At 43.5% G+C, this 115,494-nt stretch overlaps 3 protein-coding genes across 3 annotated transcripts; all 3 read right to left on the reverse strand.

The window, feature by feature from the left end:
• Nucleotides 1-1,808: 1,808 nt before the first annotated feature.
• Nucleotides 1,809-28,548, reverse strand: LOC139011437 (cyclin-Y-like protein 1). Its single transcript, XM_070416975.1, has 9 exons — nt 28,314-28,548; nt 26,544-26,569; nt 24,384-24,484; nt 18,954-18,989; nt 17,678-17,729; nt 16,481-16,600; nt 14,780-14,949; nt 13,729-13,870; nt 1,809-1,886 (listed from the first exon to the last, which is right to left on the reverse strand). The coding sequence occupies exons 1-9, from the start codon at nt 28,546-28,548 to the stop codon at nt 1,809-1,811; spliced, it is 960 nt and encodes a 319-aa protein (XP_070273076.1).
• A 22,103-nt stretch (nt 28,549-50,651) lies between these two features.
• Nucleotides 50,652-66,647, reverse strand: LOC139011438 (cyclin-Y-like protein 1). Its single transcript, XM_070416976.1, has 9 exons — nt 66,413-66,647; nt 64,645-64,670; nt 62,487-62,587; nt 57,420-57,455; nt 56,147-56,198; nt 54,956-55,075; nt 53,255-53,424; nt 52,197-52,358; nt 50,652-50,700 (listed from the first exon to the last, which is right to left on the reverse strand). Exons 1-9 carry the CDS (start codon nt 66,645-66,647, stop codon nt 50,652-50,654), a joined length of 951 nt encoding a protein of 316 aa, XP_070273077.1.
• Nucleotides 66,648-86,651: 20,004 nt separating this feature from the next.
• Nucleotides 86,652-104,713, reverse strand: LOC139009791 (cyclin-Y-like protein 1). The gene is made up of 9 exons (XM_070413905.1): nt 104,456-104,713; nt 102,682-102,707; nt 100,524-100,624; nt 93,422-93,457; nt 92,145-92,196; nt 90,948-91,067; nt 89,248-89,417; nt 88,177-88,338; nt 86,652-86,793 (listed from the first exon to the last, which is right to left on the reverse strand). Exons 1-9 carry the CDS (start codon nt 104,688-104,690, stop codon nt 86,745-86,747), a joined length of 951 nt encoding a protein of 316 aa, XP_070270006.1. The 5' UTR covers nt 104,691-104,713; the 3' UTR covers nt 86,652-86,744.
• Between the last annotated feature and the right edge of the window lie 10,781 nt (nt 104,714-115,494).

Consider the following 115,494-nt stretch of genomic DNA (forward strand, 5'->3'; position numbering starts at 1 on the left):
GTAATGTGCTTTGCCAGAACCTTATTAAGGCTATGATGTCACTAGGTGGTAGGAATGTTTCAGCTCTATTATAATCTTATGGGCCCACCATCATATGTGGGGCCCATCCTTGACCAAAACGTTGCTATGCGATGCATGACTGTATATAAAACACTCTTACAACCCAATAGCTGAAGACAGCATCATTTCCTCACTTACCAGGAAACAGCTGATCAGGCACGTGGTGATTACCAAGAATCCCGCCAAGCAGAGGAGGATGATGGCCCAAAAAGGGAAATCTGGGGGGATAAGTGCTGGGCTGAGCCACCATCTCTCATTCCCCAGGGATCTTGCTTTCTCCCCCTTGTGCCTCAAAGTCCCTGACATGGGTTGGCCAACTGTCGTTATCACACAAGCTCCTGTGTGCCGGTTTTTCTGGGATGAGGCACAGCATCAAGACATTCCCTCCCCACCTAGGGCTGCCTTGAGGCTTAAAGAATTCCCAGGCAGGGTCTCAGGTCCACTTGGAGAATAGCCTGGAAGGGAACTGGGGTTGAATGGGGCTGGTAAGTCCTGGGTTTCCAAGGCCCAAGAACCAGGAGCTCTGAAGTCTGACAACAAGAGAAATGAATGTCCCAGCTCAAGAAGAGAGAGCCAAGTACTTGCCCTCCCTCTTCCTTTTTATTCTATTCAGATTCTCAATGGATTGGAGCATGCCCACCCACATTTCTGAGGTCTTTGGCAAAACAACTTCAATTGCAACATAGTCTAGTAGTTTGAAGAACTATGTAGGGACCACTGATCTTCAAACCCCAAAATATACATAAGCCAAGCTGTGTTATAATAAAAAAAATCATATTTTTCTTGGCCATTGGCTCATAACCACAGGTGGACCACTCATGGCCAGAATGCCACCCAGGGGTCTGCCACTAAGTAATGAGGCTGAGGCCCCCATGCTTAACAATCAAGGTTCACACACAAAATTACAGCTAGACAAACAGGAAGGAGCAGGCACCTCTATAGCAGTATGGCTCCTATGCAAGTTTCTTCAAGTAATACTACTTCAAATCAAGAACACAATTAGTAAGACACCCCACAAGAGGTGGGCAAGAAGAAAAGCAAACAATACACCAAATTTCAAATACCAAAACCAAAAGGTGTTCCCACCAAACCCCTCACCTGGGAACTGGGGTTTTTCTTAGTCCCTGAGCCGTGCCTGTTACCAGGCAGCACCTACTGATTCCCAAGGAATCCAAAAGGATTCAAAGAACCCCAAACGGCAGGCAGTGGCTCCTGGTTGTGCACACCAGACGTTACCCAGCTCTGGAGTCCATTGACTCCCCGACCCCCGTTTCCTTTCACCAGCGAAGCGTTTCAGGTGCCAGATGCCCTGAGAGGGAGAGCAAGACATCCACGAGTTGAAGAGCTCTTGGCAGCTGCTAGGAAGTTCCTGCAACCCCTGCCATGGAGTCAGCCTGCCACAGCCCTCTGGGACCCAGGCTGGGCCCACCGTGACTTACCAAGGTCCTGGCCTGATCCCCATATCACCTACTTTACCAGTTTTAACCATAACCCAAGTTCAGGAGCCAGGGGCCGCGAAAGCCAAACTCACGAGACAGATGTTGGTAAAAAAGGAACGTGGTATATTCAAGTGCAGACAAATAAGAAGATGGGGAGGCTCTTGTCACAAAGTCTGTCTCAATATCTCAGTGCAGGCTGGGCTTTTCATGAGGAAGGAGAGGGAAAGCAAACAAAGATATCAAGGGGAGGGGACGGAAAAGTTCTCTGCATGAGTCCTGCACAGTCCATCCAACACATCAGGAAACTGGTCAAGCGATGGTCTTGCGTGTGTCCTCCTGGTCTCGGTCCTCCTGGTCTTGGTCCTCCTGATCTCGGTCCTCCTGGTTCTGCGGTTGAAGGCCAGCAAAACTCCTGGAACTGGGATGATTGAAGGTCGGCAACTGTTTCTTCTGAAGTTAGTTCCTAGGATTTTTTTTTCATCCTCACCCACAAGTATGTTTTCCATTGATTTTTATAGAGAGCGCAATGGAAGGAAGGAGGGGGAGAGAAAAATAATCAAGATTAGAGGCATACATATATTGCCTCCTGCACACACCCCAACTGGGGCAGGGTTCAAATCTGCAACATTGCCACTTGCCTTGACCGGGAAACGAATCCGTGACACTTTGGTTCAAGTGTGGACGCTCTAACCACTGACCAGCACCAGCCAGGGCAGTTCATAGTCATCTTACACAAGCATGCTATTAATCTACAAGCTACGTATTAGTCGGAGTCAGTATTTATAGAAACCATGCCAAAAGGATGGCGATACATGTGGGAAATTCAGTAGTGGTGGAGGTGAGACATGAAGGAAATGGAATAAGAGGGCTAGACCCACATATTGGGCAAAGAGGAGAAACATTTAGAAAGAAACACTGAATCGAGATCCTTGGTGAAAAGGGAAACTTGCATGAAGAAAGGTCTCAGATCAGTGCCAGCCTGGATGCTCCAGTTGTGCCCAGCGGACACCTGAGGGCCTGTAGTCCTGGGCAGCTTCTGCTGTAAATGAGCGATAACTCCCCACCCTCCCCTTAGAAAACGCTCTTAAAGCCAATGATGTGACAAATGACAAAAAGAGCATAGAAAGTCTTGGTTATGTCTTATACAGTCAGATACAGTTCTGTTTTTGAAAGATAATTCCCACTATTACCCTGTTTAGGGGTCATATAATTGAGGGAACCTCATCTCAGGGATGTAGATAGAAATCAGAACCTACCAATGAACTGCCCCTGGGCTGAGCCTACTTGTCCCAAACCCTCCGCACTTCACATCTTCCCTCCCGATATGGAGAGCATGGGCGCCAGAGCCAGAGCTCTCAGGAGCAAGAGCGCCACTGGCCCGGAGAGGGGCACAAGCGGGGATGCCCACAAGGTAGGCGGCAGTTTTCCTTATTGGGCTGTTGGCGGAGGAGTAGGAATGGACTTGCCATGAGGGAAGAGATCCAATTCATTTTCCTCTGCGGTAACTAGGCAACCATTTCAGGTACGTGAGAAACTATGTATTTGAAGAAACTCTACTTTGGAATTAATGAAAATGAAATTTCGGAAAAGATACAGAAAGGAAGTGCCATTTTCTGCTTGTTATAAAGCACAGGGATTACTTTTAAAGATGAATTTGATAATAACTGTGTGGAGGGTGCCTTCCGATGACACCTAAGAGGGTGCTGATGACAGTCCAGAGTAACCTCCTACTTCCTAGCTTTCTTTTTTTTGCCAAACTCAACACACATGAAAGATAAGATATTTAAAACATTTCTACACATACAGAATTTCATAAAGTGAGAATCATGTTATCAGATAGGTAGATATTTGTATTTACTTTAAAAGGTAAAAACTGAAAACATTGATGCTCTAGGGGTTGTTAATGGCTAATGTCTGTGCACCGCCTCAGAACAGAGGCAACACACCAATTGTGCTAATAACATGGTCTGAGCGTCCTGTTTTGGAAACTTTTTGAACTCAAAATGCAGCTGAGGCCACGCTTCCCACTCCAAATTTTCAAAAGCGAACTGCTCCCGCTCCCAACAGTAGGATTCTGTATAGAATGCAGCAAGTTTGTTTTCTGAAAAGAAACACTTGGGGGTCATCACAGAAGATGGAACTCAAAACTACAGTTATACCCGTACGAAATGATGTCCAAGAATTCCCGCGTGCACTGATGCAGACAGAGGTCCGAATGACCATGGGCTGGAACCCTAGTGTCCATACCAGGATGGAGGCCACAATGAGGGCTCGCACCAGGCAACTGGCCGGACCTCAGACCGCTGGTTAAGAGCAGCATCCTGGGAGAGCTGGCCCCGTTGTGACAAGAGCACTAGACAGTCCACATCCAGGATCTAAAAGAGTTTGGGCCTTAGGAGCTGTGTGCATAAGAAGGGGTCTCCTCTGAGAAATTAAAACCCCACGCCAACGTGTAAGATCTGAACTAGTACTGGTCATATGGTTTGAAATTCTGAAGGCCAGGTATTAGTATAAAAACGGGAACTGAATGGGATGGAAATCCCAAGAGCTGTGACAGAAGCAGATGCACAATCTCTCTAGGGGACACTTTTATGAGTCAAGGCACACAGAATATCTAAAACACCAATGCACCTTGCTAAAGCTGTGCTCACAATTAAATCTATAGACTGCATGAGGGAACGATCCACCGTGCGGTAGAGTCAGGACACAATACATTGGAGATTGGCATCCCAAGAACTTGAGATGATAGAGAATAAAATAATCAAGGGACGATAAATAAGAAAACACAAGAAGATAAAGATGAAATGAACCAGTTGCTCAGTAAAGGAAAGAGGAGTTAGAATGTGATATAGACATATTCCCACAACTCACTTGTTTATAATGGATTCAAATAGAAACCAAAAATTGCAGTTAAGTTTCAAGTTTTTTGATTGTTATCCTTTGGAATAAATTATGGGTTATGGGAACTGAATCATCTGACTCTCATAAGAGTATATTTAAAACCACCTGATGGATTTAGTTTAGAGCATAAATGCATACACTTTTTGTAGATTTCTGAGCTGCGGTATGAATACATTTTCCATAGAAATGTTTTTCTAGTTTTTACCTTTCTTCTCATTCTCAAAATAACACCTCTTTATTATTTGAGACAAATTCTGAAATGTGAAAAAGAAGAAAAAATACGCCTAGTCTCACTACCCTGAACGATGATTAACATTTTAGTACATACCCTTCCAGTTCTTGCTGTACAGCGTGTTCTTCTGGAGGTGAAATTACACTAAAATACAATGTAGTAAACCCTTTATTTTATAAATTTACATTTTGGCATAATTATTTCCCCATACTATTAAAACTTATAGATAAAATTTTAAGTGAATACATAATATTCCTCATGGATATACCATTTATTTCATTTTGCATGTTTAGATTGCTTCAATTTTTATGATTAAAGCTTTGTAGGAAATATTGTTGCATAAAATTTTATAGGGTTGATTATGTCCTTTTGCTTTATCTAGGGATTTATTTTTTATTTTTTATTAAATTTATTGGGGTGATATTGGTAAATAGGATTATGTAGATTTCAAGTGTACATCTGTATGATACATGATCTGTATATTTCATTGTGTGCCCACCTCCCAAATTCAAATCTTTTGCCACCATGTATTTGGTTCCCTTTACCCTTTACTATTCCAACTCTGTTCCCTCTGGTAACCACCGTACTGTTGTCTATATCTGCTTACCTGTATGAAACTTCAGAAAAGGAAATGAAAAATTAAAACAAAAAAACAACAATTTCTTTTGCAATTGCAACCAAAAGAATAAAATACCTAAGAATAAACTAAACAAAGGATGTGAAAGACTCATATACCAAAAGCATTATTAAAAGAGATTGAAAAAGATACAATAAATGGCAAGATAATTCATATTCATGAATTGGAAGAATCAACACAGTTAAAATGGCCATATTACCCATAGCAATATGCAGATTTAATGCAATGCCCATTAAAATTCCAATGTCATTTTTTAAAGAAATCGAACAAAGCGTCATCAGATTTGTATGGAACCACCCATGACCTTGAATAGCCAAAGTAATCCTGAAAAAAAAGAATGAAGCCAGAGGATTGATGCTATGTGACTTCAAATTATACTGCAGAGCTATGATCATCAAAACAGCATGATATTGGCAGAAAAACTGTCACAGAGATCAACGGAACAGAATTCAGAGCCCAGAAATAAAACCAGGTGTATATGGGCAATTTTTGAGAAAGGAAACAGCAATGGAGGAAAGAAATCTCTTCAATAAACGGTGTTGGAAGACTTAGAGAGCCACATGCAAAAGAATGAAAGTAGATTGCAGTTTGTTCTCATGCACAAAAATTTATTCAAAGTGGATCAAAGTCCTGAAACAATAAATTATATAGAAGAAAACATAGTCAATACATTTATGGAGCTTGGTGGTAGAGAACATTTAATGAATTTGACCCCAAAGGAAAGGGAAGAACAAGACAGGAATGTGTGCTTTCACCACTCTCATTCAACATAGCACTGCAAGTTCTAGTCACACCAAACATGGGAGAAGAGGAAATAAAATGCATCCAAATTAGGAAAGTGGAAGTAAAACTGCCATTTTTCACAGGTGACAAGATACTGTAGCTAGAAAACCCTGGAGACTCCACCACAGCTCCTAGACCTAATGAACAAATGTGGCAAAGTAGCAGGATACAAAATTAATCTTCAGAATCAGTGGCATTTTCATACACCAATAATAAACTCTCAGAAAGAGAAACTAGGAAAGCAATCCCACTTATTATTGCAACGAGAAAATAAGGTACCTGGGATGAAACTTAACCAAGCAGGTAAGAGACCTGCATCGGAAAACTATAGGGCAATGCAGAAAGCGACGGAGGAAGATGCAAATAAGTGGAAGCATATGCTGTGTTCATGGGCTGGAATAATGAATGTCGTTAAAATGTCCACAGTATCCAAAGGAATCTATGAATTCAATGCCATTCCTATTAAAATATCAATGGCATATTTCACAGATCTTGAACACATATTCCAAAATTATATTTGGAATCAGAAAAAGACCCCAGATAGCCTCAACAATCTTGAGGAAGAAGAACAAAGTTGGAGGGATCATAATACCAGATATCAAACCATACTACAAAGCCACTATAATCAAAACAGCCTGGCATTAGCCCAAGAATAGGCATAGAGATCAATGGAACAGAATGGGGTGTCCATGCCTTTAAGGGCAATTAATATTTATCAAAGGAGGCAAAAGCATACAATGGAGTAAAAAGAGTGTCTTCAATAATTAGTGTTGGGAATATTATAAAGGTACAGGCAAAAAAAAATGAAACTAGACCATTAACTTACACCATACACAAGAATACACTCAAAATGGATAAAAGACTTAAATGTAAGTTACAAAACCATAAAAATCCTGTTACATAGGCAGTAAAACATTTTTTCTATATGTCTCCTAGAGCCAGGGAAACCTAGGGGAAAATAAATAAATGGGACTACATCAAACTAAAGAACTCCTGCACAGCAAAAGAGACCATCAACAAAAGGGAAAGGGAACCCCCTGTATGGGAGAACATATTTGCCAATAATATGTCTGATACGGGGTTAATTTCCAGAACATATAAAGAATTCATGCAACCTAACACCAGGAAGACAAACAATTCAATTTAAAAATGGGAAAAGACCTGTAGAGACACTTCTCCAAAAAGGACATACAGATGGCTGATAGATTTATGAAAAAATACTATAACGTCACTAGTTATCAGAGAGATGCAAATTGAAACCACAATGAGTTATCACATCACACCTGCCAGAATGACTATCATCAATAAATCAATAAACAAGTGTTGGCGAGGATGTGGATAAAAGGGAACCCTTATGTACTGATGCAGACTGATGCAGTCACTGTGGGAAACACTATGGAGTTTTATTAAAAAACTAGAGCCTGGTGCATGAATTCGTGCACAGGTGGGGACCCTCGGCCTGGCCAGCGATCAGGGCCTATCAGAGCCGGACCGATCAGGGACTGATGGCCAAGGGCAGGGATGGGTCATGGGAGGTTGGCTGCTGGCCACAGGGAGGGAGCTGGCACTCAGACCGCCTGGGAAAGAGCCATGTCCACCGCCACCCACCCTGGTTCCCTGTCCCAGCCTGGGAACGAAGGCCCTGGCAGGGTTGGGAGAGGAGGTGATGGTCGCCAGCTGGGCGAGGAAGGAACAGACTCCAGATGCCACCACCGGCCACAGGAGGTTTCTCTGGGAGCTCACTGACCACCAGGGGGCAGCTCCTGCATTGAGCATGTGGCCCCTCCTGGTCAGTGCACGTCACAGCGACTGGTTGCCTGGTCGTTCTGGTTATTTGGTCCTAATGGTCGCTTAGGCCTTTATATATATATAGATTAAAAATGGAACTACCGTTTGACCCAGTGATCCCATTTGTGGGAATATATCCTAAGATTCCTGAAACATCACTTTGAAAGAATACATGCCCCCTCTGTTCATAGCAGCGATGTTTGCAGTAGCCAAGATGTGGCAACAGCCCAGGTGCCCCTCAGTAGATGAGGGGATAAAAGTGTTTTGGTACATTTACACGATGGGACACTACATGCCATAAAAAGAAGGATGTCTTACCTTTTGCGACAGCATGGGTGGACCTGGAGATTAGTATGCTAGGTGAAATGAGCCAGTTAGAGGAAGACGAACACCATATGATCTCACTTACGTGTGGAATCTAATGAACAAAATGAACTGATGAACGAAATAGAAACAGAAGCATGGGTACGTGGAACAGACTGACAGCTGGCAGAGGGGTCGGGGGAGGGGGGACTGGGTGAAAGAAGGTGAAGGTATTAACCAAAGAACATATATGCATAACCCAATGGACACAGACAACAGCGTGGAGATGGCCAGAGGAATGGGGGTTGGGGGCTGGGTGGAGGTGGGCAAAGAGGGGAGAATGGGGACAGCTGTGAAAGTGTCAACAATGAAATTAAAGTTAAAAAGTTACCATTTAGTCCTGTTAAGTGTAAAATTCGGTGGCACTAAATATGTTTATAATGCCCTGACCTCACCACTATCCATTTCCAGAACTTTTTATCATGCGAGTGTTGGCGAGGAAGCGGACAAAGCGAACCCATTTATTTTTCTTATTTTAGTGCCATTTTAAAGGGGAAAATGATTTTATATTTACCCGTCTAGTTATTGTTTCTAGAGACCTTCATTCTCTCGAGTTGCATCAGATTTCTCTGGGTCCCATCATTCTTCTGTGGGAGGGACTTCTTTTCACAATTTTGTGGTGCAGTTTTGCAGGGGAGGAATATTCTCAGGTTTTATATAACAGAAAAAGTCTGTATCATTAAAAGATTTCTATGTAGATAATATTTTTCCTTCAGCCCTTTATAGGTGTAGCTCCATTGTCTTCACTTTGGTTACTATTTTGAAAAATATTTTGTATCACCATTTCCTCCTCCTCCACCCTGCTTTGGGGATTCCAATTATATATATATTGGGCTGCTCTAAGTTGGCCATAGCTCACTGATACTGTTATTTTTTCTTTGTCTTCTCTCTTATTTTGTGTAGTTTTCTGTTATGTATTTACGTTCACTAATCTTTTCTTTCTATGGTATTTAGTCGACTGTTAATCCCATTCCGTGTTTTCATCTCAAGCTCTTTCATCTCTGGGAGTTTGATTCATGTCTTTTTATTCCTTCCCTGTCCCACCTTAACATGCCCATATTTTCATATATGGTTCTAATAACTCTTTAATGTCCCTGTCTGCTGTCTTGTTCAAGTGACTGGTTTTTCTTCTCATTATAGATAATATTCTCCTTGCTTCTTTATGTGTCCGATAGGTTTCCTTTCCTTTTTTTCTTTGTTTCTTTTTTTGTTTCCTTGTTTGTTTGTTTCTTTTTTATGGGTAAGCATGTTTTTTATGTATAAAAATTTATCTTTATTGTTCAAAGTATCACAGATGTCCCCTTCTCTCTTCCATTGCGACGGACCCTTTCCCCTCACCCTCCACCCCCTCCCTGCCTGGGAGTTTTTTTTATTGGCTGACAGACATCGTGAATTTCACATTGTTGGCGCTGGATATTTGTGAGTGTGTATGTGTGTGTGTGTGTATGTGTGTGTGTGTGTGTTTAATATGCTTTTGACTTTTGTTCTAGGTCTATTACTTTCAACTTGTTTGCTGCAAAAAAAATTATAACATGCAATACCTGACTATTTAATAGGGAGCACTGACCTCTTTCCCCTTAGATTGTCAAAATAAAATCAAATCAAAATAAAAGGCAACAGTCAACAGACCGAAAACTGTCTGGAGTGAGTGAATAAAAATTATGTATGTTGTTTTTGTCAGATAGGCAGAAAATATGTTTTTTAGTGAGTGTGCAGAATTTTTGTAATTAGTTTACGTATTCCATGAGATGAAAATGTTTGAAAATCGCTCCTCTATATTTTAGTTATAATTCCAGTTTGGTCCTCGGATCTCCATTTCAAAGAACTATGTTTAAAAGAGGACATTTCCATAAAAATACAAGGTATTCCCTTAAAGTCTTAGAGAAATTTAATCTTTGGCACTTGTAGAAGTATAAATGCTACAGATTTATAAGACCTCATTTGGAAGTTTAAATTTTTTTAAACTTGTTTAGTTTGGTAAATTTTAAATATTTAGCTTTTAATATTAATTGTTTTGGACCCCTCTTAAAGATGCAAATATTGGCAGAAACAAAAATGTTCACTCTTAAAATTTTAATATTTTTAGCCCATTGTGGCTGAAACAAAAATTTAATATTTAAAACTAAGTATTTTTGTTTCAACCAAAGATAGCTGACTCAAAAATGTTTGATATGTTTAATACTTAAATAGTAAACTATTTTGTTTCATCCAATGACGGCTGAAACAAATATAATGTTTAATATTTAAATATTAAATTTCTTTGTTTCAGCCAATCGTCGCCATCTCCAAGAGGGGGCTGAAACAGAAAATTAAAAGCTTAATATTTACAACTTACAAAACTAAATAAGTTTAAGAGAAATGTAAGTAAACTTTAGTTATTATTTTTAATTTTTATTGGTGAGAGTACTCCAGATGTCCCTTTTATCCCCTCATTGTCCCCTTTCACGCGGTTCCTGCCCTGCCCCAGGCCTTCACCACCCTATTGTCTGAGTCCGTAGGTAATGCATGTAGGCATGTAAGATCTTCAGACAATCTCTTCCCACCCCCACTCCCCCCTTGTCTCTGAGTTTCTCCAGTCTGTTCCATGTTTTCATGCCTCTGGTTCTATTTTATTCATCAGTTTATTTTGTTCAGTAGATTCCTTGTTTGTTTATTTTGATTTTTAGATTCCATTGTTGGTAGGTATGTATTTATTGCCATTTTATTGTTTATAGTTTTGATTTCTTCTTCCCCTCCTCCCTCTCCCTCCCCCAACCCCTCCTCCTCTTCCTCCTCCTCCTTGGTGGGTAGAGTAATCTCAGTTGTAGATCCTTGTTATTCATCACTCTGAATATTTCTTGTAACTCCTTCTGGCAAAGTTTCTGTTGAGAAATCAGACAGTCATATGGGTGCGCCCTTGTAGATAACTAACTGTTTTTCTCTTGCTGCTTTTAGGATTCTCTCTTTGTCTTTAACCCTTGGCATTTTAGTTATGATGTGTCTTGGTGTGGGGCTCTTGGGTTCTTCTTGTTTGGGACTCTCTGTGCTTCCTGGACTTGTAAGTCTATTTATGTTTCCAAGCAGGGGAAGTTTTCCGTCATTATTTCTTCAAATAGATTTTGAATAACTTGCTCTCTCTCCTCCTCCAGCCACCCCATGATGTGAATGTTGGTATGGCTGAAGTTGTCCTAGGGGCTCCTGACACAATCTTCATATTTTTGGAAACTGTTTTCTTTTTGCTCTTCTAACGGGTGCCAGGCCATCCAGTTCCATGCCTTTGTCCCTCCTACCAGTCTCAATCTTCTTTACTCTCTAGACGTAGGACTTCCATTCAGCCAGATTTCAGGTGGTGCTGGCTGACGGTTGTCCTGTAACTTAGTTGTAATGTTGCTGTCGCTGTGGGAGGCGGCGATTACCCACATTTTCCTGACAGCCATCTTGGATCTCTCTGGCAAAGTTTTCTAATTAGATTTTAAATGGTGTTTTATAATTCTGTAGCATTTATACTTCTGCAGAGGTGCCTTGGATGCCAAAGCCCACAATATCAAAGTTTAAAATTTCACTAAGATTTGCGGGAAACCTCTTGTTTATTCCTGGTTTTTATTTTAATTTTAATTTTAATCAATTAATATTTATTTATTTGCTAATCCTCACACTAGGATATTTTCCCCATTAATTTCTAGAGAGAGGGGGAAGGGAGGGATGAAGAGAGGGAGGGACAGGAGAAGGCAGGGAGGGAGGAGGGACAGAAAGAGAGAAATATCTCCATGAGAGAGACATTAACTGTTGCCTCTTACATGGGCCCGGACTGGGGTCAGGGATCAAACCTGCAGCCCAGTTACACACTCTTGGCTGGGAATTGAACCCAGGACCCTGAGGTGAATGGGCTGATGCTCTAACCCCCGAGGGAAGCCGGCCAGGGACCTCCTTTATCTCTTTAACTGCTTGTTACCACTGCTTTTGAGAAGGAGAGGTGGCATTTCTGTAGTTTTTGTAGAGGAGGGTCTCATGATGTTACAACCCTTCATTTTCTTTAGACAGCTTGGCTTTGGTGTGTTGCATGCCAAGAAGATTGTCGGCGCTAAGAGATCTTTCTATAGCAGCTCTGCCCAGGTCTTTTCCTTGACCGCCTCTGGAAATAGCCTAGGAAAGGAAACCCAATACAAAGAAGGCACAATTAAAAAATAAAAGGGTTCCAACCCTTTTTAAAAAGCATCACTGAGAGCCACATGTTCACACTCCTTCACATAGTGTATAGTTCCTGCCCCTTTGGGTAGCTGAGGTCTATACTGCCAGGTTCTGTGGATGCCTGTTTCTGCAAATTCACAAAGGGAAGTCCTTTAAGAGCTATAATTAGATTGCCAGAGCACGGGAATTTAGAATTATTTAAATTTTGGGTTCTCAATGATGGCAAAGAACAGTACCATCTGTTGCCTGAACATTTGTTCCGTAAACACACTAAACAGGCACTTGGACAATATCAGTGTTTTGTGAGCTATTCAAATTCTATCCACTCTTCACTAGTTACTATCTACTCCAAGCAAACTGTAATCAATGGGCATGTGCTGAACTTCACTGGAAGGTAGGGAAGGTCTAATGACTGAAGCATCAGAAGGACCTATTTCACTTGCACGATAATTATGGTAGAAACACATTTTACTCTAAAGTGCCACGAAGGTACCACAGAAAGCGTCCATTTTAAATCTGTCCATTTCAGTTGTGAATAATTTTTTCAAGAAAACCCGACTGAGAGACCTAGAGGGCTCCTGCACTGCAGGGGCGGGTTTCAATGGTGACTCTTCTGGACATTCTGAGAGCAGCACCCTAGTAAGGGAGGTGTTGCAATAGTGCCCTCTTGTGGACATCCTTAGAACAGCACCCTAGTAATGAATTCTGCCAGTCTGAAAAGAAAACCCAAAGGATAGACCTCAAGTGCTCTAGCCCTTGCAGGGAGGTGTTGTAATAGTGCCTCTAGTGGACATTCTGAGAATCGCACCATAGTAATAGGTTAGTTGCAACAGTGCCCTCTTGTGCACATTCTGAGTACAGCACCCTAATAGGGGAGGTGTTGCAATAGGGCCCTCTTGTGGACATTCTCAGAACAGCACGCTAGGAATCAATTATGCCAGTCTGAAAAGAAAACCCAAATAATTGACCTAGAGAGCTCTAGCCCTTGCAGGGAGGTATTGCAATAGTGCTGTCTTTTGGACATTCTGACAACAGCACCCTAATAAGGGATTAGATGCAATAGTGCCCTCTTGTGCAAATTCAGAGTATAGCACCCTAGTAAGGGAGGAGTTGCACTAATGCTCTCTTGTGGACATTCTGAGAACAGCACCATAGTAGAAGAGGAGTTGCAACAGTGAAAAAAAAGACATATGATGTGAAAGAGTTAAAAAGCTCTTATTTAATGTATTAATTTTATAAAGCTTTTCATTTTCCTAATCATTGTTTCACAGAATTTATCAACAGATATTGGCTTAGGTGATAGACAGAAAACCCCACTTAGTGATTCCACAGCCTTACCTCTGGGTTCTGTGCTCTACTTGGCAAAAAGGTTCAAATAGATCGTGCACATTTTTTTTCTTGGCTATCATTAGAAGTTCAAAGTAATATTTGGCATACACTCTGCCAGTGATCTGAATATTAAACCGAATTAAACGTAAAAAATATATTTCTATCTTATTCCTAGGGGAGGAGGAGACAAAACCGACACAGAACATTTTAGTCATCTGGGCTACCTTCAAAAATGTCACTCTGCGCTACAAGAATGACTCTAAATTGTGTTTTGAAACAAGTAAAGGTTACCCAGCTGTACTAAGACTCTAACCATCAAACCAGGTGCAGCTCTTTGAGGTCCCTCCTGCATCCCAGCACTTGGAGTTGGGAGGAGTGTGAAGAGGTGACCGCCCCCTTTTGCTCTCCTGCTGCTGACTTGGGGGCTCAGAGTCTCTTGAGTGCGACTGTGGATTCATGCTCCTGACTCACTGACCAGGGTCCGCTGTAGTGTTCAGATGAAAGGAGTGATGTATGCTGCTCCTGGGCCCTAACCAACTTGCAGGCATTTTCACCAGGCCCATCACAGGCAGGGGCTTGTGGAAGTAGAGAAGTACCCACAAATGAAGTGAGCACATCACCACCGCCGTGAAGGGACCCATGGGAAGCCACCACTACTATCTGAGGGGGCAACACTCTTGAGGCAACAAGGATTCCTCAAGTATTAATTAATTAATTAATTATTTAATTAATTAAATCAGCCACATTTGATGGAAAGGGGACCCATCCCCCACCCAGTGCATGGGACCAACAGCAGAGGACAAAAGGGAAGTTTCTGTTCACCTTATTCCTTTTGACAGGACAGGCTGCACTTTTTAAACTATGAAAAGCAGAAACAGGAAACATAGATGACCTGGCTGGACTAAGCCCCCTTTAGGACTGGACCTCTGACGGGCACGGAGTCAGACTCCACCCATGTTCTCCCACGTGGGGCTGCGTCCTGCCCTGCTCAGCACCCCTGTCCCTGCCCGAGCAGAGGGGAGCCTGCCCAAAGGGGTGAGTTCAATAAAGTGGGAAAAGAAATTTGGGAGCAGCGCTCACATATCATCGACGGGAATGATGTTGTTGATGAGCTGGCAGTAGTCCATGCCCCACAGAGCCTGTTTGCCCCAATACTCATAGGCAAGAAGGGCAGATCCCAGAAGTATTCTTCTCCAGTTAATGGGAGATATGTCAATGTTTGAACAGTCCAAAAGCCTTTCCATGAAAATCTGTAAAAGTAGAGCACTGGTCTTTCACTTTAGCTCAGTGTACATTCTTGATTTGAAGTGTTAGAAATGACAGATTTAATCCATTTTTGAAATTCTTTTTTTTTCTTTGTTAATACTCATGGGAGGATATTTTTTCATTGATTCTTAGAAAGAGTGGAAGGAAGAGAGGTGGGAGAGATAGAGAGAGATTCACAGAGAAAAACATCTATATGAGAAAGACATCGATTAGCTGCCCCCCCCCCCCCCCCCCACACACACACACTTGCCTGTATGGGGAGGGGAATCAAACTTGCAATCCAGGTTGGGGCCCTTGACCAGGAATCAAACCCGTGACCCTTTGGTGTGCGGGCTATTGCACTATCCACTGAGCCACCTGGCAAGGGTGAGATTCCTTCTATCCTTACGTTCTACAGACACTGCTTGGCCAGCCAAAGCCAGAGGCCATCCCATTCTCTCTTTCACCACTTTAGTCTGCCCCTGCCGCTGTCACTCCACTGAAACGGCTATTGCTAAGGGCCTCAGAGCCTTCAAAATACAAACAGAGCTCTTCATCTCACTGCCCACTTCCCCGCCATCCCTAACAGCATAGAGGGCACGGCCACTTGCCTAGTTGCTGGGACCACAAACCTCCACTTGAGCCAGCCTGCTCTGATCTGCTAGCAAGTCTTGCCTCCCCTTCCCCGTGGGAATCTGACCGCTTTCCAGTGCATTGGGCACCTCTCACCTGCATGACTCTCACTGACTCCTGACTTTACTGCCTCCACTCGGACTTCCAACAACAGTCCCTTCTCCCCAGGAGCCAGAGGAGCCTCTTCCCTTAAGAGCACTTCACCCCCAACTCAATGTCTGCCGAAGGTTTCCCATCAGGCAAATCTAATGTAACTTCTTCCCATGGCCTGCAAGCCTCCAGGCCTATGAGACAGGATCCTGCCCGTGTGTGACTCATCTTCTTTCCTCATCCCACACTCTGACCACACGGCCACACCGCACTGTTCCCTGAACACACCAACCCTGTGCCCGGCTCAGCAGCGTGCCTCAGCCCCTGCCCACAATGCCAGAGCTCATCTTCCTCAGCTCAGCCAGGTCACGGTTCCAATGTTTCCTCTTTAAAGAGGCTCCTCTGACCTTTTTGCCGAAAAGAGTAAACCTCTGTGGTCACCTCATCGCTTCATCCTGCTTTATCTTCTTGGTGCTCACACCACCTGAAGTGTTCATCTCTTTAAAAACACTCATTAAAAAACTACCTATGTCTTCCCCACTAGAATATAAGCTCTTGGGGTTGGGTGGGGAGTTGGGGGAAGAAACTGAAATCTCCCCTCATGTCTTTAATAGCAATTGTTTGCGATGGATACAGCAATGGTAACACTTTCAATCCCAACGATTATTTAGCTCCACTGTGTGTGGCTTACTCCCCTTCATAGCTTCTCTTAATAAAGTTCTGAGGATCATGTCAGGAATCTGCTTTGATGTGCAAAGCAGACCATCGCCTGAGCCCGGGACAGAGAAGCAGCCTCTGGAAGAGCTGTCTTACCAAGGTCACAATCGCACATTCAGCGGTGAGGTGTTCAGCACTGAAAAGAGTACAGACAAATCTGTAGACACTCTTCAGTTCAGGGTCACGCAGAAAGTGGTCCGTTGTAATTATCTCGTGCTGAAAAGAGAAACAAGGCAACATAAGTACCCACTGAAGGAAAATACATAAGAACTCTCATGCTATCAGCCTTGTACTTTGCCCACCTGTCCCTAAAATAATTGTGAGTAGGTGACATGTCTTTTAGCCTTTTTAAAAAATAATGACACTTTTTTTTTTTTTTTTTCAGAGCGTAAGGGAGAAGGAGAGGGAGGTAGAAACATCAATAATGAGAGAGAATCATTGATCAGCTGCCTCCTGCACACCCCCTACTGGGGGATGAGGCCCTCAACCCAGGCATGTGGTTTTGACCAGAATCGAACCCAGGACCCTGTAGTCCACAGGCCGATGCTCTATCCATTGAGCAAAACCAGCTAGGGCTCTTTTAGTCTTTGAAGTATAAACAATGATCTTAAACAACACTGATTGTATACTCACCAGTTACAGTTACTGATACAGGCACAACCTGCATACAGTTACGTATGTCTCCCATTCCCCCCTCCACAGAAGTCTACCGAAATGTAAACCATGTGTAGGCTCACAGGCACGTTGACCCCCATGTCACTCTTCTCTGCAACCAGCTCTGAAAACACATGTTCATGTTCCTGTGACCCCGAGACTCTGGCTGTGCCGTGCTCCACAGGAGGCACCAGCTACCTGTCGCTGCAGAGCTTCAGAGGAGGGAAGTAGGAAATTCCTCTCATTTTAATTGGTTTAAAATTTAAGTAGCTGTCTCAGTTTTTTCAAAGAGTCTTAACATACCTAAAGGTCTATTTACAGACGTTTATATTGTTTGGTGCTCCTGAAATTTTTCTTTAAGAACGATACACTTACTCATTTGGGGCACATTTACTCACTTTAGCTCCCTGACTATACAAAGCTGTGGCTCAGTTCTTACTGACGTGGCCCTCACACAAGACTCCTTTTGTAAAATCATTAGAGACAACATGCAGTGGGAAGAAGACTGAAAAGAAGATGCTTTTGACTTCAAGCTGGAGGGAGTCATTTTCTTCTAATAATTCATTTCAAAGCAGATCAGTATGAAAGAAACACCACAGTATGAGAGACAAATAGAACCTCAATAAAACTGACACTTACTCTGAACGGGTGCTTTCTCTCATCGAAAATATCGAACGATTTATTTCCAACTCTATGAAACAAGAAGATGCATTTAAAAACCGTACTCAGGAAATGTTAGTATCTCAGGAACACATCATTTAGGAGTTAGAGGGGGTTCGGGGGGAAGCTTAACTTTCAACAAAGCAGTTTGACAAACTGACTCTGTAAGAGGGTTTCCTGACTTCTTTTTACTCAGTACATCAAACCCTGTGCAATGTTTTCTGCACTGACCAGCTAGCGTTGCTTTCAAAACCACTGACCCGCCCTGACAGGCAATGCTGGCAAACCAAATGTATTTCCATCCCTCCCGCTCACACTGGAATACACAAGAACACTTTATAAAGCAGTAGTGCTGGGCTACAATGTGTTTAGAATTTTAATTCATGTGGATATGACATTCATGTTTATTTCCTGTATTTCCACTTGTTATTTTCCTGTATTACATTCTTTTTTTTATATTTTATTGATTTTTTACAGAGAGGAAGGGAGAGAGATAGAGCTAGCTACATGAGGCTGGGTCTTCCTAATACTTCTTCAAAGCAAAGGATTAAGATGACTGAAGTAATGGCAAATGATTGAAGACAGAATATCCATGAGAATCAGGTGTCTTCTATTAAGCCAGACATTTAAAAAATTTGCAAAAATGTAGATTAATGATACATGTCCACTCAAATTTTGGTGCAGAAAATAATTATTTTTCATATTGTCTTTTATAGTATACCCTGTAGTGGGCAAGACAATCTGCCACAACAAAGAATTATCCAGCTCAGAATTTCAGTAACACTATAAAAACTGTTTAAACATACAGTGGATTTATTTTTTAAAGCTCCATTTTAATTTCTAATACAGTAAATATCAAATAACCCACATAAACAAATACTCTTTGGGATCCTCAATAACTCAAGCGTTATGGGTCTTAGGACAAAAACAATTCATTCACTTTAATCCTATATAATAAAATGGTCACATGCAAATTGTTCCCTTGACCAGGAGTTCAACTAGAGTTTGACCAGGGGGCAGGGCTGGCCCGCCAACCACCTGGGGTCTCTCCCGTGGCCGGCCCAGCCCAACTGGCCCTGATTGGGGCCGGCCAACTGGACCCTACCTGTGCACGATTTGTGCACCCGGCCTCTCATAATATAATAAAAAGCACTTTACAGCTTGCTTCAAAAATGTCTACAGCTACTACCTAACACTCAATTTGATATGTTATACATTTACTAGCTAGAATAACAATACAGGTTTTAAAACTCACCTGTACTTTATGATGTGATGTATGGAGAAAGTCATGCTGTGGAAGAAAAAAGAATTGTAACAATTGGTTTTATTATGTTAGGTTTGAGGACAATTGTTAATGGGTCGTGGGCGGGGGAGCGGGAAGACCATCCCAGCTGCCCAGTGGTCTTGAAATCTTCATTCCCATCAGTATCATATGGGCACTTTGCCCCTTGTTTTAGCTATTTTGCAATTTCACATACTCGAGACTGTACACCTACTTTGGCCCCACCCTGTACATGTTAGTACACACTCCCCCATCATTTGCCCTTGTACTCATAGGACCTTTCATCCTGTACATGTTATATGTATTTGTGCACATACTTAAATTTAAGCCATACAGTAGTTGTGCTTTTAAAAAAGTTGTGAGTCCCTGCGTTTCAGTTGATTTATTTCACTATCTACCTACACACACATTTCCATTATTTTCCTACAATTAAATAAAATGCTCTGTACCAGAAAAAAGTTTAACATCACTTTTACATAATTATTAGGAAATTGAGTAGCAAGTGTAAGAGCCCAAAACATCAGTAGATTTAGTTATCCTGACACAAGCAATGCTAAGAACGCATCGCAATGCTTCACAGTGTAATATTAATAACATTTACTTGCAAAGTTGATTAAATGTAATCATGCCTCACAGTTTTCCTCAGCTTGTCAAAGGTTGTGACATTGAGAGACTGTTGGGGGTGGTGGTGAAATGCATGTATTTAGAGACAAACATTTTTAGAAAAGTTGCATAAGTGATTCTAGTAAAGACTGCACCCCATTGGGAACAATGTACCATGATGCACATTTTTCAAAATCATTCTTAAAACTCAATTAGCTCTATGAATTTTCTCAGTAAACCCTTACTTCACCAATAATGAATCTACTGAATGACCATTTTCTTCCTTCCTTCCTTTCTTTCTTCCTTCCTTCCTTCCTTCCTTCCTTCCTTCCTTCCTTCCTTCCTCCCTTCCTCCCTCCCTCCCTCCCTCTCTCTCTCTCTCTCTCTCTCTCTCTCTCTCTCTTTTCTTTCTTTCTTTCTTTCTTTCTTTCTTTCTTTCTTTCTTTCTTTCTTTCTTTCTTTCTTTCTTTTTCTTCTTTTTTGGAAGAGGAGAACTGAGTTTAATAATTTTGTTTCCACTTGACTGTGATTGGAAACCTGGCTCCGTAGAAGGGGCCAGGAGAAGGTGAGCTGCTATGGAAGAGAGAATCTGCCAGGTCACCAAACGCAAAGGGGATATGACAGGACCAAGCAGCCCACAGAGTGGACAGTGAGAAAGAACCAGTCATCAACAGAAGCCAAACCTCTGAGAAGCATGTGGGAGAGTCGGTCCATGGCGACAGTTGCTCTGGGAACGGGGACATTCCTGCGCGGGGATGCCTAAGGCCCAGGCTACACAAAGGGCGTCTGAGACGGACATTCCTGATGGACATTTTACAAAATCTGGCCCTTAGAATAACTGAGAAATAGCCCGAAAAGATCATCCTTGAAACTGTAATAAAGAAAGTGTCTTAAACTGGTAAAACTGACAACTCAGTGAGCTATTTTTGCTGTCATCCTACCATAAGAAAAAAGCAGAAATACATTCGTCTAGCAATCTGTGAAAAGCAGGGAACTGCACCATAAAAGCCTAGAAAGAGTCTATAAATGGGAGAGTCCAAGAAAAAGCTATCTCCAAAATATCCACAAAGATACATATGCCCATTTGTAGAAAAAGTAAGAATATACACATCATCAATCACATCCGAGAATAAGAAAGTTAGGATTGATAGATTTAGATTGAATGACTACTCTAAAGTAGGGCAACTCGTTTGCGTCATTTGTCAGATTCCTTGGGCACGTCATGCGCAATCCGAAGGGATCAACACCTGCAAATTCCTTGTCCTGGATCATGGGTTCAGCTCCCAGAGGAGAGAACAGGCCTTGCCTGTGAGTCCTTTACTTTCTAAAAGAAAAAACCAACCAAACAAAACCCCACCAAGTCATTTTGTGCGCCTAGCTAATCCCTTCCCCTTGATTAACATAAAAACAGAAACATCCATGCCCAAAAGGGCTGAGTTTTTCCTCCTAAAAGACATTCATACCATACATCATATTCGCAAAGCAGTTTAAACACACTGCCTGCTATTAGCACTGTTTGTTTGTTTGTTTGTTTTTAATAAAAGGGATGCATATCTGAGTGTAAGAACTGGAAGATTCTCCCCAGAGTTTAAAGCAGCGGTTCTCAACCTGTGGGTCGTGACCCCTTTGGGGGTCGAACAACCCTTTCACAGGGGTTGCCTAAGACCATCGGAAAACACATACATAATTACATATTGTTGTTGTGATTAATCACTATTCTTTAATTATGTTCAATTTGTAACAATGAAAATACATCCTGCATATCAGATACTTACATTACGATTCATAATAGTAGCAAAATTACAGTTATGAAGTAGCAACAAAAATAATTTTATGGTTGGGTGTCACCACATGAGGAACTGTATTAAAGGGTCGTGGCATTAGGAAGGTTGAGAACCACTGGTTTAAAGGATTAATAAATGCTGCTTCAAGTTCTTGAAGATGGAAATGGAAGGCAAATGGCATCATCAGAGGCTGGGAACTAGTTACAAACAGCAGGGCATCCTGAGCTCGGCGGGGGCTGAGCGCCACCCCACCCCATGTCACCATTTTAAGAGTTTCTGCCAATGCTTAGTTAAGAGTAGGACTTCTTTAAGAGACTAAAAGAAATGCAATTAAGTTTTTATTGAAGACTATCCAGTGGCAAGAACAGCTGAGCATTGTACCATGTCGTAGACATTAGTCAAGAATTCACTCAGACTGCCTTTCACACTGCATTCGTCAGGCAGCCTTCAGCCTGCTGTGAAAGCGCCTTGCAGGGCTGGTCCTGAGTCCTAACAGGGCTTTACTTTAGATCGCAGCCCACCACCTGTGTTCCTCGTATTTTACTATCAAGAAGTTCGGCCACATAGCTTAACAAAAAAAAAAAAAAAAAGAAGAAGAAGTCCAAACTGTTTCCATTCTGAGGCCAAATTATGATGTGATGCTAATTTGCATAAAGCGTTTGCCTCTCCATGCATCCTGCTGAAATCCAGGGTCCATCCCAAGGAAAAAGCTCATACATCTGTCTAATTGCAGCAGAAGCGGGCGGGTGTGGCTCTGAATGACCATTTTCAAAAGGGAGGACAGCAAATGGAAACTTCCTGTACTTCCTGAATTAGACTGATTTGGAGAAAGAAGCATGAAACCTACTTGTCTGAGCAAGGCTAACCTTTACAACTACGTTTGAATTATTCTGTAACATCAGAATCTTTTGAATTCAAAAGAAGCTACAGAATGCATCCAAAGTTGAGTGGTGTTATTCTTTACTCCAGGATTTAGTGTCTTGGCTGAATACAAACATTCAGTGATTCCTCAATAGGTCTCAAAGCTCAGGAGTTGAGAGAGAGATGGGGTTCAGCTTTTGCGGAAACACAATTTGATCTCAACTACTGTTATAAGTGAGAGAAGCAAGTTATATTATTATAATTGTGAACTTGCTGTTTTTTAACTAAAGTAGAAGTTACTAATAATTTAATTAGCAAAAAGATGGCACATTATGAAAATGACATTTTAAAGCTGATTATGTTTTTCAGGCTGAAAATACAATTAAAGGTGAATATATTAATACTGTCAGGGAGCATTTCCCAAACCGTGTTCTGGAGAATCAGCCCTCATATTGCAGACACTGAGAATGTACCTTGGACAACCCCATGGGAGCCAGGAAGCTGGACAGAATATGCATTTTCTCTCTTAAATAAGCTTAGAGTTTTCCTCTTAGGGTGTTTTTAAAGTTCATCTCCCGGCAGGAGGGTTGGGGGGCAGGAGGGAGGGGGTTAATAGATCAACTGAAGGGCTTGTATGCATGCATATGAGCATAACCAATGGACATAAGACAGTGGGGGGTAGGGGAAGCCGGGGTATTGTCAAGGGCGGGGGGGAAAAAAAGGACACATATGTAATACCCTTTGTAATGCTTTAAGCAAAAAAAAATAAAATAAAATAAAACAGAACTTGCCAGTAAAAAAAAAAAAAAAAAAAAAAAAAAATAAAGTTCATCTCCCATGGTAGGCTATGGGGCAACTAGTAAACACTTTTCATCATCATAACACTGTTCATGGTTGCTTAAGTATAAACCTGTCTATGGCTATGTTTCCAAAAATTACTTCTTTCACTTTTTTCTTTCTTTATATATCTCCTATATATTAGAGAGGAATATGCAAATTGACTGTAACCACCACAAAGATGACTACACCACAATGGAAGCCGAGTTCCCGTAAAGGAGCCTTACCGAGCAATCAGCAGGGACCTGAGGACACCCCCCCCCCCCCCCCCCGTGGAACTTGGCAGGGGGCCTCAAGGCGTGCTCTCCCGCTCCAGCCTGGGCTGGGGGACCTCAGGCTGCACCCCCTGCTCAGCGGGGCTTGACAAGGGTGGGACTGGCAGGGTCTGGACCTAGCCCAATGGGGCACAGGGGTGGCCAGGTCTGGATCTCACACGATTTTAAGGCACACGTGGGTGGGTAGGGACTTGACTCTGGGTCCTGTGGTGCGGCCCAGACTCTGACAGGAGGAAGATATTCACATACATTTTACTAATTTTTTTTCATCTCTGACACTTCTATTATAGAGAAAGTGCAAATAGCAATATTAAATATTTCCTCTAATTAATCTCCTTTTAATGTGCATGAATTTCGAGCACCAGGCCACAAGATGCAGTATCTTGAAGATATATTTATACATATATATACATATATAATTAAATTTTATGTATCTACTAAATTAAAACTTCAGTTGAACAAATTTTACCTACAAAGGAATTAGCTTGAAAAGTTATTCCTTAAAGACTGATGTGATACATCCCACTTTGGGGGTAGGAAGGAAAAGTAACTTTTAATACAGACATAGTGTAGAGAAATGTATGATGGGAAAATCTGACAAAATCCAATTAACTTGTAATGCAGACACACTCTTGAGCCAGTGGGGGAGAAACTATTCCTTCCTGCAAGAATAGCTTCCAAAGTGCTGTGCACTGTTTTAGAACCATGTCCCATAAAGAAATACGTTTTAATAGAAACACCCAATAAAAAGCACTTCTCCTTTCCATTATGGTCCAAAATGCCTCAAAAACAGAAAAAAACACACGATATTTTGGGGGGATTTCATATATTTGCTAACTGGTTTTCCCTTCTTCCATCCCCTCTAATGGCTACATGGAAATTGAAATCTCATATTTAGGTACTTGACATCAATAAATATAGACACCAGTTCCTTAACCTGGTTGCTGAGAAGGACAACACAGTGGCTGAGACTATGGGTCAGTAGGATGCTCTCAGCAGAAGGGGGTCTGTCACTCAGCCTGTGGCAACTTAGAGGTACTCACGCTCGGATGGTGGTTTTAAAGTCCGGCTGCCTGATGGCATCGTCAGAGAGAAACACTGTGGGACACGACCCATATCCTTTAGTAAGGCGCCCTGGACACTCCTGACGCAGAGGGAAAGAGAGGCAGATGTCACAGTACGTATGCTCAACCTATAAAAGTGTCTGTTTTTTTCTCTTGGTTAAAATGTCAAACAATTAAGCATGAAGGTTTTTCTTAACAGTCCATGAGCTGCATGAGTGTGATATCATGTGCGGGTCTATGTAAACCCAGTACATAATCTAACTTCCACAGACAAGATTTGAGGAATGGCTTATAAAATATTCCCTTTCATAAGTACTTATCATCAAACCTGCCAAACCCCTATTAAACATGCCCTTTATAATAGTGTAAAACGTTTAGAATTAGACTTCAGTGTTTTTCTTCCTTAAGAGAGCAAACGTAGCTAAGATTTCCTATTTCTCTTGTTCATTTATTACACTTAAATGCAATGCATTAAATAATAAAAATTCACAGCCATTTTATTGCAGTAAATGAAAGCCAACAATGAATATTAATTCAGGAGACAGAGACACAAAACAAGCATGTTTGGTCAGAGGTGTGTGTGTGCCAGGGCTGCCCATTTGCTAACAAGCTGGGGGTCACAGGTCTCTCTGAGCCTCACGTTCCCAAAAACCAGATAAAACAGCTTTCAGAATTAAGCTCTCACTTCATGTTTAAGGAAGACTATCATTACATTTCTCAAGTGAGAACCCCAGAGAATAGTTTCCATTCATTTCTACATGTTGTTAATTCTGTTCTCTTGGTCATCTGACACTCACCCCCATCCTGCCTCACTCAGCTGCTCTCTGCTTACAAGGCCTCTTCTTCCTTGTCCAGCAAGCTCAACTCCTCCCCATCTGCCTCCAGGATACCCTCACCAGCAGCCACACCACCCAACCTCTGTCCTGCACACGCCCACATCTGAGTGTCCACTTGTCACATGGCATCAACTGCCTCCAGGGTGTCCCTCTCATAGAAACCTAAGCTTCTCTAGGGAAGGGAGGACTCGGACTTCTCTCCTGCCTCCAGCTGCTGAGCACAGAACCTGGGACAGATTAGCAGCTCCAGTACTTGAAGTTTTTTTTTAAATTTTATTTATTTCAGAGGGGAAGATAGAGGAATAGAGAGCTAGAAACATCAATGATGAGTGAGAATCTTTGATTGGCTGCCTCCTGCACGCCACTCACTGGGGCCTGAGCCTGCGACCCTAGCATGTGCCCTTGGCCAGAATCAAACCTGGGACCCCTCAGTCTGCAGGCTGATGCTGTAGCCACTGAGCCAAACCAGCTAGGGCAACAAGTTTTTTAAATCATTTACATCTAGAGGATAAACCTTACTACGGATACAATTTAGAATTTATGTGCAGTGGTACTGGAGAGGTGACAAAATGTTTGAGAACCTTTAGAGAAAACACTATCCTTAACACACTTTAGCAGTATCCATTGATTTGAGAAGTATCCATTGATTTGCAAAGAGCCCAACAATTTAGCAATAATCAAATACTGACATAGCCTGAACTATGTTTTGACAATTCTCTTCCTTAAAATAAGGCCAATAACTAATCATTGTAAATAATTGAGAATAACAGTAGCATTTTTGAATATCAGAAAATAATAATAACTTTAATATGCTTGGTTTTGTTGTTTTTAAAAACTAATTCAGATGAGCCATCCTTCCTCATTTCATAGAAAATAGCTTTCTTCATGCTGTCATACTTCCCCATCAGCATCCCCCACAAATGCACAAGAGATTGGGCAGGGGAATAATCTACTTGATGCCTTTTAAAATACAGAGCCTTTTAACATTGCCAGTAGCCTATAATCAGAAAGATCCAAATATTGTATAAAACACCATTGTGCTTGTTTTAATGGTTTCACTGCAAAGCCACTTTTTCCTTATCAATCAGAAGTTCCAGACCATATTTTTTTTTGAAAAGTATCACTATTTGAAGGAATAAATTCTCCTTCAATCTAGAATAATTAGGAAAATAGAGGAGCTTGAGAACACCTACAAATGAGGTCCATGCTATTGGTATCCACCCATTATAGTTGTTAGGAATCACAGCAGACAATTTTATATCAAACTATTAATTTCTTACTTAACTCTTCAACTCTTACTTACATCATCGTTCTTCCTCTTGTCTTGTTCTAAGACAAAACAAATTAACTGATCAATTCTGATACAAATGCCATAGAAAATAACAGTGGCTGATTATCTGAGAAACTACCACATACAAAATGAGCAAAATTTTATTTCATTGTAAATACTTTACAACAAAATTTATAATTTGGAATACCTGGAAAGATGAACACCCTAAAGTAAAATCTAAAAACTTAGTGTTACTTTTTGACCTAACGTATCACCTATATTAGGCACAAATGAGAGGCTCTCCATGTACAGAGAAAAAGGGCAAATCCATTCAGACCAGGTGAGAAACGAAGCTGCTGAAAAAGTTTGCCTGTAGCATATCTGAACCTCTACCCAGTAGTGGTATCTGATTGTACGTTTACACCCACCTCACTTGAACCACCAGGATCTAAGAGTTGACGCTCTGAGAACCAGGTTCTGGCCAGGCACTAGTCCCCAGGCTCATGGGCCTCCCTGGAAATGTCCAGAACCACTTCTTGGTAATCAACTAAAATACCTCACTAAAAACCAATGGAAAGTAACCTATTTAAATGTACATTTTAAAATGAGTGCTGCCTTAGTAGCCCTGGCTGGTGTTGCAGTTTGTTGGGCATCGTCCCTGCACCCAAAGGTTGCCAGTTTCATTCCTGGTCAAGGCCACATGCCTGTGTTTTGGGCTCTGTCCCTGCTGGGGGTGGTGTGCAGGACGCAGCAGACCGATGTTACTCTCTCACATCAATGTTTTCTCTCTCTGTCACTCTCCCTCTCTCTCCCAAAATCAATAAACTATTTTTTTCTTTCTTTTTTTTAATCCTCACTCGAGGACATTTTTTCCATTGCTTTTTAGAGAGAGTGGAAGAGAGAGGGAAAGACAAAGAGAAACATCGATGTGAGGGAAACGCATCAATGGGTTGTCTCCTGCACAAGCCCTGACCAGGGCCCAGGCTGGGGGGAAGCCTGCAACCGAGGTATGTGCCCTTGACTGGAATTGGACCCAGGACCCTTAAGTGCAGGCCAATGCTCTACCCACTGAGCCAAACCAGTTAGGGTTCAAAAAACTATTTTTAAAAAATATTTTTAAAACGAAAATGAGTACGGTAACCTAATTTCCCGTGGCTACAGCACCCAGCGTCATTTTGCTCTCACAAAGGCCAGGAGAAGAAGAAAAGCTCTGAATAGGGTCTTGGCTGTGCTGTTCCCCACACCGCCTCCTCTGGTGTGGGGTGGGCACCACAGAAACAGTCCCTTATGAGTGAAGAGAGGGCCAGGGCGTAGCTTTACTGTCTCCACTCTACTGTGAGGCACCCATGGCTCTGGAAGCAACTGAGAAACACAGCAATCCTAACCAAAAGCGATTAGCTTAAAACAAGAAACACACACACACACACAGGACACCCCATGCTTTATTGCGCGGCATTACTTCAAATACAATGGAACCCTCATTCCTTGTACTTCTGTCCTAATCAACTGAAACACCTGCTCACGTGTGGCATTCCCAGCAGGTAAACTCAATCGAACAAAGCACTGAGGAAGGTCAGCAGGCAAGCAGGAGGGTCAAAATCCTACCTTGCTGCTCAGGTAGTAAAGAGGGAAAAGATCCGGCCGCAAGGGCGAGAGCAGCAGGGGTGGGGGACCAGGTGCCCTTCCCTAGGAAAGCTGGCTCCAGCTGGAAGGAGCCCCAGGCAGTAAGTCCCTCCCGGGGACTGCGGGGGCAGCGGAGGACAGAGGTACCCCAAAGAGCAGAAGGGAATTGCTGCCTCTTACCTTTGGGCGTCGCCGGGGCGCTGATGTTCTTCAGGTGGTGGCGCTTGAGGGCTCTGGAAGTTGACTCAGACTTCGGGGTAGCAGGCACTGTTTCTACTGCCCCTGTGTCCCTAGCAGCCGCCTCATGAACCTCAGACTCACACTTGGACTTAACGTGCCTGGAGCCCCAATCCAGCTTGGGGCTGGCACTGGGACTGGGACTGGCCTTCAGGCAGCAACTCTTGGAGTTGCCCATGGTTCACCTCCTCTCCTCCCTGGTGTTGCTGATTCGCTCCCACCCCGCTCCCCGCCACCCCCCACCCACAACCCTCAGCAGTCCCTCCCCCCAAGGAAGGCTCAGCCTGCAGACAACCCCAAGGCTTCACCGCACAAGCAGGTAGGGCTCACCCACTGTTTGCTTGGCCTCTGGGCTGCCTGGCCCTAGGTGGGGCTCAGGGCCCCGCCACCCCCCCGAAACTGCACCTCTCTGGATGACTCGTTTGTGAGGACAGCAACCAACACGACTTGTTGAAAACGGATCTGGATCCGACAAGCGCTGAGAGCTACAACCACAGTGGGAAGAGAGCACAGCCAAAGCTGCTTCTGCCTCCACAGTTGCTTCTCAACTGAAGTCTGTTGTCCTGGCTGCTGCCAGCCAATCAGAACACATTCCGCAGTTGCCTGGTTACAAGGGACCAATCAGACCCAGAGTTCCACCATGCTGGAACCTACAAAGAAGTCAGGGATTTAATTTACAACCCCTTCCCCTAGACTTGGGTTTTTATTCATTGCATGCATCCTGGAGCTCTCCATTCCTGAGGGAAGTGCAAGCAGGCCAGTGTCATTAGCTCCTGGGTTTCACCAGGTCTGACAGCCGACTCACTAATGCATTGCTCTCTGGACTTAGTTACACCTTCATTGTTGACCATTTTTGTAACGAAATTCTCATTCTCCATCTACATGTTAGCTTTTGCCTGCACCTTGCCCTGGTCCTACTCTCAGTAAAGAGCTATGACTGTGTGTCTTAAATGGGACTCAAGGAAACATCACCCCTCTCCTTCCTCATAAGTAAAATAGGAACCAATCCATCCATCCAGCTCAGCAACACAGGGCTTCACCAGTTTGCTTTCCTACCTCTGGTTTTCCCTCTCATGGCAGGAGTTTCCTGATCCCCCCGCCCCCCACCCTCCCCGCCCCAATAACAATGGTTAAAATTCAACTGTCACATACACAATTGAGAACCTCAAAGAGGGGTACCACAATCCTAATTTGATGAAGATGATGGTAATGATAGTTAACATTTGCCCAACCCCATTTCAAGAGAGGTATTCATTTTAATGTACAAAAACAATCCTCAGTTTACAGATTTTACCAAAGAAGTTGAGACACAGCAATAAAGCTACACTTTCAAGTTCACACAATTATTCAAAGACAAGGCCACATCCCGTGGATCCCCGCAGACACTTCCTCATGTTTATCAGAAAATAATGGCAGAAGTAAAACATGAGAGGTAGTGACATTTTGTCAGGAAATTGTTAAGGAAGAACAATTTTTTGTTGTTGTGAATTTTTAAATATATTTTCCTTCATTCAACATTAAGTCTCCTCAATGTGCCAGACACTGTATGTGTGAAACACTTGTGCCCTCACTGAGGCCAGAAGGAGGACATGTTTTTCATGGACACAAAGAGAGAACCAATTCCACAGGAATTGTCCTGTGCAGTTGGATATTAGCTCCCTTCCAGGAGAACTTTCTTGACCTTAAAAGCTCACCCAACCTTGCAGGGGCTGACTGGCATGAGTGAGCACCCTGTGTCTCAAGGAAACCAAATAGATCTGAGATTGTCATTGGTCAAGGAGACTGCAGAGGCTGATGGGGGTGTTGGGGCTGAATCCGTCTGGGCTGTCTCTGAGCATGACCAATTTTCTTTGTCCTCATCCCCTGCCAGCTGTTTCACAAGGATTTTTGCCTCCATCTCACCTTGGTCCATTGGAGTTTCCTCTGTGGGCATAGGAAGGTTCAGCCCAGCCTTCGCTATGTCTTCTCTAAAGAAACTTGAGCAGCAGAACTAGCTACTTTGCCATCTGCCCCTGGGTTCCCGTGGATGCATGGGGAGTAGTGGTTAGGAGAAGCTCAGTCCAAGCTACAGCGAGGAGGGTCCTGGGCTGGGACACTCAGCCTGTCCCTTCTCTATGGGACCTTCAGACCATACTCTGTATCATTCCTGGTGCATTTTCTGATTTTGACTTGGACTTGAAGGACTCCTGGGCTAAGTTCCCTGCATTTACAGTCCAGCTGGCCCCTGGTTCAGTCATCTCTAGGCTGGGTCACAGTGGGTTTCCCTGGGCCTGGGGTAAAAAGAGAGCAGAAGATGGCCTGAACCAAGAGACATATGAAAACATGCTCAAAGTCACTAATTATCTGAGAGATGCAAATCAAAACAACAATGTGGTACCACCTCACACCTGTCGGAATGGCTGTAATCAACAAATCAACAAATGACAAGTGTTGGTGAGGATGCGGAGAAAAAGGAACCCTCGTGCACTGCTGGTGGGAATGCAGACTGGTGCGGCCACTATGGAAAACAGTATGGAGTTTCCTCAAAAAACTAAAAATGGAACTCCCATTTGACCCAGTGATCCCACTTCTAGGAATATATCCCAAGAAAACAGAAACACCAGTCAGAAATAATGTATGCACCCCTATGTTCATAGCAGCACAATTTACAATAGTTAAGATTTGGAAACAGCCTAAGAACCTATCAGCAGATGAGTGGATTAAAAAACAGTGGTACATCTACACAATGGAATACTACTCTGCAGTAAAAAAGAAGAAATTCTTACCATTTGCAACAGCATTGTTGGAAGTGGAGAGCATTATGCTAAGTGAAATAAGTCAGTCAGAGAAAGATAAATATCACATGATCTCACTCATTTATGTAATATAATGAACAACATAAAGTGATGAAGAGAAACAGATCCAGAGACAGAGAAGCATCGGTCAGATCGTTGAACCTCAGAGGGAAGGTAGGGGAGTGGAGGGGTAAGTGGGAGAGATCAACCAAAGAACTTGTATGCATGCATATAAGCCTAACCAATGGACACTGACAACAGGGGGTGAGGGCATGAGCAAGGGGGTCTGGAGGGGGTAATGGGGGGATAAGGACACATATGTAATACTTTAATCAATAAAGAAATTAAAAATAAAAAAGACGGCATGAAATATGACCTCCAGAATCCAGGGAGGCCCCTGTGGCCCCAGTCTGTAGCTGAGGTGAGGTGCTGGGGCCAAGGTGGAGGCCTTACTGTGGAAGAAAGGGCCCTGTAGGTTGTCTGTACCCCACCCCAGCCCCATTCTAGACCAAACAACTGAGCTAACTATTCACCCCAGGCCTTCAGCACTCACTGAGTTTCCTGCAGGTGAGAACCAAATCATCTTCCTAGTCACCTGACTTCTGTTGCTCAAATCTGAGAGGCATTTCCATGTAATATAGGACACAAGGATGAGCCCAGAGAGGGAGACCCCCACCTTGGCCTGACTCAGAAGCACCTTTGTTGGGAGTGGGTCAAGAAATGGTGGTCTGGACCCCTCAGCGTCAGTTCCAGGTCCTGTAGGGGAGCCCAGGAGTAAACTAAGGGGGCAGGGCTTTTAGTTTCTTAGCTATGCAGCGCTTTCCTGAGCAGGCATCAGAGGCTGAGCTAAACTTGGCCTGGAACGTGCTGGAGCCAGAGACTGAGTGAAGCCTCACAGCGCAGGGCCAAGCTTAGGGAGCACAGAGAGGCACATAGAGGGATAGATGGAAACCCTGGCCAGGTCAGCGCTTGTGTCCTATAGCTGCTGGCCTTTCTCATGTCCCAGCTCTTGGTCTGCAGTGGGGCTCCACGGGGCCCGAGGGCCTGGGCAGGGGAACTGGGCCAGCTGTGCTTCTGCACCTCTGGGCACACAGAGCTCCCAGTGCAGACCTCCTCTCCAGAGACCTAGCTTCCACAAGCTGGCATGGGGTTGGGGCCTGGCCAAGCAAAGGGCCCTCTCATCTTGAAATGCATAGACTGGAGAGTACACACTGGGGCTCTGTGCAGCGCCAGCATGGCCAAGGGTAAACCCGAGGAGGGGCAGTGAAGGACTTAGAAAAGACAGACAAAGAGAATACAGCTGGGGCTCGGTGGATCTTCCATGCCTGGATGAGGACACAGAAAGATGCTGCCTGTAAGCTTAGCCTTTATTTTATAGTCAGAAACAAACAAGATTGTGGTCAACATAGTTACAATGTTCTTGTGAGTTTTACTTGTTTTGTCAGCACTTGCTGCATCTCCCACAGCCCCTTAGCTACCTAGGAATGATCTAGGGAGCTTCATAAGGTCAAGCTTAATTATGCTAACAGGACCTTGCCCTCTAAGCTGGACTTGTTTGTGGCTCTGCCATAGGTCAATCCGAGGCTTAACCCTATAGCCACTCCCTACAGGGCTCAATGTGTTTTTACCCCTCAATTCCTTGGGCGCCCTGGAGTGAGGGACTCCCTTATTTGCTGCCCACCACCATGCTTCCTACAGCACTGCAGGCCCAGCTCTTCTTGTTCTTCCTAACATGGCCCTCTCCCAAAAGGGTTCCCCTGAATCCTGTGTCTCCTGCTCCACCTCCTGCCTGCTGGACCCGTTGGGAATTGGCAGTTCTGGGGCCCAATGGCCCTGCTGTCCTGCAGGATTTTGTGTGTGCTGTGTGAAATTGAGCCATGATTGTTGTTGGCAGGTCAGGAGATGGGACTGACCCTCAGGCTGACTGGTTGTGAGGACTGGCTGTGACTACAGTGGATGGGCTGTTGTGGGAGGGCTAACACCAAGGAGTGGGATTCACCTTAGTGGGGCTCTGGTGCCAGCCTAGTCCACTCTTGTATGTGTCACTGTGGCGCTAAATGGCTGGTGCTCTGGAGTGCTCTAAGCTGGCCACCCGGTGTGTTGGTATTTGGGCCTCTTGGGAAGGCCTCTGGTGAAAGCCAAGGTCAGCAGATTTCTGTACTGGGCCTGGGGCTACATGGTGGGAGCTAAAAAGCAATCTACAGTTGGTAGCTGCCTGTGCTGGGCTCGGATTTGCTTGGGCGAGGCTCTGCTGCAAATCGATGCCAGCTGCCACTTGTGCCCCAAGCTTGGACCACTTAGCAGGACATACAGTGCACTGTGAGGCCAGCGGCTGCTTGTTTGGGCTTTATGACCTTTCAGAGGTTTTAGGAAAGCCCACAGCACAGGCAGAGGCCAGCTGTGTGTGAGGAAGAGCTGATGAAGGAGGTTCTGGCCTGTGTGAGTTGCATGGAGCCCAGTCTCATGGAATCACCAGGTGAGGCAAGTGGTGTTACCAGGTTGATGGAGACTCAGACTTGGCACTGCCTGTGCCTGCAGGCAGGGTGGGGAGAGAGCTTAACAAAGAAACCATGGCCTCCACCAGCACTTCTGTCCCAGACAGAGCCGTCCGTCCTGCCCTCACTCTGAAGCCAGACAATTCAGTTTCTCCCTGTTTGTCCGTTATGCTCTTTTCAATCTACTGTCCCCTTGGTGCTGCTTAGAGCAGGGGTTGGGAGCCAGTGAGACTGTGCTCTGGCCCTTTAAGAGGACACCTGAGTCTCTAGCAGTCTCCACCTCATCCATACAGAATCTCCATTGATTTTCACAGCAGGATGTTGTGGGGACTCCTCTTCTTGGCACTGGTGCTCCCGGATGGGAAACCTATTGTGGGGCTGGGACCCATCACTCAACAGGAAAGACCTCCGAAGCAGATTCCCCAGCACCACATGTGGCTGTGGGACCAGCCTGATTATGTCCCTGCCCCTCCTACCAGTCTCCATATGGCTTCTTCTGCATTTCCTTAGTTACAGGACTTCTGTTCAGGAAGTCTTCAGGATCTTTCAAGGGTGGTTGTTCCATAATATAGGTGTAATTTTGATGTTATGGGAGGAGGCAAGCACAATGTATACCTTGCCATCTTGAACACAAATCTCCTTACCTACTATTCTCTGACAGGTTTGTCAGTTTCTGAGATGATGTGTTACACAATAACTGAGTACCTATGGCATTTCTATATTCCCTAACTTTAGGTACTTTTCATTGAACCTTTCTCCTCTTTGTTTCATCTAACTAACCATCTTGAATTTTGGTAGAATGTGTATTTAATATCTTTTTTTCAAATGAATACTAATTTTTATATACTTTGTTTTTATCCTTCTCATGACCACTGTTATGATTTTCTGGGTTCACATTTCTAATTCCTGATGCACATTTTTTATTGGTTCTCTCAATAAAGGCCTAAGGGAGGTCAATTTTGAGACTCTATATGTTAGAAAATGTCTTTATCTCTTTCTTTGATGGGTAGCTTGGGTAGGTGTTTAGTTTCTTAGCAATTATTTTTCCTTCCTTACTATTTAATATTTCTTAGCCTCCATATATTTATGGGAACAACATGGAATTAAAGCCCCAAGGATGGTAGTATAACTGAGACAATGCATTCTGAACATGTCAATCATGTTGCTTGACAGATATGAAGTTGTCAATAATGGTAGCTCTTATTATCATTATTATAATCTATAGAAGTACATTCTCAGAGGATGACTGCTATAAGACTGAGGAGCAGAAGTTCACACCAAAACATACATACATACATACATATATAAATAAATGGAATGGTTGGCATCAGTTGGGAATTAATTTTTAGCGCTTTGGTATCTTCAGCTGCGGTCATCTGCAAAAGGTGTAGCGATCACACAATCTGTTTCTACAAATGCAGAACAGGATGGCACAGCTGGCCCCATGCCTGCAATGCTTTGAGCTGCTTATTGGGGGTGGGGGGCACCTGCTATATCTGTCTTGTTGAATTCTGTGCATAGAAATATGAAAAAAGACTCATTCTCTCATATTTCCCCCGAGTTTTATTCACCTGTACATCCAAAGTAGACAGCATCTTTCTACTACTAGAGTGTTACTCTAAATTCAGTCTTCCTAGAAATCTAGTCATCTCAGGTTCCAAGTCCCAGGGCTGAATGCAGAGTTATGTCTAAGCCATTCCTTCCATCCTGGCTTATTTTCCATCTTGGAGAACCATGAGGAAAGGGGTTCCAGAGAGGCAGGTTGATCTGAAAGTCCTGGTGAGTGTGAACTTCAGAGAATGAAGTGGAGCAAAGGGCACTTGAGATGCCTGGGCGTCAGGGGTGGGAAAATGGAGGCACAGAGGTAAGTGTGGTTGCTGACACAGGTCAGGGGAGGTGTGCTGCAAAGTTTCCTAAGAAGGGAAACCTCGCGCTGAAGAGCATGCAGTGTTATACTGCGGCAATTTCTGCTCCAGTTTAGCCAACTGTGGAGTTCCTGAGAGATAAAGGGACATGAATCCACAAGACAAGCCGGAGCTAGCAGTTGCCTTCAGGACTTAATGAAGGGGAAGAATTTTATCTTAGTTTCCTGTGAACCAGACAGGGGCCATGTTAAGACGGCCCAGAGAAGGTGACAGATCAGTGTGGTTGATTTCTGGTCCAGCCAAGCTCCTTTGGGCCTTGGATGGGAACAGGGGCCTCAAGCAGATCTAGTCATTGCAGCTTCCTCAGGTCTAGGTGTGGCAGGTACTGGGTATCATTGCTGAACCTCAAAATCTCCCTCCTTCTTCCGCAGGCACACGGTGACCTGTGAAGGTGAGGACAGGGACTCAGAATGGACTGTCTGGCTGTCCAAGTATGAGAGAATGCTAGGGAACAAGATGTCCAATTCCACAGAGAGCAGACATGTTCCTCTGCTTTAAACTTTAAAAAAAATTGATTTCAGAGAGAGGGAGATAGATAGAGTGATAGAAGCATCAATGATGAGAGAGAATCATTGATCTGCTGCCTCATGCACAACCCCTACTGGGAACTGAGCCTACAACTGAGGAATGTGCCCTGACAGGATTCAAACCATGACCTCCTGGTTCATAGGTCGAAGCTCAACCATTAAGCCACACCAGCCAGGCTTCCTCTCCTTTTTAAATGCAGTTTTCTCCATCAGTCTTTTTCCCCTTTCCCTTTCTCCTCTTTTAACTCTTTCTGTCTTTCTCTCCCCCTTTTCACTCTCATTTGTTCTACCTTTTCCCTCTAGTATCCATTTATAATCCTCCTCCTTCCCTTTCTCCTTCTCCCGACACTGTAGCTTAATTGTTATAATTGATATACAATAAGCTGCGTACATTTAATGTGAATGATTTGATAATTTAAATTATAACTTATTGAACTGTTACCACATTCAAGGTAAGGAATGCCCATCACCCCAAAGTGTCCTCAGGCTCCTGTGTAATTCCTCCTCACCTGCCATTTGCAGACACATTCTTATTCCCAGGCGACTGGAGACCTGATTTCTGTCCCTATAGAATAGCTAGTATTTTGTAAAGGTTGTTTATAAATGGGATCATACAGTCTGTTCTTTACCTAACTTCTCTCTCTCGGCATAGTTTGAGATTTACATGCCATTGCGTGTATTATTAATTCTGTCCTTTTTATTGCTGAGGAAGATCACATGGTGGGCTGTGTCACAGTTTGCTTATCCTTCACCTGTTGGTGGACATCTTGGTTGTTTTCCATTTGGGGACCAGAACATACAAATCTCTCATGGGCATCTGTGTACAAGTCTCTTTGCCTAGATGTATGGTTTACTTCCCTTGGATAAATTGCTAAGAGTGGAATGGCTGTAGGTGTATGTAACTTACAGAAGCAGCAGCACTAAGCTACTTTTTATAAGCACTACATGGGCACAAGCCATTCTCACATGTAGTGGTAACTCTACCACCATGATAAACTCAAGACTTTCAGTTACATTTTCCCAAGGACTGCTGTTGTTAAGAAAAGAAATACGCAAGCCACACACAGACTGGGAAAATATTTGCATAATATGTGTCTATCAGAGGACTTGTATTTCTAATATAGTCATACAGCAAGTAACACAAGGGTATGACCTGAGAAAGGTGCCCTTGGGGGATTGCTCATACAGCATGTTACATTATAAAAAACACACACAATTAAATCAAGCACAAGCAAAATGATGAAATCAAGAGATGTAGTTAACATGGATGTATGAGGCTGCTGCGGGTGTGACAAACCATACTGCTTTATAGCCAACATTTTTATAAGTAGAAAAGTTCACTCTAAAATAGTAATAAAGCCCTGGCTGGTTTGGCTCAGTGGATAGAGCGTCAGCCTGCAAACTGAAGGGTCCCAGGTTGCATTCCAGTCAAGGGCATGTACCTTGGTTGCGGGCACATCCCTAGTAGGGGGTGTGCAGGAGGCAGCTGATCGATGTTTCTCACTCATCGATGTTTCTAACTCTCTATCCCTCTTTCTTCCTCTCTGTAAAAAAATCAATAAAATATATTAAAAAATAAAAATAAAATAGTAATAAAAAGTATGGTATAGTAAATACCTGACCAGTAACACAGTCCTTTATTATCATTATCAAGTATTATGGCCTGTACACAATTTATACTTTGATGCAATTGGAAACGCAGGAGGTGTGTTTGCCTCAAACGCTTGAGTAATGTGCTTTGCCAGAACCTTATTAAGGCTATGATGTTACTAGGTGTTAGGAATTTTTCAGCTCTATTATAATCTTACTAGAGGCCCAATGCACAAAAAATTGTGCACTCGGGGGGGGGGGGGGAGGAGGAAGGGGGTCCCCCCCAGCCCGGCCTGTGCTCTCTCATAGTCTGGGACCCCTCGGGAGATAATGACCTGCTGGCTTAGGCCTGCTCCCGGGTGGCAGATGTCATGCCCAATCCCTAGGTGCAGCCCCTGGTCAGGCTCAGAGCAGGGACAATTGGGGAGATGGGGCGCTGCCCTCTGTCATGCTCAGAGCAGGGCTGATCGGGAGGTTGCGATGCCACCCTCAGTCATGCTCAGGGTAGGGCCGATTGGGGGGTTGGGGCACGGCCCCCTGTCACACTCAAGGCAGGGTCGATGGGGAGGTTGTGGCATCACCCCCTGTCACACACAGAGCAGGGCGGATCAGGGGGTTGGGGCGCTGCACCCTGTCACTCACAGAGCAGGGCCGATCAGGGGGTTGGGGTGCTGCCCCCCATCACACACAGAGCAGGGCCGATCAGGGGGTTGGTGTGCCGCACCCTGTCAAACACAGAGCCGCAGGGCGATCAGGGGGTTGGGGAGCTCCCCCCTATCAGGCACAGAGCAGGGCTGATCAGGGGGTTTGGGCGCTGCCCCCTGTCACACTGATCCTGGTGCCAGGAGCCTCGCTGCTCTGCTGATCCCGGTTCTGGAAGGCATATTACCCTTTACTATATAGGATAGAGGCCTGGTGCATGGGTAGGGGCTGGCTGGTTTGCCCTGAAGGGTGTCCTGGATCAGGGTGGGGGTCCCCACTGGGGTGCCTGGCCTCTCTGGTTGAGGGGCTGAGGGCTGTTTTCCGGAAGCGGGTGACTGAACCTCCCAACCGCTCCTTTCTTTCTTTCTTTCTTTTTTTTTCATTCTGGGCCAGCTTTAGCTCTGAGGCCTCGCTGCTGAAAACATCGATACAATGTTGTGGTCCGGCTGGCTGAAGCCAGGCTGAATGAAAGCCGGTTTCTGGGGTTTTGTTTAGCATCTTATTTGCAACATAGTACATAGTTGCTTAGAGTTGCAGCTGAGAGGCCGGCAGTGGCAGGCAGGGAACGTTGGAGTTCCCTGTCACTGGAGCAAGCAAGCCTCCATGTTCGCTTCAGTGCACTGCGGCCGGCCGCCATCTTGGCTGACAGTTAATTTGCATAAGCATATGCTGATTAGCCAATGGGAAGGGTAGTGGTCGTATGCTAATTACCATGTTTCTCTTTTATTAGTGTAGATGAGGTCTTTGGCAAAACAACTTCAATTGCAATATAGTCTAGTAGTTTGAAGAACTATGCAGGGACCACTGATCTTCAAACCCCAAAATATACATAAGCCAACCTGTGTTATAATAAAAAAATCATATTTTTCTTGGCCGTTGGCTCATAACCACAGGTGGACCACTGATGGCCAGAATGCCACCCAGGGGGCTGCCACTCAGTACTGAGGCTGAGGCCCACATGCTTAACAGTCAAGGTTCACACACAAAATTACAGCTAGACAAACAGGAAGGAGCAGGCACCTCTATAGCAGCATGGCTCCTATGCAAGTTTCTTCAAGTAATACTACTTCAAATCAAGAACACGATTAGTAAGACACCCCACAAGAGGTGGGCAAGAAGAAAAGCAAACAATACACCAAAATTCAAATACCAAAACCAAAAGGTGCTCCCACCAAACCCCACACCTGGGAACTGGGGTTTTTCTTAGTCCCTGAGCCGTGCCTGTCACCAGGCAGTGCCTACTGATCCCCAGGGAATCGTAAGGATTCAAAGAACCCCAAATGGCGAGCAGTGGCTCCTGGTTGTGCACACCAGACGTTACCCAGCTCCGGAGTCCGGGAGACCCCCGTTTCCGTTCACCAGCGAAGCGTTTCAGGTGCCAGATGCCCTGAGAGGGAGAGCAAGACGTCCATGTGTTGAAGAGCTCTTGGCAGCTGCTAGGAAGTTCCTGCCACCCCTGCCATGGAGTCAGCCTGCCACAGCCCTCTGGGACCCAGGCTGGGCCCACCGTGACTTACCAAGGTCCTGGCCCGATCCCCATATCACCTACTTTACCAGTTTTAACCATAACACAAGTTCAGGAGCCTGGGGCCGCAAAAGCCAAACTCACGAGACAGATGTTGGTAAAAAAGGAACGTGGTTTATTCAAGTGCAGACAAATAAGAAGATGGGGAGGCTCTTGTCACAAAGTCTGTCTCAGCATCTCAGTGCAGGCTGGGCTTTTCATGAGGAAGGAGAGGGAAAGCAAACAAAGATATCAAGGGGAGGGGACGGAAAAGTTCTCTGCATGAGTCCTGCACAGTCCATCCAACACATCTGGAAACTGGTCAAGTGATGGTCTTGCGTGTGTCCTCCTGGTCTCGGTCCTCCTGGTCTCGGTCCTCCTGGTTCTGCGGTTGAAGGCCAGCAAAACTCCTGGAACTGGGATGATTGAAGGTCGGCACCTGTATCTTCTGAAGTTAATTCCTAGGATTTTTTTTTCATCCTCACCCACAAGTATGTTTTCCATTGATTTTTATAGAGAGCGCAATGGAAGGAAGGAGCGGGAGAGAAAAATAATCAAGATTAGAGGGACACATATATTGCCTCCTGCACGCACCCCAACCGGGGCAGGGTTCAAATCTGCAACCCTGTCACGTGCCTTGACCGGGAAATGAATCCGTGACACTTTGGTTCAAGTGTGGACGCTCTAACCACTGACCAGCACCAGCCAGGGCAGTTCCTAGGAATCTTACACAAGCATGCTGTTAGTCTACAAGCTACGTATTAGGCAGAGTCAGCATTTATAGAAACAATGCCAAAAGGATGGCGATACATGTGGGAAATTCAGTAGTGGTGGAGGTGAGACATGAAGGAAATGGAATAAGAGGGCTAGACCCACCTATTGGGCAAAGACGAGGAACATTTAGAAAGTAACACTGAATCGAGATCCTTGGTGAAAAGGGAAACTTGCATGAAGAAAGGTCTCAGATCAGTGCCAGCCTGGATGCTCCAGGTGTGCCCAGCGGACACCTGAGGGCCTGTAGTCCTGGGCAGCTTCTGCTCTAAATGAGCGACAACTCCCCACCCTTCCCTTAGAAAACGCTCTTAAAGCCAATGATGTGACAAGTGACAAAAAGAGCTTAGAAAGTCTTGGTTATGTCCTATACAGTCAGACACAGTGTTGTTTTTGAAAGATAATTCCTACCATTACCCTGTTTAGGGGTCATATAATTGAGGGAACCTCATCTAAGAGATGTAGATAGATATCAGAACCTGCCAATGAATTGCCCCTAGGCTGAATTATGTATTTGAAGAAACTGTACTTTGGAATTAATGAAAATAAAATTTCGGAAAAGATACAGAAAGGAAGTGTCACTTTCTGCTTGTTATAAAGCACAGGGATTACTTTTAAAGGTGAATTTGATAATAACTGTGTGGAGGGTGCCTTCCGATGACACCTAAGAAGGTGATGATGACAGTCCAGAGTAACCTCCTACTTCCTAGCTTTCTTTTTTTTGCCAAATTCAACACACATGAAAGATAAGATATTTAAAACATTTCTACACATACAGAATTTCATAAAGTGAGAATCATGTTGTCAAATAGGAAGAGATTTGTGTTTACTTTAAAAGGTAAAAACTGAAAACATTGATGCTCTAGGAGGTGTTAATGGCTAATGTCTGTGCACGGCCTCAGAACAGATGGCGACACACCAATTGTGCTAATAACATGGTCTGAGAGTCCTGTTTAGGAAACTTTTTGAACTCAAAATGCAGCTGAGGCCACGCTCCCCACTCCAAAAGCTTCAAGAGCAGAACTGCTCCCGCTCCCAACAGTAGGACTCTGGATAGAATGCAGCAAGTTTGTTTTCTGAAAAGAAACACCTGGGGGTCATCACAGAAGATGGAACTCAAAACTACAGTCATACCCGTACGAAATGAAGTCCAAGAATCCCCGCGTGCACTGATGCAGACAGAGGTCTGAATGACCATGGGCTGGAACTCTAGTGTCCATACCAGGATGGAGGCCACAATGAGGGCTCACACCAGGCAAGTGGCCGGACCTCAGACCGCTGGTTAAGAGCAGCATCCTGGGAGAGCTGGCCCCGCTGTGACAAGAGCACTAGACAGTCCACAACCAGGGTCTAAAAGAGTTTGTGCCTTAGGAGCTGTGTGCATAAGAAGGGGTCTCCTCTGAGAAATTAAAACCCGACGCCAACGTGTAAGATCTGAACTAGTACTGGTCATGTGGTTTGAAATTCTGAAGGCCAGATATTAGTATAAAAATGTGAACTGAATGGGATGGAAATCCCAAGAGCTGTGACAGAAGCAGATGCACAATCTCTCTAGGGGACACTTTTATGAGTCAAGGCACATGGAATATCTAAAACACCAATGCACCTTGCTAAAGCTGTGCTCACAATTAAATCTATAGACTGCATGAGGGAATGATCCACCGTGCGGGAGATTCAGGACACAATATATTGGAGATTGGCACCCCAAGAACTTGAGATGATAGAGAATAAAATAATCAAGGGATGACAAATAAGAAAACACAAGAAGATAAAGATGAAATGAACCAGTTGCTCAGTAAAGGAAAGAGGAGTTAGAATGTGATATAGACATATTCCCACAACTCGCTAACTTATAATGGATTCAAATAGAAACCAAAAATTGCAGTTAAGTTTTTTGATTGTTATCCTTTGGAATAAATTACCTATAGGAGTTATGGGAACTGAATCATCTGACTCTCCTAAGAGTATATTTAAAACCACCTGATGGATTTAGTTTAGAGCATAAATGCATACACTTTTTGTAGATTTTGGAGCTGCGGTATGAATACATTTTCCATAGAAATGTTTTGCTAGTTTTTACCTTTCTTCTCATTCTCAAAATAACACCTCTTTATTTTTTGAGACAAATTCTGAAATGTGAAAATGAAGAAAAAATAAGCATAGTCTCACTACCCTGAACGATGATTAATATTTTACTACATACCCTTCCATTCCTTGCTGTACAGCGTCTTCTTCTGGAGGTGAAATTACAGTAAAATACAATGTAGTATACCCTTTATTTTATAAATTTACATTTTGGCATAATTATTTCCCGATACTATGAAAACTTATCAATAAAATTTAAGTGAATACATAATATTCCTCATGGATATACCATTTATTTCATTTTGCATGTTTAGATTGCTTCAATTTTTATTATTAAAGCTATGTAGGAAATATTGTTGCATAAATTTTTATAGGGTTGATTATGTCCTTAGGCTCTATCTAGGGATTTATTTTTTATTTTTTATTAAATTTATTGGGGTGATATTGGTAAATAGGATCACGCAGACTTCAAGTGAACATCTCTATGATACATGATCTGTACATTGCATGTGTGCCTACCACCTAAAGTCAAATCATCTTTTGCCACCATGTATTTGGTTCCCTTTACCCTTTACTATCCCAACTCTGTTCCCTCTGGTAACCACCATACCGTTGTCTGTATCTGCTTACCTGTATGAAACTTCAGAAAAGGAAATGAACAGTTAAAACAAAAAACAACAATTTCTTTTGCAATTGCAATCAAAAGAATAAAATACCTAAGAATAAACTGAACAAAGGATGTGAAAGACTCATATACCAACAGTATTATTAAAGGAGATTGAAAAAGGTACAATAAATGGAAAGATAATTCATATTCATGAATTGGAAGAATCGACACAGTTAAAATGGCCATATTACCCATAGGAATATGCAGATTTAATGCAATTCCCATTAAAATCCCAATGTCATTTTTTAAAGAAATCGAACAAAGCGTCATCAGATTTGTATGGAACCACCCATGACCTTGAATAGCCAAAGTAATCCTGAAAAAAAAGAATGAAGCCAGAGGATTCATGCTATGTGACTTCAAATTATACTACAGAGCTATGATCATCAAAACAGCATGATATTGGCAGAAAAACTGTCACAGAGATCAACGGAACAGAATTCAGAGCCCAGAAATAAAACCAGGTGTATATGGGCAAATTTTGGCAAAGGAGCCAACAATGGAGGAAAGAAATCTTTTCAATAAACTGTGTTGGAAGACTTAGAGAGCCACATGCAAAAGAAAGAAAGTAGATTGCAGTTTGTTCTCATGCACAAAAATTTATTCAAAGTGGATCAAAGACCTAAATATAAGACCTGAAACAATAAATTATAAAGAAGAAAACATAGGCAACACATTTATGGAGCTTGGTTGTAGAGAACATTTAATGAATTTGACCCCAAAGGAAAGGGAAGTGAAGGCAAAAACCAGTGAGTGGGGCCGCATCAAACACAAAAGTTTCTGCACAGCAAAAGAAAACAACAACCAAACAAAGAGGCAACCGACCAAATGGGAGATGATATTTGCAAACACAGCTCCCACAAGGGGTTAATACCAAAATACATAAAGAAATCATAAACTCAACACCAAGCAAACAATCCAATTTAAAAATGGGTAGAGGACCTAAACAGACACCTCTCCCAAGAAGACATACAAATGGTCAACAGATATAAGAAAAGAAGTTCCACCTCATTAGCTGTTAGGGAAATGCAAATAAAAACGATAATGAGATCGCACCTCACACCTGTTAGGATGGCTATGCTCAACAAGACAAGTAGTAAGTGGTGCAGAGGTTGTGTAGAGAAAGGAACTCTCACTCACTGGTACAGCCACTATTGAAAACACTATGGTGGTTCCTCACAAAATTAAGAATAGTTACCACATGATCCAGGAATCCCTCTTCTGGGTACCTACCTGGTAACCTGGTAAAGGGATGGAAAAAGATATCCCATGCAAATGGAAATAAAAATAGAGCATTTTATCCAAAAGCAGAAGAATAACAATCTTTTCAAGTGCACATGCAACATTTTCTAGAATACACAACATGTTAAGACACAAAACAAGTCTTAATAAATTTAAGAAGGTTAAGATTATATCAAGCATCTTCTCTGACCATAATTATATGAAACAAGAAATCTGCCCCAAGAAAAAAATGTAGAAAACACACAAAGTCATGGAAGTTAAATGACATGTTAGTAAACACTGAATGGGTTAACAATGAGATCAAGGAAGAAATCCAAAGTTACCTTGAAACAAATGGAAATGAGCACACAACAAGCCATAATCTACAGGACACAGAGAAAGCAGGCCTCCCTCAGAAACCAAGAAACATCTCAAATAAACTTAACCAAGCAGGTAAGAGACCTGTATCGGAAAACTATAGGGCACTGCAGAAAGCGACGGAGGAAGATGCAAATAAGTGGAAGAATACCATATACCATTTCATGGGTTGGAATAATTAATGTCATTAAAATGTCCACAGTACCCAAAGGAATCTATGAATTCAATGCCATTCCTATTAAAATATCAATGGCATATTTTGCAGATCTAGAACAGACATTCCAAAATTATATTTGGAACAAAAAAAGATCCAAATAGCCTTAACAACCTTTCGGAAGAAGAACAAATTGGAGGGATGATAATACCAGATATCAAACCATACTACAAAGCCGCTATAATCAAAACAACCTGACATTGGCACAAGAACAGGCATAGAGATCAATTGAACTGAAACGGGTGCCCACGTCTTTAAGGGCAATTAATATTTATCAAAGGAGGCTAAAGCACACAATGGAGTAAAAAGAGTGTCTTAACAATTAGTGTTAGGAATATTGTAAAGGCACAGGCAAAAAAAAAATGAAACTAGACCACTAGACCACTAACTTACACCATACACAAGAATAAACTCAAAATGGATAAAAGACTTAAATGTAAGTTACAAAACCATAAAAATCCTGTTACATAGGCAGTAACACATTTTTCCTATGTGTCTCCTAGAACCAGGGAAACCTAGGGAAAAATAAATAAATGGGACTACATCAAACTAAAGAACTTCTGCACAGCAAAAGAGACCATCAACAAAAGGGAAAGGGAACCCACTGTATGGGAGAACATATTTGCCAATAATATGTCTGATACGGGGTTAATTTCCAAAACATATAAAGAACTCATGCAACTTAACACCAGGAAGACAAACAATTCAAATTAAAAATGGGAAAAGACCTGTAGAGACACTTCTCCAAAAAGGACATACAGATGGCTGATAGATTTATGAGAAAATACTATAACGTCACTAGTTATCAGAGAGATGCAAATTGAAACCACAATGAGGTATCACATCACACCTGCCAGAATGGCTATCATCAATAAATCAATAAACAAGTGTTGGCGAGGATGTGGATAAGAGGGAACCCTTATGCACTGTTGGAGGAAATGCAGACTGATGCAGTCACTTTGGAAAACATTATGGAGTTTTATTAAAAAAACTAGAGCCTGGTGCACGAATTCGTGCACTGGTGGGGTCCCTAGGCCTGGCTGGTGATCAGGGCCTATCAGAGCTGGACCGATCGGGACTGATGGCCAAGGGCAGGGATGGGGCATGGGAGGTTAGCTGCTGCCATAAGGAGGGAGCCGGCCCTCAGACTGCCTGGGAAAGAGCCGTGTCCCCTACCACCTGCCCTGGTTCCCTGTCCCAACCTGGGAACGAAGGCCCTGGCGGGGTTGGGAGAGGAGGTGATGGTCGCTGGCTGGGCAACAGCCCAGGTGCCCCTCAGTAGATGAGTGGATAAAAGTGTTTTGGTACATTTACACAATGGGACACTACATGCCATGAAAAGAAGGATGTCTTACCTTTTGTGACAGCATGGGTGGACCTGGAGATTAGTATGCTAGGTGAAATGAGCCAGTTAGAGGAAGACGAACACCACATGATCTCACTTACATGTGGAATCTAATGAACAAAATGAACTGATGAATAGAAACAGAGGCATGGGTACGTGGAACAGACTGACAGCTGGCAGAGGGATTGGGGGAGGCGGGACTGGGTGAAAGAAGATGAAGGTATTAACCTAAGAACATATATGCATAACCCATTGACACAGACAACAGTGTGGAGATGGCCAGAAGGAATGGGGCTGGGGGCTCAGTGAAGGTGGGCAAAGAGGGGAGAATGGGGACAGCTGTGAAAGTGTCAACAATGAAATTAAAGTAAAAAAGAGCTACCATTTAGTCCTTGTTAAGTGTACAATTCCGTGGCACTAAGTATATTTATAACGCCTTGACCTCACCACTGTCCATTTCCAGAACTTTTCATCATGCCAGTGTTGGCGAGGAAGTGAATAAAGCGAACTCATTTTTTTTTTCATATTTTAGTGCCATTTTAAAATGAGAAAATGATTTTATATTTACCCATCTAGTTATTGTTTCTAGAGACGTTCATTCTCTCGAGTAGCATCAGATTTCTCTGGGTCCCATCATTCTTCTGTGGGAGGGACTTCTTTTCACAATTTTGTGGTGCAGTTTTGCAGGGAACGAATATTCTGAGGTTTTATATAACAGAAAAAGTCTGTATCATTAAAAGATTTCTATGTTAACATTTCTCCTTCAGCCCTTTATAGGTGTGGCTCCATTGTCTTCATTTTGGTTACTATCTTGAAAAACATTTTGTATCACCATTTCCTCCTCCTCCACCCTGCTTTGGGGATTCCAATTGTATATATATTGGGCTGCTCTAAGTTGGCCATAGCTCACTGATACTGTTATTTTTTTCTTCATCTTCTCTCTTATTTTGTGTAGTTTTCTGTTATGTATTTACATTCACTAATCTTTTCTTTCTATGGTATTTAGTCCACTGTTAATCCCATTCCGTGTTTTCATCTCAAGCTCTTTCATCTCTGGGAGTTTGATTCATGTCTTTTTATTCCTTCCCTGTCCCACCTTAACATGCCCATGCTTCCTTACATGGTTCTAACAACTCTTTAATGTCCCTGTCTGCTGTCTTGTTCAAGTGACTGATTTTTCTTCTCATTATAGATAATATTCTCCTTGCTTCTTTATGTGTCCGATAGGTTTTCTTTCCTTTTTTTGTTTCTTTTTTTGTTTCCTTGTTTGTTTCTTTTTTATGGGTAAGCATGTTGTCTATCTTTAAAATTTATCTTTATTGTTGAAAGTATCACAGATGTCCCCTTCTCTCTTCCATTGCGACGACCCTTTCCCCCCACCCTCCACCCCCTCCCTGCCTGGGAGTTTTTTTATTGGCTGACAGACATTATGAATTTCACATTGTTGGCGCTGGATATTTGTGTGTGTGTGTGTGTGTGTGTGTGTTTAATATGTTTTTGAGTTTTGTTCTAGGTCTATTACTTTCAACTTGTTTGCTGCAAAAAAAATTATAACATGCAATACCTGACTATTTAATAGGGAGCACTGACCTCTTTCCCCTTAGATTGTCAAAATAAAATCAAATCAAAATAAAAGGCAACAGTCAACAGACTGAAAACTGTCTGGAGTGAGTGAATAAAAATTATATATGTTGTTTTTGTCAGATAGGCAGAAAATATGTTTTTTAGTGTGTGCGCAGAATTTTTGTAATTAGTTTATGTATTCCATGAGTTGAAAATGTTTGAAAATCGCTCCTGTATATTTTAGTTATAATTCCAGTTTGGTCCTCGGATCTCCATTTCAAAGAACTATTTTTAAAAGAGGACATTTCCATAAAAATACAAGGTATTCCCTTAAAGTCTTAGTGAAATTTAATCTTTGGCACTTGTAGAAGTATAAATGATACAGATTTATAAGACCTCATTTGGAAGTTTAAATTTCTTTAAACTTGTTTAGTTTGGTAAATTTTAAATATTTAGATTTAATATTAATCGTTTTGGACCCCTCTTAAAGATGCAAATATTGGCAGAAACAAAAATGTTCACTCTTAAAATTTTAATATTTTTAGCCAATTGTGGCTGAAACAAAAATTTAATATTTAAAACTAAGTATTTTTGTTTCAAACAAACATAGCTGAATCAAAAATGTTTGATATGTTTAATATTTAAATATTAAACTATTTTGTTTCATCCAATGACGGCTGAAACAAATATAATGTTTAATATTTAAATATTAAATTTCTTTGTTCCAGCCAATTGTCGCCATCTCCAAGAGGGGGCTGAAACAGAAAATTAAAAGCTTAATATTTACAACTTACAAAACTGAATAACTTTAAGAGAAATGTAATTAAACTTTTATTATTATTTTTAATTTTTATTGGTGAGAGTATTTCAGATGTCCCTTTTATCCCCCCATTGTCCCCTTTCACCTGGTTCCTGCCCTGCCCCAGGCCTTCACCACCCTATTGTCTGAGTCCTTAGGTAATGCATGTAGGCATGTAAGATCTTCAGACAATCTCTTCCCACCCCCACTCCCCCCTTGCCTCTGAGTTTCTCCAGTCTGTTCCATGTTTTCATGCCTCTGGTTCTATTTTATTCATCAGTTTATTTTGTTCAGTAGATTCCTTGTTTGTTTATTTTGATTTTTAGATTCAATTGTTGGTAGGTATGTATTTATTGCCATTTTATTGTTCATAGTTTTGATTTCTTCTTCCCTTTCTCCCTCTCCCTCCCCCACCCCCTCCTCCTCTTCCTCCTCCTCCTTGGTGGGTAGAGTAATCTCAGTTGTAGATCCTTGTTATTCATCACTCTGAATATTTCTTGCAACTCCTTCTGGCAAAGTTTCTGTTGAGAAATCAGACAGTCATATGGGTGCTCCCTTGTAGATAACTAACTGTTTTTCTCTTGCTGCTTTTAAGATTCTCTCTTTGTCTTTAACCCTTGGCATTTTAGTTATGATGTGTCTTGGTGTGGGGCTCTTGGGTTCTTCTTGTTTGGGACTCTCTGTGCTCCCTGGACTTGTAAGTCTATTTATGTTTCCAGGCAGGGGAAGTTTTCCGTCATTATTTCTTCAAATAGATTTTGAATAACTTGCTCTCTCTCCTCCTGCAGCCACCCCATGATGTGAATGTTCGTACGGCTGAAGTTGTCCTAGGGGCTCCTGACACAATCTTCATATTTTTGGAATCTGTTTTCTTTTTGCTCTTCTAACGGGTGCCAGGCCATCCAGTTCCATGCCTTTGTCCCTCCTACCAGTCTCAATCTTCTACTCTCTAGATGTAGGACTTCCATTCAGCCAGATTTCAGGTGGTGCTGGCTGACGGTTGTCCTGTAACTTAGTTGTAATTTTGCTGTCGCTGTGGGAGGCGGCGATTACCCACATTTTCCTGACAGCCATCTTGGATCTCTCTGGCAAAGTTTTCTAATTAGATTTTAAATGGTGTTTTATAATTCTGTAGCATTTATACTTCTGCAGGGGTGCCTTGGATGCCAAAGCACACAATATCAAAGTTTAAAATTTCACTAAGATTTGCGGGAAACCTCTTGTTTATTCCTGGTTTTTATTTTAATTTTAATTAATTAATATTTATTTGCTAATCCTCACACTAGGATATTTTCTCCATTAATTTGTAGAGAGAGGGGGAAGGGAGGGATGAAGAGAGGGAGGGACAGGAGAAGACAGGGAGGGAGGAGGGACAGAGAAAGAGAAACATCTGTATGAGAGAGACATTAACTGTTGCCTCTTACATGGGCCCGGACTGGGGTCAGGGATCAAACCTGCAGCCCAGTTACACACTCTTGGCTGGGAATCGAACCCAGGACCCTGAGGTGAATGGGCTGATGCTCTAACCCCCGAGGGAAGCCGGCCAGGGACCTCCTGTATCTCTTTAACTGCTTGTTACCACTGCTTTTGAGGAGGAGAGGTGGCATTTCTGTAGTTTTTGTAGAGGAGGGTCTCATGATGTTACAACCCTTCATTTTCTTTAGAGAGCTTGGCTTTGGTGTGTTGCATGCCAATAACATTGTCGGCGCTAAGAGATCTTTCTATAGCAGCTCTGCCCAGGTCTTTTTCTTGACTGCCTCTGGAAATAGCCTAGGAAAGGAAACCCAATACAAAGAAGGCACAATTAAAAAATAAAAGGGTTCCAAGCTTTAAAAAAAGCATCATTGAGAGCCACACGTTCACACTCCTTCACATAGTGTATAGTTCCTGCCCCTTTGGGTAGCTGAGGTCTACACTGCTAGGTTCTGTGGATGCCTGTTTCTGCAAATTCACAAAGGGAAGTCCTTTAAGGGCTATAATTAGATTGCCAGAGCAAGGGAATTTAGAATTATTTAAATTTTGGGTTCTCAATGTTATCAAAGAACAGTACCATCTGTTGCCTGAACATTTGTTCCGTAAACATACTAAACAGACACTTGGGCACAATCAGTGTTTTGTGAGGTATTCAAATTCTATGCAATCTTCACTAGTTACTATCTACTCCCAGCAAACTGTAATGAATGGGCATGTGCTGAACTTCACTGGAAGGTAGGGACAGTCTAATGACTGAAGCATCAGAAGGACCTATTTCACTTGCACGATAATTATGGTAGAAACACATTTTACTCTAAAGTGCCACGAAGGTACCACAGAAAGCATCCATTTTAAATGTGTCCATTTCAGTTGTGAATAATTTTTTCAAGAAAACCCGACTGAGAGACCTAGAGGGCTCCTGCCCTTCAGGGGCGGGTTTCAATGGTGACTCTTCTGGACATTCTGAGAGCAGCACCCTAGTAAGGGAGGTGTTGCAATAGTGCCCTCTTGTGGACATCCTTAGAACAGCAACCTAGTCATCAATTGTGCCAGCCTGAAAAGAAAACCCAAATGACAGTTCTAGAGGGCTCTTGCCCTGCAGGGCAGTTGAAAGAGTGCCCTCTTGTGGAAATTCTGAGAACAGCACCCTAGTAATGAATTCTGCCAGTCTGAAAAGAAAACCCAAAGGATAGACCTCAAGTGCTCTAGATCTTGGACGGAGGTGTTGTAATAGTGCCTCTAGTGGACATTCTGAGAATCGCACCATAGTAATAGGTTAGTTGCAACACTGCCCTCTTGTGCACATTCTGAGTACAGCACCCTAATACGGGAGGTGTTGCAATAGGGCCCTCCTGTGGACATTCTCAGAACAGCACCCTAGGAATCAATTATGCCAGTCTGAAAAGAAAACCCAAACAATTGACCTAGAGATCTCTAGCCCTTGCAGGGAGGTATTGCAATAGTGCTGTCTTTTAGACATACTGACAACAGCACCCTAATAAGGGATTAGATACAATAGTGCCCTCTTGTGCAAATTCAGAGTATAGCACCCTAGTAAGGGAGGAGTTCCACTAATGCTCTCTTGTGGACATTCTGAGAACAGCACCATAGTAGAGGAGGAGTTGAACAGTGAAAAAAAAGACATATGATGTGAAAGAGATAAAAAGCTCTTATTTAATGTATTAATTTTGTAAAGCTTTTCATTTTCCTAATCATTGTTTCACAGAATTTATCAACAGCTATTGGCTTAGGTGACAGACAGAAAACCCCACTTAGTGATTCCACAGCCTTACCTCTGGATTCTGTGCTCTACTTGGCAAAAAGGTTCAAATAGATCGTGCACATTTTTTCTCTCGGCTATCATTAGAAGTTCAAAGTAATATCTGGCATACACTCTGCCAGTGATCTGAATATTAAACCGAATTAAACGTAAAAAATATATTTCTATCTTATTCCTAGGGGAGGAGGAGACAAAACCGACACAGAACATTTTAGTCATCTGGGCTACCTTCAAAAATGTCACTCTGCGCTACAAGAATGACTCTACATTGTGTTTTGAAACAAGTAAAGGTTACCCAGCTGTACTAAGACTCTAACCATCAAACCAGGTGCAGCTCTTTGAGGTCCCTCCTGCATCCCAGCACTTGGAGTTGGGAGGAGTGTGAAGGGGTGACCACCCCCTTTTGCTCTCCTTCTGCTGACTTGGGGGCTCAGAGTCTCTTGAGTGCGACTGTGGATTCATGCTCCTGACTCACTGACCAGGGCCCGCTGTAGTGTTCAGATGAAAGGAGTGATGTATGCTGCTCCTGGGCCCTAACCAACTTGCAGGCATTTTCACCAGGCCCATCACAGGCAGGGGCTTGTGGAAGTAGAGAAGTACCAACAAATGAAGTGAGCACATCACCACCGCCGTGAAGGGACCCATGGGAAGCCACCACTACTATCTGAGGGGGCACCACTCTTGAGGCAACAAGGATTCCTCACCTATTAATTAGTTAATTAATTAAATCAGCCACATTTGATGGAAAGGGGACCCATCCCCCACCCAGTGCATGGGACCAACAGCAGAGGACAAAAGGGAGTTTCTGTTCACCTTATTCCTCCTGACAGGACAGGCTGCACTTTTTAAACTATGAAAAGCAGAAACAGGAAACATAGATGACCTGGCTGGACTAAGCCCCCTTTAGGACTGGACCTCTGACGGGCACGGAGTCAGACTCCACCCCTGTTCTCCCACGTGGGGCTGCGTCCTGCCCTGCTCAGCACCCCTGTCCCTGCCCGAGCAGAGGGGAGCCTGCCCAAAGGGGTGAGTTCAATAAAGTGGGAAAGGAAATTTGGGAGCAGCGCTCACATATCATCGACGGGAATGATGTTGTTGATGAGCTGGCAGTAGTCCATGCCCCACAGAGACTGTTTGCCCCAATACTCATAGGCAAGAAGGGCAGATCCCAGAAGTATTCTTCTCCAGTTAATGGGAGATATGTCAATGTTTGAACAGTCCAAAAGCCTTTCCATGAAAATCTGTAAAAGTAGAGCACTGGTCTTTCACTTTAGCTCAGTGTACATTCTTGATTTGAAGTGTTAGAAATGACAGATTTAATCCATTTTTGAAATTCTGTTTTTTTCTTTGTTAATACTCATGGGAGGATATTTTTTCATTGATTCTTAGAAAGAGTGGAAGGAAGAGAGGTGGGGGAGATAGAGAGAGATTCACAGAGAAAAACATCTATATGAGAGAGACATCGATTAGCTGCCCCCCCCCCCCCCCCACACACACACACACTTGCCTGTATGGGGAGGGGAATCAAACTTGCAATCCAGGTTGGGGCCCTTGACCAGGAATCAAACCCGTGACCTTTTGGTGTGCGGGCTATTGCACTATCCACTGAGCCACATGGCAAGGGTGAAATTCCTTCTATCCTTACGTTCTACAGACACTGCTTGGCCAGCCAAAGCCAGAGGCCATCCCATTCTCTCTTTCACCACTTTAGTCTGCCCCTGGCGCTGTCACTCCACTGAAACGGCTATTGCTAAGGGCCTCAGAGCCTTCGAAATACAAACAGAGCTCTTCATCCTCACTGCCCGCTCCCCGCCATCCCTAACAGCATAGAGGGCACAGCCACTTGCCTAGTTGCTGGGACCACAAACCTCCACTTGAGCCAGCCTGCTCCGATCTGCTAGCAAGTCTTGCCTCCCCTTCCCCGTGGGAACCTGAGCGCATTCCAGTGCATTGGGCACCTCTCACCTGCATGACTCTCACTGACTCCTGACTTTACTGCCTCCACTCGGACTTCCAACAACAGTCCCTTCTCCCCAGGAGCCAGAGGAGCCTCTTCCCTTAAGAGCACTTCACCCCCAACTCAATGTCTGCCGAAGGTTTCCCATCAGGCAAATCTAATGTAACTTCTTCCCATGGCCTGCAAGCCTCCAGGCCTATGAGATAGGATCCTGCCCGTGTGTGACTCATCTTCTTTCCTCATCCCACACTCTGACCACACGGCCACACCGCACTGTTCCCTGAACACACCAACCCTGTGCCCCTCTCAGCAGCGTGCCTCAGCCCCTGCCCACAATGCCAGAGCTCATCTTCCTCAGCTCAGCCAGGTCACGGTTCCAATGTTTCCTCTTTAAAGAGGCTCCTCTGACCTTTCTGCCGAAAAGAGTAAACCCCTGTGGTCACCTCATCGCTTCATCCTGCTTTATCTTCTTGGTGCTCACACCACCGAAGTGTTCATCTCTTTAAAAACACTCATTAAAAAACTACCTATGTCTTCCCTACTAGAATATAAGCTCTTGGGGTTGGGAGGGAAGTTGGGGGAAGAAACTGAAATCTCCCTTCATGTCTTTAATAGCAATTGTTTGCGATGGATACAGCAATGGTAACACTTTCAATCCCAACGATTATTTAGCTCCACTGTGTGTGGCTTACTCCCCTTCATAGCTTCTCTTAATAAAGTTCTGAGGATCATGTCAGGAACCTACTTTGACTTGCAAAGCAGGACCATCGCCTGAGCCCGGGACAGAGAAGCAGCCTCTGGAAGAGCTGTCTTACCAAGGTCACAATCGCACATTCAGCGGTGAGGTGTTCAGCACTGAAAAGAGTGCAGACAAATCTGTAGACACTCTTCAGTTCAGGGTCACGCAGAAAGTGGTCCGTTGTAATTATTTCGTGCTGAAAAGAGAAACAAGGCAACATAAGTACCCACTGAAGGAAAATACATAAGAACTCTCATGCTAGCAGCTCCTACTTTGCCCACCTGTCCCTAAAATAATTGTGAGTAGGTGACATGTCTTTAAGCCTTTTTAAAAAATAATGACACTTTTTTTTTATTTCAGAGAGGAAGGGAGAAGGAGAGCGAGGTAGAAACATCAATAATGAGAGAGAATCATTGATCAGCTGCCTCCTGCACACCCCCTACTCGGGGATGAGGCCCTCAACCCAGGCATGTGGTTTTGACCAGAATCGAACCCAGGACCCTGTAGTCCAAAGGCCGATGCTCTATCCATTGAGCAAAACCAGCTAGGGCTCTTTTAGTCTTTGAAGTATAAACAATGATCTTAAACAACACTGATTGTATACTCACCAGTTACAGTTACTGATACAGGCACAACCTGCATACAGTTACGTATGTCTCCCATTCCCCCCTCCACAGAAGTCTACCGAAATGTAATCCATGTGTAGGCTCACAGGCATGTTGACCCCCATGTCACTCTTCTCTGCAACCAGCTCTGAAAACACATGTTCATGTTCCTGTGACCCCGAGACTCTGGCTGTGCCGTGCTCCACAGGAGGCACCAGCTACCTGTCGCTGCAGAGCTTCAGAGGAGGGAAGTAGGAAATTCCTGTCATTTTAATTGGTTTAAAATTTAAGTAGCTGCCTCAGTTTTTTCAAAGAGTCTTAACATACCTAAAGGTCTATTTACAGACGTTTATATTGTTTGGTGCTCCTGAAATTTTTCTTTAAGAATGATACACTTACTCATTTGGGGCACATCTACTCACTTTAGCTCCCTGACTATACAAAGCTGTGGCTCAGTTCTTACTGACGTGGCCCTCACACAGGACTCCTTTTGTAAAATCATTAGAGACAACATGCAGTGGGAAGAAGACTGAAAAGAAGATGTTTTGACTTCAAGCTGGAGGGAGTCATTTTCTTCTTATAATTCATTTCAAAGCAGATCAGTATGAAAGAAACACCACAGTATGAGAGACAAATAGAACCTCAATAAAACTGACACTTACTCTGAACGGGTGCTTTCTCTCATCGAAAATATCAAACGATTTATTTCCAACTCTATGAAACAAGAAGATGCATTTAAAAACCGTACTCAGGAAATGTTAGTATCTCAGGAACACATCATCTAGGAGTGAGAGGGGGTTCGGGGGGAGGTTAACTTTCAACAAAGCAGTTTGACAAACTGATTCTAAGAGGGTTTCCTGACTTCTTTTTACTCAGTACATCAAACCCTGTGCAATGTTTTCTGCAATGACCAGCTAGCGTTGCTTTCAAAACCACTGACCCGCCCTGACAGGCAATGCTGGCAAACCAAATGTATTTCCATCCCTCCAGCTCACACTGGAATACACAAGAACACTTTATAAAGCAGTAGTGCTGGGCTACAATGTGTTTAGAATTTTAATTCATGTGGATATGACATTCATGTTTATTTCCTGTATTTCCACTTGTTATTTTCCTGTATTACATTCTTTTTTTTATATTTTATTGATTTTTTACAGAGAGGAAGGGAGAGAGATAGAGCTAGCTACATGAGGCTGGGTCTTCCTAATACTTCTTCAAAGCAAAGGATTAAGATGACTGAAGTAATGGCAAATGATTGAAGACAGAATATCCATGAGAATCAGGTGTCTTCTATTAAGCCAGACATTTAAAAAATTTGCAAAAATGTCGATTAATGATACATGTCCACTGAAATCTTGGTGCAGAAAATAATTATTTTTCATATTGTCTTTTATAGTATACCCTGTAGTGGGCAAGACAATCTGCCACAACAAAGAATTATCCAGCTCAGAATTTCAGTAACACTATAAAAACTGTTTAAACATACAGTGGATTTATTTTTTAAAGCTCCATTTTAATTTCTAATACAGTAAATATCAAATAACCCACATAAACAAATACTCTTTGGGATCCTCAATAACTCAAGCGTTATGGGTCTTAGGACAAAAACAATTCATTCACTTTAATCCTATATAATAAAAGGGTCACATGCAAATTGTTCCCTCGACCAGGAGTTCAACTAGAGTTTGACCAGGGGGCAGGGCTGGCCCGCCAACCACCTGGGGTCTCTCCCGTGGCCGGCCCAGCCCAACTGGCCCTGATTGGGGCCGGCCAACTGGACCCTACCTGTGCCTGATTTGTGCACCCGGCCTCTCATAATATAATAAAAAGCACTTTACAGCTTGCTTCAAAAATGTCTACAGCTACTACCTAACACTCAATTTGATATGTTATACATTTACTAGCTAGAATAACAATACAGGGTTTAAAACTCACCTGTACTTTATGATGTGATGTATGGAGAAAGTCATGCTGTGGATGAAAAAAGAATTGTAACAATTGGTTTTATTATGTTAGGTTTGAGGACAATTGTTAATGGGTCGGGGGCGGGGGGAGCGGGAAGACCATCCCAGCTGCCCAGTGGTCTTGAAATCTTCATTCCCATCAGTATCATATGGGCACTTTGCCCCTTGTTTTAGCTATTTTGCAATTTCACATACTCGAGACTGTACACCTACTTTGGCCCCACCCTGTACATGTTAGTACACACTCCCCCATCATTTGCCCTTGTACTCATAGGACCTTTCATCCTGTACATGTTATATGTATTTGTGCACATACTTAAATTTAAGCCATACAGTAGTTGTGCTTTTAAAAAAGTTGTGAGTCCCTGCGTTTCCATTGATTTATTTCACTATCTACCTACACACACATTTCCATTATTTTCCTACAATTAAATAAAATGCTCTGTACCAAAAAAAAGTTTAACATCACTTTTACATAATTATTAGGAAACTGAGTAGCAAGTGTAAGAGCCCAAAACATCAGTAGATTTAGTTATCCTGACACAAGCAATGCTAACAACGCTTCACAATGCTCCACAGTGTAATATTAATAACATTTACTTGCAAAGTAGATTAAATGTAATCATGCCTCACAGTTTTCCTCAGCTCGTCAGAGGTTGTGACATTGAGAGACTGTTGGGGGTGGTGGTGAAATGCATGTATTTAGAGACAAACATTTTTAGAAAAGTTGCATAAGTGATTCTAGTAAAGACTGCACCCCATTTGGAACAATGTACCATGATGCACATTTTTCAAAATCATTCTTAAAACTCAGTTAGCTCTATGAATTTTCTCAGTAAACCCTTACTTCACCAATAGTGAATCTACTGAATGACCTCTTTCTTTCTTTCTTTCTTTCTTTCTTTCTTTCTTTCTTTCTTTCTTTCTTTCTTTCTTTCTTTCTTTCTTCTTTCTTTCTTTTTCTTCTTTTTTGGAAGAGGAGAACTGAGTTTAATAATTTTGTTACCACTTGACTGTGATTTGAAACCTGGCTCCGTAGAAGGGGCCAGGAGAAAGTGAGCTGCTATGGAAGAGAGAATCTGCCAGGTCACCAAACGCAAAGGGGATATGACAGGACCAAGCAGCCCACAGAGTGGACAGTGAGAAAGAACCAGTCATCAACAGAAGCCAAACCTCTGAGAAGCATGTGGGAGAGTCGGTCCATGGCGACGGTTGCTCTGGGAACGGGGACATTCCTGCGCGGGGATGCCTAAGGCCTAGGCTACACAAAGGGCGTCTGAGACGGACATTCCTGATGGACATTTTACAAAATCTGGCCCTTAGAATAACTGAGAAATAGCCCAAAAAGATCATCCTTGAAACTGTAATAAAGAAAGTGTCTTAAACTGGTAAAACTGACAACTCAGTGAGCTATTTTTGCTGTCATCCTACCATAAGAAAAAAGCAGAAATACATTTGTCTCAGCAATCTGTGAAAAGCAGGGAACCGCACCATAAGACCATAGAAAGAGTCTATAAATGGGAGAGTCCAAGAAAAAGCTCTCTCCAAAATGTCCACAAAAATACATATGCCCGTTAGAAGAAAAAGTAAGAATATACACATCATCAATCACATCCGAGAATAAGAAAGTTAGGGTTGATGTATTTAGATTGAATGACTACTCTAAAGTAGGGCAACTTATTTGCATCATTTCTCAGATTCCTTGGGCAAGTCATGCGCATTCCGAAGGGATCAACACCTGCAAATTCCTTGTCCTGGATCATGGGTTCAGCTCCCAGAGGAGAGAAGAACAGGCCTTGCCTGTGAGTCCTTTACTTTCTAAAAGAAAAAACCAACCAAACAAAACCCCACCAAGTCAGTTTGTGCGCCTAGCTAATCCCTTCCCCTTGATTAACATGAAAACAGAAACATCCCTTGCCAAAAGGGCTGAGTTTTCCTCCTAAAAGACATTCATACCATACATCATATTTGCAAAGCAGTTTAAACACACTGCCTGCTATTAGCACTGTTTGTTTGTTTGTTTGTTTGTTTTTAATAAAAGGGATGCATGTCTGAGTGTAAGAACTGGAAGGTTCTCCCCAGAGTTTAAAGCAGCGGTTCTCAACCTGTGGGTGGTGACCCCTTTGGAGGTTGAACGACCCTTTTACAAGGGTCGCCTAAGACCATGGGAAAACACATATATAATTACACATTGTTGTTGTGATTAATCAATATGCTTTAATTATGTTCAATTTGTAACAATGAAAATACATCCTGCATATCAGATATTTATATTATGATTCATAACTAGCAAAATTACAGTTATGAAGTAGCAACGAAAATAATTTTATGGTTGGGTGTCACCACATGAGGAACTGTATTAAAGTGTCGTGGCATTAGGAAGGTTGAGAACCACTGGTTTAAAGGATGAATAAGATGCTGATTCAAGTTCTTGAAAATGGAAATAGAAGGCAAATGGCATCATCAGAGGCTGGGAACTAGTTACAAACAGCAGGGCATCCTGAGCTGGGCGGGGGCTGAGCGCCACCCCACCCCATGTCACCGTTTTAAGAGTTTCTGCCAATGCTTAGTTAAGAGTAGGACTTCTTTAAGAGACTAAAAGAAATGCAATTAAGTTTTTATTGAAGACTATCCAGTGGCAAGAACACCTGAGCATTGTACCATGTCGTAGACATTAGTCAAGAATTCACTCAGACTGCCTTTCACACTGCATTGGTCAGGCAGCCTTCAGCCTGCTGTGAAAGCGCCTTGCAGGGCTGGTCCTGAGTCCTAACAGGGCTTTACTTTAGATCACCGCCCACCACCTGTTTTCCTCGTATTTTACTATCAAGAATTTCGGCCACATAGCTTAAAAAAAAAAAAAAAAAAGAAGAAGAAGAAGTCCAAACTGTTTCCATTCTGAGGCCAAATTATGATGTGATGCTAATTTGCATAAAGCGTTTGCCTCTCCATGCATCCTGCTGAAATCCAGGGTCCATCCCAAGGAAAAAGCTCATACATCTGTCTAATTGCAGCAGAAGCGGGCGGGTGTGGCTCTGAATGACCATTTTCAAAAGGGAGGACAGCAAATGGAAACTTCCTGTACTTCCTGAATTAGACTGATTTGGAGAAAGAAGCATGAAACCTACTTGTCTGAGCAAGGCTAACCTTTACAACTACGTTTGAATTATTCTGTAACATCAGAGTCTTTTGAATTCAAAAGAAGCTACAGAATGCATCCAAAGTTGAGTGGTATTCTTTACTCCAGGATTTAGTGTTGGCTGAATACAAACATTCAGTGATTACTCAATAGGTCCCAAAGCTCAGGAGTTGAGAGAGAGATGGGGCTCAGCTTTTGCGGAAACACAATTTGATCTCAACTACTGTTATAAGTGAGAGAAGCAAGTTATATTATTATTATAATTGTGAACTTGCTGTTTTTTAACTAAAGTAGAAGTTACTAATAATTTAATTAGCAAAAAGATGGCACATTATGAAAATGACATTTTAAAGCTGATTATGTTTTTCAGGCTGAAAATACAATTAAAGGTGAATATACTAATACTGTCAGGGAGCATTTCCCAAACCGTGTTCTGGAGAATCAGCCCTCATATTCCAGACACTGAGAATGTACCTTGGACAACCCCATGGGAGCCAGGAAGCTGGACAGAACATGCATTTTCTCTCTTAAATAAGTTTAGAGTTTTCCTCTTAGGGTGTTTTTAAAGTTCATCTCCCATAGTAGGCTATGGGGCAACTAATAAACACTTTTCATCATCATAACACTGTTCATGGTTGCTTAAGTATAAACCTGTCTATGGCTATGTTTCCAAAAATTACTTCTTTCACTTTTTTCTTTTGTTATATATCTCCTATATATTAGAGAGGAATATGCAAATTGACCGTCACCACCACAAAGATGACTGTACCACAATGGAAGCCGAGTTCCCGTAAAGAGCCCTACCGAGAAATCAGCTGGGACCTGAGGCTGAGACCCCCCCCACCCCGCCCCCGTGGAACTTGGCAGGGGACCTCAAGGCGTGCTCTCCTGCTCCAGCCTGGGCTGGGGGACCTCAGGCTGCACCCCCTGCTCAGCGGGGCTTGACAAGGGTGGGACTGGCAGGGTCTGGACCTAGCCCAATGGGGCACAGGGGTGGCCAGGTCTGGATCTCACATGATTTTAAGGCACACGTGGGTGGGTAGGGACATGACTCTGGGTCCTGTGGTGCGGCCCGGACTCTGACAGGAGGAAGATATTCACATACATTTTACTAATTTTCTTTCATCTCTGACACTTCTATTATAGAGAAAGTGCAAATAGCAATATTAAATATTTCCTCTAATTGATCTCCTTTTAATGTGCATGAATTTTGAGCACCAGGCCACAAGATGCAGTGTCTTGAAGATATATTTATACATATGTATACATATATAATTAAATTTTATATATCTACTAAATTAAAACTTCAGTTGAACAAATTTTACCTACAAAGGAATTAGCTTGAAAAGTTGTTCCTTAAAGACTGATGTGATACATCCCACTTTGGGGGTAGGAAGGAAAAGTACATTTTAATACAGACACAGTGTAGAGAAATGTATGATGGGAAAATCTGACAAAATCCAATTAACTTGTAATGCAGACACACTCTGGAGCCAGTGGGGGAGAAACTATTCCTTCTTGCAAGAATAGCTTCCAAAGTGCTGTGCACTGTTTTAGGGCCATGTCCCATAAAGAAATACATTTTAATAGAAACACCCAATAAAAAGCACTTCTCCTTTCCATTATGGTCCAAAATGCCTCAAAAACAGAAAAAAACACACGATATTTTGGGGGGATTTCATATATTTGCTAACTGGTTTTCCCTTCTTCCATCCCCTCTAATGGTTACATGGAAATTGAAATTTCATATTTAGGTACTTGACATCAATAAATATAGACACCAGTTTCTTAACCTGGTTACTGAGAAGGACAACACAGTGGCTGAGACTATGGGTCAGTAGGATGCTCTCAGCAGAAGGGGGTCTGTCACTCAGCCTGCGGCAACCTAGAGGTACTCACGCTCGGATGGTGGTTTTAAAGTCCGGCTGCCTGATGGCATCGTCAGAGAGAAACACCGTTGGACATGACCCATATCCTTTAGTAAGGCGCCCTGGACACTCCTGACGTAGAGGGAAAGAGAGGCAGATGTCACAGTACGTATGCTGAACCTATAAATGTGCGTGTTTTTTTCTCTTGGTTAAAATGTCAAACAATTAAGCATTAAGGTTTTTCTTACAGTCCATGAACTGCATGAGTGTGATATCATGTGCGGCTCTATGTAAACCCAGTAGATAATCTAACTTCCACAGACGAGATTTGAGGAATGGCTTATAAAATATTCCCTTTCATAAGTACCTATCATCAAACCTGCCAAACCCCTATTAAACATGCCCTTTATAATAGTGTAAAACGTTTAGAATTAGACTTCAGTGTTTTTCTTCCTTAAGAGAGCAAATGTAGCTAAGATTTCCCATTTCTCTTGTTCATTTATTACACTTAAATGCAATGCATTAAATAATAAAAATTCACAGCCATTTTATTGCAGTAAATGAAAGCCAATAATGAATACTAATTCAAAGAGACAAACATGCATGTTTGGTCAGAGGCGTGTGTGCCAGGGCTGCCCATTTGCTAACAAGCTTGGGGCCACAGGTCTCTCTGAACCTCACTTCCCCAAAAAACAGATAAAACAGCTTTCAGAATTAAGCTCTCACTTCATGTTTAAGGAAGACTATCATTACATTTCTCAAGTGAGAACCTCAGAGAATAGTTTCCATTCATTTCTACATGTTGTTAATTCTGTTCTCTTGGTCATCTGACACCAACCTCCATCCTGCCTCACTCAGGCTGCTCTCTGCTTACAAGGCCTCTTCTTCCTGTCCAGCAAGCTCAACTCCTCCCCATCTGCCTCCAGGATACCCTCACCAGCAGCCACACCACCCAACCTCTCTCCTGCACACACCCACATCTGAGTGTCCACTTGTCACATGGTATCAACTGCCTACAGGGTGTCCCTCTCATAGAAACCTAAGCTTCTCTAGGGAAGGGAGGACTCGGACTTCTCTCCTGCCTCCAGCTGCTGAGCACAGAACCTGGGACAGGTTAGCAGCTCGAGTACTTGGCAAGTTTTTTTTTTTTAAATTTTCTTTATTTCAGAGGGGAAGATAGAGGAATAGAGAGCTAGAAACATCAATGATGAGTGAGAGTCTTTGATTGGCTGCCTCCTGCATGCCACTCATTGGGGCTTGAGCCTGCAACCCTAGCATGTGCCCTTGGCCAGAATCAAACCTGGGACCCCTCAGTCTGCAGGCCGATGCTGTATCCACTGAGCCAAACCAGCTAGAGCAACAAGTTTTTTAAATCATTTACATCTAGGAGATAAACCTTACTGCAGATAACAATTTAGAATTTATCTGCAGTGGTACTGGAGAGGTGACAATAAAATGTTTGATAACATTTAGAGAAAACACTATCCTTAACACACTTTAGCAGTATCCATTGATTTGAGAAGTATCCATTGATTTGCAAAGAGCCCAACAATTCAGCAATAATCAAATACTGACATAGCCTGAACTATGTTTTGACAATTCTCTTCCTTAAAATAAGGCCAATAACTAATCATTGTAAATAGTTGAGAATAACAGTAGCATTTTGAATATCAGAAAATAATAATAACTTTAATATGCTTGGTTTTGTTGTTTTTAAAAACTAATTCAGATGAGCCACCCTTCCTCATTTCATAGAAAATAGCTTTCTTCATGCTGTCATACTTCCCCATCAGCATCACCCACAAATGCACAAGAGATTGGGCAGGGGAATAATCTACTTGATGCCTTTTAAAATACAGAGCATTTTAACATTGCCAGTAGCCTATAATCAGAAAGATCCATATCTTGTATAAAACACCATTTTGCTTGTTTTAATGGTTTCACTGCAAAGCCACTTTTTCCTTATCAATCAGAAGTTCCAGACCATATATTTTTTTGAAAAGTATCACTATTTGAAGGAATAAATTCTCCTTCAATCTAGAATAATTAGGAAAATAGAGGAGGTTGAGAACACCTACAAATGAGGTCCATGCTATTGGTATCCACCCATTATAGTTGTTAGGAATCACAGCAGACAACTTTTACATCAAACTATTAATTTCTTACTTAACTCTTCAACTGTTACTTACATCATTGTTCTTCCTCTTGTCTTGTTCTAAGAAAAAAACAAATTAACTGATCAATTCTGATACAAATGCCATAGAAAATAACAGTGGCTGATTATCTGAAAAACTACCACATACAAAATGAGCAAAATTTTATTTCATTTTAAATACTTTACAACAAAATTTATAATTTGGAATACCTGGAAAGATGAGCACCCTAAAGTAAAATCTAAAAACTTAGTGTTACTTTTTGACCTAACGTATCACCTATATTAGGCACAAATGAAAGGCTCTCCATGTACAGAAGGGCAAATCCATTCAGACCAGGTGAGAAATGAAGCTGATGAAAAGTTTGCCTGTAGCATATCTGAACCTCTACCCAGTAGTGGCACCTGATTGTACATTTATACCCACCTCACTTGAACCACCAGGATCTAAGAGCTGACGCTCTGAGAACCAGGTTCTGGCCAGGCACTAGTCCCCAGGCTCATGGGCCTCCCTGGAAATGTCCAGAACTACTTTTTGTTAATCAACTAAAATACCTCACAAAAACAATGGAAAGTAACCTATTTAAATGTACATTTTAAAATGAGTGCTGCCTTAGTAGCCCTGGCTGGTGTTGCACAGTTTGTTGGGCATCGTCCCTGTACCCAAAGGTTGCCAGTTTCATTCCTGGTCAAGGCCACATGCCTGTGTTTTGGGCTCAGTCCCTGCTGGGGGTGGTGTGAAGGACACAGCAGATGGATGTTACTCTCTCACATCAATGTTTTCTCTCTCTGTCACTCTCCCTCTCTCTCCCAAAATCAATAAACTATTTTTTTCTTTCTTTTTTTTAATCCTCACTCGAGGACATTTTTTCCATTGCTTTTTAGAGAGAGTGGAAGAGAGAGGGAAAGACAAAGAGAAACATCGATGTGAGGGAAACGCATCAATGGGTTGTCTCCTGCACAAGCCCTGACCAGGGCCCAGGCTGGGGGGAAGCCTGCAACCGAGGTATGTGCCCTTGACTGGAACTGGACCCAGGACCCTTAAGTGCAGGCCAATGCTCTACCCACTGAGCCAAACCAGTTAGGGTTCAAAAACCTATTTTTAAAAAATATTTTAAAAAAGAAAATGAGCACGGTAACTTAATTTCCCGTGGCTACAGCACCCAGCGTCATTTTGCTCTCACAAAGGCCAGGAGAAGAAGAAAAGCTCTGAATAGGGTCTTGGCTGTGTTGTTCCCCACACCGCCTCCTCTGGTGTGGGGTGGGCACCACAGAAACAGTCCCTTATGAGTGAAGAGAGGGCCAGGGCGTAGCTTTTCCTTTACTGTCTCCACTCTACTGTGAGGCACCCATGGCTCTGGAAGCAACTGAGAAACACAGCAATCCTAACCAAAAGCGATTAGCTTAAAACAAGAAAAACACACACACAGGACACCCCATGCTTTATTGCGCGGCATTACTTCAAATACAATGGAACCCTCATTCCTTGTACTTCTGTCCTAATCAACTGAAACACCTGCTCACGTGTGGCATTCCCAGCAGGTAAACTCAATCGAACAAAGCACTGAGGAAGGTCAGCAGGCAAGCAGGAGGGTCAAAATCATACCTTGCTGCTCAGGGAGTAAAGAGGGAAAAGATCCGGCCGCTAGGGCGAGAGCAGCAGGGGTGGGGGACCAGGTGCCCATCCCTAGGAAAGCTGGCTCCAGCTGGAAGGAGCCCCAGGCAGTGAGTCCCTCCCAGGCGACTGTGGGGGCAGCGGAGGACAGAGGTACACCAAAGAGCAGAAGGGAATTGCTGCCTCTTACCTTTGGGCGTCGCCGGGGCGCTGATGTTCTTCAGGTGGTGGCGCTTGAGGGCTCTGGAAGTTGACTCAGACTTCGGGGTAGCAGGCACTGTTTCTACTGCCCCTGTGTCCCTAGCAGCCGCCTCATGAACCTCAGACTCACACTTGGACTTAACGTGCCTGGAGCCCCGATCCAGCTTGGGGCTGGCACTGGGACTGGGACTGGCCTTCAGGCAGCAACTCTTGGAGTTGCCCATGGTTCACCTCCTCTCCTCCCTGGTGTTGCTGATTCGCTCACACCCCGCTCCCCGCCACCCCCCCACCCACAATCCTCAGCAGTCCCTCCCCCCAAGGAAGGCTCAGCCTGCAGGCAGCCCCAAGGCTTCACCGCACAAGCAGGTAGGGCTCACCCACTGTTTGCTTGGCCTCTGGGCTGCCAGGCCCCAGGAGGGGCTCAGGGCCCAGCCACCCCCCCTAAACTGCACCTCTCTGGATGACTCGTTTGTGAGGACAGCAACCAACAGGACTTGTTGAAAACGGATCTGGATCCGACAAGCGCTGAGAGCTACAACCACAGTGGGAAGAGAGGACAGCCAAAGCTCCTTCTCCCTCCACAGTTGCTTCTCAACTGAAGTCTGTTGTCCTGGCTGCTGCCAGCCAATCAGAACACATTCCGCAGTTGCCTGGTTACAAGGGACCAATCACACCCAGAGTTCCACCATGCTGGAACCCACAAAGAAGTCAGGGATTTTCAGTCCCTTCCCCTAGACTTGGGTTTACATTCATTGCTTGCATCCTGGAGCTCTCCATTCCTGAGGGAAGTGCAAGCAGGCCAGTGTCATTAGCTCCTGGGTTTCACCAGGTCTGACAGCCAACTCATTGATGCATTGCTCTCTGGACTTAGTTACACCTTCATTGTTGACCATTTTTGTAACTAAATTCTCCTTCTCCATCTACATGTTAGCTTTTGCCTGTACCTTGCCCTGGTCCTACTCTCAATACAGAACTATGACTGTGTGTCTTAAATGGGACTCAAGGAAACATCACCCCTCTCCTTCCTCATAAGTAAAATAGGAACCAATCCATCCATCCAGCTCAGCAACACAGGGCTTCACCAGTTTGCTTTCCTACCTCTGGTTTTTCCTCTCATGGCAGGAGTTTCCTGATTTCCCCCCCGCCCCCTGCCCCAATAACAACGGTTAAAATCCAACTGCCACATACACAATTGGGAACCTCAAAGAGGGGTACCACAATCCTAATTTGATGAAGATGATAGTAATGATAGTTAACATTTGCCCAACCCCATTTCAAGAGAGGTATTCATTTTAATGTCTAAAAACAATCTTCAGTTTACAGATTTTACCAAAGAAGTTGAGACACAGCAATAAAGCCACACTTTCAAGTTCACACAATTATTCAAAGACAAGGCCAGGATTTAACCCCACATCCCCTGGATCCCCACAGACACTTCCTCATGTTCATCAGAAAATAATGGCAGAAGTAAAACATGAGAGGTAGTGACATTATGTCAGGAAATTGTTAAGGAAGAACAATTTTTTTGTTGTGAATTTTTAAATATATTTTCCTTCATTCAACATTAAGTCTCCTCAATGTGCCAGACACTGTATGTGTGAAACACTTGTGCCCTCACTGAGGCCAGAGGGAGGACATGTTTTTCATGGACACAAAGAGAGAACCAATTCCACAGGAGTTGTCCTATGCAGTTGGATATTAGCTCCCTTCCAGGAGAACTTTCTTGACCTTTAAAGCTCACCCAACCTTGCAGGGGCTGACTGGCATGAGTGAGCGCCCTGTGTCTCAAGGAAACCAAGTGATCTGAGATTGTCATTGGTCAAGGAGACTGCAGAGGCTGATGGGGGTGTTGGGGCTGAATCCGTCTGGGCTGTCTCTGAGGAAGACCAATTTTCTTTGTCCTCATCCCCTGCCAGCTGTTTCACAAGGATTTTTGCCTCCATCTCACCTTGGTCCATTGGAGTTTCCTCTGTGGGCACAGGAAGGTTCAGCCCAGCCTTCGTTATGTCTTCTCTAAAGAAACTTGAGCAGCAGAACTAGCTACTTTGCCATCTGACCCTGGGTTCCCGTGGATGCTTGGGGAGTAGTGGTTAGGAGGAGCTCAATCCAAGCCACAGCGAGGAGGGACCTGGGCAGGGACACTCAGCCTGTCCCTTCTCTATGGGACCTTCAGACCATACTCTGTATCATTCCTGGTGCATTTTCTGATTTTGACTTGGACTTGAAGGACTCCTAGGCTAAGTTCCCTGCATTTACAGTCCAGCTGGCTCCTGGTTCAGTCATCTCTAGGCTGGGTCACAGTGGGTTTCCCTGGGCCTGGGGTAAAAAAAGAGCAGAAGACGGCCTGAACCAAGAGACATATGAAAACATGCTCAAAGTCACTAATTATCTGAGAGATGCAAATCAAAACAACAATGCGGTACCACCTCACACCTGTCAGAATGGCTATCATCAACAAATCAACAAACGACAAATGCTGGTGAGGATGCGGAGAAAAAGGAACCCTCGTGCATGCTGGTGGGAGTGCAGACTGGTGCATCCACTATGGAAAACAGTATGGAGTTTCCTCAAAAAACTAAAAATGGAACTCCCATTTGACCCAGTGATCCCACTTCTAGGAATATATCCCAAGAAAACAGAAACACCAATCAGAAATAATGTATGCACCCCTCTGTTCATAGCAGCACAATTTACAATAGTTAAGATTTGGAAACAGCCTAAGAACCTATCAACAGATGAGTGGATTAAAAAACAGTGGTACATCTACACAACAGAATACTACTCTGCAGTAAAAAAGAAGAAATTCTTACCATTTGCAACAGCATGGATGGAACTGGAGAGCATTATGCTAAGTGAAATAAGTCAGTCAGAGAAAGATAAATATCACATGATCTCACTCATTTATGGAATATAATGAACAAGATAAAATGAAGAAGAGAAACAGATCCAGAGACAGAGAAGCATCGATCAGACCGTTGAACCTCAGAGGGAAGGTAGGGGAGTGGAGGGGTAAGTGGGAGAGATCAACCAAAGAACTTGTATGCATGCATATAAGCCTAACCAATGGACACTGACAACAGGGGGTGAGGGCATGAGCAGGGGGGGTCAGGAGGGTAATGGGGGGATAAGGACACATATGTAATACTTTAATCAATAAAGAAATTAAAAATAAAAAAGACGGCCTGAAATATGAACTCCAGAAACCAGGGAGGCCCCTGTGGCCCCAGTCTGTAGCTGAGGTGAGGTGCTGGGGCCAAGGTGGAGGCCTCACTGTGGAAGAAAGGGCCGTGTAGGTTGTCTGTACCCCACCCCAGCCCCATTCTAGACCAAACAACTGAGCTAACTATTCACCCCAGGTCTTCAGCACTCACTGAGTTTCCTGCTGGGTGAGAATCAAATCATCTTATTCCCAAGCACTCCCCTAGTCACGTGACTTCTGTTGTTCAAATCTGAGAGGCATTTCCATGTAATATAGGACACAAGGATGAGCCCAGAGAGGGAGACCCCCACCTTGGCCTGACTCAGAAGCACCTTTGTTGGGAGTGGGTCAAGAAATGGTGGTCTGGACCTCTCCAGCGTCAGTTCCAGGTCTTGGAGGAGAGTCCAGGAGTAAACTAAGGGGGCAGGACTTTTAGTTTCTTAGCTATGCTTTCCCGAGCAGGCATCAGAGGCTGAGCTAAACTTGGCCTGGAACGTGCTGGAGCCAGAGACTGAGTGAAGTCTCACCGCGCAGGGCCAAGCTTAGGGAGCACAGAGAGGCACATAGAGGGATAGATGGAGACCCTGGCCAGGTCAGCGCTTGTGCCCTATAGCTGCTGGCCTTTCTCATGTCCCAGCTCTTGGTCTGCAGTGGGGCTTCACAGGGCCCGAGGGCCTGGGCAGGGCAACTGGGCCAGCTGTGCCTCTGCACCTCTGGGCACACAGAGCTCCCAGTGCAGACCTCCTCTCCAGAGACCTAGCTTCCACAAGCTGGCATGGGGTTGGGGCCTGGCCAAGCAAAGGGCCCTCTCATCTTGAAATGCATAGACTGGAGAGTACACACTGGGGCTCTGTGCAGCGCCAGCACAGCCAAGGGTAAACCTGAGGAGGGACAGTGAAGGATTTAGAAAAGCGAGACAAAGAGAATACAGCTGGGGCTCGGTGGATCTTCCATGCCTGGATGAGGACACAGAAAGACGCTGCCTGTAAGCTTAGCCTTTATTTCATAGTCAGAGACAAACAAGGTTGTGGTCAACATAGTTACAATGTTCTTGTGAGTTTTACTTGTTTTGTCAGCACTTGCTGCATCTCCCACAGCCCCTTAGCCACCTAGGAACGATCTAGGGAGCGTCATAAGGCCAAGCTTAATTATGCTAACAGGCTCTGCCCTCTAAGCTGGGACTTGTTTGTGGCTCTGCCACAGGTCAATCTGAGGCTTAACCCTATAGCCGCTCCCTACAGGGCTCAGTGTGTTTTACCCGTCAATTCCTTGGAAGCCCTGGAGTTAGGGACTCCCTTATTTACTGCCCATCACCATGCTTCCTACATGGTGGGCCTGCAGTACTCTGCTTGTTCTTCCAAACATGGCCCTTTCCCAAAGGGGCTCCCCTGATTCCTGGGTCTCCTGCTGCACCTCCTGCCTGTTGGACAGGTTGGGAATTGGCATTTCTGGGGCCCAATGGCCCTGCTGTCCTGCAGGCTTTTGTGTGTGCTGTGTGAAATTGAGCCATGATTGTTGTTGGCAGGTCAGGAGATGGGACTGACCCTCAGGCTGACTGGTTGTGAGGACTGGCTGTGACTACAGTGGATGGGCTGTTGTGGGAGGGCTAACACCAAGGAGTGGGATTCACCTTAGTGGGGCTCTGGTGCCAGCCTAGTCCAGCCTTGTATGTGTCACTGTGGTGCTAAATGGCTGGTGCTCTGGAGTGCTCTAAGCTGGCCACCAGGTGTGTTGGTGTTGCGCCTCTTGAGAAGGCCTCTGGTGAAAGCCAAGGTCAGGGGATTCCTGTACTGGGCCTGGGGCTACATGGTGGGAGCTAAAAAGCAATCTACAGTTGGTAGCTGCCTGTGCTGCGCTCGGAGTTGCTTAGGCAAGGCTCTGCTGTAAATCGATGCCAGCTGCCACTTGTGCCCCAAGCTTGGGACCACTTAGCAGGACATACAGTGCACTGTGAGGCCAGCGGCTGCTTGTTTGGGCTTTATGACCTTTCAGAGGTTTTAGGAAAGCCCACAGCACAGGCAGAGGCCAGCTGTGTGTGAGGAAGAGCTGGTGAAGGAGGTTCTGGCCTGTGTGAGTTGCATGGAGCCCAGTCTCATGGAATCACGAGGTGAGGCAAGTGGTGTTACCAGGTTGATGGAGACTCAGACTTGGCACTGCCTGTGCCTGCAGGCAGGGTGGGGAGAGAGCTCAACAAAGAAACCATGGCCTCCACCAGCACTTCTGTCCCAGACAGAGCCGTCCGTCCAGCTCTCACTCTGAAGCCAGACAATTCAGTTCCTCCCTGTTTGTCCCTAGTGCTCTTTTTAATCTACTGTCCCCTTGGTGCTGCTTAGAGCAGGGGTTGGGAGCCAGTGAGACTGCTCTGGCCCTTTAAGAGGACACCTGAGTCTCTAGCAGCCTCCACCTCATCCACACAGAATCTCCATTGATTTTCACAGCAAGATGTTGTGGGGACCCCTCTTCCTGGCACTGGTGCTCCAGGATGGGAAACCTATTGTGGGGCTGGGACCCATCACTCAACAGGAAAGACCTCCGAAGCAGATTCCCCAGCACCACATGCGGCTGTGGGACCAGCCTGGTTCATGTCCCTGCCCCTCCTACCAGTCTCTACATGGCTTCTTCTGCATTTCCTTAGTTACAGGACTTCCGTTCAGGAAGTATTCAGGATCATTCAAGGGTGGTTGTTCCATAATATAGGTGTAATTTTGATGTTATGGGAGGAGGCAAGCACAATGTATACTCTGCCATCTTGAACACAAACATCCTTACCTACTATTCCCTGACAGGTTTGTCAGTTTCTGAGAGTGATGTGTTACACAGTAACTGAGTACCTATGGCATTTCTATATTCCCTAACGTTAGGTACTTTTCATTGAACCTTTCTCCTCTTTGTTTCATCTAACTAACCATCTTGAATTTTGGTAGAATGTGTATTTAATATCTTTTTTTCAAATGAATACTAGTTTTTATATACTTTGTTTTTATCCTTCTCATGACCACTGTTATGATTTTCTGGGTTCACATTTCTTATTCCTGATGCACATTCTTTATTGGTTCTCTCAATAAAGGCCTAAGGGAGGTAAACTTTGAGACTGTCTATATGTTAGAAAATGTCTTCATCTCTTTCTTTGATGGGTAGCTAGGGTAGGTGTTTAGTTTCTTAGCAATTATTTTTCCTTTCTTACTATTTAATATTTCTTAGCCTCCATATATTTATGGGAACAACATGGAATTAAAGTCGCAGGATGGTAGTATAACTGAGACAATGCATTCTGAACTTGTCAATCATGTTGCTTAGCAGATATGAAGTTGTCAATAATGGTAGCTCTTATTGTCATTATTATAATCTATAGAAGTACATTCCCAGAGGATTACTGCTATAAGACTGAGGAGCAGAAGTTCACACCAAAACATACATACATACATACATACATACATACATATATAAATAAATGGAATGGTTGGCATTAGTTGAGGAAGATCACATGGTGGGATGTGTTATGGTTTGCTTATACTTCACCTGTTGGTGGACATCTTGGTTGTTTTCCATTTGGGGACTAGTACATACAAATTCTCATGGGCATCTTTGTACAAGTCTCTGTGCCTAGATGTATGTTTTATTTTCCTTGGATAAATTGCTAAGAGTGGAATGACTGTGTAGGTGTATGTAACTTACAGAAGCAACAGCACTAAGCTACTTTTTATAAGCACTACGTGAGAGTTTCAACTGCTGCACAAACTCACCAACGCTTGCTATAGCCAGTCTATATAATATTTTAGCCATTCTCACATGTAGTGGTAACTCTACCACCATGATAAACTCAAGACTTTCAGTTACATTTTCCCAAGGACTGCTGTTGTTAAGAAATACGCAAGCCACACACAGACTTGGAAAATATTTGCATAATATGTGTCTATCAGAGGACTTGTATTTCTAATATAGTCATACAGCAAGTAACACAAGGGTATGACCTGAGAAAGGTGCCCTTAGGGGATTGCCCGTACAGCATGTTACTTTATAAAACAACACACAATTAAATCAAGCACAAGCAAAATGGTGAAATCAAGAGATGTAGTTAACATGGATGTATGAGGCTGCTGAGGGTGTGACACACCATACTGCTTTACAGCCAACATTTTTATAAGTAGAAAAGTTCACTCTAAAATAGTAATAAGGCTCTGGCTGGTTTGGCTCGGTGGATAGAGCGTCAGCCTGCGGACTGAAGGGTCCCAGGTTAGATTCCAGTCAACGGTATGTACTTTGGTTGCGGGCACATCCCCAGTAGGGGGTGTGCAGGAGGCAGCTGATCGATGTTTCTCACTCATCGATGTTTCTAACTCTCCATCCCTCTTTCTTCCTCTGTTAAAAAAATCTATAAAATATATTAAAAAATAAAAATAATATAGTAATAAAAAGTATGGTATAGTAAATACCTGACTAGTAACATAGTCCTTTATTATCATTATCAAGTATTATGGCCTGTACACAATTTATACTTTGATGCAATTGGAAACGCAGTAGGTGTGTTTGCCTCAAATGCTTCAGTAATGTGCTTTGCCAGAACCTTATTAAGGCTATGATGTCACTAGGTGGTAGGAATGTTTCAGCTCTATTATAATCTTATGGGACCACCATCATATGTGTGGCCCATCCTTGACCAAAATGTTGCTATGCGATGCATGACTGTATATAAAACACTCTTACAACCCAATAGCAAGAAGACAAGCATCATTTCCTCGCTTTCCAGGAAACAGCAGATCAGGCACGTGGTGATTACCAAGAGTCCCGCCAAGCAGAAGAGGATGATGGCCCAAAAAGGGAAATCTGGGGGGACAAGTGCTGGGCTGAGCCACCATCTCTCATTCCCCAGGGATCTTGCTTTCTCCCCCCTGTGCCTCAAAGTCCCTGACATGGGTTGGCCAACTGTCGTTATCACACAAGCTCCTGTGTGCCGGTTTCTCTGGGATGAGGCACAGCATCAAGACATTCCCTCCCCACCTAGGGCTGCCTTGAGGCTTAAAGAATTCCCGGTCAGGGTCTCAGGTCCACTTGGAGAACAGCCTGGAAGGGAACTGGGGTTGAATGGGGCTGGTAAGTCCTGGGTTTCCAAGGCCCAAGAACCAGGAGCTCTGAAGTCTGCAAACAAGAGAATGAATGTCCCAGCTCAAGAAGAGAGAGCCAAGTACTTGCCCTCCCTCTTCCTTTTTATTCTATTCAGATTCTCAATGGATTGGAGCATGCCCACCCACATTTCTGAGGTCTTTGGCAAAATAACTTCAATTGCAACATAGTCTAGTAATTTGAACAACTATGTAGGGACCACAGATGTTCAAACCCCAAAATATACATAAGCCAAGCTGTGTTATAATTAAAAAATCATATTTTTCTTGGCCATTGGCTCATAACCACAGGTGGACCACTCGTGGCCAGAATGCCACCCAGGGGGCTGCCACTCAGTACTGAGGCTGAGACCCCCGTGCTTAACAGTCAAGGTTTACACACAAAATTACAGCTAGACAAACAGGAAGGAGCAGGCACCTCTATAGCAGTATGGCTCCTATGCAAGTTTCTTCAAGTAATGGTACTTCAAATCAAGAACATGATTAGTAAGACACCCCACAAGAGGTGGGCAAGAAGAAAAGCAAACAATACACCAAAATTCAAATACCAAAACCAAAAGGTGCTCCCACCAAACCCCACACCTGGGAACTGGGTTTTTTCTTAGTCCCTGAGCCGTGCCTGTCACCAGGCAGTGCCTACTGATCCCCAGGGAATCCAAAAGGATTCAAAGAACCCCAAACGGCAGGCAGTGGCTCCTGGTTGTGCACACCAGACGTTACCCAGCTCTGGAGTCCATTGACTCCCCGACCCCCGTTTCCTTTCACCAGCGAAGCGTTTCAGGTGCCAGATGCCCTGAGAGGGAGAGCAAGACATCCACGAGTTGAAGAGCTCTTGGCAGCTGCTAGGAAGTTCCTGCAACCCCTGCCATGGAGTCAGCCTGCCACAGCCCTCTGGGACCCAGGCTGGGCCCACCGTGACTCACCAAGGTCCTGGCCCGATCCCCATATCACCTACTTTACCAGTTTTAACCATAACCCAAGTTCAGGAGCCAGGGGCCGCGAAAGCCAAACTCACGAGATAGATGTTGGTAAAAAAGGAACGTGGTATATTCAAGTGCAGACAAATAAGAAGATGGGGAGGCTCTTGTCACAAAGTCTGTCTCAATATCTCAGTGCAGGCTGGGCTTTTCATGAGGAAGGAGAGGGAAAGCAAACAAAGATATCAAGGGGAGGGGACGGAAAAGTTCTCTGCATGAGTCCTGCACAGTCCATCCAACACATCAGGAAACTGGTCAAGCGATGGTCTTGCGTGTGTCCTCCTGGTCTCGGTCCTCCTGATCTCGGTCCTCCTGGTCTCGGTCCTCCTGGTCTCGGTCCTCCTGGTCTCGGTCCTCCTGGTCTCGGTCCTCCTGGTTCTGCGGTTGAAGGCCAGCAAAACTCCTGGAACTGGGATGATTGAAGGTCGGCAACTGTTTCTTCTGAAGTTAGTTCCTAGGATTTTTTTTTCATCCTCACCCACAAGTATGTTTTCCATTGATTTTTATAGAGAGCGCAATGGAAGGAAGGAGGGGGAGAGAAAAATAATCAAGATTAGAGGCATACATATATTGCCTCCTGCACACACCCCAACTGGGGCAGGGTTCAAATCTGCAACATTGCCACTTGCCTTGACCGGGAAACGAATCCGTGACACTTTGGTTCAAGTGTGGACGCTCTAACCACTGACCAGCACCAGCCAGGGCAGTTCATAGTCATCTTACACAAGCATGCTATTAATCTACAAGCTACGTATTAGTCGGAGTCAGTATTTATAGAAACCATGCCAAAAGGATGGCGATACATGTGGGAAATTCAGTAGTGGTGGAGGTGAGACATGAAGGAAATGGAATAAGAGGGCTAGACCCACATATTGGGCAAAGAGGAGAAACATTTAGAAAGAAACACTGAATCGAGATCCTTGGTGAAAAGGGAAACTTGCATGAAGAAAGGTCTCAGATCAGTGCCAGCCTGGATGCTCCAGTTGTGCCCAGCGGACACCTGAGGGCCTGTAGTCCTGGGCAGCTTCTGCTGTAAATGAGCGATAACTCCCCACCCTCCCCTTAGAAAACGCTCTTAAAGCCAATGATGTGACAAATGACAAAAAGAGCATAGAAAGTCTTGGTTATGTCTTATACAGTCAGATACAGTTCTGTTTTTGAAAGATAATTCCCACTATTACCCTGTTTAGGGGTCATATAATTGAGGGAACCTCATCTCAGGGATGTAGATAGAAATCAGAACCTACCAATGAACTGCCCCTGGGCTGAGCCTACTTGTCCCAAACCCTCCGCACTTCACATCTTCCCTCCCGATATGGAGAGCATGGGCGCCAGAGCCAGAGCTCTCAGGAGCAAGAGCGCCACTGGCCCGGAGAGGGGCACAAGCGGGGATGCCCACAAGGTAGGCGGCAGTTTTCCTTATTGGGCTGTTGGCGGAGGAGTAGGAATGGACTTGCCATGAGGGAAGAGATCCAATTCATTTTCCTCTGCGGTAACTAGGCAACCATTTCAGGTACGTGAGAAACTATGTATTTGAAGAAACTCTACTTTGGAATTAATGAAAATGAAATTTCGGAAAAGATACAGAAAGGAAGTGCCATTTTCTGCTTGTTATAAAGCACAGGGATTACTTTTAAAGATGAATTTGATAATAACTGTGTGGAGGGTGCCTTCCGATGACACCTAAGAGGGTGCTGATGACAGTCCAGAGTAACCTCCTACTTCCTAGCTTTCTTTTTTTTGCCAAACTCAACACACATGAAAGATAAGATATTTAAAACATTTCTACACATACAGAATTTCATAAAGTGAGAATCATGTTATCAGATAGGTAGATATTTGTATTTACTTTAAAAGGTAAAAACTGAAAACATTGATGCTCTAGGGGTTGTTAATGGCTAATGTCTGTGCACCGCCTCAGAACAGAGGCAACACACCAATTGTGCTAATAACATGGTCTGAGCGTCCTGTTTTGGAAACTTTTTGAACTCAAAATGCAGCTGAGGCCACGCTTCCCACTCCAAATTTTCAAAAGCGAACTGCTCCCGCTCCCAACAGTAGGATTCTGTATAGAATGCAGCAAGTTTGTTTTCTGAAAAGAAACACTTGGGGGTCATCACAGAAGATGGAACTCAAAACTACAGTTATACCCGTACGAAATGATGTCCAAGAATTCCCGCGTGCACTGATGCAGACAGAGGTCCGAATGACCATGGGCTGGAACCCTAGTGTCCATACCAGGATGGAGGCCACAATGAGGGCTCGCACCAGGCAACTGGCCGGACCTCAGACCGCTGGTTAAGAGCAGCATCCTGGGAGAGCTGGCCCCGTTGTGACAAGAGCACTAGACAGTCCACATCCAGGATCTAAAAGAGTTTGGGCCTTAGGAGCTGTGTGCATAAGAAGGGGTCTCCTCTGAGAAATTAAAACCCCACGCCAACGTGTAAGATCTGAACTAGTACTGGTCATATGGTTTGAAATTCTGAAGGCCAGGTATTAGTATAAAAACGGGAACTGAATGGGATGGAAATCCCAAGAGCTGTGACAGAAGCAGATGCACAATCTCTCTAGGGGACACTTTTATGAGTCAAGGCACACAGAATATCTAAAACACCAATGCACCTTGCTAAAGCTGTGCTCACAATTAAATCTATAGACTGCATGAGGGAACGATCCACCGTGCGGTAGAGTCAGGACACAATACATTGGAGATTGGCATCCCAAGAACTTGAGATGATAGAGAATAAAATAATCAAGGGACGATAAATAAGAAAACACAAGAAGATAAAGATGAAATGAACCAGTTGCTCAGTAAAGGAAAGAGGAGTTAGAATGTGATATAGACATATTCCCACAACTCACTTGTTTATAATGGATTCAAATAGAAACCAAAAATTGCAGTTAAGTTTCAAGTTTTTTTTTTTTTTTTTTTTTTTTTTTTTTTTTTTTAATATATTTTATTGATTTTTTACAGAGAGGAAGGGAGAGAGATAGAGAGTTAGAAACATCGATGAGAGAGAAACATCGACCAGCTGCCTCCTGCACATCTCCCACTGGGGATGTGCCCGCAACCCAGGTACATGCCCTTGACCGGAATCGAACCTGGGACCCTTGAGTCCGCAGGCAGACGCTCTATCCACTGAGCCAAACCGGTCTTGGCAAGTTTCAAGTTTTTTGATTGTTATCCTTTGGAATAAATTATGGGTTATGGGAACTGAATCATCTGACTCTCATAAGAGTATATTTAAAACCACCTGATGGATTTAGTTTAGAGCATAAATGCATACACTTTTTGTAGATTTCTGAGCTGCGGTATGAATACATTTTCCATAGAAATGTTTTTCTAGTTTTTACCTTTCTTCTCATTCTCAAAATAACACCTCTTTATTATTTGAGACAAATTCTGAAATGTGAAAAAGAAGAAAAAATACGCCTAGTCTCACTACCCTGAACGATGATTAACATTTTAGTACATACCCTTCCAGTTCTTGCTGTACAGCGTGTTCTTCTGGAGGTGAAATTACACTAAAATACAATGTAGTAAACCCTTTATTTTATAAATTTACATTTTGGCATAATTATTTCCCCATACTATTAAAACTTATAGATAAAATTTTAAGTGAATACATAATATTCCTCATGGATATACCATTTATTTCATTTTGCATGTTTAGATTGCTTCAATTTTTATGATTAAAGCTTTGTAGGAAATATTGTTGCATAAAATTTTATAGGGTTGATTATGTCCTTTTGCTTTATCTAGGGATTTATTTTTTATTTTTTATTAAATTTATTGGGGTGATATTGGTAAATAGGATTATGTAGATTTCAAGTGTACATCTGTATGATACATGATCTGTATATTTCATTGTGTGCCCACCTCCCAAATTCAAATCTTTTGCCACCATGTATTTGGTTCCCTTTACCCTTTACTATTCCAACTCTGTTCCCTCTGGTAACCACCGTACTGTTGTCTATATCTGCTTACCTGTATGAAACTTCAGAAAAGGAAATGAAAAATTAAAACAAAAAAACAACAATTTCTTTTGCAATTGCAACCAAAAGAATAAAATACCTAAGAATAAACTAAACAAAGGATGTGAAAGACTCATATACCAAAAGCATTATTAAAAGAGATTGAAAAAGATACAATAAATGGCAAGATAATTCATATTCATGAATTGGAAGAATCAACACAGTTAAAATGGCCATATTACCCATAGCAATATGCAGATTTAATGCAATGCCCATTAAAATTCCAATGTCATTTTTTAAAGAAATCGAACAAAGCGTCATCAGATTTGTATGGAACCACCCATGACCTTGAATAGCCAAAGTAATCCTGAAAAAAAAGAATGAAGCCAGAGGATTGATGCTATGTGACTTCAAATTATACTGCAGAGCTATGATCATCAAAACAGCATGATATTGGCAGAAAAACTGTCACAGAGATCAACGGAACAGAATTCAGAGCCCAGAAATAAAACCAGGTGTATATGGGCAATTTTTGAGAAAGGAAACAGCAATGGAGGAAAGAAATCTCTTCAATAAACGGTGTTGGAAGACTTAGAGAGCCACATGCAAAAGAATGAAAGTAGATTGCAGTTTGTTCTCATGCACAAAAATTTATTCAAAGTGGATCAAAGTCCTGAAACAATAAATTATATAGAAGAAAACATAGTCAATACATTTATGGAGCTTGGTGGTAGAGAACATTTAATGAATTTGACCCCAAAGGAAAGGGAAGAACAAGACAGGAATGTGTGCTTTCACCACTCTCATTCAACATAGCACTGCAAGTTCTAGTCACACCAAACATGGGAGAAGAGGAAATAAAATGCATCCAAATTAGGAAAGTGGAAGTAAAACTGCCATTTTTCACAGGTGACAAGATACTGTAGCTAGAAAACCCTGGAGACTCCACCACAGCTCCTAGACCTAATGAACAAATGTGGCAAAGTAGCAGGATACAAAATTAATCTTCAGAATCAGTGGCATTTTCATACACCAATAATAAACTCTCAGAAAGAGAAACTAGGAAAGCAATCCCACTTATTATTGCAACGAGAAAATAAGGTACCTGGGATGAAACTTAACCAAGCAGGTAAGAGACCTGCATCGGAAAACTATAGGGCAATGCAGAAAGCGACGGAGGAAGATGCAAATAAGTGGAAGCATATGCTGTGTTCATGGGCTGGAATAATGAATGTCGTTAAAATGTCCACAGTATCCAAAGGAATCTATGAATTCAATGCCATTCCTATTAAAATATCAATGGCATATTTCACAGATCTTGAACACATATTCCAAAATTATATTTGGAATCAGAAAAAGACCCCAGATAGCCTCAACAATCTTGAGGAAGAAGAACAAAGTTGGAGGGATCATAATACCAGATATCAAACCATACTACAAAGCCACTATAATCAAAACAGCCTGGCATTAGCCCAAGAATAGGCATAGAGATCAATGGAACAGAATGGGGTGTCCATGCCTTTAAGGGCAATTAATATTTATCAAAGGAGGCAAAAGCATACAATGGAGTAAAAAGAGTGTCTTCAATAATTAGTGTTGGGAATATTATAAAGGTACAGGCAAAAAAAAATGAAACTAGACCATTAACTTACACCATACACAAGAATACACTCAAAATGGATAAAAGACTTAAATGTAAGTTACAAAACCATAAAAATCCTGTTACATAGGCAGTAAAACATTTTTTCTATATGTCTCCTAGAGCCAGGGAAACCTAGGGGAAAATAAATAAATGGGACTACATCAAACTAAAGAACTCCTGCACAGCAAAAGAGACCATCAACAAAAGGGAAAGGGAACCCCCTGTATGGGAGAACATATTTGCCAATAATATGTCTGATACGGGGTTAATTTCCAGAACATATAAAGAATTCATGCAACCTAACACCAGGAAGACAAACAATTCAATTTAAAAATGGGAAAAGACCTGTAGAGACACTTCTCCAAAAAGGACATACAGATGGCTGATAGATTTATGAAAAAATACTATAACGTCACTAGTTATCAGAGAGATGCAAATTGAAACCACAATGAGTTATCACATCACACCTGCCAGAATGACTATCATCAATAAATCAATAAACAAGTGTTGGCGAGGATGTGGATAAAAGGGAACCCTTATGTACTGATGCAGACTGATGCAGTCACTGTGGGAAACACTATGGAGTTTTATTAAAAAACTAGAGCCTGGTGCATGAATTCGTGCACAGGTGGGGACCCTCGGCCTGGCCAGCGATCAGGGCCTATCAGAGCCGGACCGATCAGGGACTGATGGCCAAGGGCAGGGATGGGTCATGGGAGGTTGGCTGCTGGCCACAGGGAGGGAGCTGGCACTCAGACCGCCTGGGAAAGAGCCATGTCCACCGCCACCCACCCTGGTTCCCTGTCCCAGCCTGGGAACGAAGGCCCTGGCAGGGTTGGGAGAGGAGGTGATGGTCGCCAGCTGGGCGAGGAAGGAACAGACTCCAGATGCCACCACCGGCCACAGGAGGTTTCTCTGGGAGCTCACTGACCACCAGGGGGCAGCTCCTGCATTGAGCATGTGGCCCCTCCTGGTCAGTGCACGTCACAGCGACTGGTTGCCTGGTCGTTCTGGTTATTTGGTCCTAATGGTCGCTTAGGCCTTTATATATATATAGATTAAAAATGGAACTACCGTTTGACCCAGTGATCCCATTTGTGGGAATATATCCTAAGATTCCTGAAACATCACTTTGAAAGAATACATGCCCCCTCTGTTCATAGCAGCGATGTTTGCAGTAGCCAAGATGTGGCAACAGCCCAGGTGCCCCTCAGTAGATGAGGGGATAAAAGTGTTTTGGTACATTTACACGATGGGACACTACATGCCATAAAAAGAAGGATGTCTTACCTTTTGCGACAGCATGGGTGGACCTGGAGATTAGTATGCTAGGTGAAATGAGCCAGTTAGAGGAAGACGAACACCATATGATCTCACTTACGTGTGGAATCTAATGAACAAAATGAACTGATGAACGAAATAGAAACAGAAGCATGGGTACGTGGAACAGACTGACAGCTGGCAGAGGGGTCGGGGGAGGGGGGACTGGGTGAAAGAAGGTGAAGGTATTAACCAAAGAACATATATGCATAACCCAATGGACACAGACAACAGCGTGGAGATGGCCAGAGGAATGGGGGTTGGGGGCTGGGTGGAGGTGGGCAAAGAGGGGAGAATGGGGACAGCTGTGAAAGTGTCAACAATGAAATTAAAGTTAAAAAGTTACCATTTAGTCCTGTTAAGTGTAAAATTCGGTGGCACTAAATATGTTTATAATGCCCTGACCTCACCACTGTCCATTTCCAGAACTTTTTATCATGCGAGTGTTGGCGAGGAAGCGGACAAAGCGAACCCATTTATTTTTCTTATTTTAGTGCCATTTTAAAGGGGAAAATGATTTTATATTTACCCGTCTAGTTATTGTTTCTAGAGACCTTCATTCTCTCGAGTAGCATCAGATTTCTCTGGGTCCCATCATTCTTCTGTGGGAGGGACTTCTTTTCACAATTTTGTGGTGCAGTTTTGCAGGGGAGGAATATTCTCAGGTTTTATATAACAGAAAAAGTCTGTATCATTAAAAGATTTCTATGTAGATAATATTTTTCCTTCAGCCCTTTATAGGTGTAGCTCCATTGTCTTCACTTTGGTTACTATTTTGAAAAATATTTTGTATCACCATTTCCTCCTCCTCCACCCTGCTTTGGGGATTCCAATTATATATATATTGGGCTGCTCTAAGTTGGCCATAGCTCACTGATACTGTTATTTTTTCTTTGTCTTCTCTCTTATTTTGTGTAGTTTTCTGTTATGTATTTACGTTCACTAATCTTTTCTTTCTATGGTATTTAGTCGACTGTTAATCCCATTCCGTGTTTTCATCTCAAGCTCTTTCATCTCTGGGAGTTTGATTCATGTCTTTTTATTCCTTCCCTGTCCCACCTTAACATGCCCATATTTTCATATATGGTTCTAATAACTCTTTAATGTCCCTGTCTGCTGTCTTGTTCAAGTGACTGGTTTTTCTTCTCATTATAGATAATATTCTCCTTGCTTCTTTATGTGTCCGATAGGTTTCCTTTCCTTTTTTTCTTTGTTTCTTTTTTTGTTTCCTTGTTTGTTTGTTTCTTTTTTATGGGTAAGCATGTTTTTTATGTATAAAAATTTATCTTTATTGTTCAAAGTATCACAGATGTCCCCTTCTCTCTTCCATTGCGACGGACCCTTTCCCCTCACCCTCCACCCCCTCCCTGCCTGGGAGTTTTTTTTATTGGCTGACAGACATCGTGAATTTCACATTGTTGGCGCTGGATATTTGTGAGTGTGTATGTGTGTGTGTGTGTATGTGTGTGTGTGTGTGTTTAATATGCTTTTGACTTTTGTTCTAGGTCTATTACTTTCAACTTGTTTGCTGCAAAAAAAATTATAACATGCAATACCTGACTATTTAATAGGGAGCACTGACCTCTTTCCCCTTAGATTGTCAAAATAAAATCAAATCAAAATAAAAGGCAACAGTCAACAGACCGAAAACTGTCTGGAGTGAGTGAATAAAAATTATGTATGTTGTTTTTGTCAGATAGGCAGAAAATATGTTTTTTAGTGAGTGTGCAGAATTTTTGTAATTAGTTTACGTATTCCATGAGATGAAAATGTTTGAAAATCGCTCCTCTATATTTTAGTTATAATTCCAGTTTGGTCCTCGGATCTCCATTTCAAAGAACTATGTTTAAAAGAGGACATTTCCATAAAAATACAAGGTATTCCCTTAAAGTCTTAGAGAAATTTAATCTTTGGCACTTGTAGAAGTATAAATGCTACAGATTTATAAGACCTCATTTGGAAGTTTAAATTTTTTTAAACTTGTTTAGTTTGGTAAATTTTAAATATTTAGCTTTTAATATTAATTGTTTTGGACCCCTCTTAAAGATGCAAATATTGGCAGAAACAAAAATGTTCACTCTTAAAATTTTAATATTTTTAGCCCATTGTGGCTGAAACAAAAATTTAATATTTAAAACTAAGTATTTTTGTTTCAACCAAAGATAGCTGACTCAAAAATGTTTGATATGTTTAATACTTAAATAGTAAACTATTTTGTTTCATCCAATGACGGCTGAAACAAATATAATGTTTAATATTTAAATATTAAATTTCTTTGTTTCAGCCAATCGTCGCCATCTCCAAGAGGGGGCTGAAACAGAAAATTAAAAGCTTAATATTTACAACTTACAAAACTAAATAAGTTTAAGAGAAATGTAAGTAAACTTTAGTTATTATTTTTAATTTTTATTGGTGAGAGTACTCCAGATGTCCCTTTTATCCCCTCATTGTCCCCTTTCACGCGGTTCCTGCCCTGCCCCAGGCCTTCACCACCCTATTGTCTGAGTCCGTAGGTAATGCATGTAGGCATGTAAGATCTTCAGACAATCTCTTCCCACCCCCACTCCCCCCTTGTCTCTGAGTTTCTCCAGTCTGTTCCATGTTTTCATGCCTCTGGTTCTATTTTATTCATCAGTTTATTTTGTTCAGTAGATTCCTTGTTTGTTTATTTTGATTTTTAGATTCCATTGTTGGTAGGTATGTATTTATTGCCATTTTATTGTTTATAGTTTTGATTTCTTCTTCCCCTCCTCCCTCTCCCTCCCCCAACCCCTCCTCCTCTTCCTCCTCCTCCTTGGTGGGTAGAGTAATCTCAGTTGTAGATCCTTGTTATTCATCACTCTGAATATTTCTTGTAACTCCTTCTGGCAAAGTTTCTGTTGAGAAATCAGACAGTCATATGGGTGCGCCCTTGTAGATAACTAACTGTTTTTCTCTTGCTGCTTTTAGGATTCTCTCTTTGTCTTTAACCCTTGGCATTTTAGTTATGATGTGTCTTGGTGTGGGGCTCTTGGGTTCTTCTTGTTTGGGACTCTCTGTGCTTCCTGGACTTGTAAGTCTATTTATGTTTCCAAGCAGGGGAAGTTTTCCGTCATTATTTCTTCAAATAGATTTTGAATAACTTGCTCTCTCTCCTCCTCCAGCCACCCCATGATGTGAATGTTGGTATGGCTGAAGTTGTCCTAGGGGCTCCTGACACAATCTTCATATTTTTGGAAACTGTTTTCTTTTTGCTCTTCTAACGGGTGCCAGGCCATCCAGTTCCATGCCTTTGTCCCTCCTACCAGTCTCAATCTTCTTTACTCTCTAGACGTAGGACTTCCATTCAGCCAGATTTCAGGTGGTGCTGGCTGACGGTTGTCCTGTAACTTAGTTGTAATGTTGCTGTCGCTGTGGGAGGCGGCGATTACCCACATTTTCCTGACAGCCATCTTGGATCTCTCTGGCAAAGTTTTCTAATTAGATTTTAAATGGTGTTTTATAATTCTGTAGCATTTATACTTCTGCAGAGGTGCCTTGGATGCCAAAGCCCACAATATCAAAGTTTAAAATTTCACTAAGATTTGCGGGAAACCTCTTGTTTATTCCTGGTTTTTATTTTAATTTTAATTTTAATCAATTAATATTTATTTATTTGCTAATCCTCACACTAGGATATTTTCCCCATTAATTTCTAGAGAGAGGGGGAAGGGAGGGATGAAGAGAGGGAGGGACAGGAGAAGGCAGGGAGGGAGGAGGGACAGAAAGAGAGAAATATCTCCATGAGAGAGACATTAACTGTTGCCTCTTACATGGGCCCGGACTGGGGTCAGGGATCAAACCTGCAGCCCAGTTACACACTCTTGGCTGGGAATTGAACCCAGGACCCTGAGGTGAATGGGCTGATGCTCTAACCCCCGAGGGAAGCCGGCCAGGGACCTCCTTTATCTCTTTAACTGCTTGTTACCACTGCTTTTGAGAAGGAGAGGTGGCATTTCTGTAGTTTTTGTAGAGGAGGGTCTCATGATGTTACAACCCTTCATTTTCTTTAGACAGCTTGGCTTTGGTGTGTTGCATGCCAAGAAGATTGTCGGCGCTAAGAGATCTTTCTATAGCAGCTCTGCCCAGGTCTTTTCCTTGACCGCCTCTGGAAATAGCCTAGGAAAGGAAACCCAATACAAAGAAGGCACAATTAAAAAATAAAAGGGTTCCAACCCTTTTTAAAAAGCATCACTGAGAGCCACATGTTCACACTCCTTCACATAGTGTATAGTTCCTGCCCCTTTGGGTAGCTGAGGTCTATACTGCCAGGTTCTGTGGATGCCTGTTTCTGCAAATTCACAAAGGGAAGTCCCTTAAGAGCTATAATTAGATTGCCAGAGCACGGGAATTTAGAATTATTTAAATTTTGGGTTCTCAATGATGGCAAAGAACAGTACCATCTGTTGCCTGAACATTTGTTCCGTAAACACACTAAACAGGCACTTGGACAATATCAGTGTTTTGTGAGCTATTCAAATTCTATCCACTCTTCACTAGTTACTATCTACTCCAAGCAAACTGTAATCAATGGGCATGTGCTGAACTTCACTGGAAGGTAGGGAAGGTCTAATGACTGAAGCATCAGAAGGACCTATTTCACTTGCACGATAATTATGGTAGAAACACATTTTACTCTAAAGTGCCACGAAGGTACCACAGAAAGCGTCCATTTTAAATCTGTCCATTTCAGTTGTGAATAATTTTTTCAAGAAAACCCGACTGAGAGACCTAGAGGGCTCCTGCACTGCAGGGGCGGGTTTCAATGGTGACTCTTCTGGACATTCTGAGAGCAGCACCCTAGTAAGGGAGGTGTTGCAATAGTGCCCTCTTGTGGACATCCTTAGAACAGCACCCTAGTAATGAATTCTGCCAGTCTGAAAAGAAAACCCAAAGGATAGACCTCAAGTGCTCTAGCCCTTGCAGGGAGGTGTTGTAATAGTGCCTCTAGTGGACATTCTGAGAATCGCACCATAGTAATAGGTTAGTTGCAACAGTGCCCTCTTGTGCACATTCTGAGTACAGCACCCTAATAGGGGAGGTGTTGCAATAGGGCCCTCTTGTGGACATTCTCAGAACAGCACGCTAGGAATCAATTATGCCAGTCTGAAAAGAAAACCCAAATAATTGACCTAGAGAGCTCTAGCCCTTGCAGGGAGGTATTGCAATAGTGCTGTCTTTTGGACATTCTGACAACAGCACCCTAATAAGGGATTAGATGCAATAGTGCCCTCTTGTGCAAATTCAGAGTATAGCACCCTAGTAAGGGAGGAGTTGCACTAATGCTCTCTTGTGGACATTCTGAGAACAGCACCATAGTAGAAGAGGAGTTGCAACAGTGAAAAAAAAGACATATGATGTGAAAGAGTTAAAAAGCTCTTATTTAATGTATTAATTTTATAAAGCTTTTCATTTTCCTAATCATTGTTTCACAGAATTTATCAACAGATATTGGCTTAGGTGATAGACAGAAAACCCCACTTAGTGATTCCACAGCCTTACCTCTGGGTTCTGTGCTCTACTTGGCAAAAAGGTTCAAATAGATCGTGCACATTTTTTTTCTCGGCTATCATTAGAAGTTCAAAGTAATATTTGGCATACACTCTGCCAGTGATCTGAATATTAAACCGAATTAAACGTAAAAAATATATTTCTATCTTATTCCTAGGGGAGGAGGAGACAAAACCGACACAGAACATTTTAGTCATCTGGGCTACCTTCAAAAATGTCACTCTGCGCTACAAGAATGACTCTAAATTGTGTTTTGAAACAAGTAAAGGTAACCCAGCTGTACTAAGACTCTAACCATCAAACCAGGTGCAGCTCTTTGAGGTCCCTCCTGCATCCCAGCACTTGGAGTTGGGAGGAGTGTGAAGAGGTGACCGCCCCCTTTTGCTCTCCTGCTGCTGACTTGGGGGCTCAGAGTCTCTTGAGTGCGACTGTGGATTCATGCTCCTGACTCACTGACCAGGGTCCGCTGTAGTGTTCAGATGAAAGGAGTGATGTATGCTGCTCCTGGGCCCTAACCAACTTGCAGGCATTTTCACCAGGCCCATCACAGGCAGGGGCTTGTGGAAGTAGAGAAGTACCCACAAATGAAGTGAGCACATCACCACCGCCGTGAAGGGACCCATGGGAAGCCACCACTACTATCTGAGGGGGCAACACTCTTGAGGCAACAAGGATTCCTCAAGTATTAATTAATTAATTAATTATTTAATTAATTAAATCAGCCACATTTGATGGAAAGGGGACCCATCCCCCACCCAGTGCATGGGACCAACAGCAGAGGACAAAAGGGAAGTTTCTGTTCACCTTATTCCTTTTGACAGGACAGGCTGCACTTTTTAAACTATGAAAAGCAGAAACAGGAAACATAGATGACCTGGCTGGACTAAGCCCCCTTTAGGACTGGACCTCTGACGGGCACGGAGTCAGACTCCACCCATGTTCTCCCACGTGGGGCTGCGTCCTGCCCTGCTCAGCACCCCTGTCCCTGCCCGAGCAGAGGGGAGCCTGCCCAAAGGGGTGAGTTCAATAAAGTGGGAAAAGAAATTTGGGAGCAGCGCTCACATATCATCGACGGGAATGATGTTGTTGATGAGCTGGCAGTAGTCCATGCCCCACAGAGCCTGTTTGCCCCAATACTCATAGGCAAGAAGGGCAGATCCCAGAAGTATTCTTCTCCAGTTAATGGGAGATATGTCAATGTTTGAACAGTCCAAAAGCCTTTCCATGAAAATCTGTAAAAGTAGAGCACTGGTCTTTCACTTTAGCTCAGTGTACATTCTTGATTTGAAGTGTTAGAAATGACAGATTTAATCCATTTTTGAAATTCTTTTTTTTTCTTTGTTAATACTCATGGGAGGATATTTTTTCATTGATTCTTAGAAAGAGTGGAAGGAAGAGAGGTGGGAGAGATAGAGAGAGATTCACAGAGAAAAACATCTATATGAGAAAGACATCGATTAGCTGCCCCCCCCCCCCCCCACACACACACACACTTGCCTGTATGGGGAGGGGAATCAAACTTGCAATCCAGGTTGGGGCCCTTGACCAGGAATCAAACCCGTGACCCTTTGGTGTGCGGGCTATTGCACTATCCACTGAGCCACCTGGCAAGGGTGAGATTCCTTCTATCCTTACGTTCTACAGACACTGCTTGGCCAGCCAAAGCCAGAGGCCATCCCATTCTCTCTTTCACCACTTTAGTCTGCCCCTGCCGCTGTCACTCCACTGAAACGGCTATTGCTAAGGGCCTCAGAGCCTTCAAAATACAAACAGAGCTCTTCATCTCACTGCCCACTTCCCCGCCATCCCTAACAGCATAGAGGGCACGGCCACTTGCCTAGTTGCTGGGACCACAAACCTCCACTTGAGCCAGCCTGCTCTGATCTGCTAGCAAGTCTTGCCTCCCCTTCTCCGTGGGAATCTGACCGCTTTCCAGTGCATTGGGCACCTCTCACCTGCATGACTCTCACTGACTCCTGACTTTACTGCCTCCACTCGGACTTCCAACAACAGTCCCTTCTCCCCAGGAGCCAGAGGAGCCTCTTCCCTTAAGAGCACTTCACCCCCAACTCAATGTCTGCCGAAGGTTTCCCATCAGGCAAATCTAATGTAACTTCTTCCCATGGCCTGCAAGCCTCCAGGCCTATGAGATAGGATCCTGCCCGTGTGTGACTCATCTTCTTTCCTCATCCCACACTCTGACCACACGGCCACACCGCACTGTTCCCTGAACACACCAACCCTGTGCCCGGCTCAGCAGCGTGCCTCAGCCCCTGCCCACAATGCCAGAGCTCATCTTCCTCAGCTCAGCCAGGTCACGGTTCCAATGTTTCCTCTTTAAAGAGGCTCCTCTGACCTTTTTGCCGAAAAGAGTAAACCTCTGTGGTCACCTCATCGCTTCATCCTGCTTTATCTTCTTGGTGCTCACACCACCTGAAGTGTTCATCTCTTTAAAAACACTCATTAAAAAACTACCTATGTCTTCCCCACTAGAATATAAGCTCTTGGGGTTGGGTGGGGAGTTGGGGGAAGAAACTGAAATCTCCCCTCATGTCTTTAATAGCAATTGTTTGCGATGGATACAGCAATGGTAACACTTTCAATCCCAACGATTATTTAGCTCCACTGTGTGTGGCTTACTCCCCTTCATAGCTTCTCTTAATAAAGTTCTGAGGATCATGTCAGGAATCTGCTTTGATGTGCAAAGCAGACCATCGCCTGAGCCCGGGACAGAGAAGCAGCCTCTGGAAGAGCTGTCTTACCAAGGTCACAATCGCACATTCAGCGGTGAGGTGTTCAGCACTGAAAAGAGTACAGACAAATCTGTAGACACTCTTCAGTTCAGGGTCACGCAGAAAGTGGTCCGTTGTAATTATCTCGTGCTGAAAAGAGAAACAAGGCAACATAAGTACCCACTGAAGGAAAATACATAAGAACTCTCATGCTATCAGCCTTGTACTTTGCCCACCTGTCCCTAAAATAATTGTGAGTAGGTGACATGTCTTTTAGCCTTTTTAAAAAATAATGACACTTTTTTTTTTTTTTTTTCAGAGCGTAAGGGAGAAGGAGAGGGAGGTAGAAACATCAATAATGAGAGAGAATCATTGATCAGCTGCCTCCTGCACACCCCCTACTGGGGGATGAGGCCCTCAACCCAGGCATGTGGTTTTGACCAGAATCGAACCCAGGACCCTGTAGTCCACAGGCCGATGCTCTATCCATTGAGCAAAACCAGCTAGGGCTCTTTTAGTCTTTGAAGTATAAACAATGATCTTAAACAACACTGATTGTATACTCACCAGTTACAGTTACTGATACAGGCACAACCTGCATACAGTTACGTATGTCTCCCATTCCCCCCTCCACAGAAGTCTACCGAAATGTAAACCATGTGTAGGCTCACAGGCACGTTGACCCCCATGTCACTCTTCTCTGCAACCAGCTCTGAAAACACATGTTCATGTTCCTGTGACCCCGAGACTCTGGCTGTGCCGTGCTCCACAGGAGGCACCAGCTACCTGTCGCTGCAGAGCTTCAGAGGAGGGAAGTAGGAAATTCCTCTCATTTTAATTGGTTTAAAATTTAAGTAGCTGTCTCAGTTTTTTCAAAGAGTCTTAACATACCTAAAGGTCTATTTACAGACGTTTATATTGTTTGGTGCTCCTGAAATTTTTCTTTAAGAACGATACACTTACTCATTTGGGGCACATTTACTCACTTTAGCTCCCTGACTATACAAAGCTGTGGCTCAGTTCTTACTGACGTGGCCCTCACACAAGACTCCTTTTGTAAAATCATTAGAGACAACATGCAGTGGGAAGAAGACTGAAAAGAAGATGCTTTTGACTTCAAGCTGGAGGGAGTCATTTTCTTCTAATAATTCATTTCAAAGCAGATCAGTATGAAAGAAACACCACAGTATGAGAGACAAATAGAACCTCAATAAAACTGACACTTACTCTGAACGGGTGCTTTCTCTCATCGAAAATATCGAACGATTTATTTCCAACTCTATGAAACAAGAAGATGCATTTAAAAACCGTACTCAGGAAATGTTAGTATCTCAGGAACACATCATTTAGGAGTTAGAGGGGGTTCGGGGGGAAGCTTAACTTTCAACAAAGCAGTTTGACAAACTGACTCTGTAAGAGGGTTTCCTGACTTCTTTTTACTCAGTACATCAAACCCTGTGCAATGTTTTCTGCAATGACCAGCTAGCGTTGCCTTCAAAACCACTGATCCTCCCTGTCAGGCAATGCTGGCAAACCAAATGTATTTCCATCCCTCCAGCTCACACTGGAATACACAAGAACACTTTATAAAGCAGTAGTGCTGGGCTACAATGTGTTTAGAATTTTAATTCATGTGGATATGACATTCATGTTAATTTCCTGTTTTTCCACTTGTTATTTTTCTGTATTACATTCTTTTTTTTATATATTTTATTGATTTTTTACAGAGAGGAAGGGAGAGAGATAGAGATAGCTACATGAGGCTGGGTCTTCCTAATACTTCTTCAAAGCAAAGAATTAAGATGACTGAAGTAATGGCAAATCATTGAAGACAGAATATCCATGAGAATCAGGTGTCTTCTATTAAGCCAGACATTTAAAAAATTTGCAAAAATGTAGATTAATGATACATGTCCACTGAAATCTTGGTGCAGAAAATAATTATTTTTCATATTGTCTTTTATATTATACCCTGTAGTGGGCAAGACAGTCTGCACAACCAAGAATTATCCAGCTCAGAATTTCAGTAACACTATAAAAACTGTTTAAACATACAGTGGATTTATTTTTTAAAGCTCCATTTTAATTTCTAATACAGTAAATATCAAATAACCCACATAAACAAATACTCTTTGGGATCCTCAATAACTCAAGCGTTATGGGTCTTAGGACAAAAACAATTCATTCACTTTAATCCTATGTAATAAAAGGGTCACATGCAAATTGTTCCCTCGACCAGGAGTTCAACTAGAGTTTGACCAGGGGGCAGGGCTGGCCCGCCAACCACCTTGGGTCTCTCCCGTGGCCGGCCCAGCCCAACTGGCCCTGATTGGGGCCGGCCAACTGGACCCTACCTGTGCCTGATTTGTGCACCCGGCCTCTCATAATATAATAAAAAGCACTTTACAGCTTGCTTCAAAAATGTCTACAGCTACTACCTAACACTCAATTTGATATGTTATACATTTACTAGCTAGAATAACAATACAGGTTTTAAAACTCACCTGTACTTTATGATGTGATGTATGGAGAAAGTCATGCTGTGGAAGAAAAAAGAATTGTAACAATTGGTTTTATTATGTTAGGTTTGAGGACAATTGTTAATGGGTCGGGGGCGGGGGGAGCGGGAAGACCATCCCAGCTGCCCAGTGGTCTTGAAATCTTCATTCCCATCCGTATCATCTGGGCACTTTGCCCCTTGTTTTAGCTATTTTGCAATTTCACATACTGGAGACTGTACACCTACTTTGGCCCCACCCTGTACATGTTAGTACACACTCCCCCATCATTTGCCCTTGTACTCATAGGACCTTTCATCCTGTACATGTTATATGTATTTGTGCACATACTTAAATTTAAGCCATACAGTAGTTGTGCTTTTAAAAAAGTTGTGGGTCCCTGCGTTTCAGTTGATTTATTTCACTATCTACCTACACACACATTTCCATTATTTTCCTACAATTAAATAAAATGCTCTGTACCAAAAAAAGTTTAACATCACTTTTACATAATTATTAGGAAATTGAGTAGCAAGTGTAAGAGCCCAAAACATCAGTAGATTTAGTTATCCTGACACAAGCAATGCTAACAACGCATCGCAATGCTTCACAGTGTAATATTAATAACATTTACTTGCAAAGTAGATTAAATGTAATCATGCCTCACAGTTTTCCTCAGCTTGTCAAAGGTTGTGACATTGAGAGACTGTTGGGGGGGGTGGTGAAATGCATGTATTTAGAGACAAACAATTTTAGAAATGTTGCATAAGTGATTCTAGTAAAGACTGCACCCCATTGGGAACAATGTACCATGATGCACATTTTTCAAAATCATTCTTAAAACTCAGTTAGCTCTATGAATTTTCTCAGTAAACCCTTACTTCACCAATAGTGAATCTACTGAATGACCATTTTCTTTCTTTCTTTCCTTCTTTCTTTCTTTCTTTCTTTCTTTCTTTCTTTCTTTCTTTCTTTCCTTCTTTCTTCTTTCTTTCTTTTTCTTCTTTTTTGGAAGAGGAGAACTGAGTTTAATAATTTTGTTACCAGGAGAGACCAAGATGGCGGCGTAGGTAAACACCGGAGACCGCTGCCGCAAACAACCATTTCAAAAATACAACTAAAAGACTGAACGGACATCACCCAGAACCACAGGAAGGCTGGCTGAAGAGAGACTCTACAACTAGAAGGAAAGAGAACAGCAAATCGAGGCTCAGAGGCGGCGCAGTGTGGAAAATACAAAGGTACCGAGGTGCGCGCGCAAAGCGGGCTGGTGGCTGAGGGCTCGGTTGTCGTTTTCTGTCGGGAGTGAGTCTCAGACTCTGGGCTCCAGATCCGGGCGAGTCTCTAGGGACCCAGACTCAAATGGGAGAAGCGGGATTATCCGGCATCAGTTGGAACCTGAGGGCAACTTTCTCTCCGAGGTTTGCAGCGGCTGCCGGGGTTCTGAGAAGCAGAGCCTCTGGGAACGGGACTGAGCGTGGCCATAACTGCTCCCTCCGCCCGCCCTGTTGATCCCGCCCCGCCCAAAGCCTGCGCACAGCCATTTGCCGATCGCCTCAGGCAAAGGCTGGATTAGCGCCTCCCCAGAAGGCAGACGTTTTCCGTACAGCTGATTCCTATAGCCAGCCGGCCTGGGGGTCAAATCCCTCTAGTGTTAACTACAACAATTAAGGCTTGGCTAGAACAAGACTGCGCACAGAGACCACAAGGGGGTGCACCAAGAAAGCATAAAAGATGCGGAGACAAAGAAACATGACAGAAATGGAGGATATGGAGCTAAGAATCGCAATTTTGAGGGCTTGCCATAAATTTGTGCAGAGCCTCACGAAAACTAATGAGACCCTCGATGCTACGATAAAGAAATTAGAAAGTAAGCATACACGGACTGAAATAAAGAATATTATACCCAATAGCAGACCAGAGGAGTACAATAATCAAACCAAAGATTCGACAAAAAACACCCAATTGGAAAAGCAAAATGAAAAAAGAATCCGAAAGTGTGAAGATAGTGTAAGGAGCCTCTAGGACAGCTTTAAGCGGACTAATATCAGAGTCATTGGAGTGCCAGAAGATGAGAGACAGCAAGATATTGAAAACCTATTTCAAGAAATAATGGCAGAAAACTTCCCCCACCTGGAGAAAGAAATGGACTTACAGGTCCAAGAAGCGCAGAGAACCCCAAACAAAAGGAATCCAAAGAGGACCACACCAAGACACATCATCATTAAAATGCCAAGAGCAAAAGACAAAGAGAAAATCTTAAAAGCAGCAAGAGAAAGAGGCTTAATTACCTACAAGGGAATACCCATACGACTGTCAGCTGATTTCTCAACAGAAACTTTGCAGGCCAGAAGGGAATGGCAAGAAATATTCAAAGTGCTGAATACCAAGAACCTACAACCAAGATTACTTTATCCAGCAAAGCTATCATTCAGAATTGAAAGTCAGATAAAGAGCTTCACAGATAAGGAAAAGCTAAAGGAGTTCATCACCGCCAAACCAGTATTATATGAAATGCTGAAAGGTATCCTTTAAGAAGAGGAAGAAGAAGAAAAAGGTAAAGATACAAATTATGAACAACAAACATGCATCTATCAACAAATGAATCTAAGAATCAAGTGAATAAATAACCTGATGTACAGAATGAACTGGTGATTATAATAGAATCAGGGACATAGAAAGGGAATAGACTGACTATTCTTGGGGGAAAAAGGGGTGTGGGAGATGTGGGAAGTGACTGGACAAAAATCATGCACCTATGGATGAACACAGTGGGTGGGGAATGAGGGGGGAGGGTGGGGTGGGAGCTGGAAGGAGGGGAGTTATGGGGGGAAAAAAGAGGAACAAATGTAATAATCTGAACAATAAAGATTTAATTAAAAAAAAAAAAAAAAAAAGCTGGATCACAAGGTTGGAGGCATGTAGGAAGCCACCCATGGATATTTTGCTTTCACATGAATGCTTCTCTAACCCTCTCCCTTCCTCTCTCTCTAAAAATCAATAAAAATACATTTTTAAAAAGAAAAAAAAAAATAAAATAAATGTTAGTTATCACAAAAAAAAAAAAATAATAATAATTTTGTTACCACTTGACTGTGATTGGAAACCTGGCTCCGTAGAAGGGGCCAGGAGAAGGTGAGCTGCTACGGAAGAGAGAATCTGCCAGGTCACCAAACACAAAGGGGATATGACAGAACCAAGCAGCCCACAGAGTGGACAGTGAGAAAGAACCAGTCATCAACAGAAGCCAAACCTCTGAGAAGCATGTGGAGAGTCGGTCCATGGCGACGGTTGCTCTGGGAACAGGGACATTCCTGCGCGGGGATGCCTAAGGCCTAGGCTACACAAAGGGCGTCTGAGACAGACATTCCTGATGGACATTTTACAAAATCTGGCCCTTAGAATAACTGAGAAATAGCCCGAAAAGATCATCCTTGAAACTGTAATAAAGAAAGTGTCTTAAACTGGTAAAACTGACAACTCAGTGAGCTATTTTTGCTGTCATCCTACCATAAGAAAAAAGCAGAAATACATTCGTCTAGCAATCTGTGAAAAGCAGGGAACCGCACCATAAGAGCGTAGAAAGAGTCTATAAATGGGAGAGTCCAAGAAAAAGCTCTCTCCAAAATGTCCACAAAGATACATATGCCCGTTAGAAGAAAAAGTAAGAATATACACATCATCAATCACATCCGAGAATAAGAAAGTTAGGATTGATAGATTTAGATTGAATGACTACTCTAAAGTTGGGCAACTCCTTTGCGTCATTTCTCAGATTCCTTGGGCAAGTCATGAGCATTCCGAAGGGATCAACACCTGCATATTCCTTGTCCTGGATCATGGGTTCAGCTCCCAGAGGAGAGAAGAACAGGCCTTGCCTGTGAGTCCTTTACTTTCTAAAAGAAAAAACCAACCAAACAAAACCCCACCAAGTCATTTTGTGCGCCTAGCTAATCCCTTCCCCTCGATTAACATAAAAACAGAAACATCCCTGCCCAAAAGGGCTGAGTTTTTCCTCCTAAAAGACATTCATACCATACATCATATTCGCAAAGCAGTTTAAACACAGTCTGCTATTAGCACTGTATGATTGTTTGTTTTTAATAAAAGGGATGCATATCTGAGTGTAAGAACTGGAAGATTCTCCCCAGAGTTTAAAGCAGCGGTTCTCAACCTGTGGGTCGTGACCCCTTTGGGGGTCAAACAACCCTTTCACAGGGGTTGCCTAAGACCATCAGAAAACACATATATAATTACATATTGTTGTTGTGATTAATCACTATGCTTTAATTATGTTCAATTTGTAACAATGAAAATACATCCTGCATATCAGATATTTACATGACGATTCATAACAGTAGCAAAATTACAGTTATGAAGTAGCAACGAAAATAATTTTATGGTTGGGGGTCACCACATGAGGAACTGTATTAAAGTGTCGTGGCATTAGGAAGGTTGAGAACCACTGGTTTAAAGGATTAATAAGATGCTGGTTCAAGTTCTTGAAGATGGAAATGGAAGGCAAATGGCATCATCAGAGGCTGGGAACTAGTTACAAACAGCAGGGCATCCTGAGCTCGGCGGGGGCTGAGCGCCACCCAACCCCATGTCACCATTTTAAGAGTTTCTGCCAATGCTTAGTTAAGAGTAGGACTTCTTTAAGAGACTAAAAGAAATGCAATTAAGTTTTTATTGAAGACTATCCAGTGGCAAGAACACCTGAGCATTGTACCATGTCGTAGACATTAGTCAAGAATTCACTCAGACTGCCTTTCACACTGCATTGGTCAGGCAGCCTTCAGCCTGCTGTGAAAGCGCCTTGCAGGGCTGGTCCTGAGTCCTAACAGGGCTTTACTTTAGATCACCGCCCACCACCTGTTTTCCTCGTATTTTACTATCAAGAAGTTCGGCCACATAGCTTAAAAAAAAAAAAAAAAAGAAGAAGAAGAAGTCCAAACTGTTTCCATTCTGAGGCCAAATTATGATGTGATGCTAATTTGCATAAAGCGTTTGCCTCTCCATGCATCCTGCTGAAATCCAGGGTCCATCCCAAGGAAAAAGCTCATACATCTGTCTAATTGCAGCAGAAGCGGGCGGGTGTGGCTCTGAATGACCATTTTCAAAAGGGAGGACAGCAAATGGAAACTTCCTGTACTTCCTGAATTAGACTGATTTGGAGAAAGAAGCATGAAACCTACTTGTCTGAGCAAGGCTAACCTTTACAACTACGTTTGAATTATTCTGTAACATCAGAGTCTTTTGAATTCAAAAGAAGCTACAGAATGCATCCAAAGTTGAGTGGTATTCTTTACTCCAGGATTTAGTGTTGGCTGAATACAAACATTCAGTGATTACTCAATAGGTCCCAAAGCTCAGGAGTTGAGAGAGAGATGGGGCTCAGCTTTTGCGGAAACACAATTTGATCTCAACTACTGTTATAAGTGAGAGAAGCAAGTTATATTATTATTATAATTGTGAACTTGCTGTTTTTTAACTAAAGTAGAAGTTACTAATAATTTAATTAGCAAAAAGATGGCACATTATGAAAATGACATTTTAAAGCTGATTATGTTTTTCAGGCTGAAAATACAATTAAAGGTGAATATACTAATACTGTCAGGGAGCATTTCCCAAACCGTGTTCTGGAGAATCAGCCCTCATATTCCAGACACTGAGAATGTACCTTGGACAACCCCATGGGAGCCAGGAAGCTGGACAGAACATGCATTTTCTCTCTTAAATAAGTTTAGAGTTTTCCTCTTAGGGTGTTTTTAAAGTTCATCTCCCATAGTAGGCTATGGGGCAACTAATAAACACTTTTCATCATCATAACACTGTTCATGGTTGCTTAAGTATAAACCTGTCTATGGCTATGTTTCCAAAAATTACTTCTTTCACTTTTTTCTTTTGTTATATATCTCCTATATATTAGAGAGGAATATGCAAATTGACCGTCACCACCACAAAGATGACTGTACCACAATGGAAGCCGAGTTCCCGTAAAGAGCCCTACCGAGAAATCAGCTGGGACCTGAGGCTGAGACCCCCCCCACCCCGCCCCCGTGGAACTTGGCAGGGGACCTCAAGGCGTGCTCTCCTGCTCCAGCCTGGGCTGGGGGACCTCAGGCTGCACCCCCTGCTCAGCGGGGCTTGACAAGGGTGGGACTGGCAGGGTCTGGACCTAGCCCAATGGGGCACAGGGGTGGCCAGGTCTGGATCTCACATGATTTTAAGGCACACGTGGGTGGGTAGGGACATGACTCTGGGTCCTGTGGTGCGGCCCGGACTCTGACAGGAGGAAGATATTCACATACATTTTACTAATTTTCTTTCATCTCTGACACTTCTATTATAGAGAAAGTGCAAATAGCAATATTAAATATTTCCTCTAATTGATCTCCTTTTAATGTGCATGAATTTCGAGCACCAGGCCACAAGATGCAGTGTCTTGAAGATATATTTATACATATGTATACATATATAATTAAATTTTATATATCTACTAAATTAAAACTTCAGTTGAACAAATTTTACCTACAAAGGAATTAGCTTGAAAAGTTGTTCCTTAAAGACTGATGTGATACATCCCACTTTGGGGGTAGGAAGGAAAAGTACATTTTAATACAGACACAGTGTAGAGAAATGTATGATGGGAAAATCTGACAAAATCCAATTAACTTGTAATGCAGACACACTCTGGAGCCAGTGGGGGAGAAACTATTCCTTCTTGCAAGAATAGCTTCCAAAGTGCTGTGCACTGTTTTAGGGCCATGTCCCATAAAGAAATACATTTTAATAGAAACACCCAATAAAAAGCACTTCTCCTTTCCATTATGGTCCAAAATGCCTCAAAAACAGAAAAAAACACACGATATTTTGGGGGGATTTCATATATTTGCTAACTGGTTTTCCCTTCTTCCATCCCCTCTAATGGTTACATGGAAATTGAAATTTCATATTTAGGTACTTGACATCAATAAATATAGACACCAGTTTCTTAACCTGGTTACTGAGAAGGACAACACAGTGGCTGAGACTATGGGTCAGTAGGATGCTCTCAGCAGAAGGGGGTCTGTCACTCAGCCTGCGGCAACCTAGAGGTACTCACGCTCGGATGGTGGTTTTAAAGTCCGGCTGCCTGATGGCATCGTCAGAGAGAAACACCGTTGGACATGACCCATATCCTTTAGTAAGGCGCCCTGGACACTCCTGACGTAGAGGGAAAGAGAGGCAGATGTCACAGTACGTATGCTGAACCTATAAATGTGCGTGTTTTTTTCTCTTGGTTAAAATGTCAAACAATTAAGCATTAAGGTTTTTCTTACAGTCCATGAACTGCATGAGTGTGATATCATGTGAGGCTCTATGTAAACCCAGTAGATAATCTAACTTCCACAGACGAGATTTGAGGAATGGCTTATAAAATATTCCCTTTCATAAGTACCTATCATCAAACCTGCCAAACCCCTATTAAACATGCCCTTTATAATAGTGTAAAACGTTTAGAATTAGACTTCAGTGTTTTTCTTCCTTAAGAGAGCAAATGTAGCTAAGATTTCCCATTTCTCTTGTTCATTTATTACACTTAAATGCAATGCATTAAATAATAAAAATTCACAGCCATTTTATTGCAGTAAATGAAAGCCAATAATGAATACTAATTCAAAGAGACAAACATGCATGTTTGGTCAGAGGCGTGTGTGCCAGGGCTGCCCATTTGCTAACAAGCTTGGGGCCACAGGTCTCTCTGAACCTCACTTCCCCAAAAAACAGATAAAACAGCTTTCAGAATTAAGCTCTCACTTCATGTTTAAGGAAGACTATCATTACATTTCTCAAGTGAGAACCTCAGAGAATAGTTTCCATTCATTTCTACATGTTGTTAATTCTGTTCTCTTGGTCATCTGACACCAACCTCCATCCTGCCTCACTCAGGCTGCTCTCTGCTTACAAGGCCTCTTCTTCCTGTCCAGCAAGCTCAACTCCTCCCCATCTGCCTCCAGGATACGCTCACCAGCAGCCACACCACCCAACCTCTGTCCTGCACACGCCCACATCTGAGTGTCCACTTGTCACATGGCATCAACTGCCTACAGGGTGTCCCTCTCATAGAAACCTAAGCTTCTCTAGGGAAGGGAGGACTCGGACTTCTCTCCTGCCTCCAGCTGCTGAGCACAGAACCTGGGACAGGTTAGCAGCTCGAGTACTTGGCAAGTTTTTTTTTTTTAAATTTTCTTTATTTCAGAGGGGAAGATAGAGGAATAGAGAGCTAGAAACATCAATGATGAGTGAGAGTCTTTGATTGGCTGCCTCCTGCATGCCACTCATTGGGGCTTGAGCCTGCAACCCTAGCATGTGCCCTTGGCCAGAATCAAACCTGGGACCCCTCAGTCTGCAGGCCGATGCTGTATCCACTGAGCCAAACCAGCTAGGGCAACAAGTTTTTTAAATCATTTACATCTAGGAGATAAACCTTACTGCAGATAACAATTTAGAATTTATCTGCAGTGGTACTGGAGAGGTGACAATAAAATGTTTGATAACTTTTAGAGAAAACACTATCCTTAACACACTTTAGCAGTATCCATTGATTTGAGAAGTATCCATTGATTTGCAAAGAGCCCAACAATTCAGCAATAATCAAATACTGACATAGCCTGAACTATGTTTTGACAATTCTCTTCCTTAAAATAAGGCCAATAACTAATCATTGTAAATAGTTGAGAATAACAGTAGCATTTTGAATATACGAAAATAATAATAACTTTAATATGCTTGGTTTTGTTGTTTTTAAAAACTAATTCAGATGAGCCACCCTTCCTCATTTCATAGAAAATAGCTTTCTTCATGCTGTCATACTTCCCCATCAGCATCACCCACAAATGCACAAGAGATTGGGCAGGGGAATAATCTACTTGATGCCTTTTAAAATACAGAGCATTTTAACATTGCCAGTAGCCTATAATCAGAAAGATCCATATCTTGTATAAAACACCATTTTGCTTGTTTTAATGGTTTCACTGCAAAGCCACTTTTTCCTTATCAATCAGAAGTTCCAGACCATATATTTTTTTGAAAAGTATCACTATTTGAAGGAATAAATTCTCCTTCAATCTAGAATAATTAGGAAAATAGAGGAGGTTGAGAACACCTACAAATGAGGTCCATGCTATTGGTATCCACCCATTATAGTTGTTAGGAATCACAGCAGACAACTTTTACATCAAACTATTAATTTCTTACTTAACTCTTCAACTGTTACTTACATCATTGTTCTTCCTCTTGTCTTGTTCTAAGAAAAAAACAAATTAACTGATCAATTCTGATACAAATGCCATAGAAAATAACAGTGGCTGATTATCTGAAAAACTACCACATACAAAATGAGCAAAATTTTATTTCATTTTAAATACTTTACAACAAAATTTATAATTTGGAATACCTGGAAAGATGAGCACCCTAAAGTAAAATCTAAAAACTTAGTGTTACTTTTTGACCTAACGTATCACCTATATTAGGCACAAATGAAAGGCTCTCCATGTACAGAAGGGCAAATCCATTCAGACCAGGTGAGAAATGAAGCTGATGAAAAGTTTGCCTGTAGCATATCTGAACCTCTACCCAGTAGTGGCACCTGATTGTACAGTTATACCCACCTCACTTGAACCACCAGGATCTAAGAGCTGACGCTCTGAGAACCAGGTTCTGGCCAGGCACTAGTCTCCAGGCTCATGGGCCTCCCTGGAAATGTCCAGAACTACTTTTTGGTAATCAACTAAAATACCTCACTAAAAACCAATGGAAAGTAACCTATTCAAATGTACATTTTAAAATGAGTGCTGCCTTAGTAGCCCTGGCTGGTGTTGCACAGTTTGTTGGGCATCGTCCCTGCACCCAAAGGTTGCCAGTTTCATTCCTGGTCAAGGCCACATGCCTGTGTTTTGGGCTCAGTCCCTGCTGGGGGTGGTGTGCAGGACGCAGCAGATGGATGTTACTCTCTCACATCAATGTTTTCTCTCTCTGTCACTCTCCCTCTCTCTCCCAAAATCAATAAACTATTTTTTTCTTTCTTTTTTTTAATCCTCACTCAAGGACATTTTTTCCATTGCTTTTTAGAGAGAGTGGAAGAGAGAGGGAAAGACAAAGAGAAACATCGATGTGAGGGAAACGCATCAATGGGTTGTCTCCTGCACAAGCCCTGACCAGGGCCCAGGCTGGGGGGAAGCCTGCAACCGAGGTATGTGCCCTTGACTGGAATTGGACCCAGGACCCTTCAGTGCAGGCCAATGCTCTACCCACTGAGCCAAACCAGTTAGGGTTCAAAAAACTATTTTTAAAAAATATTTTAAAAAAGAAAATGAGCATGGTAACCTAATTTCCCGTGGCTTCAGCACCCAGCGTCATTTTGCTCTCACAAAGGCCAGGAGAAGAATGAAAGCTCTGAATAGGGTCTTGGCTGTGCTGTTCCCCACACTGTCTCCTCTGGTGTGGGGTGGGCACCACAGAAACAGTCCCTTATGAGTGAAGAGAGGGCCAGGGCGTAGCTTTTCCTTTACTGTCTCCACTCTACTGTGAGGCACCCATGGCTCTGGAAGCAACTGAGAAACACAGCAATCCTAACCAAAAGCGATTAGCTTAAAACAAGAAAAACACACACACACACAGGGCACCCCATGCTTTATTGTGCGGCATTACTTCAAATACAATGGAACCCTCATTCCTTGTACTTCTGTCCTAATCAATGGAAACACCTGCTCACGTGTGGCATTCCCAGCAGGTAAACTCAATTGAACAAAGCACTGAGGAAGGTCAGCAGGCAAGCAGGAGAGTCAAAATGCTACCTTGCTGCTCAGGTAGTAAAGAGGGAAAAGATCCGGCCGCAAGGTCGAGAGCAGCAGGGGTGGGGGACCAGGTGCCCATCCCTAGGAAAGCTGGCTCCTGCTGGAAGGAGCCCCAGGCAGTGAGTCCCTCCCAGGCGACTGTGGGGGCAGCGGAGGACAGAGGTACCCCAAAGAGCAGAAGGGAATTGCTACCTCTTACCTTTGGGCGTCGCCGGGGCGCTGATGTTCTTCAGGTGGTGGCACTTGAGGGCTCTGGAAGTTGACTCAGACTTCGGGGTAGCAGGCACTGTTTCTACTGCCCCTGTGTCCCTAGCAGCCGCCTCATGAACCTCAGACTCACACTTGGACTTAACGTGCCTGGAGCCCCGATCCAGCTTGGGGCTGGCACTGGGACTGCGACTGGCCTTCAGGCAGCAACTCTTGGAGTTGCCCATGGTTCACCTCCTCTCCTCCCTGGTGTTGCTGATTCGCTCCCACCCCGCTCCCCGCCACCCCCCTCCCACAACCCTCAGTAATCCCTCCCCCCAAGGAAGGCTAGGCCTGCAGGCAGCCCCAAGGCTTCACCGCACAAGCAGGTAGGGCTCACCCACTGTTTGCTTGGCCTCTGGGCTGCCAGGCCCCAGATGGAGCTCAGGGCCCAGCCACCCCCCCGGAACTGCACCTCTCTGGATGACTCGTTTGTGAGGACAGCAACCAACACGACTTGTTGAAAACGGATCTGGATCCGACAAGCGCTGAGAGCTACAACCACAGTGGGAAGAGAGCACAGCCAAAGCTCCTTCTCCCTCCACAGTTGCTTCTCAACTGAAGTCTGTTGTCCTGGCTGCTGCCAGCCAATCAGAACACATTCCGCAGTTGCCTGGTTACAAGGGACCAATCAGACCCAGAGTTCCACCCTGCTGGAACCCACAAAGAAGTCAGAGATTTAATTTACAACTCCTTCCCCTAGACTTGGGTTTACATTCATTGCATGCATCCTGGAGCTCTCCATTCCTGAGGGAAGTGCAAGCAGGCCAGTGTCATTAGCTGCTGGGTTTCACCAGGTCTGACAGCCGACTCACTGATGCATTGCTCTCTGGACTTAGTTACACCTTCATTGTTGACCATTTTTGTAACGAAATTCTCCTTCCCTATCTACATGTTAGCTTTTGCCTGCACCTTGCCCTGGTCCTACTCTCAGTACAGAGCTATGACTGTGTGTCTTAAATGGGACTCAAGGAAACATCACCCCTCTCCTTCCTCATAAGTAAAATAGGAACCAATCCATCCATCCAGCTCAGCAACACAGGGCTTCACCAGTTTGCTTTCCTACCTCCGGTTTTCCCTCTCATGGCAGGAGTTTCCTGATTTTCCCCCCCTTCCCCCCCGCCCCCCGTCCCACAACAATGGTTAATACTCAACTGTCACATACACAATTGAGAACCTCAAAGAGGGGTACCACAATCCTAATTTGATTTAGATGATGGTGTTATGCCCAGAGTTCGGGGTCCCAAATAATCCACCACCAGGGAGCCTTTTCCGATGCAAAAGCAAAGGGTCTTTTATTCAAGCCCGTGACGTGGTGTCCCGTCCCCCCCCCCCCCCCTTGACTCCATTACTGGATGCAAGAGAGAGCCCCGAGTTCCAAGAGAGCAAAGAATTTGTAGGGCTTGGGGTTGGGGGGGTGGGGGCACACTCTGACCACTGATTTGGTCGTTTCCGGTTGGTTGAGTGAGAGCTGGGGTCTAGTGACGCAAGGGCAGGGTGCAGCTAGGGTCTGGTTACACAAAGACAGGGGCGTGGCTAGCATACTCTTGGCCTTGGGCTAGTTTTCCCCAATTTCCCATTGGCAGAGATAAGGGCAGGCTGAGTAACTGATACATTCTGGGGCTTTTTCTTGGAAGAGGGGTTAAGGACACAGCTATCAGTCCTGTTCTGTCCTTTCAATGGTAATGATAGTTAACATTTGCCCAAACCCATTCCAAGAGAGGTATTCATTTTAATGTCCAAAAACAATCCTCAGTTTACAGATTTTACCAAAGAAGTTGAAACACAGCAATAAAGCCACACTTTCAAGTTCACACAATTATTCAAGGACAAGGCCAGGATTTAACCCCACATCCTGTGGATCCCCCCAGACACTTCCTCATGTTTATCAGAAAATAATGGCAGGAGTAAAACATGAGAGGTAGTGACATTATGTCAGGAAATTGTTAAGGAAGAACAATTTTTTGTTGTTGTGAATTTTTAAATATATTTTCCTTCATTCAACATTAAGTCTCCTCAATGTGCCAGACACTGTATGTGTGAAACACTTGTGCCCTCACTGAGGCCAGAAGGAGGACATGTTTTTCATGGACACAAAGAGAGAACCAATTCCACAGGAATTGTCCTATGCAGTTGGATATTAGCTCCCTTCCAGGAGAACTTTCTTGACCTTAAAAGCTCACCCAACCTTGCAGGGGCTGACTGACATGAGTGAGCGCCCTGTGTCTCAAGGAAACCAAATAGATCTGAGATTGTCATTGGTCAAGGAGACTGCAGAGGCTGATGGGGGTGTTGGGGCTGAATCCGTCTGGGCTGTCTCTGAGCATGACCAATTTTCTTTGTCCTCATCCCCTGCCAGCTGTTTCACAAGGATTTTTGCCTCCATCTCACCTTGGTCCATTGGAGTTTCCTCTGTGGGCACAGGAAGGTTCAGCCCAGCCTTCGCTATGTCTTCTCTAAAGAAACTTGAGCAGCAGAACTAGCTACTTTGCCATCTGCCCCTGGGTTCCCGTGGATGCATGGGGAGTAGTGGTTAGGAGAAGCTCAGTCCAAGCCGCAGCGAGGAGGGTCCTGGGCTGGGACACTCAGCCTGTCCCTTCTCTATGGGACCTTCAGACCATACTCTGTATCATTCCTGGTGCATTTTCTGATTTTGACTTGGACTTGAAGGACTCCTGGGCTAAGTTCCCTGCATTTACAGTCCAGCTGGCCCCTGGTTCAGTCATCTCTAGGCTGGGTCACAGTGGGTTTCCCTGGGCCTGGGGTAAAAAGAGAGCAGAAGATGGCCTGAACCAAGAGACATATGAAAACATGCTCAAAGTCACTAATTATCTGAGAGATGCAAATCAAAACAACAATGTGGTACCACCTCACACCTGTTGGAATGGCTGTAATCAACAAATCAAAAAATGACAAGTGTTGGTGAGGATGTGGAGAAAAAGGAACCCTCGTGCACTGCTGGTGGGAATGCAGACTGGTGCAGCCACTATGGAAAACAGTATGGAGTTTTCTCAAAAAACTAAAAATGGAACTCCCATTTGACCCAGTGATCCCACTTCTAGGAATATATCCCAAGAAAACAGAAACACCAATCAGAAATAATGTATGCACCCCTATGTTCATAGCAGCACAATTTACAATAGTTAAGATTTGGAAACAGCCTAAGAACCTATCAGCAGATGAGTGGATTAAAAAACAGTGGTACATCTACACAATGGAATACTACTCTGCAGTAAAAAAGAAGAAATTCTTACCATTTGCAACAGCATTGTTGGAAGTGGAGAGCATTATGCTAAGTGAAATAAGTCAGTCAGAGAAAGATAAATATCACATGATCTCACTCATTTATGGAATATAATGAACAACATAAAGTGATGAAGAGAAACAGATCCAGAGACAGAGAAGCATCAATCAGACCGTTGAACCTCAGAGGGAAGGTAGGGGAGTGGAGGGGTAAGTGGGAGAGATCAACCAAAGAACTTGTATGCATGCATATAAGCCTAACCAATGGACACTGACAACAGGGGGTGAGGGCATGAGCAGGGGGGTCAGGAGGGGGTAATGGGGGGATAAGGACACATATGTAATACCTTAATCAATAAGGAAATTAAAAATAAAAAAGACGGCCTGAAATATGAACTCCAGAATCCAGGGAGGCCCCTGTGGCCCAGTCTGTAGCTGAGGTGAGGTGCTGAGGCCAAGGTGGAGGCCTCACTGTGGAAGAAAGGGCCCTGTAGGTTGTCTGTACCCCACCCCAGCCCCATTCTAGACCAAACAACTGAGCTAACTATTCACCCCAGGCCTTCAGCACTCACTGAGTTTCCTGCTGGGTGAGAACCAAATCATCTTATTCCCAAGCACCCCTCTAGTCACCTGACTTCTGTTCCTCAAATCTGAGAGGCATTTCCATGTAATATAGGACACAAGGATGAGCCCAGAGAGGGAGACCCCCACCTTGGCCTGACTCAGAAGCACCTTTTTTGGGAGTGGGTCAAGAAATGGTGGTCTGGACCCCTCCAGGGTCAGTTCCAGGTCTGGGAGGAGAGCCCAGGAGTAAACTAAGGGGGCAGGACTTTTAGTTTCTTAGCAGTGCTTTCCTGAGCAGGCATCAGAGGCTGAGCTAAACTTGGCCTGGAACATGCTGGAGCCAGACACTGAGTGAATGCCTCACCGTGCAGGGCCAAGCTTAGGGAGCACAGAGAGGCACATAGAGGGATAGATGGAGACCCTGGCCAGGTCAGCGCTTGTGCCCTATAGCTGCTGGCCTTTCTCATGTCCCAGCTCTTGGCCTGCAGTGGGGCTCCACGGGGCCCGAAGGCCTGGGCAGGTGAACTGGGCCAGCTGTGCCTCTGCACCTCTGGGCACACAGAGCTCCCAGTGCAGACCTCCTCTCCAGAGACCTAGCTTCCACAAGCTGGCATGGGGTTGGGGCCTGGCCAAGCAAAGGGCCCTCTCATCTTGAAATGCACTGACTGGAGATTACACACTGGGGCTCTCTGCAGTGCCAGCATGGCCAAGGGTAAACCTGAGGAGGGGCAGTGAAGGATTTAGAAAAGACAAAGAGAATACAGCTGGGGCTCGGTGGATCTTCCATGCCTGGATGAGGACACAGAAAGATGCTGCCTGTAAGCTTAGCCTTTATTTTATAGTCAGAGACAAACAAGGTTGTGGTCAACATAGTTACAATGTTCTTGTGAGTTTTACTTGTTTTGTCAGCACTTGCTGCATCTCCCACAGCCCCTTAGCTACCTAGGAACGATCTAGGGAGTATCATAAGGCCAAGCTTAATTATGCTAACAGGCTCTGCCCTCTAAGCTGGGACTTGTTTGCGGCTCTGCCACAGGTCAATCTGAGGCTTAACCCTATAGCCGCTCCCTAAAGGGCTCAGTGTGTTTTTATCCCTCAATTCCTTGGGAGCCCTGGAGTTAGGGACTCCCTTATTTGCTGCCCACCACCATGCTTCCTACAGGGTGGGCCTGCAGTGCTCTGCTTGTTCTTCCTAACATGGCCCTTTCCCAAAGGGGTTCCCCTGATTCCTGGGTCTTCTGCTCCACCTCCTGCCTGCTGGACAGGTTGGCAATTGGCAGTTCTGGGGCCCAATGGCCCTGCTGTCCTGCAGGGTTTTGTGTGTGCTGTGTGAAATTGAGCCATAATTGTTGTTTGCAGGTCAGGAGATGGGACTGACCCTCAGGCTGACTGGTTGTGAGGACTGGCTGTGACTACAGTGGATGGGCTGTTGTGGGAGGGCTAACATCAAGGAGTGGGATTCACCTTAGTGGGGCTCTGGTGCCAGCCTAGTCCACCCTTGTATGTGTCACTGTGGCGCTAAATGGCTGGTGCTCTGGGGTGCTCTAAGCTGGCCACCAGGTGTGTTGGTATTTGGGCCTCTTGGGAAGGCGTCTCGTGAAAGCCAAGGTCAGCGGATTCCTGTACTGGGCCTGGGGCTACATGGTGGGAGCTAAAAAGCAATCTACAGTTGGTAGCTGCCTGTGCTGCACTCGGATTTGCTTGGGCGAGGCTCTGCTGCAAATCGATGCCAGCTGCCACTTGTGCCCCAAGCTTGGGACCACTTAGCATGACATACAGTGCACTCTGAGGCCAGCAGCTGCTTGTTTGGGCTTTATGACCTTTCAGAGGTTTTAGGAAAGCCCACAGCACAGGCAGAGGCCAGCTTTGTGTGAGGAAGAGCTGGAGAAGGAGGTTCTGGCCTGTGTGAGTTGCATGGAGCCCAGTCTCATGGAATCACCAGGTGAGGCAAGTGGTGTTACCAGGTTGATGGAGACTCAGACTTGGCACTGCCTGTGCCTGCAGGCAGGGTGGGGAGAGGGCTCAACAATGAAACCATGGCCTCCACCAGCACTTCTTTCCCAGAAGGAGCCATCCGTCCAGCTCTCACTCTGAAGCCAGACAATTCAATTCCTTCCGGTTTGTCTCTGATGCTCTTTTCAATTTACTGTCCCCTTGGTGCTTGAATTTTGGTAGAGTATGTATTTAATATCTTTTTTTCAAATGAATACTAATTTTCATATACTTTGTTTTTATCCTTCTCATGACCACTGTTATGATTTTCTGGGTTCACATTTCTTATTCCTGATGCACATTCTTTATTGGTTCTCTCAATAAAGGCCTAAGGGAGGTCAACTTTGAGACTGTCTACATGTTAGAAAATGTCTTTGTCTCTTTCTTTGATGGGTAGCTTGGGTAGGTGTTTAGTTTCTTAGCAATTATTTTTCCTTCCTTACTATTTAATATTTCTTAGCCTCCATATATTTATGGGAATAACATGGAAGTAAAGCCCCAAGGATGGTAGTATAACTGAGACAATGCATTCTGAACATGTCAATCATGTTGCTTGGCAGATATGAAGTTGTCAATAATGGTAGCTCTTATTATCATTATTATAATCTATAGAAGTACATTCTCAGAGGATGACTGCTATAAGACTGAGGAGCAGAAGTTCACACCAAAACATACATACATACATACATACATACATAATACATAAATGGAATGGTTGGCATTAGTTGGGAATTAATTTTTAGCCCTTTGGTATCTTCAGCTGCGGCCAGCTTCAAAAGGTGTAGCGATCACACAATCTGTTTCTACAAATGCAGAACAGGATGGCACAGCTGGCCCCATGCCTGCAATGCTTTGAGCTGCTTATTGGCGGGGGGGGGGGGGGGGGGGGGGCACCTGCTATATCTGTCTTGTTGAATTCTGTGCATAGAAATATGAAAAAAGACTCATTATCTCATATTTCCCCCGAGTTTTATTCACCTGTACATCCAAAGTAGACAGCATCTTTCTACTACTAGAGTGTTACTCTAAATTCAGTCTTCCTAGAAATCTAGTCATCTCAGGTTCCAATTCCCAGGGCTGAATGCAGAGTTATGTCTAAGCCATTCTTTCCATCCTGGCTTATTTTCCATCTTGGAGAACCATGAGGAAAGGGGTTCCAGAGAGGCAGGTTGATCTGGAAGTCCTGGTGAGTCTGAACTTCAGAGAATGAAGTGGAGCAAAGGGCACTTGAGATGCCTGGGCATTGGGGGTGGGAAAATGGAAGCACAGAGGTAAGTGTGGTTGCTGACACGGGTCAGGGGAGGTGTGCTGCAAAGTTTCCTAAGAAGGGAAACCTCGCGCTGAAGAGCATGCAGTGTTATACTGCGGCAATTTCTGCTCTAGTTTAGCCAACTGTGGAGTTCCTGAGAGATAAAGGGACATGAAACCACAAGACAAGCTGGAGCTAGCAGTTGCCTTCAGGACTTAATGAAGGGGAAGAATTTTATCTAGTTTCCTGTGAACCAGACGGGGGCCATATTAAGAAGGACCCAGAGAATGTGACAGATCAGTGTGGTTGATTTCTGGTCCAGCCAAGCTCCTCTGGGCCCTGGATGGGAACAGGGGCCTCAGGCAGATCTAGTCATTGCAGCTTCCTCAGGTCTAGGTGTGGCAGGTACCGGGCATCATTGCTGAATCTCAAAATCTCCCTCCTTCTTCCGCAGGCACACGGTGACCTGTGAAGGTGAGGACGAGGACTCAGAATGGACTGTCTGGCTGTCCAAGTATGAGAGAATGCTAGGGAAGAAGATGGCCACAGCCACAGAGAGCAGACGTGTTCCTCTGCTTTAAACTTTTTAAAAAGAATTGATTTCAGGGAGAGGGGGAGAGAGAGAGTGATAGAAACATCAATGATGAGAGAGAATCATTGATCTGCTGCCTCATGCACAACCCCTACTGGGAACTGAGCCTGCAACTGAGGCATGTGCCCTGACAGGATTCAAACCATGACCTCCTGGTTCCTAGGTCGAAGCTCAACCATTAAGCCACACCAGCCAGGCTTCCTCTCCTATTTAAATGTAGTTTTTTCCATCAGTCTTTTTTCCCTTTCCCTTTCTCCTCTTTTAACTCTTTCTGTCTTTCTCTCCCCCTTTTCACTCTCATTTGTTCTGCCATTTTCCCACTAGTATCCATTTATAATCCTCCTCCTTCCCTTTCTCCTTCTCCCAACACTGTAGCATAATTGTTATAATTGATATACAATAATCTGCGAACATTTAATGTGAATGATTTGATAATTTAAATTATAACTTATTGAATTGTCACCACAATCAAGGTAAGGAATGCCCATCACCCCAAAGTGTCCTCAGGCTCCTGTGTAATTCCTCCTCACCTGCCATTTGCAGAGACATTCTTATTCCCAGGCGACTGGTGACCTGATGTCTGTCCCTATAGAATAGCTAGTATTTTGTAAAGGTTGTTTATACATGGGATCATACAGTCTGTTCTTTACCTAACTTCTCTCACTTGGCATAGTTTGAGATTTACATGCCATTGCGTGTATTATTAATTCTTTCCTTGTTGTTGCTGAGGAAGATCCCATGGTGGGCTGTGTCACGGTTTGCTTATCCTTCACCTGTTGGTGGACATCTTGGTTGTTTTCCATTTGGGGACCAGAACATACAAATCTCTCATGGGCATCTGTGTACAAGTCTCTTTGCCTTGATGTATGTTTTATTTCCCTTGGATAAATTGCTAAGAGTGGAATGGCTGTAAGTGTATGTAACTTACAGAAGCGACAGCACTAAGCTACTTTTTATAAGCACTACATGGGCACAAGCCATTCTCACATGTAGTGGTAACTCTACCACCATGATAAACTCAAGACTTTCAGTTACATTTTCCCAAGGACTGCTGTTGTTAAGAAAAGAAATACGCAAGCCACACACAGACTGGGAAAAATAGTTGCATAATATGTGTCTATCAGAGGACTTGTATTTCTAATATAGTCATACAGCAAGTAACACAAGGGTATGACCTGAGAAAGGTGCCCTTAGGGGATTGCCCGTACAGCATGTTACTTTATAAAACAACACACAATTAAATCAAGCACAAGCAAAATGGTGAAATCAAGAGATGTAATTAACATGGATGTATGAGGCTGCTGCGGGTGTAACACACCATACTGCTTACAGCCAACATTTTTATAAGTAGAAAAGTTCACTCTAAAATAGTAATAAGGCTCTGGCTGGTTTGGCTCAGTGGATAGAGCGTCAGCCTGCGGACTGAAGGGTCCCAGGTTAGATTCTAGTCAAGGGTATGTACCTTGGTTGCGGGCACATCCCCAGTAGGGGGTGTGCAGGAGGCAGCTGATCGATGTTTCTCACTCATCGATGTTTCTAACTCTCTATCCCTCTCCCTTCCTCTCTGTAAAAATATCAATAAAGTATATTAAAAAATAAAAATAAAATAGTAATAAAAAGGATGGTATAGTAAATACCTGACCAGTAACATAGTCCTTTATTATCATTATCAAGTATTATGGCCTGTACACAATTTATACTTTGATGCAATTGGAAACGCAGGAGGTGTGTTTGCCTCAAACGCTTGAGTAATGTGCTTTGCCAGAACCTTATTAAGGCTGTGATGTCACTAGGTGGTAGGAATGTTTCAGCTCTATTATAATCTTATGGGACCACCATCATCTATGGGGCCCATCCTTGACCAAAATGTTGCTATGCGATGCATGATTGTATATAAAACACTCTTACAACCCAATAGCAAGAAGACAAGCATCATTTCCTCGCTTACCAGGAAACAGCAGATCAGGCACGTGGTGATTACCAAGAGTCCCACCAAGCAGAAGAGGATGACGGCCCAAAAAGAGAAATCTGGGGGGACAAGTGCTGGGCTGAGCCACCTTCTCTCATTCCCCAGGGATCTTGCTTTCTCCCCCCTGTGCCTCAAAGTCCGTGACATGGGTTGGCCAACTGTCGTTATCACACAAGCTCCTGTGTGCCGGTTTCTCTGGGATGAGGCACAGCATCAAGACAGTCCCTCCCCACCTAGGGCTGCCTTGAGGCTTAAAGAATTCCCAGTCAGTATCTCAGGTCCACTTGGAGAGTAGCCTGGAAGGGAACTGGGATTGAATGGGGCTGGTAAGTCCTGGGTTTCCAAGGCCCAAGAACCAGGAGCTCTGAAGTCTGAAAACAAGAGAATGAATGTCCCAGCTCAAGAAGAGAGAGCCAAGTACTTGCCCTCCCTCTTCCTTTTTATTCTATTCAGATTCTCAATGGATTGGAGCATGCCCACCCACATTTCTGAGGTCTTTGGCAAAACAACTTCAATTGCAACATAGTCTAGTAGTTTGAAGAACTATGTAGGGACCACTGATCTTCAAACCCCAAAATATACATAAGCCAAGCTGTATTATAATAAAAACATCATATTTTTCTTGGCCATTGGCTCATAACCACAGGTGGACCACTCGTGGCCAGAATGCCACCCAGGGGGCTGCCACTCAGTACTGAGGCTGAGGCCCCCATGCTTAACAGTCAAGGTTTACACACAAAATTACAGCTAGACAAACAGGAAGGAGCAGGCACCTCTGTAGCAGTATGGCTCCTATGCAAGTTTCTTCAAGTAATACTACTTCAAATCAAGAACACGATTAGTAAGACACCCCACAAGAGGTGGGCAAGAAGAAAAGCAAACAATACACCAAATTTCAAATACCAAAACCAAAAGGTGCTCCCACCAAACCCCACACCTGGGAACTGGGTTTTTTCTTAGTCCCTGAGCCGTGCCTGTCACCAGGCAGCACCTACTGATCCCCAGGGAATCCAAAAGGATTCAAAGAACCCCAAACGGCAGGCAGTGGCTCCTGGTTGTGCACACCAGGTGTTACCCAGCTCTGGAGTCCACTGACTCCCCAGAACCCCGTTTCCTTTCACCAGCGAAGCGTTTCAGGTGCCAGATGCCCTGAGAGGGAGAGCAAGACGTCCATGAGTTGAAGAGCTCTTGGCAGCTGGTAGGAAGTTCCTGCAGCCCCAGCCATGGGGTCAGCCTGCCACAGCCCTCTGGGACCCAGGCTGGGACCACTGCGACTTACCAACGTCCTGGCCCGATCCCTATATCACCTACTTTACCAGTTTTAACCATAAACCAAGATCAGGAGACAGGGACCGTGAAAGCCAAACTCATGAGACAGATGTT

The sequence above is a fragment of the Myotis yumanensis genome, unplaced genomic scaffold (genome assembly GCF_028538775.1).
Source record: "Myotis yumanensis isolate MYYU_CA2020_CCGP unplaced genomic scaffold, mMyoYum1.0.hap1 SCAF_5, whole genome shotgun sequence".
In the NCBI taxonomy this organism is placed as follows: Eukaryota; Metazoa; Chordata; class Mammalia; order Chiroptera; family Vespertilionidae; genus Myotis; species Myotis yumanensis.

Excerpts from the sequence above, each read along its gene's own strand:
- LOC139011438 (XM_070416976.1), bottom strand. The coding sequence starts at position 66,647 with ATGGGCAACTCCAAGAGTTGCTGCCTGAAGGCCAGTCCCAGTCCCAGT. Across the intron at positions 62,588-64,644 it reads ACAAGAGGAAGAACAATGAT|GAGTGTCCAGGGCGCCTTAC; the intron begins GTAAGTAACAGT and ends CCTCTACGTCAG. Across the intron at positions 55,076-56,146 it reads AGAGAAAGCACCCGTTCAGA|CACGAAATAATTACAACGGA; the intron begins GTAAGTGTCAGT and ends TTCTCTTTTCAG.
- LOC139009791 (XM_070413905.1), bottom strand. The coding sequence starts at position 104,690 with ATGGGCAACTCCAAGAGTTGCTGCCTGAAGGCCAGTCGCAGTCCCAGT. Across the intron at positions 92,197-93,421 it reads CATCACATCATAAAGTACAG|AGTTGGAAATAAATCGTTCG; the intron begins GTGAGTTTTAAA and ends CTTGTTTCATAG. Across the intron at positions 89,418-90,947 it reads AATGTGCGATTGTGACCTTG|ATTTTCATGGAAAGGCTTTT; the intron begins GTAAGACAGCTC and ends CTACTTTTACAG.
- LOC139011437 (XM_070416975.1), bottom strand. The coding sequence starts at position 28,548 with ATGGGCAACTCCAAGAGTTGCTGCCTGAAGGCCAGTCCCAGTCCCAGT. Across the intron at positions 24,485-26,543 it reads ACAAGAGGAAGAACGATGAT|GAGTGTCCAGGGCGCCTTAC; the intron begins GTAAGTAAGAGT and ends CCTCTGCGTCAG. Across the intron at positions 13,871-14,779 it reads ATCATTCCCGTCGATGATAT|GAATAAGATAGAAATATATT; the intron begins GTGAGCGCTGCT and ends CTCCTCCCCTAG.